At 40.0% G+C, this 139,885-nt stretch overlaps 12 protein-coding genes, 1 non-coding gene and 3 pseudogenes across 19 annotated transcripts in view; 7 read left to right on the top strand and 9 right to left on the bottom strand.

Annotated features, from left to right (window-relative positions):
* LOC110053644 (uncharacterized) overlaps window positions 1-7,600 on the top strand; it is a 294,177-nt gene extending 286,577 nt beyond the window's left edge. The window contains exons 20-27 of the mRNA XM_089285965.1: window positions 1-234; window positions 365-503; window positions 1,057-1,385; window positions 1,517-1,655; window positions 2,258-2,586; window positions 2,718-2,856; window positions 4,994-5,143; window positions 6,594-7,600. The exon at window positions 1-234 is cut by the window's left edge and continues 95 nt beyond it. Coding sequence (XP_089142091.1) covers window positions 1-234; window positions 365-503; window positions 1,057-1,385; window positions 1,517-1,655; window positions 2,258-2,586; window positions 2,718-2,856; window positions 4,994-5,143; window positions 6,594-6,730 — 1,596 coding nt within the window. The 3' untranslated portion in view covers window positions 6,731-7,600. The remainder of the gene's footprint in view (window positions 235-364; window positions 504-1,056; window positions 1,386-1,516; window positions 1,656-2,257; window positions 2,587-2,717; window positions 2,857-4,993; window positions 5,144-6,593) is intronic.
* Window positions 7,601-8,819: 1,219 nt separating this feature from the next.
* On the bottom strand, window positions 8,820-23,440 carry LOC110053655 (uncharacterized). Its single transcript, XM_020759913.2, has 17 exons — window positions 23,116-23,440; window positions 22,566-22,602; window positions 22,185-22,235; window positions 21,427-21,506; window positions 21,160-21,264; window positions 20,748-20,855; window positions 19,829-19,874; window positions 19,028-19,183; window positions 17,230-17,385; window positions 16,564-16,710; window positions 15,724-15,888; window positions 14,625-14,733; window positions 13,654-13,709; window positions 12,786-12,971; window positions 12,508-12,577; window positions 11,785-11,944; window positions 8,820-10,739 (listed from the first exon to the last, which is right to left on the bottom strand). The coding sequence occupies exons 1-17, from the start codon at window positions 23,242-23,244 to the stop codon at window positions 10,602-10,604; spliced, it is 1,899 nt and encodes a 632-aa protein (XP_020615572.2). The 5' UTR covers window positions 23,245-23,440; the 3' UTR covers window positions 8,820-10,601.
* Window positions 23,441-23,544: 104 nt separating this feature from the next.
* On the top strand, window positions 23,545-42,595 carry LOC110053656 (FYVE and coiled-coil domain-containing protein 1-like). The gene is made up of 19 exons (XM_089285969.1): window positions 23,545-23,675; window positions 25,127-25,246; window positions 25,511-25,611; window positions 25,947-26,053; window positions 26,268-26,411; window positions 26,851-26,929; window positions 28,057-29,187; window positions 29,930-30,066; window positions 30,763-30,835; window positions 30,947-31,483; window positions 32,067-32,228; window positions 33,081-33,319; window positions 34,512-34,650; window positions 35,123-35,196; window positions 36,015-36,223; window positions 36,933-37,396; window positions 38,041-38,100; window positions 39,102-39,211; window positions 40,635-42,595. The coding sequence occupies exons 1-19, from the start codon at window positions 23,627-23,629 to the stop codon at window positions 40,708-40,710; spliced, it is 4,011 nt and encodes a 1,336-aa protein (XP_089142095.1). The 5' UTR covers window positions 23,545-23,626; the 3' UTR covers window positions 40,711-42,595.
* A 142-nt stretch (window positions 42,596-42,737) lies between these two features.
* Window positions 42,738-44,802, top strand: LOC110053643 (uncharacterized). Its single transcript, XM_020759898.2, has one exon. The coding sequence runs from the start codon at window positions 43,167-43,169 to the stop codon at window positions 43,956-43,958; it is 792 nt and encodes a 263-aa protein (XP_020615557.1). The 5' UTR covers window positions 42,738-43,166; the 3' UTR covers window positions 43,959-44,802.
* A 1,126-nt stretch (window positions 44,803-45,928) lies between these two features.
* On the bottom strand, window positions 45,929-48,262 carry LOC110053654 (BTB/POZ domain-containing protein 6-like; annotated as a pseudogene).
* An 842-nt stretch (window positions 48,263-49,104) lies between these two features.
* Window positions 49,105-52,110, bottom strand: LOC149115912 (BTB/POZ domain-containing protein 6-like; annotated as a pseudogene).
* A 1,964-nt stretch (window positions 52,111-54,074) lies between these two features.
* LOC110053652 (uncharacterized) lies at window positions 54,075-67,985 on the top strand. Of its 2 annotated transcripts, XM_020759909.2 has the most exons (9): window positions 54,075-54,135; window positions 54,270-54,416; window positions 58,771-58,994; window positions 60,349-60,459; window positions 60,923-60,974; window positions 61,805-62,171; window positions 63,287-63,729; window positions 64,647-65,497; window positions 66,605-67,985. In XM_020759909.2, exons 1-9 carry the CDS (start codon window positions 54,123-54,125, stop codon window positions 66,701-66,703), a joined length of 2,307 nt encoding a protein of 768 aa, XP_020615568.1. In that variant the 5' UTR covers window positions 54,075-54,122; the 3' UTR covers window positions 66,704-67,985. The 2 variants fall into 2 exon arrangements, with proteins under 2 accessions (XP_020615568.1, XP_089142099.1); XM_089285973.1 differs by lacking the exon at window positions 54,075-54,135 and having other exon boundaries at window positions 54,206-54,416.
* Window positions 67,986-69,547: 1,562 nt separating this feature from the next.
* On the top strand, window positions 69,548-86,393 carry LOC110065513 (STE20-related kinase adapter protein alpha-like). Of its 4 annotated transcripts, none has more exons than XM_089285992.1 (13): window positions 69,548-69,651; window positions 77,755-77,823; window positions 78,475-78,580; window positions 79,531-79,652; window positions 80,165-80,273; window positions 80,495-80,618; window positions 81,061-81,232; window positions 81,967-82,071; window positions 82,797-82,988; window positions 83,208-83,245; window positions 84,049-84,091; window positions 85,054-85,138; window positions 85,646-86,393. In XM_089285992.1, exons 1-13 carry the CDS (start codon window positions 69,619-69,621, stop codon window positions 85,714-85,716), a joined length of 1,269 nt encoding a protein of 422 aa, XP_089142118.1. In that variant the 5' UTR covers window positions 69,548-69,618; the 3' UTR covers window positions 85,717-86,393. The 4 variants fall into 4 exon arrangements, with proteins under 4 accessions (XP_089142118.1, XP_089142119.1, XP_089142120.1 ...); XM_089285993.1 differs by having other exon boundaries at window positions 69,549-69,651; window positions 78,478-78,580; XM_089285994.1 differs by lacking the exon at window positions 69,548-69,651 and adding an exon at window positions 76,225-77,619.
* On the bottom strand, window positions 77,144-77,215 carry Trnad-guc (transfer RNA aspartic acid (anticodon GUC)). Its single transcript has one exon. It is a non-coding gene; the product is annotated as a tRNA-Asp (tRNA).
* Window positions 85,947-94,738, bottom strand: LOC110065553 (uncharacterized). Its single transcript, XM_089285990.1, has 2 exons — window positions 91,003-94,738; window positions 85,947-87,055 (listed from the first exon to the last, which is right to left on the bottom strand). The coding sequence occupies exon 1, from the start codon at window positions 92,647-92,649 to the stop codon at window positions 91,120-91,122; it is 1,530 nt and encodes a 509-aa protein (XP_089142116.1). The 5' UTR covers window positions 92,650-94,738; the 3' UTR covers window positions 85,947-87,055; window positions 91,003-91,119.
* A 286-nt stretch (window positions 94,739-95,024) lies between these two features.
* On the bottom strand, window positions 95,025-104,856 carry LOC110065551 (uncharacterized). Of its 2 annotated transcripts, none has more exons than XM_020772701.2 (10): window positions 104,737-104,856; window positions 102,099-102,222; window positions 100,691-100,820; window positions 100,265-100,577; window positions 99,535-99,735; window positions 98,943-99,020; window positions 97,876-98,038; window positions 97,708-97,761; window positions 96,777-97,064; window positions 95,025-96,134 (listed from the first exon to the last, which is right to left on the bottom strand). In XM_020772701.2, the coding sequence occupies exons 2-10, from the start codon at window positions 102,214-102,216 to the stop codon at window positions 95,947-95,949; spliced, it is 1,533 nt and encodes a 510-aa protein (XP_020628360.2). In that variant the 5' UTR covers window positions 102,217-102,222; window positions 104,737-104,856; the 3' UTR covers window positions 95,025-95,946. The 2 variants fall into 2 exon arrangements, with proteins under 2 accessions (XP_020628360.2, XP_089142115.1); XM_089285989.1 differs by lacking the exon at window positions 104,737-104,856 and adding an exon at window positions 104,406-104,471.
* Window positions 104,667-113,484, top strand: LOC110065557 (uncharacterized). The gene is made up of 9 exons (XM_089285987.1): window positions 104,667-104,795; window positions 108,701-108,830; window positions 109,030-109,342; window positions 110,400-110,600; window positions 110,917-110,994; window positions 111,208-111,373; window positions 111,839-111,904; window positions 112,451-112,717; window positions 113,040-113,484. The coding sequence occupies exons 1-9, from the start codon at window positions 104,681-104,683 to the stop codon at window positions 113,252-113,254; spliced, it is 1,551 nt and encodes a 516-aa protein (XP_089142113.1). The 5' UTR covers window positions 104,667-104,680; the 3' UTR covers window positions 113,255-113,484.
* LOC149115911 (uncharacterized) lies at window positions 104,864-107,483 on the bottom strand (annotated as a pseudogene). Its single transcript, XR_016206269.1, has 3 exons — window positions 107,033-107,483; window positions 106,660-106,887; window positions 104,864-106,540 (listed from the first exon to the last, which is right to left on the bottom strand). The product of XR_016206269.1 is annotated as an uncharacterized LOC149115911 (transcript).
* LOC149115910 (uncharacterized) lies at window positions 113,371-121,219 on the bottom strand. The gene is made up of 7 exons (XM_089286013.1): window positions 121,037-121,219; window positions 119,289-119,370; window positions 118,766-118,928; window positions 117,004-117,245; window positions 116,391-116,435; window positions 115,477-115,657; window positions 113,371-114,127 (listed from the first exon to the last, which is right to left on the bottom strand). The coding sequence occupies exons 2-7, from the start codon at window positions 119,359-119,361 to the stop codon at window positions 113,632-113,634; spliced, it is 1,200 nt and encodes a 399-aa protein (XP_089142139.1). The 5' UTR covers window positions 119,362-119,370; window positions 121,037-121,219; the 3' UTR covers window positions 113,371-113,631.
* Window positions 121,220-122,373: 1,154 nt separating this feature from the next.
* On the bottom strand, window positions 122,374-129,208 carry LOC110065554 (uncharacterized). The gene is made up of 6 exons (XM_089286005.1): window positions 129,142-129,208; window positions 127,648-127,810; window positions 126,696-126,937; window positions 126,154-126,198; window positions 123,969-124,149; window positions 122,374-122,992 (listed from the first exon to the last, which is right to left on the bottom strand). The coding sequence occupies exons 1-6, from the start codon at window positions 129,206-129,208 to the stop codon at window positions 122,494-122,496; spliced, it is 1,197 nt and encodes a 398-aa protein (XP_089142131.1). The 3' UTR covers window positions 122,374-122,493.
* A 7,105-nt stretch (window positions 129,209-136,313) lies between these two features.
* LOC110065555 (uncharacterized) overlaps window positions 136,314-139,885 on the top strand; it is a 9,374-nt gene continuing 5,802 nt past the window's right edge. Inside the window, exons 1-3 of the mRNA XM_089285982.1 lie at window positions 136,314-136,441; window positions 137,410-137,520; window positions 139,133-139,262. Coding sequence (XP_089142108.1) covers window positions 136,420-136,441; window positions 137,410-137,520; window positions 139,133-139,262 — 263 coding nt within the window. The 5' untranslated portion in view covers window positions 136,314-136,419. The remainder of the gene's footprint in view (window positions 136,442-137,409; window positions 137,521-139,132; window positions 139,263-139,885) is intronic.

Below are 139,885 nucleotides of genomic sequence, written 5' to 3'. Positions count from 1 at the left end.
CAGGCAAGGTTGCACTTTAAGGCAGGTGGAGGCAAACAAGGGGCATGGTCAGCTCGCTCTAATGACGCCAATCAATGGATTCAGGTGGCCCTTGGGAGTTACACCGAATTAACAGGTATAGCTACACAAGGAAAAAATGGACACAGTCAGTGGGTAACCAAATACCAGCTGCAATACAGTGAAGATGGAATGATCTTTCACTATTACAAAGAACCAGGCCAGAGATCGCCAAAGGTAAAACCATACCAATCTGACAATTTTAAATCGCTGCACGTATTCATGCAACCATTTTACAGCTAACCTAATTTAGTTTTATTTCTGTTATGAGAAGCTTTACTGTAGATCTGTTGATGCTAATGATTAGGTGTTTAGTGGGAATAAGGACAGAGACAGCATTGTTTACCACAACTTAAACCCGCCAATCCAAGCAAGCTACATCAGACTCAGGCCGACAGCGTGGTACGGTCATATTTCACTGAGGATGGAACTGTATGGTTGTTTAGGTATGATTGTAGTCTGATTACTTGCAACTTTTTCAGCTGAGTGGAACATCTTAAGATAATATCTGATTGCTTAAGAGTTACGTGTTTTGTATTTGCTAGTACTGAAAGCTGGTCTTATGTTTGTTTAAAAGTGTTTTCTAACCTCCAAAGTATCGGCATATACTTACTGTTAATAAAAATAAGGAACTGGAGTTGGATCATCATCCAGACAAGTTTTATGTTTCAAAGAGGTGAGGTTTGAGTTTAGGTTTGAGTAAAGTGTATGGGACCGGTCGGGGAAAAAGAAGCCAAATTTTGCAGTTCTCAACTAAAGATTATAAGCATTAGAGCATAGCCTAACAAAATCAAAAGCAAAACAATTATTTTTGAAACAGTCTTTTAATCTGGAGAAGCTTTAGTTTTCTTACACTGCCAACTAAAAGAGCTCAGTATTCTTGTTGAGAAGATGCGAGCTTGAAAGGATCAGTAATTCAATGGTGACTCTTATGTTTTGTTCGTTTGTTTGTTTGTTTTTCTTTAATGGTTTATTTATGTTTTGTGTTTTGCACCGCAGCGCCATGTACAGCATCTCTAGGCATGGAAACGCGTCTCATCAAAGATGCTCAAATCACCGCTTCTTCTGAGTGGGATTCAAATCACGCTGCAATCCAGGCAAGGTTGCACTTTAAGGCAGGTGGAGGCAAACAAGGGGCATGGTCAGCTCGCTCTAATGACGCCAATCAATGGATTCAGGTGGCCCTTGGGAGTTACACCGAATTAACAGGTATAGCTACACAAGGAAGAAATGGACAAAGCCAGTGGGTAACCAAATACCAGCTGCAATACAGTGACAATGGAGTGATCTTTCACTATTACAAAGAACCAGGCCAGAGATCGTCAAAGGTAAAAGCATACCAATCTGACAATTTTAAATCACTGCAGGCATTCATGGCAATCATTTTACAGCTAAACTAATTTAGTTTTATTTCTGTTATGAGAAGCTTTACTGTAGATCTGTTGATGCTAATGATTAGGTGTTTAGTGGAAATAAGGACAGAGACAGCATTGTTTACCACAACTTAAACCCGCCAATCCAAGCTCACTACATCAGACTCAGGCCGACAGCGTGGTCCAGTCATATTTCACTGAGGATGGAACTGTATGGTTGTTTAGGTATGATTGTAGTCTGATTACTTGCAACTTTTTTAGCTGAGCAGTGGAACATCTTAAGATAATATCTGATTGCTTAAGAGTGACGTGTTTTGTATTAGGTAGTACTGAAAGGTGGTCTTATGTTTGTTTAAAAGGCTTTTCTAACCTCCAAAGTATCGGCATATACGCAGTATTAATAGAAATAGGGAGCTGGAGTTGGGGTCATGATCCAAACGAGTTTTATATTTGAAAGAGGTGAGGTTTGAGTTTAGTTTTGGACGTGAAGTTTTATCTGAAAACACCTTTAGTTACATGCAAGTAAAGTGAATGGCAACAGTCGGGGAAGAAGAAGCCAATTTTTTCAGTTCTCAACTAAACATTACAAGCATTAGAGCGTAGCCTAACAAAATTAAAGGCAAAAATATTTTTTCAAAACTGTCTTTTAATCTGGAGAGGCTTTATTTTTCTCAGACTACTAACTAGAAGAGCTCACTATTCATGCTGAGGAGCTGTGAGATTGAAAGGATCAGTAGTTTGGTGTTGACCCTTTTGTTTTGTTTGTTTGTTTGTTCGTTTGTTCATTTCTTTTATAGTTTACTTTTGTTTTGTGTTGTGCACGGCAGCGCCATGTACAGGATCTCTAGGCATGGAAACGCGTCTCATCAAAGATGCTCAAATCACCGCTTCTTCTGAGTGGGATTCAAATCACGCTGCAATCCAGGCAAGGTTGCACTTTAAGGCAGGTGGAGGCAAACAAGGGGCATGGTCAGCTCGCTCTAATGACGCCAATCAATGGATTCAGGTGGCCCTTGGGAGTTACACCAAATTAACAGGTATAGCTACACAAGGAAGAAATGGACACAGTCAGTGGGTAACCAAATACCAGCTGCAATACAGTGACGATGGAGTGATCTTTCACTATTACAAAGAACCAGGCCAGAGATCGCCAAAGGTAAAACCATACCAATCTGACAATTTTAAATTGCTGCAGGCATTCATGGCAACCATTTTACAGCTAAACTAATTTAGTTTTATTTCTGTTATGAGAAGCTTTACTGTAGATCTGTTGATGCTAATGATTAGGTGTTTAGTGGAAATAAGGACAGAGACAGCATTGTTTATCACAACTTAAACCCGCCAATCCAAGCTCACTACATCAGACTCAGGCCAACAGCGTGGTACGGTCATATTTCACTGAGGATGGAACTTTATGGTTGTTTAGGTATGATTATAATCTGATTACTTGCAACGTTTTAAATGTTCCAACTTAGTTTTACACCTAAAATTACGTCTGGGTTTTAATTGCGTAATGTACATCTGATTAGTGATTTATTAGTTCGTGGTAAGTCATTGTGTAGGGTTTGGTAATACTGACAACTGTGAAACATGATTTTTTTAAAAATAGAAGAACCGTAGCGAGGACAAAACATATTAAAAATTTAAAGAAAACGGTCACTGGCTATATAAAGTTAAAACTTTCAGAGCTTTCGGTTGTCAGACTACAGCCTTCGATGGATGAAAAATGGAAAAGATAACAACTACAAATATATACAAAAATGGGTGGAACTATAAAAAGAATGTCTTAAAAAAAAAGTTTTTTATTGTTCCACTTATTTTTGTGTATATTTGTAGTTGTTGTCTTTTCCACTTTTTATCCATCGAAGGCTGTAGTCTGACAGCCGAAAGCTCTGAAAGTTTTAACTTTATATAGCCAGTGAACGTTTTCTATAAATTTTTAATATGATTTTTTTAATTCAAAGCTGATAGACATATACTAGTTCGCCCCTTGGAAATGAATGACCTTCATGTGCCATCTTTTCAGTGAAGCTTAGTCAGTGATGGAACGATATGCCAGAAAACCTGGTCGTATGTTTTTTCAAGAGGTTTTTTTGATTACGATATTATCGGCATATTTATTAATAATATTAGGAACGAGCTAGAATGAAGATCATTATCACGTAGAAGTTTGGGGTTACAGTTTTTGTAGTTATGCTATATCTGAAAAATGTTAGGTACATCAACTAAGCTGCATGGCAAAGCTCGCAGAAGCACAAGACAACACGTAGGGGCCAAACCACCCCCCAAATGTTTCTTCAGTTCTTGGGTATTTCACATTATTTCGCATCACTTAAAAAGTATTGACTCTTTCTACACCAAACTTGGCAGATGAGCAGGAGACCTATTGCCAATTATATTTACGTGAAAAATGTCGGTAAATGTCAAAGTTGTGACGTCACAGTGATGACGTCATGTTTTTTGCCACTTTTGAAGTTTTTAATATGCTTATTTTTTACAATGTGTTCGAAAAAGCACATCAAAGGGAGTTGAAACCTGAAACAATTTTGTCCATATCACAAGAGTTAAATGAAATATGGCATTTTTAAATATGAAAAATAACTCTGCAAAATATGGGGTCCCCCCCCTTGAGAAAAATCCCCAAATTGGAGCTGTATTTTTGTTCCAGCAAATGCAGCTATGTTGCACATGTGATGTGCCAGATGACTAAAGCAAAAATAAAGAAGAAAATCGGATTAAAAATTATCCCTCTAGTGTTATTGCGTTAAAACTAGTTTTGTTACGTCATAACCTGTGATGTCACCCGTTTTTTACTGTTAATACCATCGTAACAAAGCCGAAAATCAAATTTCTAAAACCATACGATTTTTGACAACATCAAGCTTTCTATTTTTCTAGATTATTAGCCTTCCTAGAATAAAACTGAAAAAAATAAACCGGAGAGATTGACTTAAGAAGGACAGTATGGTTAACCAAATTCCGGGGGGAACAACAAAAAAATATTTAACTTACCATATCTCAAAAAATAATCATCACAGCAAAAAACGGTTTCCGGCATTTTACTCCTCAAGTCAGGGCCTTTCCAATGACATAATCTTTACATAAGATTTTACAAAAAATTATAACACGTTTTGATGACGTCATCAATTATGACGTCATAATCTGACATTTTGTCACAACTTCCAAATTAAAATAAACTGGAGAACAAAGAAAGCTCATATGCCAAACTTGGTTCAGAAATATATAAACCAAGCAAATATAGCCTTCATGAAACATTAGGGGGGTGGTTTGGCCCCTACGTGAAGTTCTACAGTTGTTAAGTATACATCACAAGCCTTAAGCGGACGACATTCAGCGCAAAAGACATTTTACAGTAAGGAGCTTATAATCCCTAGAGTCTTTTAGTATAAGTTGATGGTCTCATATTTTGGTTTAGGAGGGGGGTATTTTGATGAGAACGATATTTTGTCTGAGATTTAATTAGAGAGTGCTAAATTTGTCGTGGGCATGTTTTTAATTTGCTGATGATCTATTTGTATTCGTTCGCTGTCATCTGGTTCTAGGCAACGCAACCGATCCAGTCTCCCAAGGTGGTCGAAGAAGACGTGAAGTTGGCGATCCCAAGACTAATGTGTACTCCTTGGCTGAGGGCGCACTCCACCTGGCGCGAGCGAAACGAGAGGAAAAGCGCAAGAAGGACCTGGATAAAAGTGGTATGCAGGCGTTCGAGTTTAAATCACATAATAACCCAAGTTATTCTCGCATTTTGATTGGTTCTCGCCTATGATCTATTAGAGGACAGACGCACGATTGACGTCATCATTACAAAGTTTTTCCCTCTGTGTTTTAAAATGGCGGAAAGTTTTGAGAATTTAGATACTGTTTTACATGACTGGGCAAAAGACAAGGTGCGAAAAATAGTCTTGTCGAGGTATTGAACAGGTACGAGAAGCATAGTCTAGCAGGGAGAAGAAAGATAAAGCCGTTTCTTTTTAAGAAAATGACTCTGAAAAAATACTCGAGCAGTCTCAGTCGGCAGTTGAGCGAGACTAAACCAAGCACAAAATTGGTAAGTCGAGAACCATTGCTTTATCTCGAATTTAACAAACCCAATAAACAAAACGTTTATGAGATTAGTTTACTGAGAAAAATTCAGCTTTTCTCAGTCTCAAAATAATTGTTGACACACTGATTGATGTCAAAAATGAAACATAAAAACCGCTTCTTAAAATCAGTTAAAATAAACACATAACCTTGGTTTCCGATGCGAATGTTCCAGTCCGTTTCAGGGCACAGCAGCGAGAAAAGTATAGCTCACTACAGCTTACGGCCAACTGTATTGCAGCTGAAAGGTGTCTCCGACACTATTTCAAACTGATTTGAGAATCACCAACCACAGAGGACACAAATTTCCACCATCACTAACGCTTTTTTCATTCAAAACTCGAATCGAAAGTTTTCCGAGCGTATTCTTTCAACTCCTGCAGTATTCAAGGCAACGTCTAAGCTTTTCGGCTTACAGGGCTGCTCTGATGACAAAAACCGACTTGACTTTTCAGCATTGTCTTTAAGATTTGTAGATTTCGCAGTTCAATTCTGCTTTCGCTGTAAGTTTTCATTCCACGACAAGCAACGCTCAAGTCAAGTTTGACAGTGGCGTGATTTTCTTGGACCAATCACAATTCTTTGCGACGCGTAGCAACCATTGAGATTGCTTCATTTTGTATAGAAAATAGATTACGTCAAATGGCTTTTTTCGTGTTCGCCAGAGTGGGCAACAGCCGGCTTTCGAGTTATGTTGAAAAATTTTGAATTAAAAAAAATGCTTTATCTGTAGTAGTTTGTTTCGTTATTATATAAAACGAATAGATGCCATGCTGTGGTGTGTCTGTTCAGTAATAGATCACATAAGACGTCAAAATGTGGTAAGAACATCAGTGACACACTCGGCTATCGCTTCGTGTGCCACTTTTTTGTTCTTACCACATTTTGACGTCATCTGTGATCTATTACTGAACAGATGTACGGCAACATGGAATCTATTTGTTAAAAGACAAATGATGATTTGTATTTTTTTTTGACGTAGTAAGTAAAGAACGATTTTGAGAAATTATCATGTGTTGTCATCTTACTTCTTGTTATTTATGTTCTCAATCCCCCTAGGTTCCAGCTCCGTCTTCCTCATAGCTCTGCTTGTGATGTGCCTTGCTTGCTTGGCCGGAACGGCACTGATGATATTCAAAAAGTCACGTGACAAGTCTGCTGGGTTTGCTATGCTTGTCAGCGGTGGTCAGGAATGAAAGCATTCTTAAATACTTAACCGGACAGACTTAAGGGTTACTCGAGCATGAGATATGTACAGAATTACTGAAAGTTTCCTCGCTAATCTTTTTATTGTGTACTTTAGTTAGTCAGCCCTGTAGACAAAACACTAGTTACTACTACTCTTCTGAAAGGTTCTTCTCAAATTCATTAATAATTCATCAAGTTAAAACAAAGAAAATCACAACCGTGAAGGAGGTTTGGATACGGTACCCGGTCTCAATTAGCATAGATTTTGACGATTTTACCCTTCCGTTAACTCCTTAGTTTTAGTCTCGATTGAGAAGATATATCAAACACTCGAGACAGTGTTTATCGTCTATCCAAAGACCTCGAATTTCGAACTTCAACTCCCTTCTCTGTAGAAGTCTGGGAGGTTTTTAAATTGCAAGAACTTGACGTCGTAGTTGTATCGTGAAAAGAAAAAAAAAACTCTCTTCTCGGTGTTTGGATATCCCGATGAAAAACTGTCTCTCGTGTTTGATATATATTTCTTGAAGTATACCAAGATGATGTAAAAGAAGCATTCTTTTGACCTATTAATTTGCTTTATATTCTAACATTTTGTGAGAAGACTTCAGAGATTTAGTGTCTTAAAATAACTCGCTTTAATTACATATCCCTAGCTCAAGTTAAGCCCAACAATCTACTTTTTACCGGATTGACGAAACAATGTGATTGAGCTAAGGGGCTTTCTTTTTGTTTTTTGTTTCTTAGATGAAGAAGATATTACCATAACTAGTAAGTCTGCGGGGGATAGAATTTAGATGGGTGTAATAAGGAACCATTTCTGTAATGCAGAAATTATTGTGGGCTTGCAATAAACGCTGGTTTGATAAAAAATTGAAGTTGTTGTGTAAGGGTGTTTTTTTGTCATTTGAGTCAATAATTTTGAGTCCCCGGCCTTGCTCATTACAACATCGCAAAAATTACAGATGGTAACCGGACCAGCAATTAGCTAGTTAGTCGTCGTCGTCGTCGTCGTCGTCGTCGTCTTCTTCTTCTTCTGGCTCAGAAGAAGGAGAGGCGTCAAAAACACACAACGTTAAATCTTCAATTTTAGATCATGTGTTAATTGCAGTATAGACGTATCTTTTTTTATCACAAATAGTAATTTTCCGTGTTACCTGCGATACCACCGTTTTTATAGTTCAAGTTGATGCCGACACAAACTGGAAGTTACACCGAATTCGATTTTCACACTAAACTGAACTCCCAAACTTCGACGTAGACAAAAAATTCGTCGCCTGCTCAAAACATGACCCCAGATAAAATTAATGTCCATATAAAACTCGACATCCACTAAAAAAATTTTACGTCCACTTAAAACTTAATGACCACAGCAATTATATGTCCTTGCCAAATTTGACGTGCAAATCAAACCTTGCACTCTCCTACGTTTTAAGTTTGTTGCATGTACGCGTTCAAAATTTCAGAACAGCCCCAGCTCCTTCCATCCTACCTAACACACAGTTCTTGTTTCTGAAATGAAGTCATTCAACTTTAGCAACTCGTTTTGAAATACTGCTTTACAATCAGTTTGTTCCTGGAAGAGGGAGGCCTCGAAACAATAGTTTACAAAGGTAGCAAAACATTACCAAGAGATTACCAAAAGCTAGCTACGATGAAAAGATACATTACGCGTAAAGTACGTCCCTTAAATCATTACAGGTTCTGGTGATACTCTTCCTTATAACACGACTAAGTAAGTTCAGAGGGCCAACGACTAAAATAAACCAATGAGATTGCTCGATTGCCGGTCCAATATTCTCTAAGTATTGGACCGTGCGCTGTCCCGAACGATCCCGCACGATCATTCTTGAAGATTTTCCGGTTGCTATATATATGGCTTACGTTTCTGAAAGAACATGCTTTCACATACGCTTTTCCTTTCCATTTGCTTCCAAAACAAATCAAATGTGAGTATATGCCTAGTGGGCTCTTAAACAGAATTACGCGCCTGAAGTTTGCGATGTTTTCCTGGTCCGTGATCGTGGCATTTTTTCTAAACATTTTCAGTCGTGTATTAAATTGGCTGCTCGGGACCGTAATAGAAAAATATCGGAATTGTTTTTTTTTTTTTTTGTGCTGACCAAGCGCAGCGAGGTCCATACTGTCAAGACTTCGATATTCTCCCAGTACCGTCACCCGTGCTTGGTTAATAAGATATGTCTATTCTCAAAGTACTTTATCACAATATCAAACCAAACAAAAACAAGAAGCACACGATTGTGACAAGTAATAAAGATATAATTTCAAAAATCTTAGCTACCTAAAGCAATAATTAGAGTTTAAGCATGACGTTTACAGCAGGCAGCAAATGGCAAAGATTACCTCTGAACTTGTGTTCTTTTCTTCTAATCCTTAACTAAATCACACAAAAATAGAAAAATGTCTTCTACTATTCACCGCAAATAAAAATATTTTCACTCTACTTTATAGACAGCTGAAGACAAACGGCAAAAGTTTCATCTTTGCCGTTCGCCGTTTGATGTAACGTCATGCTTAATTAGGGAGTTTAAGAAACCAGGACGCGACGCCGAGAACAGGGTAGTTTAAAAAATGGTATATATCTTACCTGCGAATCTCGCGGTACTATAAAGCCATTCTCCTTTGTTTCTTAGTGTCAAAACTATGACGAAACTGAATCTGGGACAAGGCAAAACATTTAAAGTAAAAATGAAAAAAATAGCCGTCGTGGTTCACGTTCTCTAGACAACGTAGAATTTGGTCATTTCACGTTGTTGTTTTGCAGAGGACGACAAAGAAATGTACCAAGAATTATAGCCCACGTGCACAGCCATTGTTCTGCTCATTAAACCTTTTGTTTTAGCGACGTTCCCGTTACCGTTGCCGTCGTGGTTTTCTTAAACTGCCTAATCTCTCTATTAACTAGTTTTAATTTTAAAGCAATATCCCGCTCTTGGTTTAGCACCAAAGGGTGATCTTTTTTATTTACTTGTAATATAGATCCTAGGTTTTTTTAACTGTCATACAAAAAGGTGATTGCACATCTCGGGACATTTTCCTTTTGTTTTGTATTCTTTAGCTAAATTAAGGAATAACTATAGGATTACTGTTAACTAAATAAGTCCTCGCAACAGAATATCAAATCTCTTTACTTTTTCAGCCCGTTTTTTGCGATACAATCGGGAGAATATAGTTTTCAATTAAAACGTTTTACTTGGATAAAATCCATCATTTTCTTAACTTGCCTAAGCATTAAACTTTGAAATATAATATTTACTTTGTAATGTATATAGTTCAGAATTCACAAGAAACACTTTTCGACGGATGCTAATTCAATGTCGGCAAAAACTGAATAACCGAACAATGTTAAAAATAACCATGGAGTAAAAATGTTTCGAAAACATGATCACTGTTTTTAATAGCATTATGTTGACTTTGTTTAATCATGGTTTGTTTGTGGTTAGCCCATGTAGAATGGTTGTTGGGGATGGCTGTCGAAAGCAAACCCTTGTTTCTTTTGTCTTGTTGTTTCCCGAGTGTTTAAAGTTTGTGTTGACATGCTCTAATCAATCAAAGCCAACACGCTGTCGTTAAGTTTCTTCTAATCCGGAGGAAAGTGTACCTTGTATGGGACGGATCTAGGGGTGTTCGGGGGATTCGGTCGAACCCCCTAAATTAAAAAAAAAAAAATTGAGACATTATAACACGCTGACTTGGCCTCTTTCCGAGGACCTCAATTTAAACATTTCCCGGCGGATGATGCCCCCGGACCCCCCCAACAGGGGAACCCCTTCGGCGGTCCGTATCTCGAACCCCCTGCTCTGAAATCCTGTATCCACCCCAGCGTGTCGCCTTTCTTGTCCAAAGTCAAGACTATCGTCACATCTCTTCTAGAAGAACGGAGTAACATTTGTCACAGACACGCCGAGGGATGCGGTATCCTGGCAGGGCAAGGATAGGAGTTCGCTTGGAGGTGCACGAAGTACAAAACACGCCTCCACATTTGCGGCAGTGGTGCTGTAGATTAAAAAATAAATCTTACATATGTACTAGTTCCGCAACCCGTCTGAGTGGTATACCATGAAATATCACACGAGTCACTTGTATTTTCTCGATATACACACATGAATGTGTATACTGAGAAAATACAAGTGATAAGTGGCATATTCCACGTGATCAGAAACTGGATCGAGAGTTCTCATTGGCTCAACCATCGTGGGTCATGAACCATTATATCATGCTCTACAAATATGGTAAGCGTACGCGTGACTTCTTGGGGCGTTTTTGATTTTATTTTAATCCAGTTTTCTAAATTTTGAGGGCGTTTTTGATAAAACAATTATTCTACTCGCGCTTGTTGGATGTGAGATGATTATAGCCAACTCATATCCAACACGCGCTCCTGGAACAATTGTTATGTGTAACAAGAGCAAGCGCATAGATATGCCATGATATATACCGTCGAGTATACAACGGTTTTTCTGTATTCTGATTGGCTGTATTTTCTATGGTATGGTATAAAAGCTAGTATTATCTAGTATACAAAACCTGTAAGTAAAACCTTTTCCAGTAAAACACGTTTAACCTAACTTTGGATACATCACGAGTTTAGAACGAGGGTACAAGAGAGAATATCATGAATCGGTCATGGATAACACAAGTGAATATATGAAAGATCATATATTTGAATTGCAGAGAAAGATGTAAAGACTTCAACGGGATTCCAAGCCATGACCTCTGCGATACCGGTGCAGAGCTCTGCAAACTGAGCTATCAAGCCAACTAGGAGCTGGTCACGTTCAACCCTGATTTTTTTTAGGCTTTAATTTCGCAGCTGCTTAAGCTGTACATATAACTACAATGATCATTCATGTCTTCACAATAAGTACATTCCTTTCACAAAATAAGAATAAACCACGTGAAGTAAAGGTATTACTGATATTCTCAGAAACTGTCGCTAGACCTGCTTTTATCTTGAAGTTCTTGTTTTGTTTAGTCCCGATACGTGTAACTGATAAGTTTACCTTAGCAGAAAATTCAAAAGCAATTTATATTACAGTACCTTTCTGTTCACCAGTGAAAACCTTGTCTTACAAGCCATACAGTTCTTGATCAAGTCATCAGATACCCAGGCCCTGGTGACAAGACAGGCTGTGTGTGTACTGCCGCACGCTACAGAGCGAACACGCTTGCCATCCATGTCCAGTTCACAGGGCAACGGCCTGGAATGAAAACACAACAGCAGTGAACTGCTTGCCACGGGAGGCGCAAAGGTGGGGGAAGTCGGGTGTCCCGTAAGCTGACACTCGAGAAACCTGAAAAATGTCCACTCACGAGAAATATCTGTCGTAGTTTAAAAAAATTTCTGTCACGAGAAGATGAAGGGAGAGAGAAAGACGTAATCCCACAAATAGACCTTGTCCCAAAGGTAATCCCTTTTGAGTTATTTTTAGACGTAGCTCTCGCTGTAACGCGACGAAGCGTGTTGCGTGGATGCTTTCGTGGAGGATGAAAATGCGCGTTGAGCTACTCGGGCTGTCCACGTGAGCAAAATCCACTTCACATGATTGGCCATTTCTATAACCTCCAGGGATTTCCAAAACCGGGAGTGATCTAAAAATAGCTTGACATTGGAAATAAGGCTTACATAGGAGATTTACACTATTACTCTTCATTCTCTCTTGCTACAGTTTGATTTGCTTCTAACCCACGTTTACTTGTTTCAGCCTAAAGATCACAGGTTTACTCTTATATTACAGTAAGATTGTCAAGGAGTCCAACTTACCTGTCTCTTGTATCACCATGACCTAAGCGGCCCGCTCTTCCCTTGCCCCAGATGAATACTTCTCCTGTTTCTGTAACAGAAAGACAGCAAAGGGCCTTGTAAGGAGTCACGGCGATTTGGAAGAGGGAGTCATCAACAGAGCTGGTCGCTCGTGAGAATAAAATCTCGTCAACAAACACCACCCAAAAGTCAGGCGTTGGTTTTAAAAGAGATTACGAATACAAAATTGAGGTGGTGCATATTTCCACTGCCCCCTGGGGGCAAGACATATAACTGACCTGTGACAGCGGCTGTGTGAGAAGCACCACAGGACACTTGGACAGGTTTGGCAGCTCTTGAGTGAGCAGAGAGATGGATGCGTTTTGGAGCATTCAGCCTTAACACCGGGTCTTCTGACTTGCCTCGCTGGTTTATCCCGAGCTGGTTATCTGTGTTATCGCCCATCCCAAACAGCTTCCCCTTTTCTGAAACAATGATTAAGCGCCATGAATTCTGCCGTCAGAAATATTAACCTTGACGACAACCGTTTGATAAGAAAAGAGCAGTCTTAAACTGAGTGTTGTACACTCTGAACAATGAAATCACAATAGCCAAACACAGTAAATGTAAACAACACAATGAACCAATGAGAAAGCAAAGCAAATAGACGTAACAAGCACCAAGCGCGGGAAAACACGATAGAACAAGCCGCGACTGACTATTCTTTTGCATCTGATTGGCTACGCAGAAGGCGCAAGTTTTTAAGCCAATCATAGCGCTTGGTAAGTAAACCTAATGAAAGTAATTCTGGTTTACTTGCGACACTCAATTGAAAATTGCTAAATTACATGTAATGCAGTTTAGTTTACGGTGAAATAATCAACGGAGTTAAAGTGCTAAGCAGAAGCGTCTTTCTGATCGATTCCAGGTGAAATTTGTCCATCAGCAACACCAAAGTGTAAACAAATAAAAGACAACCAGGACTGTGCCTTTTCCAGGATCATAAAGAAAAATTATTTTTCTTTTCTTCCCAAAAAATGTTCCACGAATACATCAATTCCTATCCTCCTATCTTATTTTGCGGATGTGAAATTTTGGTTTCGACTACCAGATTATGAAACACACCATACTGTGACAACATTACGAGTGACACGTGGTACAGCTTACTTGTTAAAAATACAGTGTGTTTATCCCCACAACTCACATCAATGATGTGGTGACTTCTACAAAACACAAAACCATGACAATTAACATCAGTAAACAATTTTAAAACCAGGACCGGGTTGTCCTAAAGCCAGTTAACGCTAACCCAGGATAAAAAGCGAACCGAAGTATTTATTCTTCCTGTACAAAAATGTTTTTCACTGCTCAATTTTTTTGCAGTTTGAGACTATTCAACCTCAAAACTGAATGGCAAACAATACAAACAGAAAACCTCACTGAAAAGTTACAAAACTGAAATCTAAATTCCCACTAGTCCATGGTTAGCTTAATTGGCTTTAAACAATTTAGCCCAGTAGTTTCCACGTTAGTCAGCCAGCCCCTAGAAAATCCCTTCACATCACAGTGTTGGAGTTTGCCGCCACGCAACCTTCAAGGACAGAACGCAAACCTAAAATGAAGAACCGGGAAAGTTCCAAGCAGCTGGTATTTGCTTCATACACTTGACCTCTCAGATTGAAGGCTTCTAACCCTACGCTCGTTGAATTTTGACCTCGTTAAACTTATTGTCTAAATTGAATTACGTTTTCACTCACTTGGCTAGACTGCAGGTAGTCTTTCTTTTGTTCGAAAATCCGTGAGGAAGAACTCGAAACAGACGAGGGTGCTACCTGCGGCTCGGGGCTTCACATGTCACGCTCGCACGCTCGCACGCTCGCGACCGCTCACTTGCGTTGAGTTTTCTTTGCGTTCTTCCTCACGAAATTTCGAGCAAAAGAGAGATTACTCGCAGTCTATCACGTGGCCAGCAGTCATGCAAATTTTTCATGGGAACAAAAGAAATTTCTTACATAAGAAAAGCGTTCAACATAAGATTGGTTTGGTATACGAACCAGACCGCCGTTTCATTGCTGTGATGTCATACGAGAACACGCTATAGATTATATAGGCCGTGGAGGTTTTAGTGATGGCGTTACCTGAGATCTGATGATATCTGAATCGGATTGGACGAAAAGCTTATATTTTCCATTCCTAATTGTCCACAGCTGTTGTCACCCCACATCCAAAGCAAACCATGCCCACTATCTATGATACAAAATTTTAATAGGTTGAAGACAAAGCTATCTATAGCAGGAATTACTAAGAACGGGTTATTCGTTGTATGGGTTACAAGTGCTTAACAATTCGCCAGTACCCAATTTTATTATTGTTCTTATGGCTAGCTACCCGGGCGGGCAAGATGGCGCGATCTTGCTCCTCGGGATTACCCGCTGTGTCTCGCAAGAAAACAGTGTTTATTTTTCCATATAATAAATCCTCTATTGACCAAGCTTGTTCGGTCAAGATGGCTGGATATTGGCCAGTAGGCTAGCACTTCTTCCGAAGAATTTATGATCGAGGAGGGTGTCGTTAAAATGTACGGGCAGATTAGAAAACATCGAAGGACACATCATGAGCCCCTCATGTAGTATCAACAACGCTTATGGAATCATTTGGTTCAAACCAGTAGGAAACATCAGTTTAAATATCACAATCATAAGTCAGGCCACAAGATCTCTGGGAGAGAATTTCTATCTAACAACATTAAACTTCTTGCCCCAAACTCAAACTTTCCTGGGTAGGTCTTAAAAAAAGGCCATCACCAGAATCTTCGGCTGTAAAATCTACACAAAGCATTTCGAATTCACGCGATTCAGCCAATGTTTCTCAGCCTCCACAAGGAGATACACTTTTAAAAGTGTACCTCCTTAAAAGACAGATCACGTTAACTAATCTTTCACAGAAAATTGAACATGAATGCGAGAACTGTGTTTTATGTAGCACATGATCTACTTACGAATGAATTATTTTAGAATTGTTGGAATTACTGTAAATAATGTAGCTAAATTTTAGTCTCTTTTTATTGTAAATATCAAATTTAGGTTTTTAAATTTTATAATTTATTTTATTTATTTTATGTGTCCCCTATTAGTAGAGGGTTTTTTATCCTCGGCTAGAATGTATTTGACACATTAATAAAGTTATTGATTGATTGATTGATTGATTTGTGACAACGCCTACATGCACTTGACTAACCAGATATCGCAGCACTGTGATGTGTCCCGCACGCCACAAAAGAGATGTGGTAGCTTTCTAGTTCCTGTGAGTGAACAGGCTCGTAACTCGTCGAAGGTCCTTTGACACCCAGTTGACCAAACTCGTTGTCTCCAAAAGCGAAGCACTGGCCGTTCTTGGTGCAAACTGTAGATTGACAATAATTATAAACACACCCAGATTACTAGTGTTACATACGAATTAAATTGCGGCCGTTTCGCCCGACAGCTGGTTCACCCGATGCCATTTCGCCCGCACTGATAGTCGGCTAGTCCAGACTCTTACGGTAGCTCCGTGGTCAATGGATTAAAAAACGAGAAATAAACGCCTTTTCGCGCGTTTTTGTTTCGTTATGTCCACATTGTTGTCTCTTTTGCACAGTAAACGAAAGAGAAATTTTAAGTACATCTTTCTTTGAACTTTCAGTCCGGGCGAACGGTTTTTTCGTGCGGGCGAACTGACATCGGGCGAACTGGCTATCGGGCGAAACGCCTGGTTACCTTACATACATAGCCGATGGTTTTCTCGATTGACCGGGGAATATTGGCCTCTTTCCACTCTTCCTCTGCCCATGTTTTTGTTTATCAGATATCTAATTTGCAAATTTATGTCCAAAAGTATCTCAGTATTTACGCGCTTGTGCTCCCTGTTCAACCAGACTAGCAATTAAAACTACTCAGAATTTGACAGTGTCACTTGGAACATGTATTTTTGTTTCATGCCATGAATGTGTATCCTTCAGAACCCACTCTACAACCTCTCTCCCACTGAGAGCACAGTAAGTACTTTAGGAACTAGTCTTTTAGTCACTGATAAGTTTACCTAGTGTATGGTTGCGTCCACATGCAACGTGCGCCACTCTGTGCTCCTCAAGGCCTTCAACAAATCTCGGCAGTATTTCCTTTCTCGAGAAACTCTCGTATCCAAGTCTCGGACCTCCCTTGCCCCAGGTGTATAACTCTCCTGTGACTACAGACAGGCAGAAACAAATTTAAGCCGAAATGGATTTTGTGGAATGTTATTGAGTTGAGAGAATAATAAATCCAGTGGAAGATGAATAAACAGCAAACCCTAGTGATAATTACTCCTTTACGACGAATTTGCAAACGGAGGTTTCACCCTGAAAACGCCTCAGTCAATTGTTTTCTGTCCACACTATACGCCGGAGGAATTTAAAAACGCAACAGTTGCAAGCCATCTTGTATTTATGCTCGAGGAAAACTCGGTCAGGGAAATCACACTGATTATTGTGACGCCGGCGTTTTCGAAAAGCTCCGTTTTCAAAGTATTTTCCGTCCACACGACGACGATAGGCCGGCGTTTTCAAATTCCTCCAGCGTAGTGAGGACGCTTCCTAAGTTTATCTACCATTTAACAGATCACAGCGCAATAAACATGCAACTGAACTCCAATCAATGTTATAATGCTTTTCAGATTCACATATTAGCCCATCTGTGCTATAGTAAAAGGATATCTTTATTATATTACCACAAACAGCAGCCGAATGAAACTCATGGCAGGCTATTCTTGTCACTTTCATGTCCTTTAATGCAGCAACTCTGAGCGGGGTCGCTCTGTCCCGCAAGTGTCCTTGACCAAGTTTTCCACCATACCCTGAACCCCACGAGTAAACTTCACCTTCCTCTGAAGAACAAAGAAGATTAAAGGGTTAGCTAGCCGGTAATTGAAAAAGCAAAACAAAACAAAACAAAACAAAACAAAACAAACAAACAAACAAAAAACAGACAAAAACAAACAAGAAAACATTAAACAGGGTCTGGAAGGGGTCCTGCGTGATCCGTGAATTGAGTGCGTGGCTCGGACGAACAGATACATGAATTTCAGCCGTGATTCGGGGAATTTCTATTGGCCGTTTCTCGAATTATATTGCAAGCTGTGTAAGTTGTGGTAAGTATTAGTATTGCAAGTGGCGTTAGTAATCCTATTGCAGTGTAAGTAGTTTAAGTGTAAGTATTGTCAGCGACATGAGTTATCGTATTGTACTGCAAGTAGTGTAAGTATTAGTATTGTAAGTAGCGTATCGTAAATCCTCGAATTAGCGCCCGAGGCGCTTATTTCAAATTTAGGAGAAGATGGGGGCGCTTATTCGCGGGGGTGCCTAATCGAGGCGGGGGGGGGGGGGGGGGGGACGCTAATTTTATTTTTCCCAAATCGTGGCCTGACATGATCATTTTTTTAATACATCATCTGCGCGTAAACAACAACATAAGCTGTTTATCGACATAAAAAGCTGATCCTGAAGTTTAAATCGCGGCGCCGTTAGTACCCTGGCGTGTTCAACGTTTTCACTAAACGTGTTCACAAACTGAAACAATGCAAATATAATGCTAAATGACGAAAACTATACATCCTTTGCTGTCTCAGTACTCGTCCACAAAATGGGGGAAGGGGAGGGGGGCGCTTATTCGAGGGGGGGGGGCGCTTATTTTAAATTTTGGCCGATAGGAGGGGCGATTATTCGAAGGGGGCGCTTGTTCGAGGGGGGCGCTAATTCGAGGATTTACGGTAAATGATCGTATTGTATTGCAAGTAATATAATAAGTAGTCTGTGTAAGTCTTAGTACAGTGTTGCACATTGTAAGTTAAAATTAGCGGCAGAAGTAGTCATATTGAAAAAGAATAAAAATAATAATTAAGAAGTATTGTGAGTAGAGTACTTAAATGTAAATGATCCGTCACGAAAATAGAGCTTTTCCCAAAAAACCATTCAAACCGGAGGAATTTGAAAACGCTGGCCAAATGCTTTTTAGTGTGGACAGAGAACATTTTGAAAACAAAGCTTTTTGAAAACGATGACGTTACCACAATCATGATCTTTCTCTGACCCAGTTTACTCAAACACAAATCGAATATGACCGCTGATTGATGCGTTTTCAAATATCTCGGGCGCAGTGTGGACGGAAAACATTCGATCCGTTTTCAGAGTGAAACCTCCGTTTTCAAATTCCTCCGGCATGGTACGTACGGTGCCTTAGTAGAAAAAAGTAGCAATTACCAGTCGATGGCAAGTACTGTGCACCCTCGATCACAGCGATAGCACTATGTTGTCTTTTCTTTTTGTCGCCCCAGAACATGACAAAGTTGATAACTAGCTGAGTCTTAAGGAGAAGTGCAATATTCCAATATGCAAAGAGAGGCAAAAGTCGTCTCCACGATTTCAAAATGCATTTACCAAAATTTACTGAATTATGCAGTCATTGTAGTGTTAACAGCTTTTACTCTGGAGATTTAGTTTGGTGTAGTTTTAAGGTGGAAATTTACTCACTTGTTGCAACAATGGTGTGAGTGACCCCACATGCCACTTTAACAATGTCTTTTGAAATTAGTGCCTCTACTACTTTAGGGACACTCTCTTCACCATTTTCACCATGCCCGAGCATTCCAGTGGTACCATCTCCCCACGTGTATAAGTCACAAGCGTCTGAAATCAAATAAACAAAGCACTGATTCACTCAATTCTATCTACAATTGATGTGTTCTGCAAACTATTGACAACTACACCAGGGATGGCGAGCAGAGACACTGCTAACAAAAATGTGGCCCGGGTTTGAATCTGGCCTGGTGCCATATGTGAGTTGAGTTTGTTGTTGGTTCCTGCCTTGATCTGGGAATTTTTCTCCAGTTTTCCTCCCTCCACAAAAACCAACATTTCCAAATTCCAATTCGACCAGGATGGAGGGCCCGCATGAAAACCAGCCAAGGCTGATGCAGCTTCCTCTCTAAATACTGCAATATATTTATTTTATTTGTTTATCATGCAGCTGTAAAGGGTCAAAGGCCTCAGAGACACACAACTTTTTTTTTTATAAAACAGAACTTTTTCGATTTTATCTTATTGAATCAACCCAAAGAGGTGACTCCTGGATTAATGAATCATTTTTGAACTTTGGCAAAGAAATTAAAAATCCTTTTTACGCATTTTAGAGATTTTGATTTCTAAAGGAGATGCACCTTAAGTTATTGATGGGAGCACCCATGACATCATAGTCAATTAAATTTAATGAGAGTTGTAATGATGGCCTGTACAGGCTCTATGTGTTAAAATCAGTAACATACTACGAGGTACCTTCACTGAGTGGTTTTCCATCAGGACCAAGCAGATGCAAAGGAACCTGTAGAATCAATCAATCAGAAACATATTAACTCTGGTCAACAATTCATTTCATAATATTTCAAGAGGAGACTCGTATATTAAAATGTCCGGGATGCTTGTTGTCTCACTAAGGGGTATAAATCAAAGATTCTTGTCTCACTTAGGGTGTTAATGGTAAAACACATTTTTTTAGCTGTCAAAGTATCAGTTCTTGTAGGTTGCAACCAAAAACGTATTTAATGAAAGAAACGCTCTTATTTCCTCTTTTAGGCTTGATTTCCACCAATCTCTCAGGTCCAGTCTACTAATGCAGGCTCCTTTCCTGAACAGTGGCTGACACAGTCTATTCGGTCTATTCCTTTTTAAGTGATATCTTTTAGGGGTGAAATAAAGCTTGAACCACACCCAGATTGGTCTCCATTAGGGTTTGATTGAAATTACCCAACAAGCGTTCCCAACATTTTCATATGGGAGTTCCTCAAGGAGACAAACCTCTCACCTGCTCTTCTGTAACCCACATTTATTTAAATCTACATGTAGTACTAGTGAAATTCAGCACCAGAATAAGCAGTGAATTGAAGCAATGAGTGGAATGCTCTGCTTATGAACTACACAAATTTAAACATCATTTGATTGTAGCTTCAATGAAGGAGACCCCACCCCCCTCAAAAAGAACCAATCTGTTGACTTGGAGAAGAGTGAGGAAGATGAAAAAATGCAAAATATGCCACCAAAACAAGGCCAAATAAATTCTGAGGAAAGTGGAAACTGACATTTTCCATTATCAGCGCACCCACAGGTACCAGGAGAAACAACAACGACACTGACGACCAGGATGATGAATTATATGACTGTGTAACATACTATGTTATCAATAACTGTTAATACACACCTCTTCTGGTCCTTGTGCAAGCTGGTTGTCTGTTTCATCTTGCTCATGCTTTCCACTTTCATATAACTCATCAACAGCCTTTCTGTCATTGAATCCACTCATCAGGGCCTTTACAAAAACAAAACACCTTAGTTTTGAAATTAGCAAAGTGAAGTCTGCACTCTAGCTTGGTGGCCCTTAAGGCTGGCAGTCACCTTGAATTTCTGTGGCATGATAGGATCCCCCTCCCCCAGTATTTAATTCACTGCTACCCACATGACTTATAGAAAGTGTCTTGCCTAAGAATTCAACTCAACGATGACCCTTAGTCAGGGCTCGAGTAGGGACCACTTGATCCAGAGTTCGGCAAATTAGTCACTGGCTAGGTGGCTAGCTCCTCTTCCCTGTCCAATACAATCGCACGGTCAAATACCTGTAAACCTGACGTCCATACTTCAAACTGTTTCTTGTCAAAACAGGCAATATCCAGTGTCTGTAAACTTCTGCCAATCTTGTAAACCACAGAGAAAGACATGGACTAAAACAAAAAGAATTTTTTTTGTTTCTGTTTAGTAATTATTAATCATAATTTTAATTATATTCTTTACATTTTATGTCTACATGACATGTATGTATATTCAGTATTTACATGTAACAATTATGAATCCATGAATTCAAAGTCAATGAATATTTTGCATACCTCCCTCTGTGGTACAGGGTAATTCTGAAATACTTTTGTCGTCTGTCCTTTAATTATTTCAGTCATTTGGGCAATTAAAACTAGACCAGAAGGAACAAAAAGACAAGGTTGGCTCTATGAAACATTTTCTGGACTGCTCACAGTTCACCGGAAAATGCAATTCACCAAGAGCTACAAATTTCCAGAAAATGAAACTGCCCATTATGCTATAGTACAAATCTACATGGCCAGATTACTCATGATGCGATATCCTCTTGTTGGTGATTTAATCTTTATTCTCAATATACCAGTCTGCTTGCCAGTGTGTTTCATATGAAATTACAGAGAAATCAGATGTCGGTTGCTTTTGGAAATGAAACATTTCATTTAATAGCTATGAAATATTCAGCCTAGAATCGTATAGCTCAGAGAATTCTTGCACCCTGATTGGTTACCTAGGCAACGTATTCAGTGTGAAATTGCGACTCTTGAAAGCGAGGCACCTTAAATATTGCAACATTCACACAACCTGTGTAAATGAAACAGGGTTTTCTTTCGCCTAAAAAGAAGGCTATGTGATTCAAGGAAAACTCATAACCTGACTTGTTAATTCCACGGTAAATTTCACTTGAAAAACCGGTAACGTACTCATGGCTTCATGCGCTATCGTTTTTTTGCGAGAAAGTTAACAAGCAATTAACCAGTCAGGTAATGAATTTTCTTCCGTAAAAGGGCAACAAAAACAAGCAGGCCACAAATTCAAAGATGTAGTTGATTACCAGACTTCTCTCCTGCTTTCCTTGGAGATCCCCACTGTACATGAGAGAGATCTGCAACAAAAGATATCAGACTGTCACTTCATCAGGAAGGAATATCCCAAGTTAAATTATCTAGGAGAGATCCTGAAGATTAAAGCGATCATGTGGAAAAAAGACCCCTATAGAATCCTGATTCCTACAGGTTGCTATTTACGATCCTTGAATGATTGAACAGGCTCCAAGAAAATATTTTCACCAGGGTGAGTAGGTAATGCATGTATAGGTATCTGATTAAACTGGAAGCGAGAAAACATGCACATATCATCACATATATTTACTAGCTGCTTTTAATAAAAACAAAATCAGCAATCAGTTTCAAAGCATTCTTTAAATTCATCTTACCTCTAGATAATATAAATTTCTTGATTTGAGGAGTTCCCTGATGAAACAAGAAGAAAAAATAGTGATATATTTCATATCATTTGTACCACATCAGTGAAAGATTGCTAAAAAGATGGATGGAAGAAAGGTGAGGGGGGAGCCAAGAAGGGGACACTTAACCCCTGAATATCTCCCCTAGATTGGCCTCTACAGTAAAATAAGGTTAGTGTACACACTTGAACTGCGGTTATCACGGGAATAGATGAACTCAATTAATTGACCTCATTCCCAATGTGTGGTTTCACAGCTCAGTTGGTAGAGCATCGCATCGGTATCGCGGAGGTCACGGGTTCGAATCCTGTTGAAGCCCTGATTTTTTTCAGGCTTCTTCTTTCCAATTGCTTAAATTGGAAAATTTACTGCATGATCATTCCTCACTTTCATCTATAACCGCAGTTCAAATATGAATTATTTCATATATACTTCACATCAAGACATAAGCTTAATATATAAAAAGCAACATATTAATATAATCCAAACTAGGTGTATAAATATGTCTATATATACTTACATGCCGTTTTACTTTGAGCATAACACAACCCTTTGTCATTTTAAATACAGAGAAGATAGAGGATTTCGCAGGTGACATCGGAGGTCGAGTATTTGGCGAATCTGTAGCTTCAGGGTTCAAACTTGACATATTGAGAGTAAAGCTGAAACTGTCCCAGTTGCAATATTGAGCCGAACAATCCAGGAACCAAAGGAACTAAAGAAGATCTCAAATTCAAATATCAATCACATTCTGTTCCATACAGTTTAAAAATAAATTTTTATGCGAGTATGAAGGCACAGACGGCGAGTTTTTCCTGAGGGTCTTCCGCCATTTTGGAATTCCTCCAGACATGCAATGCAATCTGGGAAGAAAATAAACCTTTAGAGCCCAGTCTTTCACTGCCTCGCGCATCGCATGTGACTTACTCACGGTCTCGAACATGGCGGACTTTGAACAACTTTTGAGTTAGTTTTTTTTTTTTTCAATGAAGCGATCATATGAAAAGAAATCGCAGTGATGAACTGATGTAATGGAGGCATTTATAATCGATCCAGCTAAACTGATAGGCGACATCGTCGGTGAGTGCTTATGAAAACTATAAGACAACTGTGCACAAATATGTTGCGTGATCTGAAACACCACTGGCAATGATTCAATGATAGGAATCACACATTATCGCACCTCAATGCACGCAAATGTGGCGAAAATTTAGCATTGGCAAGAAACCGCTGATTCAATTATTATGCTGATTGGTTCTTTTGTACTTTGAAATGCTCGTGGAATACATTATTGCGGGTGTTTTTTCGTAGATAAATTGTTGCATTTTCCACCAAATTCTGTAAGATCGCTGCCTGCATTATTTAAGACTTACGCCGCTGTTATTCATTTTATGGAGATTACAACATAGCATAAAATATTGCATATTATTTTATGAGGCTTACAGCGTAGCTCCAAACGTTTCATGTTATTTTATGGGACAACATCTTAACATAAAATACGTGTTCTTTCAATTTAACAGCCAACTGTCGACGCAGTTATTTTCCGTGAATTCGACCAGATTTATGGTTTTTAGTAAACCGAAGGTCGAGTCTTCAATTCTAAAGATCGTCATACTGTCGGATATCTAACGTTGTGTGTAATTTGCTGCCGTTTATTTTGTTTAAATTGATTTTGCATTTTTTTAATTATCACTTTTTCTTTGTTCTTGTTATTGCATCATTGAATTGAGACAAATTTAAAGAATAACCCGATTATTTAAAACTTAAATAAACTTACTACTTGAACAAACTGAAAACTGATAGATTTAACTATGATGATTGCAAAATTTGATGATATGTTTGGGTTGGGGGAGTTCCACCTTGTTCGAAATAAGTCACCGTAGAAAGAGATCAGTTATATACCATTCAGAATGCATGTGTATGTCATATGCAGTGGAGGAAAATTTCTTGGATTGCAAACTATGGAAAATAGCACCAACTTCTGCAAGTATCTATAACCTTATTGACTTGACATTGTAGAATGGTGGATGTGCTCTCAATCGCACATGTACTGTCTGGAAATATGGATTTAAATAGGGTTTTTAAATTTAATTTAATTTAATGTAATTTAATTTAATTTAATTTTATTAATTTTTTTATTTTATTTTATTTTATTTTATTGTATTGTATTTCATTTCATTTCATTTCATTTTATTTTATTTATTTTATTTTATTTTATTTTATTTTATTTTATTTTATTGTAATTTAATTTTATTTTATTTTATTTTATTAATTTTTTTATTTTATTCTATTTTATTCTATTCTATTCTATTCTATTCTATTCTATTCTATTCTATTCTATTCTATTCTATTCTATTCTATTTTATTTTATTTTATTATTCCTTTTTGTCAAAATTTGAAACTTTGAAAGGTGGGGGAGGGGAGGGGAGGGTGGTTCAGAACCCTTGGAACCCTTCCCTTGTTATGCCCCTGGCCAGTCGTCTCTGTTTCCTGACACACTTTTGCTATATTTTTTTTACCGCTGTGAACAGGTTACATATCTGAATTAAAGAACACCTACCAGTCATCGCAGTTACCAGTGACTGATGACGAGACCATTCTTCATAAGTTCTGTGTCAAGCTCGAGACTGTGCTGAGACATGAGCAAAAGGGTAACGTCCAACGTTAATTTATTAGTGGTGATAAGGAGGCTGAGTAACATTATAATCTAAGCCTTGTGGTTTCTTGCTTTCAGTCACCAACTCTCCAATGAATTTTGTAAATTTCTTAACTCTATCACTCAGTAACCAACTCTCCAAGGTTCCTGTGAATGAGTCTTAGAAATATCTTTCAATACATTTGATGGATACAGCTTTCTAATTTGTTAACAAAGATAAATTTACAATTTCATATCAAATGCATTTTATTTACTGTAGAAAAATATTCTCTTCTTGGGGTGAGAAAGGACTACTGGAATTTTATTAGTGACTGCATTCCTAAAGATGATGGAGTCAGAGTTGTTCATGCTATACCGCAGGTATGATGTCTGTCTGTCAGCTATTATTTTGAGATGCTAAGATGTTAGATGCCTATTTGTAAATTAGAAGTGCCAGTAAGAAAATTGAAAGTATTGTACTTAATAACAGATCAACAACTGGATGGCAAAATATTGTTTCTAAGTTCAGTAGCATTGTATTTTGACCTGAATCAAGTCGCAGAGGAGTCCATGTAATATTAATTTGTCAGGCTAGAGTGATGTCAAAATGTTTTTTTATTTGTTTGTTTGTTTGTTTGTTTGTTTTTTTTAAAAAGGTATTCTAAATACTTAGTTTGATACATTTAAATTCTGAGTGAATGTTGTTTTACTTGAAGGTCAGAACACCCCAAGGCAAAGGAAGAGCTTTCATTCGCTACTCACTGGTTAAAAAGTCACTGGCAGATGCAATTCAGAGGTGTTTGGTCATGAGAAAACAATTGAGGTAGGCAAATGTTGACATTTTGTACAGTCACCTTATGTGAGAAAGTCATCTGCATATTAGCTGCTGTTTGGAAAAGGAGACTGCAGTTGAGGAACAGTGCAAACGGACCTGAAAGAACAGTGGAAATCAAGTCTAGTGGCTTATCGATAGTTTGTTATTTACAGTAACTCTGATTTTTTAACCCTAGAACAACTTTTTGTACTTTCTATTTCAGTGCATTTTACAATCCTGCAGCAATCCTCTGCCACCCCTCCCTGTCAACTGCTCTGGTTAACAAATTGTATGACTTGAATGACCTTGAGTTTGATCTTCCTTGTGGAGGACATGAGCTTGATATATCATGGCCAGCATTTTCAAGGTATGTGTACTGACAATAATATTATCTTAAAGTTAGTATTCTGCACGCCTTTCGGGCCTATGTTCCTAGCTTGAGCTTTCTAGAAGATTAGATCCGATAGATAGACTGATAATGTTTTCAGCACATTTGTACAGTGTAATGGCCCCCTTAGGATATAACATCCTTTGGTTGCGACATTAAACCCTCCAGCAACTTCTCGTACAAAGGTAACAGCCTGATGGAGGTTAGAAAAATCAGCAAGAAATTTTTGAAATGATGTCTTTACATAGCTAGTTGTAACTTGGTGTTACATGTGTTAGATCTGATGTGATCATGATTCCATGCACCTGCACAACCAGTCGTTTTCGTTTTAAGCTTCTTGATGCACTCAGTCTGTTGAACATATCATCACACTTCACATCACTTTGAGACTGAATTGTACATATTGTATATTTGCCAGGAGGTCGTTTATGGACAATCAAGGTTCTGTATCTGGTCGACGCAGCAGTGTCAGTAGCATGACCAGTGTTGACTTGAGGGTATGATACACTTCAGTGATTGAGTGGAACAAATCTGTTCAAATTTCCATGATCAAGGAAGAACACAGTTAATATTTGTACTGACTGTACAAACTGAGTCTGTTTGACAAATAGAAGTGACTGAGTCTGTGATTTATTTGACAGAAATTGCTTAGCGAAGGGAACATTGTACTGATCCTTACAGAACTGTGTCGATTTTGTGGTGGTCCTGGGTGCTTGTGCTTTTTTTCTCAATTGATATTTAGAGATCTAGAACAGCAATCATAATCTTATAAAAGCATATAAATTTGTGCAGCTTTCATCTGTTAAGATTTGTTAGTAAGTAGTATTAGTATAGGTAATCAGACGGTTTTTCTTGTTCAACTTGCACAAGTGAGTTTTTCAAAAAGCTGAAATTGCATGAGCCACTTCAGCTCGCGCAATTTCAGCTTTTGAAAAACTCACAAGTACAAGTTAATTCCAAATTGAATGAGAAAAACCGTATGATTACTTGCTAATAATTATATAAACATGAAAAAATTTGCTTGGAGGAAGTGCCAGAATATCTTTATTAAAGCCATTATTTCTCATTCGAGAAAACTTTTTTCAAAGTTTCTGCACTAAGTTTTCGTTATCATTTTACGTGATATCATTGGCTTAGAAAATTTCCTATTGTCTCTCAGCCAATCATAATCCAGAATTATGATGTGTAATTTGCACTGGTGTTACACTTTGTGCACTTAAGTGTTACGCTTTAACTGCACTGCTCTCAGCCAATCAGAATCAAGTAATTTTTTCATGATTGTATATTATTAAACTATTAAAAACATATTTTAAAACTTTTTTTTATCAAACTTTTAGTCAACTAAAAGTTGATTAAAGTTAACTAAACGTAAAGATTTCAAGCACATTTAAGGTATAGCAAAGAAAAGACTTTGGAAACAATTTTTTTTCCTTCTTTTTTTTCCTCACTTCTCGCTTGATTATCTATTTTCCCTTTAGTTATTAAATTCTTATTACCATCATGCATGATATTTTATCGATATTCTTAGGAGAAATTTAATTCTGGTCACTGTTGGTGACGTTAATGTAATCTTTAATCCAAGACTTTTGGCATTTTATCTGACGGTATGGTGTACCTTTTACAGAATGAGAGACCAGACCCTCTTACTGGCCTAGCATCAGAGGTTTCAGCTTTAAAAGCGACCTTTGTCGAGGAAAACTCCCTCGGAAAGACAGAACTGTCAGATGGTGGTTTAGATAATGTGAGCATGGCTGATTCAACAGTGGAAACTCCTACCATTACTGATATGACATTGGAAATCTCTCATCTTCACCAGCGAATCTTGAAATGGAAAGCTGATATGGAATCTCAACTATCTAAAGCTTCAAATGATGCCAAGAAGGCGAACGATGATCGAAAGTTTACTAGTCAAGATTACGAGCTTAAAATCAAGCAGCTTAATGAACGATACAGCAATTTAACGAAAGGTGTGTCAGAGGAAATGAATGCTAAAGTGAAAGAACTGTTTGTAAAGCTAACTACAGCGGAAAAGGCATTGAGTCAACGGGAAGCCGAGATCGAGACTCTTAAAGAGGAAGTTAGGGTGTCTGTGAGCTCGTCACATGAAGCACAAAGGTCCGCCATTGAACTGGAAAAACTTATCACGGCCTCGGAGAGAAAACAGAGCGAACTGACTTCTGAATGCGAGCAATTAAAAGAACGGCTTAAACGGAAAGATGAAATGACTGTAGAACTAGAAACGAAGCTGTCAGAACTAAAAGAAAAGTGTAACAAGCTTGAATTGTCTGAAACAGAATCCAACAAAAAAGTTGCAGAGTTGCAGGGAGAGCTCAAAGCAAAAGAAGTAGTGTTAGAGAGAGTGCAAGAATCTTTTGAAAAGTTGAACGGGATGGTGTTTGGGTCTTTTGAAGAGCTGGAGAGCGAGTTGAAAGGTAGACTCATGGATAGAGAGAGAGGCTTGCAAAACCAAAGCGCTGAAAACAGAAGGCTTGAAACAAACATGGTGGAGATCCAGCAACAAAATAGAGACTTCACGGCTAAACTTGCAGAGGCAAAGGCGAAAATCGAGGAGTTCGAAAACGCTAGCATCGAGTCGCAAAACGTGATTCAAGACTTGAGAACGCAGCTTAAGTCACAGGAGCAGATGCAAGAAACTTTTCTGTCTGAACTAAACGAAACTTTTCAAAGTCAGGAAGGCGTCGATGTTCAGGATGGTCACCACGTGGCAAAAGATTTCAGCAAAGTTATTTTAAAGGTACGAAATCATTTCAATGCGCGTAAGTCTCATTTATGTTCTAGGCTCTGTCCACTCTACGCCGAAGGAATTAAACAACGCAACAATCACCGGTCATTTTGGATTTGCATTTGAGGAAAACTCAGACAGGGAAATCACGTGATTGTCGTGACGTCATCGTTTTCGAAGAGCTCCGTTTTCAAAATGTTTACCGTCCACACTAAAACGCACAGCCGGCGTTTTCAAATTCCTTCGGTTTGAAGAGCGTTTTCGAAAAGCTCCGTCCTCGTGACGGATTATTGTAGGCGGTAGGCCCAACCGTAGAAATAAAGCTGCGTTTTCAAATTTCTCCGGCGTGCTGCGGACGGGCCCTGAGTACTGCCTAGTTCTCTCAGTCCTGAACGATTCATTTATTTCGGTGACGTATCCCAGACGAACCGTTTTTCGCTTGGACCAGACGATCCAAAAGGGATTGTCCGCGGCGAAATATTGAAGCTTAGGAACTAGGCAAGCTTTAGCACGAGCACCGAGTTATGACTGCACGTGTGCAGTTGGGACAGTCTAAGAAGCGTAAGCAACTCTAGCTTCTTGAGTGCTCTCCAAACTTCCCAAGTGCGTCATAACTCGATGCAAAGCTAAAAACATGAACAAATTGTTTTATAATATTGTAAGTAGAAATGGGGAAGTAAAGTTAACTTAGCTCACTCCATGCTGCACCTTCTCACAACTCGTCGCTTTTATTTTGTCGTACTATGTTTTCTAGCGAGCCAAGCATCTTGTAGAAGAGATGTCATCCCTTCATCATCAACTAAACGAGAAAAGTACTCAGAAGGAACAGTTAGAAGAACATGTAGCTGAACTGCAGGGGAATATTGAACAGAAGAAGATAGAAATTATAAGGTGAGTGCGTAATTAGTCCAAAATATAGTATAAACATTTTGATGTACGGGAACAGAAGACATTGTTCCTTGCGGATGGAGTGTTGTTTATTGTAACACGGCATTCTGTATTACCTCCCCCCCCCCCCCCCCGCCTCGCCCCGCCCCGCCCCGCCCCCGGTAGAAACACCTGATATAATATTTGAGTAAATAGTTTCTCCCGACTCGCCACCAGTATTACATTACGGACTTTTTAATGTTTGGACCAGAAAAAAGGGTCCGAAAGTAAAACCGTCCGAAATTTTATGCGTCCGAAATATTCACAGTACAGTATAAAAATTTTAAGTAACTCAAAAGCTCCTAGTTTCCTTTATCAAATGAACTCCAGTTGAGACACTGCTTGAGCCACGTAACGGCTCGATACAATTTGTGTTATTTCCCCGTCAGTGTATCTGTAAAACCTTGACAGTGCAGTAAAACTATCATTTTCATAGATGTTGTTTCAGTCTAATTCGTGTTTTGTAGTCGTAAACTTACTTTAGGTATGTTTCAGCAAAGTGTTCGAAGATTAAACGTCCGAAATTCTTTACGTCCAAGATTTTTTGCAAGTCATGTATGCGGTAAGGTCGTCTCAAAATCGTATCTAGTTTTTAGCATCACCTCCTTAGAATAATTTCAGGCAACGGATAAAGACTGATTTTGATCAAAATGCTTGCAGTTTGAATGAAGAAGTCGACAGCTCACGAAGAAGAATCGAATTTATTAATGAAGAAAAAGATCTCCTTGAAAAGGTATGGACCAACATTGCATCCAGTTTTCACGGCCGCGGAAATATTTGACTGATCACTCCGGCCATCTCAGTCTCTTCGTGACCAGCAGCATTTTATTTGTTCTCGTTCCAGGAGAAAATGGAAGCGGATGACAAGCTTGCACAACTCGAGAAATCAGAACAGTCGTTAAAGTCAGACATATCTTTGGTTGTTGAAGAAAAGTGCCAGGCTTTGAATGAACTGACAACACTTAAAGGCCTTCAAGACGAGGAGCAGAAAATGATATCGCACGCGCAAGACGAACTAGCAGCTCTGAAAGAACAGCTTGAGGAGACTGTTGAATCTAAACAAAGACTAGAAACCGACTTAGCAAACATTACAGATACGCTAACAACAATAGATGCTGAAAAGAAAGACCTGGATGACCAGGTCAAAACGTTAGAGGAGAAGATGTCGAACTGTCAGGACGAGAGGATCGGCTTGGAGCACGAGTTGGACGTTGCTAGGCAACAACTGGAAGCAGCCAATGAGGCGAGGATTCGTGCGGAGCAGGGCCAGGTCAAGGCGCAGGAGCAACTGGAGAGCTTGCGATGCATGATGGATCAAGAAATCGCGGCGCTTAAATTTCAGCTCAGCTCTGAGACAATGAAATATGAAACTGAACTCAAGGTATGAGATAAGTGGTTAACTTGAAACCAGGGCTTTCTGAACAAGACTGATATAAAAAAGATTTGAGGTAATTTTTTTTAATTGGTGATGACAGTGCCTCGTGGACAGTCCGGCAGATTAACTCCGAATCCAGAAATTAGGATTCGACTTCTAACCAGGGTAGTTGCTTTCTCCGCCCAGCCGTGGCCAAGGAGAATAAATGGGCTGTCAAGAAGCTTGACAGACGAGGGGGAAGGGGGGGGGGGGTGCCTTCCAATGGACTAACAGCCCATCTAGGGAGGAGTAAGTACTACTCCTACTCACTGATTGAAAACTGATCAGTGTAAAGGTTTCTCCGATCCTTTCCCTAGAACGCACGTAAATCGTTTTATCTTTTACAGCTTACAAACGAGTCTTAAAAAATTTTCATTCGTTTCGAATAGTGGGCTTTAGTTTAATTAATTTCTAAGACAAATAGAAAATTACATCAGTTTAAAATGCTGAATGCTGAAAGTAAGAGGTTGAACCGTTCTCGAACTGTAATGGGAATATCGAATTTTTCACTTGAATGTGTTTCTCGCGATTTTGTTTTTTCATTTTGTAGAGTTTGTCAGATCAAATCCAAGAGTATAACAGTGTGAAAGAGCGCTTATCAGAACAACAGGAGTTAATTGCTGACCTAGAAGCTCGTTTAAAAGAACGGAATGACACTCTACAACACGACAAGCACAAATACGTGTCGGAAATAAAACATCTTCGAAACGAGGTTAGTTCAAGGTTAGAAATAATGGTTTATACCGTGTACTGAGTCGGAGTATTTTCATATAAGAATTCCTAGCAAGCTTAACTCAGTTGTGCCGTCATTTCTTACCACATGTTCTCACGGATTGGCAAAATATCCTGCATGAACGGCTCGCGAGTGCTTTGCTACCGAGGTGGAGTCGCGAAGCCGCGAGGAAAAGTTTCTGACTAGTGCCTTACAGCTTCTCCTTGCGGCTTCTCCGTTAGATACCCCGCCGATCTGACAAATTTCTCGCGCGGGAAATCCCGATAGCTATGCGGGGTAAACGTCAAAACTAATCCCAAGAAGACCATGGTGATGTTTATTATATTCGAACGTATTTTAATAGTGTAGCCTCGAGAATCTCTTGTAAATCATGGCAGTGGCTGGTGGTGTCCGACTTGCGTCATTAGCAATAGCTTCTTCCCCTCCCCCGCCCCCCTCCCGAAAAGGTCGTGGTTGCTCGTCGTCTCGCTTAGGGTATAAATCAAGGATTCTGGTCTCACTTAGGATGTTCAAGACGAAACGCCACTATTTTTAACAGTAAAAGTATCTTTAAGGGTACACTCGAAGGAATAATTATAATAAGAAACCGCCCTTATTGCAATTTTTTGTACTCGATTTCTGCCGGTCTCTCGAGGTCGGACTACTAGCGCGGGCTCCTTTCCTGAACAGCGGAAGCCTATTCTGTCTTAAGTGGTATCTTAACCTCGAACCACGACCGGATTGGTTTCCTTCAGGGGTTTAATTCAAATTTTCTGATTAGCATCCCCGACTTTTTCATGTTCACGCCCCCTGGCTTCTGTCACGGACTTAATAGCTGTGTTTTACGTTTAGGTACAACAGTACAAGACTGGATTTGACGAAAACAAGCTTAAACTGCGCGCGTTGGAAAACGAGCTCCTGTTGACATCAAAACAGTTGGAAGAGGAACGATCCAGGCAGCGAGATCTGAAAAAGAAAGTTGACGAAGTCGAAGAGGAGAAAGGTTTGACAAATCAGCAGTATGAGGCAAAAATAGCTCAGGTGCAGGAAGACATGGAGGAACTGAAAAACAGGCTGGTTGCGGTAACTAGGTATGATGGTTTCCGATCTTTCTGCAGTATCTTTACGTTTGTTGCGCTAAGCAAACGTGTAATCGCAGCCAAGCGCGGGAAACATGTAACTTCCACCAAGCGCGGGGAAAATGTAACCGCCGCAAATGTAGCTGCAACCGAGCGCGGGAAAATATGTAGTCGCAGCCAAGCGCGGGAAAACATGTAGTCGCAGGCAAGCGCGGGAAAAATTAAACCGCCGCCAAACGTGGGAGAACATATAACCACAGCCAAGCGCGGGAAAACGAGCATCTGTTGAGTCACTTTTGCTCCTGACTGGTTAACGTAAAAGGGAAGTATGATTTGATTGGCCATGGCTCGCCTGTTGCGCGAGTTTCAATATACAACAACAAACGCAAGCTCTAGCAACTGCGTATTAGAGCGGTTTTCAATTAAGTGTCGTAAAACCGAAACCAAACCAATTACTTACCAGTTAGACTACTCAGCTAATCTCAAACCAAACTAAAACCAAAACCAGAAACAAAGTAATTGTCTGATTACTTTCCACACTCGATTGAAAACTGCTCTATTACTCCCAGAAAGTACTGTTAAATAGTAAACCGTCTGCCCCATTGCCAAAAAAAACAGCGGACTTGGCAAAAATAAGTCTGGTGTTTAATTTTATCTGGTTATAATTGTCCAATAATCAAGTTTCGTGGTTCTCTCTTGAAATGTGATGTTATGGCCGTCGAAAACTGGATTAAACTTGAAATGGCAAAATATTATTATTTTCCCATGAAGCACGTGTGTGCTATCTCTTAAGCCCTGGCCAAGCGGACTCGTAAGAAGCCGCAAGTAGCCACAAGTTGAGCTTGCGAAGAGACTTGCGTTGGGTGACCAAACGGACTCGTAAGTTTCCTCGCAAGTACATCGAGTCCCATTTCAAGGCCCATATCCTGTATTTCATTGGCTAATAGGTTTCTATAACAACCAGTGAACGTCTTTCAACCTGTGTTGACTTGGGTTGGGTGGCCAAAGGGTGAAAAACTTGCGTCGACGTGCGTGCAAATTTGATCTCGATCAAAGTGAGCGCAAGTCATCACAAGTCAACGCAAGTGCACGCAAGGCCTGGCCAAATAGACTCGCAAGTAGACCCAAGTTTTCAACATTCGTCTACTTGCGAGTCCGTTTGGCTAGGACTTCACTTGAATGAATCAGTTGATGTTCACTTCAGAGAAAAAGCCGAGTTGTGGCAGAAAGCAGACGACATGGAGCATGAAATAAAGGTGAAAGCTGACGACAGATGGATGGATGACAGCGAAGTATCGCACTGTCTCGGATGCAAGGCCGAATTCTCTTTTCTCGTGAGAAAGGTTTGTGTCGTCAATATCCATTGCCGTATTTTTGCTCAGAAGCCCATTGGCCAGGAGGTCAATGCGCGCATCCAGAGATTCGGGTTCAGGTCCTCGCCGAGGTCCTAGCGTTGTTGTTACTAGTAAGTAAAGGGTGCGTTTTTTTTTTTTGGGGGGGGGGGGGTGGGGGCGGGAATCCAAGATTAGATCCTTACACTGAAAAACAGATTTTGCGTTTCTTTATTAAATAGTTTTAATCCAGGATCACTCGGATCATGGAACCTCAAAGGAAGCGACGAAACCTTACCCAGGGTGAATTCTTTGGTTCTTTGATGTACCATGAACCAAGCGATCCTCGATTAATCTGTTTAGGAAAGAAACGCAAAATCCGTTTTTCGATTCAAGAATTCATTCTTGGATTCTGCGATTTAATGGTACGATTCAAACGACTAAGGAATGATGTTTTTTTTTTTTTTTTTCATTATTTTCTCAGCATCATTGTAGAATATGTGGCCGCATCTTCTGTCATAATTGTTCCAATAACTGGCTTCAAACTCCTCACAGCAGGTATTTATCGTGTCATTTGATTTTAGCAGTTCACAACGACCCAGCGGTTGTAGTGCGACTGCTTCAAACAAGGCCATTCGACAAAAATCTGTGCGAATTGACGCAGAAAAAACTCGGATGAACAAAAGCATTCTGACAAATTGCCACTCTCAGCAAACTGCAGGCTACAGAAGCCATGATATTGTGACCATTGTAATCGTCTAAACACGCAAGCACTCTTTGTCAATTTGCAAAGAATTTGCTTACTTTGCCTTGTTTGGAGTAGTCGCATTGTGAGTTCGTTTTGTCGATCAGTAGTTGTCAAATGACGGGAATTTTAGGATGGGAGGACAAAAGCGACAATGAAGATGAAGATGAAGGCGACAATGGAAATGGATTGCACTGTGGACAAAATTAGAAACGCCCTGTGACGTTTTCAAGTTTTAATTCTCCGTTCCTTTAAATTGTTCAAAACATTTTGTAGAAAATAATAATATAGCTAAACAATGCCTCTGTATTCTAATCAACTGACAAGAGACTTTTTCCTCTCTTTTAATTATTGACTCGCCTATTTGGTTTGACTCGCTTGGATTTCTTGACTTGCTTCGATGACTCGACTGTCTTGACTTCCTCCTGGGATTTCGTTCTGCCAAACTCGAAGCAAAATAGGAATTTCTTTGGTAGCTAGCACCAGTTCTCAGTTCCGTTCAGTTGTCTACTTGAAGTGAACGTCTCATAAATGCCAGCTTCTAATTTCCAGCAAGAGAGTCATCGTCTCCTGTTTCCAGTTCATTGCGTCACTTTACCAATTTTCTGACATGTAGCTCTTTCTGGTTTAGGAAGCTGCGTCGAGTCTGCATTGCTTGTTTAAATGCCGATAAACGACTCAAACCCCAGCTTGTGGGAAGGCCACCAGAAATGGATGAGGAAACCAAATCAGATGTCAGTGAAATAACGTCACAGCGCACCGGAAGCGTGCTGAGTGGCCCGGATGAAAGCGACACAGGTGGCCTGGACGCTGCCGATACTCGCAGTGACTCTCAGCCAGGTACGCATTGTAATTCCTAGTCCCATGCTCAAGATGCGAATTCTCCGAACTGGCTGCGATACATTTCTTTAATTTTAAGATTAGTTTCTGAGAAATTGGTGGTATATCAAAGACAGTTCTTCTTATTGATGAGTAGTGACGAACGCCAAAGGGTTAAAAATACGCCAACAAAAGAACAAGGTTGATGGCGGGGTGTGGGTGTGTGGGGGGGGGGGGGGGGGGGGAGAAATACTCCTAGTCACTTCATGCTACAGAAACCAGTATAAGTTCTGGCGATATCAGTGGACCACTTGGTACGACACAGAGATTACCCTTTCCTTTAAGTACAAAGTTGACAAACATGACCTAATCGACAAAAATAGCCCTTACTAAAGTTGTTTTCCCTGTGGAGTTAGGGGATAATAATCTCTCAAAATCAATCGGTGTTAATTGACAAACTGTTGACCAAATGAGTTCGTTAAACCGGGGGAGCACTGCAGGACGCAAACAAGTCTTGTCCGTTGGCCGGGGGCATTTGGACTATCTGTCGGGCTTGTGGATTTTATTGACACAATTTGCAGTTTTTAGTTGTCTGGTTCGAGGTGAAATGAGGCGTTTGGTTAGACACACTAACTCCAACTTGACCAGACAGCAACTTGGCAAATCCATTTTGTTTGCAAAGTTGTACGTTTTAGTTCTTAACTGTTATTGTTGCTGCTAACTTATTTAGGACCCAGTACCTCGAGCGCCGATCCCCTGGATCCTCCCCAGTCCACCTCCACCCCTAAAAAGCCCGACAGAAAGGGAACCAATGACAAGGAGCGAAGCCAGAGCGTTACAAGCGAGGAAAATCACAAATATACTACCTTGAAATCTGCAAAAAAGGCGGAGGCAAAAGCAGCAGCCAAGAAACCGGTTGAACAACCTGTAGCTCGCGACTCGTCAGCAGAGGATGATGACGACGAAGGCTACGAAATTGTAGACGAAGGTGACGAAGAAGCATGTGAACAGCCGGAAGCTCAAGTGGTGGTCAGTGAAACCGACAATCGGGAAGATTTGGCCATACCCACGGTGAACGAGGAGCCCGGTCAGTTTTGGCACGTGACCGTACCCCCCGGAAAACGTCACTTGATCCAAGTGTTAGTGGGAACTACCCGGGCGACGCTGTCTTGGAAGTTTACAACTGAAAAGAAAGTGAGTACATAAACGAGGTGAACTTTCTTTAGTTTATTGGTTGTTCATTTTAAAAGCGCAGTCTGAGACACTGAGAATATTTTTGTCGTTGTTTTAAAAACAAAATGGCGGGTAATATATGATTTAATTTGTGCACAGTGAAAGGGCTGAAGACATAATTTGTTGTTCGTTTCCGTTTTTATTTCCAAAGTGAAGCCCGGCAGACTAGGATCTGTGTATCTCTCATAGATGTTCTCAATTAAGATCGACTTGTGAGACTTTACACGCAGTGATAGGTGCATCGGATGGCCATTCTGCACGCCGATTCAATATCGAAGTTTTGGTACCCGACAAATCAGCATGACTAACTTACCCTTTTCTCAGTTGCAATTGTTCAGTCAACTTCGTGAGTGTTCAATCAATCCACGTGACTTTTTCTTCCTGCTTTGACGTAAATCCGATCCATCGAGCCGGCACGTTTGCTGGTATCTAAAGGGATCGGGTCGCTGACTTGCCGCTCATGAGAGGGTTATCAGAGTGGGGGTTGAAGATCCTAGGGGAGCTTGATGCTTGCGTGATCCTTGGGGTTTTGTGTGACCGTAAGGGGTGCTATATATGGAATTCATGATACTAAACCCTCACTATTTTCTTTTCTTCTTTTGTAGAGCATACGTTTTGGAGTTGCGTTTAAACTGTCAGAGACAAAAAAAGACAGCGAGTGTGAGGTAAAGATTACAATCTTTCAAAGTTTTATTTATTCTTTATTACTTGATCCGTTTTAAGAAACTATCCACCCCGCCTGAGAACCACATGGATTTATTCTTAGAAAGCTCTCATATGATGTCCAGGATTGAACTGGAAAATACTTTAGCAACATTCACTGGGTGGTTTGTCATGTTCATATTTATACCTCATACTAAATCGTACCTTTCAGGTACGCTTCCGCGGCATATCCGGCGAGTATGGTCAAGCCATTGTTCATATTTTGGCGTGACTTAGTCGAGCCGTAATACCCATGGCAAGACTAAACGAGAACAGTAGACACGGCTTCTTATTGGCTAATTGCGAATTTGAGCACCGTACTTAACAGAATTATGTATATGTTAGCGAACTCAGGTTTATCAGCGAGGCCACCTTGTGATGTTTCTCATAAAAGCGTGGGGGCATCTCATTCGCGTTTAATCCTAGACGTGGTAACTGGCAAGTTAATATTGTGCTAAGTTAGAACAAGAGAAAGTGATGTAATTAAAGTACTGTAGAGCGATTTTCAACTGAGTATCGGAAGTATAATTCGCGTTTGCTCTGGTTTTGCGTATTACGCTAAGGCAAGTAGCGTGCCCGAGGGGTCAGCGCGTCGGACTCGCAATCCAGCAATTACTGACCGCTACCTGGATTTGTTTCACGGTAGCCCCGAGTTCAAATCCTGGGCCACGCTTGTAAATAGCCAACTGGTTCGCCTCCAGCCAGGTGGGAATGTTAACGATGTTATGTTCAATTTGATTGTTTGCTCGACCCCACTAGCCTTTGTGCTATAAACACTGTTAGCCAAGGGTAAGTAAAGGTTATTTATTTATTAGTGGATGGCCTGTGTCCATCGTGATTGGTGTGAGTTAACACTCTGGTTTTGGCTTAACTACGCTCAAGTGAAAACCGCTCTAATATTAATTATTATTTAAAAGCTCGATTTCTAGTGAATTTGATGATCATACTTTCCGTTGCGTTACAGACTGTTGTGCCGTTATCTCAGTACAGTTCTCAGCTGAAGTCGATCAAGGGTGAAATAAAAGACGTATCTCCCGGAATATATGTTCTTGTTTTCGATAACACATTCTCAAGGTAAGAGGTCTTACTAGAAACTCGAGTACTTGTACCGGCGAACTAAACAAATTTGGACGTGATATCAATGTAGATGTTTTTCTTATGATCACGGATCTCGCGTCAATTGCAAGATACGTTTCCTTACCACTTCTCGTGCAACAGATTGCATTAAAAGTTGGAAAGCTTTGTTCCACGTGTTACCTACCCATACAAGTTTGGGCGCAAACTGCACGAAGTCGAAGCAGTGTTTTCTTCGTGCAACATGTTGCCTTAACTTGTAACGCGGTTGATAATATGCGTAACGCTTTTCAGCGTGCAATGCAAAGTTAAAATTAGGCAAATTTTACGTGTATTCGCGTCGCACGCTAGGAAAAGAAAGAGACTCCTCGCAGTCTAAAATAAAGAAAATGTTTCCCATATTAATTGGCCTCTACATGAGAATTTTCATTGTCATTCTTGATATTTCTGCCAAAACTTTATCCATTTAGTGATGAATAGACCATTTTACAGTCGTCCGCTCAGTGACCTGACCTTTGAATGGCAGCGAGACTGGAGGTGACCTTGTTTTGATACAGACGTCACTGCTTTTGTCATGTAAATCAAGTTGTTCGTATGCTAACTAGTTGGCATTTAACCCTTTGAATACCAAACTTTCGCCAAAAAATACCGTTTTTAAGCGTTTAGTCAGGTTTTTTAGCTGCCATGACGCTAAATAAACCTAAGTTTTGCTAAAAAAGCTTTTTTTTTTTTACTAAAAGGAGAGATTTTGCGAGGATTAGGTACAAAATTGAGCAAAACTTCAGGTCCGGGCATGCTCATAAGCCAAATTTTTTTTTTTTTTTTTTTTTTTTTTTTTTTGCTATTAACCGTTCTCAATTTCATTTGTTGGCCCTTTCCTTTCTGTTTTTCTCGGCCCTTTTACACTGGCTACCTTTTGCATTGTATGTTCTTTCTGGCTGCAGTGAAAAGTTGGATGTTAATTACGCGCGAAGCCTAGAAATGGACCTTGATCAATCATAGGCGTTGTGGACCATTTTACCACCGTTTTTGCACCAAAACTGATAAACGTTGTTTTTCGATTTGCGACGTCGGAATGTCTTCGATATCTAAACCTGACCATTGTGCGGAAAGGGCTAGCCTAGCACTACTATCTGCTTATCAAGAATATCTGATGACATTTTAAATTTGATGACGTCACAAGTGGTACAAAGAGCAGGACCATTAATGACGCATATATGCGTAGTTGGTATTCAAAGGGTTAAATGAGAAAAGCTGACAGGTCTTTTTCCCAAAGCAAGGTCACCCCCAGCCTCGCTTGCATTCAGAGGCCAGGTAACTGAGAACACAACTATAAAATGATCTGTTACACTAGTTTCTGATCAAACAAGCTAGAAATGTTTTAAAAAATGTGACTCTTAACTTTTACTTTTTGTGGTCCTAGGTTTACCTCGAAGCGTTTATTCTGCATGGTGCAAGTAACGCGGAAGGACAATGACGACGGCGATTCTGAAACGTAGAAAAAGTGGAATATTCGTCGTTAAAATTTTATGTGGCATCGAAGAGAACCGTTTCCAATGACGTTAAAAGCTGGGAGTACTTCTGGTCATGTGGTTGGTTCAAAAAGCTAGTACAACGTGTTTGAACCAATCAGGGCATCGGTACTTATGTGACTTTCCCGCGCTAACCAAAAGTGACCTTGGTCGCTTTGCATTCGACCAAAAATTCCGGTTTAAATTTTCGGAGATTTCCAGTGGCCAATGAAACCGCATTGTACGCAATTTCCCGAAAAGAGTACAACCTCGCAAGGTATACTAAAATTTAAGAAACTTTCAGTTACCGGGAATTACCGTTTCACTTGATTTTCCTCTCGGAGTTTTGTGTGAAATTTTCGGTTGAATGGTTCGTATTTCGGAAATTCAATATTTCCGGATTTTTTTGTAAACTTTTCCCAGGAAGTTTTTCTTACCATTTACAACCGATTTTGGTTGAATGGAGAGTACTCCAGTTACATAACTCAAGTTTCAGCCCAGTGCCACTGGAAATCCTTTCACTGCCTTTTTTTTGTTACTCTCATTATGCATTGTTAATCCTCCCTCCTTTCTCGTGTTAATCCTGCCAACCTTTCCTATAGAATGTGCATAATGCGACAAACAGCGCCCGACTCACTGTAGTAGTTTATCGAACATACATTTTTAGCTTTTGAGGTCTGTTGTAATACACTTATACAGGAGTCTAGAAAGTAATGTCAAAATGAGCTGGAAAATTTTTCTAGGTAGAAGATATATTTTGGGATAACTTTTAAAAGAGTAACTTTATTTACATACAAAAGTCTATGTACCGTTAGTGTAAATTTCCATACTTAAATGTCCATTAATTTAAATTTCAATTACTTAAATTATGCCTAACCTTGATAGATGATGACATTACTGGGAATTAACAGTAAGGATGGTATAAATTATGTGCTTTCTATACATAAGTTATTATTGCCTTAAATACTAGGAACGTACCTTATCACGTCCCACCTATTGAATAGTGCCAAAGGTATGTTCTTCTTTATAGCTTCGAGATCAAGCTGTTTTCGGTGATTTTTCTCTTTTTGCGAATCGTGGTCTGAAAATGGAAAAGGAATGTTCGTATAGCAGCATGAAAACAGTACCACTTAGCATGTTTTCACTCTAACGGGCTTAAAGACGATTTCCAGTCCGTACTGCTCAGTCTCAGTACCCTAATATTTATAACCATTATAATTCTCACTCGAATCGATGTAATTCGTTTATCTTTGAGGCCTTTCAAATTCTTTGTCCAACAGCTTCATTAGTTTTTGCAGCTGCGAAGTTGTTTCATCAAGTGACACGAGAAAGAACGAAGCATAAAACTTCGACCGCTTCGCATCCATAATGACTGTTGTTTTGAAACTTTGAATTTACTTCATGTAAGTAGACATCTTTTGTGATGTCTTACATGAAACAAAACATAAAACGCAAACAAACTCTTGAGAGTGTGCAGTACGGACTGGAAATCATCTGTAAACAGAAGCTGGCTTTTGTCGACCCGCCTAAATCAGCATCATCTGATGCCTGAAGACCATCTCAAACCAATATTTATAGTGTGAAAACAAACTTAGCGAGACCTTGATTACTCTTGAGAGAGCGGTTTTCGATTGGGTGTTGTAAAACCAAAACCAAACCAATTACTTACCAATTAGACTACTCAGCCAATCTCAAACCATAGTAAAACCTAAACCAAAACCAAAGTAATTACCTGATTGCTTTCGACACTCGACTGAAAGCCGCGCAGTCTATCACGAAAAACCGAATTTAATAATTGCGTTAATACACATTGTTGCAAAGAACTTACTTAGATTATGTCTTTCATTAAAGAGTGAAACCCATTTAATTTGAACATTGAATGGAGATTTGAATCGTTGCTAAAACTCTTATCTTTCGCTCACATTTTTCGAATATTTTCGTCTTAACACAGGTCGCGAGTCATCCAAATTCCGAGAAAAGCGCACAATCTTCTATCAAAAGGCAAACTACGTTATGTCCGTGGATTTTTGCGGTTTTTTTCTGCGCTAACATTGGCCAACATACGCCCGTTACGGTATCCACATTTTTCGTATTTCGTCGTCATTTCTTTCTCGTTACTTTCTCTTACTTGCATACCCGGTGTAATAATTCAGTTTAACCTTATCGCGGAGGGTTTCAGGAACAAAAACCGACTGCTTGTAATCTTCTGGAGAGGTCGCGATCAACTCACCGACGACAGTAACGCACGGGCTCTTGGAAGGATTATATATCGCTATGACGTAATTTTCCGAGAATTGTTTGTCTTTTGTTTCAAGATATATACGCTTTTCTCGGAATTCGGATCACTCGCGATCTGCTTAACAGAAGTTCCACGAACATTGTAAGCCTTCAGCCCAATGAAAACTCATTAGCAAAGGTACTTGGGATTGTGAACAGGCACCAGCATGACTTCGTTACTCGTCTGGATTGGTCGATTTGGATTTTTCGCTCTGATGATCGTTCAGGGTATATCACTCTCTTCCTACCCAGCAAACTACGAATACAACGCCAACGCTGGTTTCTATGGGTTGATTCTCTTGTTCGTTCCCGCTCTCCTGATATGGCTGTTCATCATGTGCAACGATGGGCGTCTTCCTTGGCTCTTCGTCGTGTGGGTCTTGTACACATGGGTTGCATTGGTGCCTCTCATTGGAACCATCTTTGGTCGAATCGAGGACGACATCAACAAAGACGCATTCTTTGGTCCTAACGTCTTGAAAATGACACTGTGTATTTCACCGCTTTTGCTGTTGCTGTTGCTAAACACCGCGGTGGACTCTACTGATTATCAAGAACTGGTGTTAAAGTTATCTCTCCAAATCGCGCTGGATCTCTTCGATGGGGTTGAGATGCTGGAAGTCATCCTAGAGGAGAACGAACTCAACCATGGTGTTCCAAAGAGTTTCGAGAGAGTCATCATTGCCTTCGTCTGTGTCAGCATCTTGGTGTCGCCGTTGCAGTTGGTGGAGAACAAGCTGACCCGAAATGACGGGGCGGGCGGCTGGGATGTCTTCACGTATCCAGCGGTTTTGCGTATTGCCATTCAGATACTTTGTGTCAATGGTGTGTTTCTCGTTCTCCGCTTGGTCCTCTTCTTCGAGTACGGCAGAGATGCATCAATCTTTATCGCGAAAAATGGTATCCTGCTTATCCTTAGTTCGATAGAGTTGTGCACGATCTCCGATTGCTGTGGTTGATTATGACTAATTCACTATGAAGTCTTCCTGAAGTCTTCTGAAGTCACTATTCTTCTTACGATGCTCTTCCGTTATAGCCTTTTGGAAGACCTTTCAAAACTGGTGGACAAACAAAACGAAACAGCAACTAGCATTATCAAATAGTGTGATTTTATACGGTATTTTTGACAAAACGGAACATAGTTACCCTTTGAAGTATGTGCTTCTAATTGCGAAATTTTCTATATACTGCAGCTGCCTGCACGACGAAAAGCTCTCTTTCGAAAAAGCTCTCTTACTGCTTTCCAAAAATCCTTTCAACATATTATTTAACATGCACTGATGGCGGGTTTTCTTTCTTTTGTTAACTAAGTAATGCTTTTTTTTTGTTGTTTTTTCGTTGTAATATAATGCTCATACTGTACATATATAGCAAAGGCAGCGTTAGTAGTGCTGCCTTTTGTTTGAAACTTTAAAGCAAAAAAAAAGAAACTGGACATTTTCGAAACTGTATTGTTATAGCTATGTAAAGAACAATGTAATGTATAGTCTTAACGATCATATTGTACTGTAAGTAAGTAAGTTTTGTGTTGTAATATTGTTATTTCCACTCTTTATTTGTTTAGTCTTTTCCTATGTATATCGTGTTTGTAAATCAATTTTAAAAAAAATTAAGTCTTCCTGCCAGCGTTGCTCATAAAGTTTGCTCAGACATAGCTCAGTTCTATTTGCACTCTGCTAGAGAAAATAGTTTATTAACTCTGATCACAAATATTAGCCGAATTTCGTACTTTGTCCTTAAGAATGCCGATTTGCAATCGATTAGTTTGTTGGTAACGCCATTGATTAAAGTAGGGTGTCACGATGTTTGTATCATTGGTTTACTCGAACTGGTATATTTCACATCTATCTATCTTTGGAATACCCATGATAAGACAAATGTAATTAACTAGTTGTTTTGATTTATTTTGGTGTTGTCCATTCCTAGCTCTTCTCTTGCCTTGGTCATTGTTTTTATTAGAACTTTCCTCTCTTCTTGAATAGCGCGCGCGAAGTCCTCTGTTATGTAAGCATCTGAGTGCACAGTGGAGTGTTAAATTTTACCTCGTTTCGACCAAACAAGGTTTCCGTCCTCTCGGCATACGAAGCGCGCTATGATCGGTCTTGTTCTTTCCTGCATTGGTTTTCCCACACGTTGAACCGCATGGAATCTTGTTGAAGAGGCGTCCAGATTCAAATCTCTCTGTAAGATGTCGCAGATCATAGCCTTGCAATCTTCCTTCTCCGTTTCTTTAATGTTGCTGAATCGCAGATTTTCTCGTCTCGTATACTGCTCTAATTTGGTATTTCTTTCGGTTTCTAGTTTAAGTTGTTTCTCCAGGTCTAAAATTCTCTTGTTCATGGCTTCAATGTTGTACGTATTTGCCTCGGCTACATTCTTGACGGCCTCTTTCAGTAACTCGACATCTTCTTGTGTGCGGCTCAAGCTTTTCTCCACTTCCTTGATAGTGTCTTTCATTCACAGCGTCAAGGTCTTCCTTAAATTCGTGTCGAAGTTTTTTCATATCTTCATGAATTTTAGCAAAGCCTTCCGAACACCACTTTCTTGAGGCAGTCGATGAAATCTTTTAGTAGTTGCAAGTTGTCTGAAGGAGTCATGCCTTCTTCTTCAACCGATGAGCTCGAGCCTTTCTTGGAGCGCTTTTTCGCTCTCATCGGCCTAAAAATTGCTACTTAATCGCGAGGACGTTAAGGGCTTATTCCCAAAGTGCGCTTGTCAGCCTAAACTGGGCGAGAAAAAGACCATTTTGGCACAGAACGTTAATCAAAGCGTCTGCTTGCCATGAAGCCGGGCCCATATTCATATCCTTTATATGGCCGTCTCACCACTCCTTTTTCACTTTTTTTTTAAACCAATCAAACATTGAAAACGGGTCACGGGACCCAACTAATCATCTGCTAAAACCAAAACATGAGTTAAGGTCGTTACGTTGTTTTCAAGTTCGAAGGTGTTTCTTTACTTACATCGACTAATTGTTCAGTTATATGCATGTAACAACCATAATTCCATCCAGGTGCCTTTCTCTTACTAATACAATTATTGTGAGCTTTTTATAACTCAAATAGCAGTACAATTTATTAATTAAGTCTTATTTGGTTGGCATTACAGCCTTCTAACCCATCGTTGAAAAATATACCTGAACTGGAACTGAAAAAAACCCAGTCCATTTAAACAGAGTTTATTCAATTGTAGAAAGAAAAAGTACTAGAAACGACCTGGAGCTGGGAAAGTGAAATGTTCGGAATGTCTTCGGGACGTCAACGGCAATCTTCGGACGTCTTCGGGTCATCTTGAACATCCTGGCACTCCCATTCCAGAGATAAACCTTTCCCGCTTTTGATCAGTAAAAGTTGGTAGGTATGTTTACATTCACATAGACATCAGCGCTTTAAAGTTTGTATTTAAAAATTTTCCTTATTTATCTTAATATTTTACGTTCATGATCATTTGTGGAGTTAATGTCTGCACAATTACTCTAAAAAGGCAAACACGCATCTGGCCATGCTTCCACAAATGTACGTGTCCCAGACCTGCTTTATAGTTGCCTCAAGTTGTGTAAATTCTTTAAATTAATCAAAATATCTTTGCTGAATTAAAACAGCCGTGAACTGATATAATGAAGTACAGTGTATCCGATCAGTGACAGCGTCTTTAGGCCCGGCCTAAGCCAAGTAGATCAAGCTAACAAAGGAATGCCCAGATATTTTTGCACTAGTCTGGGAAGCTTCGTCAAAAGGTAACCAATTTTAAAAAGATTCTCGAAGACTGATTGAACTACAAAACTTTGCTGAAAACAAAAACTGGAAGTTGGCCTCTTGTTACAGAGGTTCCATTGAAGCTAGACTTTGCGTGAATAAACGCGAATTTTACTCCTTCGCACTCAACATCCGTTTGCCCTCCTGCTCCGTACCATGATGTCGGACCATCCATAAATGCCTCTATCTCGTACACCCTACCTTCTACTAGACAAACTGGATTATCAAGCAATACATCAAAGCCATAATAGCAATTAGTCTCGAGTTTTATGCAGGCTGAGTATGATCCTGATTGTTTTATAACAGAAGAGCCATCCGTGGTGTCTTTGACGTCCGCGTCGATAGAGTACTCGCCGCCTTCAGCCCCAAACAGCCGAACTCCGTGGAGGTTGATCGGTTTGTTGACAGTGAAACCAATACTGTCTTTTGATGAGCTACGGTAGGTCCAACCGAGCGAATTAGAATTGAACAGCCTAAATCTTTGAAATCGATGAAATTTCGAATTCGTAATCCTTTTGGCCTGGATGAATGGTAGAGGAGATGTTAGCACACCACTGAAGTGTTTCATCAGGTCGCCAACCTCTTGAATAGTAAGAATGTAAGAATCAAATACATCAGAGCGAAACTCCTTCTGTGATATCGATGGAAACCGGATCGCTTTCACGATTTCTTCACCCAGAATTCGTCTCTTTACCTCGCCATCAGGACTTTTTCCTTGTCTTTCACTTTCCTTAGTGGCCCAGCGATTCACAGCTTTAAACATTTCCACTTCCTTTACGTTCAACTTCTCTCTCTTTACCAAGGACTCAACAATAGATAGCTCAAGTGTGACAAACTCATCTGACGTCACAGCTTCTTCCGTCTCCATTTCAATTACTTTCCAGCATCGATCTTCCAAATCTTTATCTTCATATTTCTGAGCATGCAGTAGAATGCAAACACGTTAGAGGCCTCTAGGTTATCTCGCAGATATTCTGAGCATTTCTCCGCGAGTGAAGGGACCATGTATTTCTCCGCCAAGTACAGCACTTGCATCACATTCCTTCCGTTCAAATTCACTTTGTCAGTGTACAAGAAACGAAACATCTCAAACAGGCTCTCGTACTCACAGTCCGACCGTTCAATAGAGTTTTTAGTCCCCGCCATTTGGCCATAAAACATGGGATAGAACACAGGACTGCTGATTGCAAGCACAAACTTGTGAGCTGGTATCATCTTCTTAATTTCGGTTTTGCCACTCGACACGGAACAACAAAGTTCACATCGCTCAATAGCTCGTTGTTGAAAATAAACGAGATTCTCTCTGCAACAGTTGATCGTTTCATTTGCTAGTTCTCTTCAGCAACAGCCATCTCTTCTCTTTTCTTTACAGGCTTTATTCGGAGCTTCAGTGTTTCGGTATCTGCGGCTAGGTACAGCGGAGCCCGGTACTGAAATACGGGCACCAAAGCGACAACCGAAAGTGTCGGTATCAGGAGGGAGGGGTGCCTCCTAATACCACCTGAGAGGTGAAGCAAAACAGTACCTGGGAGTCTGTGGGGGCGTTCCGTTTAAGGTTAAACGTCACGAACAGATTTTTGATCAATACATAGACTAAAGAATACAATTTTACAATTGCAAGGGACGGAACAACATCATAGAACTGAAGAAGGCTGGACACGGAATGACTGCATTAAAACTTTCAGACGGCCGGAGAAGTGAACTCTAATTGCGTGAGCACAGTGATCATGGCTCAGTTCAGACGGCCGGAAGAAAGACAGTTGATCAGATATGTCACGCTATCAGGCTATAACGCTATCATCCTTCTTTATTAGAAATAAAGTGGCATATGTTTGCAAAGCTTTCATTTTCTAACTATGTGGAATGTTACATAATTTTGAGAAATGGAAAGTGTACAGTGGACAGATTCCCAGTTTTCACTCTGTCCGTTGTCCTCCGTCGCAGTAACCCAATCCAGATCTGGCTCTGATCTCATCTTGAAGGACTGGAGGGGGGGGGGTTAAGGGGGGGGGGGGTACGGAGCGGAATCTACTCCATCCGTGTGTGTAGTTCGTCCAAAAGAGTTTTTCCTTTTTAGCAACATATGACCTTAAATCATCTGGTAATTACGTCATGATTTCAAGCAATATTTCGTGAGTTTAATTCGAAAAACGACAAAAAATGCCCAAAATGGCTCGAAGCGTATTTAAATCAACTTACAAACGATGCTAAATAGTCCTAAAAATGTAAAATAAAAGCACAAAAGTTTAATTCTAAGGAACCATCAAGCTCTACATGCGATTGCATTGCAACGATATGTCATACCAAATTCTTCCCAGGTAAAGTTGAAGTAAACACGCAGTCTGGCAGCTTTTACTTAACTATTTAATAGTTAGAACAGGTCGTGATCGCAGCAGGGATAAGTGTTGCGTTGCTTTGCGTTGCGGTGCGTTGCGTTGCGATGTGGTGTCAAATTTTTAATTCTCTTGACAAATATGTTAGAGACAAAATAGGTTCCATGACTTGTTTTACTATTTATCTTTTACAGATACATCACTGTCAACTATTCCGTGCAGAATCGTATATAACGGACAACCAGACAATTACTCGAACGTTTGTGTTCAAATCCTTTATATGGCCGTCTCGCCACCCGTTTTTAAATTTCTTTTTAAACCAATTAAAATTGATAACGGGTCACGTGACCCAACTAATCAACACCTAAAACCATAAAATGAGTTAAGATCGTTGTGTTGTTTTCAAGTTCGAAAGTTTTTTGTTATTTACATCGAGTAATTGCTCAGCTAAAAGCAATTTAAACAACTATCATTCCATCGAGGTGCTTTGTTAGAGCTCCTACTGATACGATCAATTGCGAGCTTTTTATAACTCAAACAGAGGTACAATCAAGTAATTAAAGATGATTTCCAGTCCGTACTGCGTAGTCTCAGCACCCTAATGTTTATAAACATTATAAATCTCTCTCGATGGAATGTGAATCGATGTTATTCGTTACGAACCATATACCTTATCTTTGAGGCCTTTCATTCTTTTTCCAGCTGCTTCATCAATTTTTACAACTGCGAAGTTGTTTCATCAAATGATTTGAGAAAGAACGAAGTATAAAGCTTTGACCGCTTCGCATCCATAATGGCGGTTGTTTTACTTCATGTAAGTAGTTGCGAAATGTTTACATTTTATGCTGTCCGACATGAAACAAAACAAAAAACGTAAGCGAACTCTCAAGAGTGCGCAGTACGGACTGCAAATCATCTTTAAGTCCGCAGTCCTATTTGGTTGACATTACAGCGTTCTAACCCATTTTTGAAAAATATATCTGAACTCGAACTGAGAAAAAAAAAAACCCAGTCCATTTAAAGAGAGTTTACCAGTCAACTGTGGAAGGAAAAAGCACTAGCAACGGCCTGGAACTCGGATAGTGAAATGCTCGGAACGTCTTCGGAACGTCCACGGCAATCTTCGGACGTCTTTGGGTCGTCTTTAAAAATCCTGGCTCTCCCATTCTAGGAATAAACCTCTCCCGCTTTTGATCAGTAAAAGTTGTAGGTATGTGTACATTCACGATTTAAAATTTGTATTTAAAAATTTTGCTTGTTTATCTTAATCTTGTACGTTCATGATCATTTGTAAAGTTAATATCTGCATAATTACTTTAAAAAGGCAAACACGCATCTGACCATGCTTGCACAAATGTACGTGTCCCATACCTGTTCAGTATAGTTGCCTCAAGTTGTGCAAATTCTTTGAATTAACGAAAATTTCGTTGCTGAATCAAAACAGCCGTAAATCAGTAATGAAGTAAAGTGTCTCCGATGACAGCGTCTTTGGGCCCGGCCTAAGACAACTAGCTCGAGCTAACAAAGGAATGCCCAGATATTTTGCAATAGTCTGGGGAGCTTCGTCGAAAGGTAACCAATTTTAAAAGAATTCTGGAAGGCTGATTGAACTACAAAACTTTGCCGAAAACAAAAACCGGAAGTTGGCCGCTTGTTACAGAGGTTCTATTGGAGCTAGACTTTGCGTGAATAAACGTGAATTTCACCCCTTTGCACTCAACATCAGTTTGTCCTACTGCTCCGTGCCATGATGTCGGACCATCCATAAATGCCTCTATCTCGTACACCCTACTTTCTACTAAACAAACTGGATTATCAAACAATACATCAAAGCCATAATAGCAATCAGTCTCGAGTTTTGTGCAGGAGTATGATCCTGATTGTTTTATTACAGAAGAGCCATCCGTGGTGTCTTTGACATTCACGTCGATAGAGTACTCGCCGCCTTCAGCCCCGAACAGCTGAACTCCGGGAGCTTGATGGGTTTATTAACAGTGAAGCCAATACTGTCTTTTCCTCCAACTACTACCAGGCGGCTTCAATTCCCTTAATCTTTGACATGTGAAATTCGTAATCCTTTTGGCTTCAATAAATGGTAGGGGAGATGTTAGCATACCATTGAAGTGTTTCATCAGGTCGCCAACCTCTTGAATGGTAAGAATGTAAGAATCAAATACAACAGAGAGAAACTCCTTCTGTGATATCGATGGAAACCGGATCGCTTTCACGATTTCTTCACCCAGAATTCCTCTCTTTACCCCGCCATCAGGAGTTTTCCCTTGTCTTTCACTTTCCTCAGTAGCCCAGCGATCTACAGCTTTAAACAGTTCCACTTCCTTTACGTTCAAGGTCTCTCTCTTTACCAAGGACTCAACAATAGATAGCTCAAGTGTGACAAACTCATCTGACGTCACAGCTTCTTCCGTCTCCATTTCAATTACTTTCCAGCATCGATCTTCCAAATCTTTATCTTCATATTTCTGAGCATGCGGTAGAATGCAAAACACGTTAGAGGCCTCTAGGTTATCTCGCAGATATTCTGAGCATTTCTCCGCGAGTGAGGGGACCATGTATTTCTCCGCCAAGTACAGCACTTGCATCACATTCCTTCCGTTCAAATTCACTTTGTCGGTGTACAAGAAACGAAACATCTCAAACAGGCTCTCGCACTCACAGTCCGATAGTTCAATAGAGTTTTTAGTCTCCGCCATTTGGCCATAGAACATGGCATAGAATACAGGACTGCTGATTGCAAGCACAAACTTGTGAGCTGGTATCATCTTCTTAATTTCGGTTTTGCCACTCGACACTGGAACAACAAAGTTCACATCGCTCAATAGCTCGTTGTTGAAAATAAACGAGATTCTCTCTGCAACAGTTGGTCGTTTCATTTGCCAGTTCTCTTCAGCAGTAGCCATCTCTTCTCTTTTCTTTACAGGCTTTATTCGGAGCTTCAGTGTTTCGGTATCCGCGACCAAAGTACAGCGGAACCCGATACTGAAATACGGACACCAAAGCGACAACCAAAAGTGTCGGTATCAGGAGGGAGGGGTGCCTCCTAATACCACCTGAGAGGTGAAACAAAACATTGCCGGCGGGAGTCTGTGTGAAAGGGGGCGTTCCGTTTAGGGTTAAACGTCACGGACAAATGTTTGATCAATACACTCATAGACTAAAGAATACAATTTTAAAACCGCAAGGGACAAAACAGCATCATAGAACTGAAGCTTGAAGGCTTGACAAGCAATGACTGCATTAAAACTTCTAGATGGCCGGAGAAGTGAACTCTAATTTCGTGAACACAGTGATCAAGGCTCAGTTCAGACGGCCGGAAGAAAGACAGTTGGTCAGATATGTCACGCTATCACGCTATCACGCTATCATGCTTCTTTATTAGAAATAAAGTCGCATATGTTTGCAAAGCTTTCATTTTCTAACAAGGTGGAATATTATATAATTTTGAGAAATGGAAACTGTACAGTGGACAGATTCCCAATGTTCACTATGTCCGTTGCCCTCCGTCGCATTAATTCAGACCTCAGACCTGGCTCTCATCTTGAACGACTGTAGGGGTGGTGGTGAGGGGGCGGGGGGGGGGGGTAGGTACGGAGCGGAATCTACTCCGCCCGTGTATGTAGTTCGTCCAAAAAATTTTCCTTTTATACCAACATATGACCCTAAATCATCTGGTAATTACGTCATGATTTCAAACAAGCATTATTTCGTGAGTTTAATTCGAAAAACGACAGAAAATGCCCAAAATGGCTCGAAGCGTATTTAAATCAACTTACAAACGATGCTAAATGGTCCTAAAAATGTAAAATAAAAGCACGAAAGTTCAATTCTAAGGAACCATCAAACTCTCCTACATGACTATTGCATTGCAATGACATGTCATACCAAATTCTTCCCAGATAAAGTTGAAGTAAAAAGGCAGTATGGCAGCTTTTACTTAACTATTTAAAAATTAGCACGGGGTCGTGATCGACGCAGGGATAAGCTTTTCACCGGGTCTGAACAGGGTGAGCAGGCCAATGTAAGAGAACTTATGAGAATTGTTGCCCTCTTTCGCACACTCTCATCTCCCGCCCCCCACTTCCCCCGTAAATACATAAATGCATAATCTATTTCATGCACCGTCCATAATTATGTTCCCGGGGTTTCTCGAAAGCCCCGGAAATTGTTCGGGCCCGCAAAGCCATTTTTAGTTCATCTCTACCTAGAAACGGAGAAGTGCATACGCCTGAAACTTCTTGTATGATAAGAACCTCTGTTCATTTTAAAAATACATGAATAAAACAGCTCTGTAAGCATAAGTTTCGAATTTTTCTACGACTTTCCGGGTGCAAAAACTTTTCGGGAGCTTCGAGGAACGGGCCCCAGGGCCTATCTCCCTTCCCGGCTTCTCCCCGGGAAGAGAGATTCTGGGAACCAGGCTACATCTCTTGTCAAGTTTAAGAGAAACACTAGCTACAAAACACTAAATTTCAGCGAAGCGCCATTTGAAACATGTGAAAAAACTGTAGGAAACCACTGGATAACAGCTTAAATAATGCATTGACCGCTAATTCGGGCCCAGTCTCCCGAAGAACTCAGCAGCCCTCTTTCCCAATTCCTTTGGGAGATAAAGGACTGTTATTTTTTTCTTAAAAAAAAAAAAGTAACCTTAAAACTAAAGCGAAGTTGAATTTGCATTAGTACTATAGACTACGAACAGTTGAAATCTAAGCCGCATTCAGTGGTTAATTTCCGAACTCAGTGACACAGCACATGTAAGAGGATGGTCACCCGGCTTCAATTGCTGCTTTTCTGGATTCATTGAAAATTTTAATTGTGAACTTAGACTGATCATGAAACTAGTAATAACCGGATTATATTAAGGATGGACATGGGTGCCGGGGTGCGGGGGGGGGGGGGGGGGGGGTGGAGCAAGCAATCAGCCAGTTACAACCAAAACAGGGACGAGTGTGCGTTGGCGCGAAGCGCGAACTTCGCGGTATAACTGCATCCGGGACTTTCACTCACGTTGTCCAAGATGGCGGAAACAGGTGATCATACTCTGCTACTTCTTTCTCTTTTTCCTCGATCTCATTTGCAATTTGGTCCTATTTTCTATCATTACGACCGAAGAATATGTTCAATATTAAGGCTGTTTTGTCACATGTTGTATTTTTCCTCGCAGCTAAGAAAGCTAAGAAGAAAAAGGGGAAGACTCTTGCCCTAACCGAGTTCTTGGCCAAGGATGGCGAAAACGGTCCTTCTCCTGGGGCAGTATTTTCAGCCAGATCTACAAGCTGGGCCGACGAAAGTGAGAATCTTAACACTGAAGGTATGCTCGGCTCTTAACTGGGATTTTTAGTAGCAGTTGTTTTGGAAAAATAGCGTCGTATAAACGCGTGTGCATTTCAGGTCCACGCAATAGTGGTTTAACAATGGTTCATTTTAAGATCGGAGCAGTCGCCCATTTTAAGAGCGCAGCGATTTTCTTTTGTCGAGAAAGAACCGCAATTATGTGTCAATTTATTTGTTTGACCTTTAATAAATCGCTGCCGTAGACTCGTAAACCCGTCACTTGCGAACGAACTAACAGCTTTTATTTCGCTAGAAAGCAGATTGTGAAACCCTGGATGAAAACTAGCAACATAGCTTTTGTCTTTTAAGAAGGTATCGATCGTAACTTTACCGACTGTCTTTATATTCGTTTCTTGAAGTTAGACAATTGGGATCCAAACGATTTGTATCGAAAAAAGCCGCCGTATTCGCGACCGTGAGTGAGGTAAATTGTACACAAAGAAAATATCGATTTGACAAAATCGTATGACTGTCGACCACTGAGATAATTTTATTGGATGAAAGAATGAAAAGCAAGATTCGGTCCTTATGTAAGATTCAAGTATTGCAAGGGATCAATAAACACGGACATGTAACTAGTTTATGCCACATATCACGGTGCATATACTTGGCAAAGAATTGTTAGAATGTTGACTTAGTTGACTCGCATGTGCTATCTGAACGCAAAGAGATGACGTGTCTATGTAATAAGGTAATTTAGGGTCGAAACTTAACCGTAGTACCAGGATACTATTTCAAACAATAGAGTTTTGATGATGTTTCTGATTTTCAAAAAAAAAATATGAAGCAAATTTATTTTTATTTTTTGACAAAGACATGAATATTTTTATCTGGTTTCAAAATAATATAGTGTGACAGGAAATTTGCTAAAAGCAATCCCACCCTGACTGTACATGTATACACGGGGGATTCCAGTCAGTTCTACAAACAAGAAAAGTTATTATAAAACAAAACATTTTTGACTACACGTGTTATTGCATGTGCAACCCAGAAAGATGATGTGTCTATACATCTACATATTAAGTTAATTTATTGTTGGAATATAAGTTTAGGACCAGGATACTAACATTAACAATAGAGTGTTTATTATGTTTCTGGATGTCCTCAAAAAATAAGAGGCATATTTATTTTATATTTTGATAAAGATATAAATATTTTTTGGGTGATTTCAAAATAATTATTGAGGTTGCATTTCTAATACAATTTGTAGTGTTATACTTTTTAATGTTAGGGTTAGGAAAATGTTAAACGTATCTTTGATTTTGATATACTAGCTGTGGTTTATCAGTGAATTTGACTTACTTTGCTTTGCAATTCATTGACTAAGCATGTGTACTTTGTATTACATTATAATCGACTCAATACTTCATGTATTTTCCTTGAGCAGACTGAAAACTATATTTTAATTGAGGAATATAAAATATATATAATATAAAGATATTTTTTGTCTCTATTGAAACAATAGAGTGTTTCTGTCATGGAATTATCAGCTGATAGTAGCCCCACGGATGTTTTCTGTTCTTAAAACAAATATTTGCCTGAGAAGTGAAGCTTTGAGAGCAAATTTGCTAGTTTTAAGGACATCAAATTTCCAAGGGGCAACTATCAGACGGCTAGTTCTGAGGCAAAAACGCTCCATTGTCTTTATTGTTCACCACTAAATTTTCTTCTGTGTGCCGGTTCAAATATCATATTGAATTATTTTTAACTTTTTTAAATGCAAAGTGTGAATGCCAAATGTAAAATTTGAAAAAGAAAACAGACAAATTGTGTCTTTCAATTTTTTTATGTAAGCCCACTTGTTTACAGAAAAAAATTTAATGCACTATAGCTGTAGTACCATCCATCCGGTTATTTTCCTCAAACAGGTACTATTTAAGCAATAGAGTGTTTCTGTCAAGGAACTATGGGCTGATAGTTTTGATGTTCTTAAAACAAATATTTGCCCCAGAAGCATAGCTTTGAGGGTAAATATGCTAATTTTGAGAACTTCAAATTTCCAAGGGGCATCTATTTAAACAGTAGAATGTTTCTGTCAAGGAACTATCGGCTGATAGTTTTTCTGTGGAAATTTGATGTTCTTAAAACAAATATTTGCCCAAGAAGCAAAGCTTCGAAGGCAAATATGCTAGTTTTAAGAACATCAAATTTCCAAGGGGCAACTATCAGACTGATAGTTCCGAGACATTAACACTCTATTGTCGTTTCTGTTCACCACTAAATTTTCTTCCGTTCGCCAGTTCAGAAATCGTATTGAATTATTTTCAACTTTGTTAGATGAAAGCCGTGAAAGCCAAATGTAAAATTTGGAAAAGAAAACAAACAAAAACCCTCTTAATACAAATTCAATTGTTTATTTTCTATAAGCCCACTTGTTTACAGAAATATTTTCATGGACAAGTACTATCCATCCGGGTATTTTCCTCGGACGGGCACTATGGGCTGATAGTGTCTCTCCGTGGGTGAACACTATCATGTCATGTGATCAATTTAAACCAGTAAGAATCAGAGAAAATTTAGTGGTGAACTATAACAGCCGATAGTTTCAACACTCTGTTGTCTCTATTGTTCACCAATAAATCTTTCAAAAATCATATTGACTTATTTCAACTTTTTTAGATGAAAGTGTGAACGTCAAATGTAAAATTTGAAAAAGAAAACAGACAAAAATCCACTTGACACAATTTCAATTGTTTATTTTCTACAAGCCCACTTGTTTACAGAAAAATTTTCATGGACGAGTACTATCCATCCGGGTATTTTCCTCGAACAGGCACTATGGGCTGATAGTGTCTCTCCGTGGATGAACACTATGGTGTCACGTGATCAATTTTAACCAGTAAGAATCAGAGAAAACTTATTGGTGAGCTACAGGTATAAAGGATGATAGTGTCTCTCCGCTGATGAACTCTATCATGTCACATGGTCACTTTTAACCAATAAGAATTGGAGAAAATTGTGGTGAACTATAGCAAGTCATAGAAAGATAAGTGGAAGTTTCGGAGAGTAAGAAAATGCTCCTGGAACTTGAGCTACCATCGAGTGTTTCCACTATACTTTTTCAAATTCTCCAACATTTTCATGAGTGTTTCTATAATGTGATAGAAATATATGTTTTTATTTAGAAAACACTGCGAGAAAGAGAAAAGTAATTCACTTGTTTATTTTGTTATTTTATTAAGTCTCTTAACCTTTGTGCCCTCACTATGTCAACAGCTCATGCTAGTTGTGCATTATCGTCGCTGACATAACACTGTCATGCTCTCAGCTCAACACTGTCTGTTTTCTGCTGCTGCCTTGGGTGCTGCATTAGTGATCATACATGAAGATCATTTGTATGTTACTTCTCAAGGTGCTAACATTTGAGGGGTGAAATGGTCATGTTATTATGTTTATCAGAATATGAACAAACAGCAGTGGAGGTTTCATTCCTGTCGTGAGATTGCTATCGAGAATGAAATATAAATAACAAAAATAGATATAAAATTGCAAAAGAGCAAGGCCACAAGAACATTTTTTACTATGGACACAAAAAAATTTCTCCTTATTTTATTGCTTACTGTTGTGTCATATCTATTCTGTGTGGCATAATATTTTTAGGATACCTTTTTGTTGAAGGATACCATTAATAGGAATCTCATATTTTATAAAAGGTCACAAAAAATACAAAATCTTGTTTTATTATTGAAAATGTGGTCTTTTTCAAAACAATTTAAGTTGCGGCAAATACACTTATGTCATTGAAGTACTGTTGAAAGCACTCATTGGAGATCAAATTCATCATGTTTTTTTTTTTTACATTTAGTGCTCTGCGCTTGTGCACTGATAAATTTATACATAGATGTGAACTTCCTTTTGTTTAGAATTATTTTGCAGTCATAGTTGTAGACCACTCTTTGTGAAATTTACTGATGAAAACTCCGTTGAGTATATACTGTCAAGTTTTCTGTTGTTGCATATCTGCTAATCAGTTTTCAGTACAATGGTTGTAAATCAAGTAAACAGTGAACAATCTTTGATGTTTGTTCAAGGGTGCATGCAGGCTGTAAGCTTATACTTTCGTGATCCATTTGAAATGACATAAAAGCTGTTGAAATAATACAATCAGTGCCTTTTTGTAATCTACGTTTTCAATATTAATGTGATTTTTAATAATTTAAGTTTATTTGTGACTAAAATTTTTGAACTTGTGACTAACTTTTTATAACTGGCCGCAAAATGGCGACTTAATATTTTTTTTTAATTTCAAGCCCTATAAAAACCAATTGTCTTTCTGCTGAAAACTTTAATGAAACTCGTCATTGATGATTATTTGATTTTTATTTTACCAGTGGATACCTCATGGCCAGAGGAATCTTATGGTGGTATTTCCACTGAAAACAGACTGCGTGCAGCCAGGGACAGAGCTGCCCTTCCCACTGCCCCAAGGGCAGCTAGGGGCCCTGATATAGACTCAACTAAAATTCCTGATGGTCCCCCATACACAGCGTTTCTTGGAAATCTTTCATATGACGTGGATAAAGATGACATATTAGAATTCTTTGGTAACAAAAAGGTATTACGACAAATGTATATGATATGAAGACCGTGGAAAGGGAATTTATTTTCCTTTGCTGTGGCAATTTTATCTTAACTCTTTATCTTAACTGTAGATTTTTCTTGTACTTAGTATTATACCTGTATGTATTTACATGTAGATGTGTTATAGTTTCCAGTAGCTGATTATCACCTCTGACATTACATCACATCTCCTTTTGATGTACTGGAAGTATGAAAAAGTTGCAAAAATCAAGTGTTCTTGTTGTACCTCAGTTTCTAACAAGCACAAAATTCTGTGGTCAACAAGGATTTAACTGTGCTGTAAAGGACGGTTGGGGAAAGAATAGACACCATTCTTTTAGCCAGAATCAGTAGTCTGTAAGCTGGCATGTTTGTAAAACTACTTATTTTTTAACCCATACATACTGTATTCATGACATGAAATGTGATATGCATGTATGCCTTTATAAGCCTGAATTTATTGTGTTGTTCCAGAAAATATCCATACCCCACCTACAGAGGGGTTTTTTTGTTTGAACCCTCCCCCCCTCCAAATTAATCTGGAAATTCCAGGTCGTAAAAAATGCTGGTTTTTGAGATGCCCTTTCCAATACCCCCCTTTGGGTTGGTAGGGACCCACACATTCTGCCATGCTTCTACTACTCTGTGGTAGCAGCCACCTTACTGACTTGTTACTTGGCACCCAACATTATTGAGCCAACTGAAAATGTAATTCATTTGACATTAAATACTGGTGCTTGTTAAATCAGTGTCAGTGGTGTTGTACATTTCTATCAGTTATCAGTGACAGTTTCCAGTATCCACTTAACAAATTGGCGTTTAGTTTTTCATGTGTCTGTCCTGTTGTCGACTATTAATTTCATCATAACAGTCATTGTCAAAGTAGCTGTGGACCCAAGAGGCCATAGCTGACTGCATTCGCAGACTACTTTGACAATGTTATTACAAATTTCATTGTCAACAACAGGACAGACATATGAAAAACAGACTTCAACTTATAAACAATGAATTATTGCATGACCTTTTAAATTCCTCTGTCTTTCTGCTTATTGACGATGAAAATTAGCCAATGAGCGCACAAGAATTTCTGTAGTTGTTGTAAAACACTATTTGCAGTATACACTGTACTTGGCCTTTTTGGCAATGATTCTCTTGCACCCTCCCCACCCCTCCTCATTTCTTTAGGTGGACATTACCAACTGTAGTGGTCCTACTGTAAAGTCCACAGATTGTTAATAGTCGATCATTCCCAGCTGCTTTGCACTTCTGGTGATGTCAAATTCCTGTTGCAGCAGTATTTTCAAGAGTATACCTTGGCTCACACTAACCTTCTCCCTACCTCATTACAGATTACTGAAGTCAGACTGCCTCAGGACAATAATGGTCGGCTCAAAGGATTTGGTTATGCAGAATTTGAGGACAAGGAATCACTTTTAGCTGCTCTTAGTCTGAACAATGAGGTGAACTTTTTAATTTGTATAACCTCGTTAACTTTACCTTGGTGAGGCAATTGAAGTAGTTTTTAAAATGTCCATAAGTATGGCTCAATGAGGATTTAAACACATAACACAGTGCCACATGAAAATACTGCTCCACAGCTTTCATTTGAATGGTCACACACTAGGGTTTTATTCACAGAGTCCATAGGAAGCTAAGTTACTCTTAGCTCCTGAATGAAGACGTGTTTCCGGCTGTTATTTTGGGCGGAGTCATGTGACACCCAGAAACATCTGCTTTCAAAGTCTAAGTTGCTCTAGGTCAGAGCAAGGATTTCATTTGTGAGTTTAAGGTTTAAAAATGCGGCTTATTTGTAACCATATATGTAGGTCTCTATCAGGGTCTCTATGAGAGACACTGTTATTTTTACTCCATTTACATTGTTTGCATAAAATGTATCCTGTTGTCTTTGCATGGGATGTACAGCATCTCAAGAACAGAAGAATACGAGTTGATGTTGCAGGACAACAGCATCAAGGTAAAACATCATCACTTGTGTGAAGAACTCTTTGTCTGATGTGAAGTACATATGAAATAATTCATCTACAACCGCAGTTCAAATATGAATTATTTCATATATACTTCACATCATTTCACTCTTCACGGGAAGATATGAACTCAAGTTATTGACCTCGCTCCCAATGTGTGGCTTCATAGCTCAGTTGGGAGAGCATCGCACCGGTATCGCGGAGGTCACGGGTTCGAATCCCGTTGAAGTCCTGATTTTTTTCAGGCTTCTTCTTTCCAATTGCTTAAATTGGAAAATTTACTGCGATGATCATTCTTCACTTTCAACTCTTTGTCTAGTACATGTACATTTATACTATGGGGCTGCCCGCCTTCTCCCCGACTTTTTTCTTTGGCGATGTTTTTCTCGTTATTTTGACTTTCCATTGCCCTCGCTGACTGCTGAGGATGAGTTAATACTGGTAGATCCATTACGGTTTTACCCCAGTAGTTTGTGGTTGACTTTGCAGTAGTCAGATATGTTGGATTGTTCCGTGCTCACCAGCAGGCAGTGTTCGCACTAGGTTCTCCAAAGAAAGCGTCCTGGGCCCTTCAGCTTCAAGATTTTAGGGGTCCTGCATAATTTTTAAGCATCCTGACTATTGAAAGTCTGAGAAAATAAGTCCTTTTAGGCGCCATTTTTTCATCCGAAGGCTTTCACACCGTTACCATTACAGGATAGAGAGAGAGGAAGTCTGGTACTGATCTAATTTGGCTGCCATGTTAAATCCTTGGTGTGTTTATTCAATTTTATTAATGAGTGTCTTCAATCACTCGCTTTCTTTTTCTTTCTGTTACCAGAGCGTGAACGCGGTGACCGCGACCGAAGAGACGAACCTGATCGTACCGACAGCGACTGGCGAAGCAAAGCCGATCCTCAACCGGACCAAAACGGTTATAACGATAGAGATCGATATAATGATGACATGGGATCGCGAGATCGTTGGGGGCCACGAGGATACGACAGCGGTCCTCGGGACAGATCGGGTTACCGAGGATACGACGATGGCCCTCGGGACAGACCGGGTTACGGCAGGGACCGTGGGTACGATGACGGACCGCGGGGAAGAGACTTTGGACCTCCTGACCGCCGGGGGGATGATCGCTTCGGAGAGCGTGACCGAGGAAAAGGATTCGGCAGTGGATGGGATCACGGCGATAGAGACAGGTATGGAGAAAGGAGAGAGAAGAAACCACCGACATCTCTATTACCGCCTTAAACTTTATTAGGAGGCGGCGTAGCCGGGTGGTTAAGGGCGTTGGATTTGAAATCCAGAGGTCCCGAGTTCAACTCCTCGACCGCGTCGTGTAAATACATGTAGCCCACTGGTCAGTCTCCCACCAGTTGGGATTCTTAATAGTGTATGTTCTATTTGCAATAGTTGTTTATTTATTTTTTTACGGTGTCCCCAATTAGCAACAACATTGCTAAATACATTTGACACTTATATAAGTTATTTATTTTTACTTATTTTACTCTGTTAGAGAAAAGGACAGACATTCAGAATATGCGAGGCGTTGGCGAGTGTTTTTTCACTCTTCCCACTCATTTGATCGAGGGTTTTATGATAGTACAGTTTTTTAACGAAAATTAATATGTTTTTGCTTCTTATCAACTGAGCGCGAGTGGCCGTACTCGGAGAATATCACCCGATATGACTGATTCTGATCGAGTAAAGTGATTTCCTTCTAAAAAGTAAACTACTTGTTGATATTAAATGAGCGAAAATGTTTCAGTTTCCGAAAGGTTCTACTCTTACATGTAGAAGTAAACTCCCAATTAAGCTAACCCAGGATGAGCGAGAATTTTGATGTCAGTTTTGTAGCTTTTCGGTGCGGTTTTCTGTCTATATTGTTTGTCCTTCAGTTTTGAGCTTGAATAATCTCAAAGTACACAAGATAGAAGCAGTGAAAAACATTTTTTGCAAGAAAAATTAATACTTTGGTTAACTTTTAATCCTGGGTTAGCGTTAACCGACTTTCGAACAACCCGCCACTGGGGCCTGTTTGTGGAAAGCCCCGGAAACTTTTCGGGCCCGCGAAGCCATTTTTGGTTAATCTCTATCTGAAAACAGTCTTGTATAAAGGGAACCTCTGTTCATGTTAAGAAAATGTGAATAAAACAGCTCTGTAATCATGAGGTTCGCGATTTTGCTATGGCTTTCCGGGTGCGAGAACTTTTCGGGACCTTCGAGAAACGGGCTCCTGATGGACGACGATGATTTAGTTCTGGAAGGATTCAACTCCAGTTGTACACTTCTCTTTTTCTTTCATCCAATACAGGCAAGACGACAGAGGTTACGACCGCTCTGATGGCGGCTACGGCCGAGACCGAAACGATAATCGTCGGTATGGAGATCGTTTTGGCGGCGATCGAGATCGGGGTGGTGGATATGGCCGAGACCGCGGATACGACGACCGTCGATCCGGTGATCGCTACGGCGGAGATCGCTTCGGCGGTGATCGCTATGGCGGAGATCGCTTCGGCGGAGATCGCTACGGTGGTGATCGATACGGTGGTGATCGGGATCGGGGTGGTGGATATGGCCGAGACCGTCACGATGATCGTCGCTACGACGATCGTCGGTACGATGATCGCCGAGGTGGCGACCGTTTTGGTGATAGAGATCGGAGACGTGACTATGATGACCGTGAACGTGAGCGAAGCTCATGGCGTGACAGTCGAGATGCAAGAAGCGATTTCGATAGAGACGAGAGGGAGCCAGGTGAGAGATTAAGGATTATTGCCAACCCCACGTCTTGAAACTTACCGGGACATCGGTTGTGTACCATTTACCCAAGAATTCCGGACATTTTGGTAACTGGTGAGACAATTTTTGATGGACCCACCGGAACATTTTCGAAATAAACGGAACGTCTTGAAAAGTAGTCCAAGATTCGCAATCGAAATATCCACCATCTTTGAATTATGATCAGGTCAAACTCGTCTTAGATTCTTTCGGTAAATTGTTTTTTTTTTTTTAAGTAAATGGTAAATGGCCAATCCGAACGGAACCGACCATCAAGCGTTTATGCCTACCATTCCATGATTTGCACAAACCACTAACGAACCGGTTTCTCCATGGAAATGGTAAACAGCTATCGTTATGCAGGCTTTTCCACTGCAGGGTTTTGTTCTCAAATCAGTTTAAAGTAGTCACCAGACTGCACGCACTTTGATTGGCTTGAAAGTTTTTGAAGTGAAACCGTTAGCGTGATGTGTTGTCGAGGCTCTGTATTGCCTTCTAACGACCATATCCTTGAAACACAGAAGCTTTTTCAGTCGGACAAATAGTGATGCTTGTGGGAAATGTTGTCGTGCTATCGTTGGAGCAATGGTGACGCGTTATGTTGCTTAGTAACTTCGGTGTCGAAAACCAGAGTCAGGATTTCGCCATTAACTGGCCGTGGTATTGTTCTCTTGAATGAAGACTTGCAGAATTTCACTGGGCAAATTTTGATGCCGTACCTTGAAGCATAAGTAACGTTGAGAACAAAAGACAGAATTTTGCTGTGTCCCGGTAGACGTGCGTCTGTTTGCGAAGTTCGATCATAGCGTGACCATAACTTTGCTAAAATTCTACGTACATAAATGGAATTGTTTGTTTGATTTTGAAACTGTTTTTTTTGGTCTGAATTGTAGTTAAAGAGAGGCCAAGACTTCAACTCCAGCCGCGCACTAAACCGGTAGAAGAAACCAAAGATGAACCCGTGTCGGGCAGCTCTGTCTTTGGCGGCGCGAAACCCGTTGACACGGCCGCTAAAGAGCGAGAGATCGAGGAGAAACTCGCTCGCCAAAAGCTCGAAGACGAGGCGAGGCTAAAGCAGGAGAAAGAAAAACAGAAGGAGCGACGAGAACGCGATGAGTGGCCGCGAAACCCCAGCGGTCGTGCGCGGCGAGACAGCAATCGATCAAGCGACGGAGAGCGGGGCCCAAAGGAACGACGGGACAGCAACCGTCGTGACAGCGCGAGGTCTAGTGACGAGGGAATGTCTGGCAAGGAAAGCGAGACTCCACCGCGTGAAAGCCCGCGAGTGGGAGATGGCAAAGAGTCCAAAGATGTTCCCAAAGAGGCACCGAAAGACGCCCCTCCTCCAGCCGTGAATGTGTGGGCTCGACGAATGGAGCAACAGAAAGCAGCATCGACGGCAAACGCTGACAAGACTGAGCCAAAGAGTCCCACAGAGGAACGCAGGGTGGAGATCAATGTGGACAGCAGCAGTATGACAGTGACATCTCCGACCTCTCCTACGTCCCCAGATAGGAAGGGTGTCTTCGGCAAGCCAGCAGGTCCTAAGAAGGACTTCAGAGAGTCCAGAGAGGGAGGCGGGCCCCCCAGGGGGAGAGGAAGAGGGATACGTCCCGACCGGGGAGACAGAAGCGAGAGGCCACATGTGAATGATACAGAAAGAGGAGGTGGCAGAGGAGTCAAGAAAGAGAAGCGCGAAAGAAAACCCGCTGAGCCCAAGAAATACGAGGAAAACCCGCAGCCGGTGGGTGCTAATAGATTGTTAATTCTAATTACTAATTGCTTGCGTTGCTTTAAATGTTAGATCTGAGAATTTGTAATTTCATGATGTTCTTTGTTCTTCCCACCTTTCTACTTCCCACTGTATATATTGTAAAGGAATATTCGATGTTGAATTGGCAGTGATGAAAGATGATGAAAGGGACGAGGTATCACTATGGTGATGGTTTGTCCGAGTTGTATAGTTAACAAATTGACGTCAGTTTTTCATGCGTCTGTCCTGTTATTGATCATGAATTGGGTCATAACATTGTTAAAGTAGCTGTGGCGATAGCCGAGTGGATCCGTAGACTGCTTTGACGATGTTATGACGAAATTCATTTTCAGCAATGGGACAGACGCATGAAAAACTGACGTCAATTTGTTTTTTACGGTAACAAATTGTCAAATTGTCCGCCCTCGCTCGTTGACTCATCGCATAAATTATAAATTAATGTCTGTCCGCATACTGACAATAAAAATTAGCCAATGAGCTCGCGAGAATTTCTACAGTTATCGTAAAATGTTTCACTGTTTGGATTGGAAAAAAAAAAACTGAAAAAATTATTTTGAATGTTTATATCACGGTCACAATTTTGATCACTGTTGCCCCGCCTTTCATTCGATTTGTCCTCGCACAATCTCTCACGTTCTGTAGTTTTAACTTTTGTTTTCGGCTTTTTCGTATGCTTTTCCCGTCCATAATGTGCATTTGTTTCCGTGTACAGAACCGCACCATACTCTAGAAGTAGGGAGTTCAAGTACACCTTTGTACGTATGCGGCCTTTTATTGCGTGGGCCGATCACTGAATTCAGGTTTTTCTTTGAGGACGAAACCCGAGAGAGGTCGCCGCGGAACGCTTTATTGTAGCCGTCGCGCGCAAGAATACCCCATTCCCTCTATGAGACGCGCGAGCAAGGAATCATGGTAGTCGTATGCAATGCCTCGAAGATGTCGTGCGCGTGATGAATAAAACTACCATAATTCCATGCGCGCAAGTGTCGTAGGGGGAATGGTATATTGATTGCCGTTTGATGCTTAAAATGTCTCCTTCCAGCAACTGATTACGAGCTGCTGCCTCCTTCTCAACAGGTCTTCCACACGGCAAGTAAATTCTCGGCGCTCTTAGCTGACGAAGACCCCTCCGAACAGGACACGGAAGAGCAGTTTGACGAGGAAAGCGAAACGTGAAGTTTCACACTTGGACAAATATAAATCAAACAACAATGAATCACATGGGAGTGAAGAATTGACAAGGTTCATTACTAGGGCGCATGCTAAGTGATCGAAACCGCTGGCGTTTGTTAACTATGACCGAGTTGATTTGGTTGTAACCGAGAACTTTGAGTGCCTCCGTGTTTCACGAAATTGAACTTTAATATATATTTTGACGGAGTAGTCTGGGCTCATAGGTTCCGTCCGCCTTGTCTGCCTTCCGTAGCTTTGATGATATTTAAATTTATTTTAAAATACGTTGGATTGTCTTCGTACACGATTTCTTCTCGTTCGCAGTCGTTTTTCGTCACGCAACACTTGTTTACAAAACGTTGCGTGACGTGAAGCGTGACCGCAAATAACAAGAGGCGAAGAAACGGTTGTCAAGGTAACATAATTCATATAAGGCACTACTCAAGAATGAGTGAAGTGTTTTTTTTCGTGCGAAATTTTTGATGAGTAACCAGTGATTTACCATTTTATTCAGAAGCGTTTTACCCGCTATGGTTATGATAAATTTGTCAATGTGATGAAACAAAAAGCCTGGCTTTAAACAGGGTGAGAAGTGAAATGAATTGCTCATATTCTTGATGGGCCAGTTACAGAAGATAACCCATGCACGTGATGAGGTAATTTTGTGATGTCCTATTCTGTTCAGTCTCAATGCTGTTTAGAAGTCGTAGAGGAACTTGGGCTAACGTGATTAACAAGATTTTTTTAACTCTGCTCATACCTCATCTCACCTACTCCCCCCCGCCTCCCCTCCCTCCCTCCTCTTCAGCTTGTTTTCTCAGAATGGTTCTATGATTGTAACATTCCTTGAATAAGTAAACATCAAAGATTTACTTTTGTTCTATACTGTTTTAGGGCGGTTTTCATTTGAATGTCGAAAAGTAGTTGGTTTTGCGCTTACTAGCTACTATGACGGTTGGCTTAAAAAAAACTCGCGCCACTTTTTCATCCAATCAGAAGTAAATCAAAACCAATCGTGACTCGTTCGCACACGTTTTCGCGCGTTTTCCGTCAGTTACATTTGTTTACCTCACGTTTTGATTGGCTCATTGTATCGTCTCTGTCCTTTGTGATTGGCTAGAGTGATTACAAGTTTTGGTTTTACGACACTCGATTGAAAACTGCCCTAATAGACTTCCGTTTTATTTAATACAATAATTGTTTTCCCCAGTCAGGGGTTAAATTTACTCACAAATGAGTGACGTGCTCTCCATGCTGTGGATTAATAAACTTTTCTTGTCATTAATCACGGATTGCGTTTGAATGTGTAAAAGGAATGCTTTGTTGGTAAGAAAATGTATAGCATCAAGGTCAACGTGACACTTGAATCTTACTAGGGCACCCGGCCGGTGACAACTTTGACAGTCAAATATGGTATTAAAGCTACGCCACCTTTGGCGGGAGCGTTGTTAAAGTTCGTGATAGCTTCGAGAAAATTTCAAGATGTAAAGGCCAAGAATAATAGCTGGATTAACAAACTCCAAGTGCAGGGAAACGATTATTAGCCTACCACAGCTATTCAGACGTTCTTGTTGCACATGACGCAATCTTTCGTTGGAGAGGTAAGATTGCGTGAATGGCCACAAGAACGACGGCGTAGTCTTGGAAACCATGTGTCATTTTGTGCTTGTGAACAGGATAGATTCTTAGCAAACTTCATTGAATTTCTTATAACCGGTGACAAGACTGCGACGACAAGGCTTGTTGCGTAACCCCGTTCTTTCCAGTCTTTCCTCATATACAGGCCCGTTTCTCGAAAGCCCCGGAATCTTTTCGGGCCCGAAAAGCCATTTTTAGGTAATCGGTATTTAAAGACAGAGAGGTGTATGCACCTGAATCTCGAAACTTCTTGTATAAAGAGAACCTCTGTTCGTATTAACAATATATGAATAAAACAGCTGTAGTTAAAAGGTTTGAGATTTTGCTACGGCTTTTCGGGTGCGGAAACTTTTCGGGACCTTCGAGAAACTAGCTCCTAGTCCCTGTTGTTGGAAGGTTGGACAACGCTATCCATGGGATAAATCACTATCGAGTGGATAAGTGTCAACAAAACAAACCACGGTATCCGCTGGATAGTGATTAATCCGGTGGATAACATCTACCTTTCGAACAACCCAGGCCAGTTACCCACGCCTGTAACTTGAAGTACAGAATTGAGCGCCTTCAGCTGACCTCACTATTACTTCCAGGCCAAGTGAAAATTCCAACGAGTGTCAAAATTGTCACTTGGGCTTGGCAGTGCACATGAATGGTACCACGTTCGAAACGTTCAGTCTTGGAATCGTTCCAGTATCTTACAGTCATAATGTAAAGCGTGTACGCGATGAAATCTCTTTCCTCCAACACAGGAAGCGTTTCAGTCTTTTACCCCAGACAGGAATTAAGATTTAAACTGTTCGAAGCGGGATATACACGACAAAACCCTGATAACCTTGGCTGTAAACCAGGTCATTTCCAGCTAAGGCACGTTCAACCCGGCGTGGGACGCACCCGGAAATTTTCAATGATTTTATTCAGATCTGTAAGAAAGCATAAAAACATAGGGGTGCGTAAGTGGGCAATTCACTATTTTTACAAGAAATAACTGAGAAATTGTCCTACAAATGAATATTGTAAAAACAGTTTTCCCGCCCGTCTTTCAAAGCGGACGTGTTTTCTCATAACAAAGTTGTGTGATGATAACGTTGCTTTTTGACAAACATGTCACGATTATTTCTAACATAAGCCAATTACTGCTATTTATATCATTTTACGTGACCCTTTCTACGTCAAAATTTCGATTACCTTGACACGCTTGGCGTTCACGGGGAAAGGTATTAATAACCACTCAACCAGTATCACGTCTTTGAATCTCATCTATAGACATTTGTTCATTGGAAATGATGGCGTCCTCCGCTTTAGAAGATGAACAGGTAAGAGGTGCTTGACAATGAAACGAATTCTTTTAGCCCAAGTTAGCAAATCTCGGAACTATTAACTGAGGTTTTAATCTGTCACGCCAAGTTTTGACGGATAGGTATTTTTTTAACAGAGTGGTGTAAACCTCCGAAATGTTCTACTGTTTATCGACTGCTGATGCATACTCTTTAAGATTTTTTAGCGCTGAAAAAGTTCGGCCTGGCTCGAAAACTCGAGAACTATTTAGGTAAGCACTTAGTACATAAATGATAGCGGTAAACGGAAGGCAGTTACTCCGATTCAAACGATCACCGTGACTACAAACTTTGTCCTGTTTGGCCATAGAGTGCTTTACTGGCTGTAGTGTGTGTGCGGTGTGTGTATGTTTTTTGACGTGATCGCAAACTAAACAGCGCTGGCTACGACAAATCCACCTAGAGACGTAAAAATCTCAAAGCACTTCTACACCATTGTAACAAAGTGCCGAAGAATTACAACATTAATTAATCGTGTGCCAAGAGAACGGAAGCGAAGGGGTGTGGTTATTACAGTCCCTGTCGATATATCGAACGTAATTATTGTACCGCCCGTCACAACAATTCTTCCGTTCATCTTACGATGAGCTCTTCAACGAAGTAAGTGATATTTTGGAACTCTGAGCTCTTTTAAATACAGAAACGTTAGTGATTTATTTGAAGAGGTCTATGTTCACCCAATGGTGTGCGTGGTCAGAATCATGCATCTTCGATCCTTCTCTTCGAGTGTTTTAACATCGAGTCTAACAGGGAATGAGACAACAAGAATTTCTTAAAAAACTGACAGATCAAGTTAACCAACCGATTGCCAAAAGGCAAAGGGTTAAATACAATCGTTCCGCGATGCTGGTGAAACTAACTAGATGATTAGCGCCGCCGAAGTTGTCTGTACTGAATAGATTCAATGATACCTCAGGAAATCTAGCTCCGCCATTTTCAACATCCGGAGCGAAAGTTTAGACGGAGAAAAAAAGTCGCAAGACGTCTGAATTCAGTTAATAAATGAAAATTTGGACGGAAAATGGATTGATTGATTCGTGAGAAGTTTAACTTCCTCCAGAAACCCCAATAAATTTAATTTTATCAGTATGTCAAGTAGATCTAGAAATCAAGCTAAATTTCTGCACTATATACAATGAGCAGGCTAGAAAGAACGACTATATTCGAAAAAGGACGAAAGTCAACAAACTTCTTAGAATCCGGCGGAGCATGACTCTAACAGAACCGCCCTCCAGGAATTGATGATCGAAAGCATTAAATGTTGCTGAAGAAAATACGCTAAACTGACTTCTGTCGTGGTAATTGAGGCTGATCGATGTTACGCTCTCGAGAGATAATCTACACCAAATGAAGCCAGTCGACTGAAAATCGGTGGGCCAACGAATTATAATCGATACGACCGTTTGAAACTGCTTCATTAATACTTTGCATTGCAAGACGGAAAGTCTTTTGGGCCATATCCTCCGGTTTGTATTCATCAAACATATATACATGACTTTTATTTTATTTCGAATTTACAGATTAGCTAAGAAGCTAATATCTTCGAGAAGAATAACATTGTAAATATAAAAACAACAAGAACTACTGTAAACTATTTTGTTTGTCTACATGATCAAAATTTATCTTTCAAATCCGAGTGCAGTGATCAGTAATCATGCCTGAAAGGAGGCTGTTTTCACGAGGCGTTTGAAATGACTGAGTTACAGTAGACTTCTGGGGTAGAGATCGGTTCCACGTTTTGCATGCAAAACAAAAGAGTGAAGACCATATGAAGTGGAAGCAGGTTTACACAATGAAAATATATTGGGAGTTCCTCTAAAGACGTAGACCGTAGAACGAAAAGTTTCGTTACTTCAGTATTGAGACAACGTATTGCCTAAGTCTGCCACATCTTCTAGCAGCACGTGTAAGAAACAAATCTACAGCTTGTACATGTGTTCACTGCGGCGATAGTAAAACAAATCCGACATCGATGGAAGGGTTTTATATGGCAAAAAATGTTCATCAAAGTGATGATATGGAACATTACACTCTTTTTATTCTTATAAGACTATTGTTTTTACGGCCGAGGCTGAATATTCCCATTTTTTGGTCAATTTTAGGCTGAAATTATTCTTGTGAATATTCTTAGATTAAAGCGGATGGCATTTCTGTTTTCGGATATATTTGGTGGCAGGATGGTCTTAAAGTAATTTAGAAGCCAGCCTGCAGCATTAAAGCTTGATATGACGTACATAACTTCTTACAGAAGCGTTATAAACATCAGTCGAACGTACGGCTAATGCTGTTTTTGTTGCTTCTTGGCTAGTTTTGCTGCTTAGAGAAAGGAAGAATTTTATACTGTTTAGTTAAAAACATAATTGTATTCTATTGACAAATTTTCAACGTAGCATACAAAACTATGTTTGTTTCAAAATCTCAGCCTCTGGTTTAATTATAAAATATTCTTAAGGTATTCTTAAAATATCACAAATTTCAGCCACGATATTCTTATAAAACATATTCGTAATTATGAAAACGAAAGAGTGTAGCTCAAACCAACCGACTATAGCTAGGGAATGACATTAGACAGTGTTTATCTCTGTCCCTCCTTACTATATGTCTAATACAATTCCATCTTCCACGTCTGATCTCATTGTTAAATGTTCAGCTTAAGATCGGTGACAAAGGAGTCAAAGTTTCCCCTTGTAACTGGCGTCTTCGATCAAACTTGACTACTGCCATTATCGGGTTCTTCTTGGCTTCGAAGTGTGCTTTGAAATTTCCGGCGGCTCTTTCAGTCGAGTCTCTTTCATTGACGTCTTGTTTGTCTTCTCCTGCTCCTACTTTCACAGTTTCCCACTAAAAGGTGAGGCAAATCCCCCGGCTTTTTACATCGACAAAACTCAGAAGGTTGCAGATTTTCTCCTTCTTGGCCATTTAATGAGTCACGGTCCTCCGATTCCGGCGCAGTGTTGATAAAACCGCTCCCATTCCTTACCTAAGTACGATGCGGCTCAGTTCATCCTTGGCCAGTTGAACGACGAATTACCTAATCCCTCAGCCATTTCGAATTCGCTCGGTACGTAGGTTCTATTCGGTGGCGCTCGAAATCCAACTTCTGATCATGACCGTGTTACATATTCAAGACACAAACGTCACGTTGGATCAAAACTTAGACCTCGTGTCTTAATAAACTGAACAACCGTGAACCGTGGTCAGCGGTGGTGCTATACATAACACTCATCACAATCACTCATCACGTGCTCTGTTTACTCCTATGATCTCCTAGATCCTGGATTCGTTGGTGAGGGATGCTCCGGGGCCACCTTGTCAGTCACGTCCTTGTATGCGCCCAGCTCATGCTGTCATGCATTCAGTTGTATTGCATGGAAAGCGTCCAGTTTCTTTGCTATTGTTTTCGTAATTAAAAGTTTCCAGGTCTCACAGCCATACATTGAAACTGATCATTTAAGAAATGAACTTTCGCCTTTTGCCTTCCTGAGAATCCCGCTGGTGCTCCAAATTCTTCACAGTCTTTAGAAAGCCTAATCTCTTTGCAAAGAGAGTAACCCCCTCGTATTCAAAGAAGGATCATGGAATAAGAATGCTTTTCCTGAATTTAGCAAGAAATTGATAGAAAATAATAACTTTCGTATATGTAAGGAGCTTCGCTCACCTAAAACTGATGCTCAGTCTGGTTAAATCTTTACATCTTACTTAAATGCATTTTACAGTAAAGTCACTTATGAGCTCGAGTGCATGGTATTTCAAGATATATTCATACGTTCAGTTATGTCTGACTACACGGTCTTGCCGAAACCTATGACCTGGTGTTTACGACGAAATTCCTTCCGCCAGGTTTTCTTTTCAGTTTTTTTTCTTTCTGACGCCGTTCTTTCATCAGCGTAGGTTTGCGACGGCGACCTTCCATTTGCTTGTTTTAAGAAGGTATCTATATCACACAAATCTTTCAAGTGATCAAAGTCTACATCAAAATTTAACGATTGGAATATATACGTTTGTCTACCACCTAATTATTGAACAGCAAACTGGCTAATTAAAGTAAATCACCAGTGATGAAACAAAGACTGATTGAGGAAAGAGATTCATTAATTCATTGATTAAGATAAGGCTCATGAGATCCCCAAATTACATCGAATACATCATGTCGAAAATTTTGGCAAAAAGTATCACCGGGCGTCATGGAACTTGGCCAGTACCTAGTTGTGAGGCGTTTAAAACTGCTCCGATTCGTTTTTAGTGCAAGCCAGTTTTCGCGTTCCCAGAAGGTGGTATGGTACCGTAAAATGGACCAAAAAGTTTGTTTAAATATGGTGAAGAAAGATCAATTGTGTGCTATTGCACTCAAGAAGAGAAATTAAATTTTGAAAGTTTTACTCAAAATGGTTGCTATGGAAACCAACCACAGCCTTTTGAGGTAGTGTTTTACAGTATTGACGCCAACACTTCCTGCTCTTTCACAAAACAAGATTTTACTGTGAAATAAGCATATCGTGTAAGTTTTTTTTGTTCTGTGCAACGAACCTAAGTTTTGACAGTTAACTCTTATTTTCAGTGCTTTTTACAGGCTTTATTTGGAAATAACCTTATTTTATACCACACTCAGTGGACAAATCATCTCATGTCACGTGACAGACGTTAAAATGCTACGATTTTTTAGGTTTATATCATCAAGACACTATTGGCCTTTGATTAGCAGGAATTCTACTTAAAACCCTTGCAAAGTAGAAATGTTGGCGCGAAGTCAGTCGGTACAAAAGTAAACATTTGAGAAAAATATCCTTTAAGTTTCTTACACGAATTATTAAGCATTTAACAAGCCACAAATAGCGGAGGGGGTGCAGATTGGATATCGGGGGAGGGGGTGCAATGGTTGTTCTATTCAGTGTAAAAAGTTACCACAGTTGTGGCGAAATATTCCTTTTCATAAGGGAAATGAGTGAGCCCGTGATGGCAATTCGAGGCAAAGCTTTTCACAACTAATTAATTATACCAATCGAGTTGTGCATGTCTTTAAAATTTTTTTTCTAAATAGTTTCGTTCATATATGTTAAAACTAATCTATATTTTTGGTCAAACAGTCGTTGCTATGGCCGTTGCTACGTGTAAAAACTTGTACCACTATGTACTTTCCTTAAATTTCACACTCATGTAGAAGAAAATTCGGCAAGATCCTCAGGGGTCTTAATTAAGTCTTGTATTTCCAAGAAATTGAATTTTTCATGAACATCGCCATATTGTACGGTACCAACAAGGAGGGAGGGTTACCCTAGCAAGCGGTTTAACCCTAGCTATAAGGCTAAAGTTAGCCCTGGTTTACAAGCAAAATCTCACAGGTAGATTAACCCTTGTCCGCACGCTAACCTATCATTGCTTCCGTATTTGCTCCACCGCTTCATTGTTACAATCTACTGTCGAGGATCTCAAAAGGCTTTTGGTGCAAAATGGCTACCCTCAGGGCATCATCACTTTTGATATCAATGACGTCCTGAACAAGAACAAGAACAAGCCAAATGAACCCGTAACAACAGTCCCCGAAAAGATGTTATTATTTTATTACCCTATATAGTTCTCCATATATAGTAATCATATTACTAAGTGTCTAAAATCTTGCGTAGATCGTTTCTACTCTTTTGTTAATGTCAGAGTTATTTTCAAAACACCCGGCGCATCAAATCCTTCTTCAATTCCCATACATGGACCGTCTCAACCGATCACAATTATCCAAAGTCATTTATAAAGCTAGTTACAGGGACTGCAATGATTTTTACATTGGGAAAACGAAGCGAAGACTTTACTACCGGAAAACGGAACATTTCAAGGCCCTTGCGAAACATGATCACTCTTCTGCTCTTGCTGATCACGTTAAAACAACTGGTCACAACATCAAATGGGACCATTTTGACATTTTGGCGTCAGGCAAGTCTGACTACCATTACGAGATTAAGGAGACCTTATTTATTCAGGAGTTGCAGCCAGCATTGAATGCCAATGTCAGCAGTGAAAACCTCTTACTTAATTACTAAGAAAGCTTTTCCATTGTTTACTTTACAGACAGTTTCCGTTTGAAACGTCTTAAATTTCTACTGCAGATGTTTTTCTGTCTAGGTTCCAGACCGCCATTGATACAGCATAAATAGCTTTCCAAAACATTTTAACGGTTATACCTTTTGAAAATGTATGTTGACTAGCATACGAAACGTCAAGTTCATAAAATGCGTGTTTTTAAAATGTTTATCATTGCTGTTTGTTTTATATTTTTAATCAAGCTACGGTGGCCGAAGACCAAGAGTTTATAGATTAACCCCACAACCCGAGACAACTTAAAGGAGCTTAGTCACGTATTTTGAGTTATTTTGTCCACATATGAAAATTACCTTTAAATGGTAGGAAACCTGAAAATGACAGTTTAATAAGATAGAAAAACACCAAAGACATAATGATAAACCATAAAGGAACAAGGAGGGCTAAGGATGGAGAAGATTGACACGGATTACAAACAACGATTTTGAAAAATTGAGGCTCAACTTGAATATGCGCAAACCGTGGCGTAGCTCCTTTAATGCGCGGTTACACTCAAAGGGTCTGGAAACAATCAGAAAGTTAACCTGGGTAGGCGGGTTAACCCTACCTGGAGTGTTTAGAAGGGAAAACGTTAACCCGCCTGCCAGGGTAACCCTAGCACGCAGATAGGGTAACCCACCTACCCGGGTAACCCTGGCTGCCTGGCTGCTAGGGTAACCCGCTTGCTCGGGTAACCTGCTTGCTAGGGTCATCCTCTCTCCTTGTAAACAGGCCCTTAGGCGGTTCTGTCCTTTGAGCATTAAAGATGATTTCCAGTCTGTACTGCGCACTCTCGAGCGTTTGTCTACGTTTTTAGTTTTGTTTCATTCGTGACGTCACAAAATGTGAACATTTCGCAACTTGTACTTACATGATGGAAATTCAAAGCGCCACTACGGACGGAAATGCTTTATGTTCGTTCTTTCTCATATAACTTGATGAAACATCTTTGCAGCTGTAAAAATCTATGAAGCAGCTGGAAAAAGAATTTGAAAGACCTCAAAGGTAAGGTATGTGGTTCGCAACGACATCGATTCGCAGTCTATCGAGTGAGTGTTTTTTTATGTTTATAAAATTATTTTATAAAATATTAGGGTGCCGAGACTGCGCAGTACGGACTGGAAATCATCTCTAGGTAAAGCCTGCTCTTTAGCTTATAGCTCTTTAAAAGGACAAACAGACCTATGTTTTGTTGATATCCACTTAATCTGACTAAAAGACTTTGTCTTGACATCGCACTGTATTCTATACTGGTTTAAATATACTGATCGTAAAATCATTTATTTTACTATCCTGTAAATATGTACTTTTCAAATGTTTGCATAACATAACGAGATAGAATCGAAAAGAAGAAATAGAAATCTCAGAGAAAAAAAAAAAAAAAAAAAGAAGAAAAAGTATTGCCCTCCCCGGCGGGGAATCGAACCCCGGTCTCCCGCGTGACAGGCGGGGATACTCACCACTATACTACCGAGGACTTGGCTGTAAGAGGTGTAATTTTTGTAGTATTTATTGGAAATACAAAGCGATCAATAATTATCCGCTGACAAGAAGACCCGATTGTTCTGGTCAACAACACACTCGTTCAAGAAGATCAACAAGCAGTTGTGAACTCAACTTCTTTGTCACAATTCTCATAGTGTGTTCTGTTTGTGCCGTCAGTCCTATGTAAAAGCTTTGTTGTTTTGATCGAACAGAAAGGATCACGTACTTATGCCAAGGTTCAGCTGTACAAATGCGTGATATTTCTTGTGTTCCAATCAATCCAACATGGTCGTGATCCACTCGTGGTTTTGCATGAGCTTTGATCTGTCTTGACTTGAAATATCTAGCTCTCGTCAACTGTGACCTCAATTATTAAATGGATTCATGTCACACTTGGTATGCAGGAAACTGTCCTATTTGTGTAAATGTGTGCTGTGTGAATGGTGAATAGAGTTAAAATATAGGCTTATTTTTTGTCACTGACAAATTATGTGAACCATGTTCAAGCTTATTAAGCACATTTCTTTGCAGTGTATTTGTGTTGACACGGCACATGTAGCCGTCTCTCCCGAAGAAGTTGTGAATCAAGTTCCAAATCAGGTTTGTATTCCTATCTTATAGAAGAAATTATATAGCTAATTCAAATTTATCCTAATTCTTAATAGCATGTAGTTGCCTTACATGGACCCTATGATCCCCCAATGCACATCAAAGGCTGGTAGCTGCAGGTTTCCTATTCTGAAAACCACCAACCTTTTTCCTAGTCTTTGTTCCTTACTGCGCAAGCTTGAAGAGACGAGCAACTCTCAAGATTTCTGTTACAGACTTGAATTAGAACACCAGTGACTCAATTGAGCCACATGCTTGTCAGTTAGTCATGCACAATTCAATTAGAAGTCTACTATTCTTCAGTTTGCAATATTTTTCAAAATGCAGTAAGAACAAAAAACTGGCAAATGAGCCGTTAGGCGACTGTGTCACTGATGTTTTTACCATATTTGAATGTCTTCTGTGATCTGTTACTGAACAGATGCATGACAACATGGAATCTATCTGTTTTACATACGGTAAAAAAGAAACAAGAAAATTGTTAATGATGTCATCTATACGTCTGTCTTCCAATAGATCATAAATAAGAACCAATCAAAATGTAATCTGAATAAATTATTTGATATATTATTTAATCATTAATGGTGATTGTTTACAGTTATCCATTTTAATTCTTGCATGAACTCATTGTTAAATCACCAGCAGCAATCTCCTCTTTGTTCAACGATGTCTGAAGTTTTGAGTAGTCACCAACCAAGAGTAATGTGTCTTCCAAACCCTGAAGATTATTCATTACTAAGTTTCATTGGTGAGAAGATGTTTATTTAATTAATAACATTTTTGCTGTAGACTTTTTTTTTATCTTTTTTTAGTGGATTGTCAGCAGTCCCACTTTAATGTTTTGTACCAGAATCATTCAACTGACAGGCTCAATCATCCAGCCTCCATCTAGGGTTAATAGGGGTGTAACGATTCATACTCCTTGCGATTCGATTCAGTGTTGCTTATTGCCTTTCGATTTTGATTATTTCAATTTGATTATGCAAAATATTAATGTTTTTAAATTCGTACAACATGATACACAATGTAAGCAGCATACAACCCTAAACCATTCATCGCCATGTTTGAGAACGTGACAATGAGCGTGTCGCACGTGGTTTGCCTTATTTGGAAATTTTCAAGGGGTGGTAGAAGGGCAACATTTAACCAAGCAACACAAAATGGCGCAAGAACTTCAAACTTCTTTGCTCGTCAATCAAAAATGCACATTTTAAAGAGTTCTGGATTCTGATTTCACAATATAATAACTCACTGAGGGCACCCTGGAAAAGGTATGCAAAAAATTGAACCAAAATCGAAACATGGAATCAAAGAATTGTGAATTAAACCGAATGGTCATAATCGTGATTAACCGAGAATTTGATTAATTGTTACACCACTAAGGGTTAAGTACTATGGCAAGAGAAAACTGGGAAGGGATGGAATGCCAGAGTACATAAATATTTCTAAATGATATCGATGTTACATGTAGCTCCATGATCAACTCTGTGACAGTCAAACAAATATTTCTAGTGCAAAAATACATGTAGTTGGACAGTTCATACTGTAATTTCTAATTCGTAATTACAGTGTATCTGTCTTATAATAAATAAATATTGTTATGTTGTTGACCGAAATGAACAAAGCTGTCTACAGGTACATTATTAAAGCGGTGTGTAGAGTTAACATTTGTCTTCGTTTAAAACTGTTATTTTGTAGGTCAAGGCTTTGGTGGGCTTTCTAAAGTGTTTGTCGCTCGTCATTGCTCATCACAAACACTTGTAGTTGTAAAGCAGACAAATGTGGATGTTCAGAATGCTGAACAGTTTGAAAATTTGAAGGTTTGTGCCTGTTTTGAAGTTCTCACAGCTCGACATATAATTATTATATAATTGCATAATTTACATCATGACATGAGTTGATTTTTATCGCCAGAAGGATCAGTGAACTGTAAGTCAGCAAAAAGAAGATCTCTGCCTCTTCTTTATTATGTGTATTTACCTTGCGCTAGCATCTGATTTCAGTGAGTAGAACTAGACCATGTTTCAAAACATGATTGGCCTGTAAATCGTGATTGCACATCATGATTCATCCTTTGCACAGTTCTGCTGAAGTTGTTGCCAACAATGAAAAAGAATTGTTTTGTTTTTAAAAATTCTAATATATATATCAAGTTTTTGTTTTAATGCTAAATGTCATGTACGTTTACCATGATGATAATTATTTCAAAAAATTGAAATAATTTGTTCAAGTTTTAAACCCAACCTTTCTAGATGAGTTGCCAAAAAGCTGAATGTTTTGTATACTTTTTGTGTTCTAACTTCATGTGATGTTTCATAATCATTTGCTGTAGTATGAAGTCCAAGTGTTGCGATCTCTCTGTCATCCAAATATTCTGCCATGTTACTGTTCATTTGTGACCAGACAAGAAGTATGGAATATTCTTCCTCTCATGCAATTTGGTATGTCTCCAACATCCATGTTTTTATTGTAAATTATTGTGGCCTTGCATGGCAGCTTCCGTTAAGGTCCTTATTATTCCATAATATTTAACATATTATTTTTGTTCACCTCTCACCTGAACAACAACTGTAAAGTTTGTAATGTTTTCTGTTTTACTTTTATCCACATCATGAAAAAGTGAACTTTGATGATGATTATGATTCAGTTAATATATTTCCAGGGTCCTGTGCCGATATGCTGAAGTCTAGTTTTTCAGAGGGAATGAGTGAGATTCTTATTGCTGCTGTTCTGTGGGAGATTCTTCAGGGGCTGGATTATCTTCACAAAATGGGCATTATTCACAGGTAGATTGTATTCAGCTCAAGTATTTTCTCACTCAAGAATGAATAAGTCAGGCAGAAGTTGCAACACAAACAATCGAATTACAGTATTTAGAGAGGAAGCCACATCAGCTTTAGCTTGTTTTCAAACGGTTCCTCTACATTGGTCAAATTGGAATTTGGAGTGATGGTTTTTATGGAGGAAGGAAAACAGGAAAACCAAGAGAAAAACCCTTGGGGCAAGGCGAGAATCAACAACAAACTCAACCCGCATGTGGCACTAGGCCAGAATCGAACCCGGGTCACATTGGTGGGAGGTAAGCACTCTTACCACTGCACCATCCCTGGTCCTCCAACCATTCTTTATCTTTATTTCTGAGTGTGCTATAGGTATTTATCACTCCTGGTTAAAAAGTAAGATATATTTGACAGTCATCACAACAAATATGTAACTTTTTACCAACAGGGCAGTAAAAGGAAGTCATATATTGATTGGTACGGATGGTGCAGTGTGTCTGTCAGGACTGAGAAAGTCCATAATGCTGCCGCAAGAAGGCAGCAAGTCAAGAATGGCTCATCATTTTCCTTCACATGCAGTCGCTGTTTTACCTTGGATGGCACCAGAGATCTTACAACAGGTCAGAAGCTTTGGCACACAAGAGCTAAAAATGGCTGAGTAAAAAGCTGTGCTAGATATTGTATTGCAACTCACAATTTGAACATGCTGCTCCAAGTTGGCCTGACAGCTCAGTTTTTAAAGCACTTCACCAGTATTACAAAGTCTTGTGTTCTGAGCCTGTGTTGTTTTTCAGGCATTATTTTTGCCCAGGGCCTATAAGTTCATTTTGTAACTGCAGGGCCGATCTTTGACGCAGTATGTATCTCTGGCTGCCACTGTCAGAATATTTTTATGATATTACTGGTCTCATCTTCCTGAGCCATGGTTACCAGCGAGAAAACAGATCAAATCACCACTCCACGCACTAAATATATAAAAATAAATATCTTAATTGACCACTCCCCCAATGGGGCTTTTCAGGGCTAATGAAATCAAATTATGATGAAACAAATAATGGTTAAAAATCCCAACTGGCAGGAGGCTGACCATTTGGCTATTTATAAGCATGACCAAGGAGTTGAACTAGGGTCTACCGAGAAACAACTCCGGCTAAGTGGTCAGAGCAAGACTTGAACCTGCGACCTCCTGATTTCAAGTCCGGCACCCTAACCACTCAGCCACACTGCACTCAACAGCAATGCCATGGATTCGTTCATGCCCCTTTTTTATTACAAACATAACCTCAGATAACTGATGGGTAGCTGGCCAGTTTACAGATACATTTACATCTGATTCAATTTTCCTTTTAAGCAGGATCTCCAAGGATATGATGTCAAGTCTGATATTTACAGTGTTGGTATCACTGCTATACAGCTTGCGCGAGGAACTGTGCCATACATTGGAATGCCTCCAACCAAGGTACACAGTCACACAAACACTTGTCAGAGGATGTGTGTATTGAAACTTACCTCTTCTGTTTACTATTTGGAGCAAGCCATAACATAACCAATTCTAACCCTTTTAATTAAGAAAGAGACAACATGTACTGTGTTTCCATCGAATTTTAGTATAAATCTACTAGCGTTCTATCACGAATGCCGTTCTCTGATTGGCTACGCTACTCACTATCTATTCTGTGAGAGATAGTGAGTAGCGTAGCAGTGTGCTCTTGTTCACAAAATGACGGCCGCTTCTTTGCGTTTTCGAAGTGTCTGTGAATAGGATTTAGATAAAGTTTTGAACGACTAGTAGATTTATACTAAGACAATTAGATTATTCGCTCTCGATTTTCAGGCGAGTGTTTGCACAGCTTCTTTGAGTTCTCCCAAACGTCCACGAGTGTTTCCAAAACTCAAATCTTAGATAAACACGGAGAACATGTTTTCTATTTCTTTTAGATGACACTGCGACGAAAAAAAGAAAACAACTTGTTTACTTTGATCATCAAAATGTAAATTATCTTTGCTCGCGCCATCATTACGTCAGCAGCTTGTGCTAGTTCTGTGTTTCTTTCGAGTTGTAGAAACGCAATTTTTAACCAATCAGCGCGCGTATTTTCCAAGGGCTGTTTTCTAACAGTGTTTTAAGCTCTGTGACGAGCACAATAACAGTTTCGCTCAGTTACAGTTTTCCTTCATCCACAGGTCTTACTTGAGAAGCTCAAGGGTAGTACTCCCAAGCTGTGTGATTCGTTAGTGGTGGGTGATGTGGACACCTCAGCGCATCTGACCACTGGGGCAGACTCGGGTATTAGTAGTGGCGTCACATCCCTGGGAGAGGGAAGAGAAGGAAACCAGGTGACCTCCCAGGGAAAGTATACCCTTGCTTTTCAACAGGTAGGAGAAGTTCTCTCAACTTTTGTGTATTAAATAAATAAATATGCATGTGATGATTTTATTCAATTATGCACTTGTCAAAAGGTACGTGGTACGTGGCTCTTGTGTGTGGGGGGCGATCAGAACTTTGTGTACATCTGAACGAGATGTCCGCGTAAAGGAAGTGGTTATACATGTGTGTGTTTCTTTGACAGTATTTTATGTATTTCCTTATCGTAGGTTGTCGACGCGTGTTTGCAAAGAGATCCGTCATTAAGGTACGGAAGAGGCGTCAGATCCACACCTGTTTTCTAACATACACGTACAACTTAACGTTTGCTGGTATCTTTTCACCGAGATCTTCGTTTAAGTGGACGCGATTTTCCTTTGACTTTTAAATAGTCATCGCCTTAAAGTGAATGGAAATTAACTCGAGAAATATATGACATCTTGTTAAGGATTGCCGTTTTAAAAGGGCTATGTCACGATCTACTATCAAGTTTTTTTTTTTTTTTTTGTTTGGTTATTTAGTTGCAGTGTGCAGAGCTAACATCGCGCGCTTTCGTAAGGATCGAGAGACATGTTTCAGAGCCTTCCGATAGACTTAAACCTTAAAATAGTTATAGTTCACTAAAGCAAAAAAACGTCAAATAGATCATCATAAACTAAAAAGCAACAAGGCTGGTTAAAGATTAGGACATTGTTGAGACTGATTTAGCCTCCGTAATAAGCGTTCCCGTACGAAGAACTTTTTCCGCATTCTGGCCGCGCGCAAATTGGAGCGAGAGCAAAACAATCGACGAAGCAGGGGGTGGTAGGGCGAACGAGGCGTTCCCTCGCTTTCCCACCACCCCATGCTTTGTCGATGTTTTTACTGTCATTCCAATTTTCGCGCGGCCAGAATGCGGAAAAAGCTCTTCGTACGAGATCGCTTGCTATGAAGGATAAGACTGATTACGAACGACCAACTTGAAAAACGTCGGGTAATGTTTTCTAGAGGCACCACCCTTGACCTGTCATCATGAGTTGTTAGCCTTTTGTTCTGAAATAGTAATTACGGTATTCTCTTTCTCATTTGCAGACCAACAACCACAGAGCTGGCTTCTCATCTGTTCTTCAAACAGGTACAAAACTCGCAGTTATGGAGCTTTCATTTAGACTGAAAGAAATAGATATGTACCGCACTGTCATTGATGATATTTTTTGTTATTAGCGGATAAACAGATTTAACATCGCGCGCTTTTGTAACGGTCGAGAGGCATATTTCACAGCCTTAGGCCTGGTTCATACGTCGCACTTTTGCCGTGTCGAATTCAATCCAATTACGTGCGACGAAAATGCGACTGTTCATTCATACGTCGCACTTGTGTTGCACTTGAGGCAGAAAAAAAAAATTTTTTTAAGTATTCAATATGTCGGGCGAAGATACTGAGCGACGAATGACTTTAATATGTCGAAAAAAAAAAATTGTCAATGGAACGAGAAGGAGAAGGCTGACAATGTAGCAGTATGTGTTGCAATATGTTCAGCGAAGGCATTGTTAAAAGTCAATGACGTGCAACGAAAATGCAAGACAAGACAATGCTTGTCTTGCATCTAGCATATCAGCAACGTGATTATTGAGCCACTACGCTTTCCTGCCAGGTAGCATTGGGACGAGGATGGCTAAGTTTCTTCTTTTACTTTGGCGGGACCAAATTTACGCATGCTCAATACATTAACATGATGTATGTATTAGATTCGACACGGCAGAAATTCGACGTTTGAATCGGTGTCACATTTCTGACCGATAATGCGACAAGACAACGTGCTGCAGAAATGCGGGAGCCGATTCAGACGTCGAATTTCCGTCAAATTCAATTCGTTTTATTGAATTCGACACGGCAGAAATGCGACGTATGAACCGGGCCTTAGCGCGTGGATAGTATTTCGTTAGTCACGCGACGCTCCTCTCACGTGTCACCGGTCACGCGCTTTCATCACTGCTTAGCTTGTTCGTTTTCGAACAAGCAATATTTTTGTCTTCGTTCCACTCTAACTGCTGTGGCTGCGGCAAATGAAAGTAGCTTCTTGTCTTTGTTTATAGGTGAAGCGGAAGACGAAGGAACTGTTGCCTGAACTTCTGTCCACCGTGCCATCCCTTGCCAACTGTGAGGAAGACAAACGGATAGGTGAGAGTGCTTGAAAGGAGCAGTCTCCTGGCTGAATATCGAAAGTCTTCTCTCCCACTTTCTACGATGTTTTGCCAAATGCCACCAAATATGCAAATAGATTGCATGGTTCAAAAGATTCTACAGAGCAAAATAAAACAAGTGTTTTGGGAAAAAATATACTGGATTACACTGATGGAAATGGATTGCATTTCATCAAATTTGATTTCGTGATAGGACTTCAAGACAGAACCTCAAGAAATCAAAATTTCCATTCTGCTGAAATGTTCCATCTTTTAGTTATTATTTGCTCCTTTTAGCTGTCTTTTTTTTTCTTATTTTACTTTCACCACTTCTTACGCTGGCTTCTTTATATTACGAAGTAATAAAGCAAGTTTATAGCAAGTTCCCGGTCATACATGTACTTTGCAATAGACGATTTATCGCCAGGATAATGTCCTTTAAACGTTAGTGTGGCAATTTAAAAGAAGCAACCTTCTAAAAATAAACTGCTTATTTTTCTTGCAGACCAAGACATCGCCGGCTCCATCGCGAGCGATAGTTTATCAGGCATGACTCTGGACGAGTGGGCTTTCTGACCCGAACGAAGGAAGCTTGGATCAGAGGCGCGCGTTGCTTTGACGCGATGAGACTGGGAACGCCGTTGAACCAAGACCCCCATCTTACATTTGTCACTCGAAGACGTGCAGAAACTGGGGACAAGGTAGAAACCACCGGATCGCTTTCACTCTGGGACGAGATGAAAATGGGGACTCAAAAAAGTTAAATCCGGATCACTCTCACTCAGGACGAGAATAAATTCTAGCAGTGACCTCCCTTGAAGACATTTTTATTTCGAGGTTACAACCTTTGTTGCAACACATATATTCAAGAAAATTGAAACCAGCTGACATACATGATGTTATGTTTGAATGCAGCTTCAGATTTCGTTTTGTTTTAAACTTTAGTACGTTTAAACGTTTAGATTATTATTCTTGGGAGATATTTTCCTTCATTCAAGGTTAAAAAAGGAAATTTCAATAGCTGGTTTCAAGAATACAACGCACAAGTCAAATGAATTACGAACGCAAACCGCAGGGAATACAGAGCAGGTATGACTTGCGGTTCGCTTTCCTGATTCATTTGACTTGTGCGTCGAACTCTTACATGTCCGAGAATTAAAACGACGGACTTGGAGTATGTCAACTCTTTTTGTTGTTGGCACTGTTTCTGTAATCGTGTTTGGCACAAATAAAGGACTAACTATCTTGACAAACACTTTACAACTTAGGTGAATGTGACAAACGTGAGCGTGCGTGAATTCGATTTTAAATATCTAAAGGCAAATGACACTGGTAGCAATCAATGAAAATTTCGTCGACGAAATTCAGCCAGGTTCCCGTTGTTATGGTTCTTAGCAAGAGACTCTCTTGCTCTCAGTCGAAACTAGCCAGTGAACTAAACTTAATAGTTTTCAGCCTAAACCATTCGTAATGTTGCGTTATGTTGTATATATGACATCTCTCTTTCAACAAATAACCAGAGATCATTTATCATGTTCTATTAAGTAACAAAATTTTCAGAAAGAGCTTTTCAGTTTTCTTTTATTTGTTTTCAGTGTGAAAATTGGATTCGACGCGCAGAATTTGTGAGATCTAATGAGATGGTTGCGAGAGCCGATCACTTTTAGCGAAGTTCGTTGCAAACTCAGTAAATAAGGAGTTTTATCAGTCACAACTATCACGAAACTGAATCTGGGACAAAGCGTTAAATTTGAAATCAAAGTTTATAAGATTAGCCGTCGTCGTTCGCGTTCTCCATACAGTGCAGAGTAAACGCTTGGGCACAGCCATGGTAATGCTCATTAAACCTTTTGTTTAGCGACGTTCCCGTTACTGTTGCCGTCGTCCTTAAACTCCCTAATATGAGCATCTCGCCCTGGAAATAAATAATAATCGTGTCATTCTCCAGAACGTAGCCAGTTAAAAGTACTACAGCTAATTACAAGCGTTGGAGGAAGTCCTTTTAAAATTTCTTCTCTCGGGCTAATCACGTGACCGCGGCGTGTTGTAGTCCACGAAGCTGGAGGGATTTCGCGCGCGAATTCCTCGTTCTCCTCGCGGCGTCGCGCTTTAAAGAGAGACTCCGCCCCGAAAAACAAAGCACTTGAGCGCAAAATCCCGGCAGCTACGCAGGCTTGGCATGTTTATGTGTAGGCTATGAGAAGTCTTTCAATAAAATATCTTTATAGACTTTTTTCCTGTTGTCTTTCCGCATAATTGATCACAATTGTTAGCCATAATCAGAGATATGTTAAAATCGTCCTGGCTAAAACATATCATTTATTACTTTTAATGAAGATATATGAATCCGCGGCCTTTTCAACTCGCAATATGGAAAAGATTTTGTAACAAGATTGATACCTGTTGTGGCAATGAAAGCATCAGTTAATAAATTCATGCCAGTGAGATAACAGTCAATCAATGACAAGAAGGAAACAACATGGTTTCAGGCGAGCATTTAAAATTTTGCATCCTGTCAAAAGCACATTTTGTCAGGTCGGCCAGATAACTTGCGGTATATACTCATATGCGGCAATATATCGCCGTCTTGTTATTTTATCATTTTATCAGTGAGACATAATTAGACACAATTTATTGATGATTTGTTATCGCTAAAATCGAATTCAGACATACTAACCGTCCATAACAAGCTCCACCCTTTCCGACAAGCAAGCGCCAAAATCAGTTGTCGTAATCATTGTGCAGCCCACATTTTCCGTCATATGTGAGCTGTATTGAAATCACGGAAGGATGTACTTTAATTTTTGAATTGTCTTTGGCTGCACATGAATATTTCATTGGCCCTCTACCTCTAATGACAGTTTTATCTATGGACAAGGAACTCTTCGGTCAACTTTAGTAAATACGAAACCCTAAACTACTCGCTAGTTTTGGAATCATATTCCTCGGTCCAAAGGTCATTGCCGCTTTAAGTTAACAGTTGACACGGACAAATAGATTTCTCAACGTGAACTTTGTAAGAAAAATTTGTTGTTCCTTCGTACACTTCGTAAACTATAAACATTTGCATTAACCGCTTGTCAAGGAAAATGGACCAGTTGAGCTGTGACCGTGTTAGACAGTGCATTAGAGTCCATAGACAACAGGGAACTAAATAGCCGTTATTTTCAGCAAGAGCTATTCTTAAAGTTTCAAAATGGTATTTTTTTCAAGACAGATATGATATATTAACTCTCACAGTCATGTTATTCTAATTTCGCGCGTACTTTTATTTTAGTTCTGAGCGTTAACAAATTTTAGGCACTTGTAGTGTGAAGTACTCAATATCACTGATCCATACATCTTATCGGTGACCAACTTGATAAACACGAAGATAGGTTCGTTACTAGCAGAGTCACAGTGGAATTTGCGAAGGTAACATTGCATTTGTCTGCCGAGAGAAACGGCTGTTGCCTCAAGATTGCTAGATGGGAGTTTTCTGTCAGTTACGTTGACTTTTAAGCAATATTTTTCTTGTTAACTTCACGGACCACGAGCTGCAGCCAGTATCTACTACGTCATGACGAGTGACGAAAAGTCAAATGGGAACTTTGAAGCGGTCTCGTTTCTCATAACAATATTCATAGAACTATCTAGTCTCCCAAATAAGACGCTGAGAATCACGGAGAGCAACTAGTAGGCATTTTGTTCACTGGGTTAGCCACATTAAATCAAGATACTTGATTGAGGATATTGTAATAAAAAATTCACTCTACTTTCTGAGCTGGTTGGCACGGATATGCAGCCACAACTATCAAGCACAATTTCTCGCGCACTATATTCACGCCTTATCGTTCTGAAGATTGTAGTATACTCAGACGCTTCCGTAGCAGTCATATATGCAACTAAACCATGCCGACAGTAACAATGGCTATCTACATAGAGAAATTACTTGCAGAAGTACTTTTATGTACTATGACGTATGTGCAGGTATCTGATTGAGCAGCCATAATCCATGAAACGATTATTCAAAAGCGGAGCCTAACTTGAATATTCAAGGCAGACTTCATATAACCATTACTTGTACTGGAAGAGAACATTTTAAGTATGGAAGATGGCGTGAAATTTACAATGTAAGCGGATTTCCCGCAAGCAGAATTCGGATATATAACATGCGGGAGAGTTAACAATGAAACTGTAACCCGCAAAACTACTTCCCCAGAACGTTAATAATTCTCAAAAAGCCAGCGTGAATGAAATAGCATTGCATTGATTCATAGTGGCTCCGCGACTTGGGGAATAAAAAAAAAATCACATCAAGATCGAGATGAATAATTAATTTCTTTTGTTTTATTCCCCTAAGGCTCGGTGCCAAGTTATAATTTTAATATTTTCAATATTTTTATAGAAATTGGCCTGTTGGTTAACACTTGAATTGCCGACGACGAAAACTTTTGGCACCAATATTTATTTAATATATGTTCTCTATCACAAGAACTTCCGAATTGAAACTCTTATTTTCTTGCTTGCGTCGACATGGGAAAACACTCTTGTTGGGAAACATTTCAAAATGTTTGTTAATGATTGTAAAATCTGTCATGCAAAAAATTCAAAAGCAACTACTAAATAAATATTTCTCACATTTTATTTTTAACCCCCGCAAACTTCATTAAATAACTTAAATGTCGCTAATAAATAAACGTTGAACACTTTGCTAGCAAATTCCTCTGAGTTACACTTTGTGTTCAACGCGTTAAATCTTTCAACTCCAAAGAAATCCAAGTCTAATTTCTCTTAACAATTTCAAAATCGTGTCAGTTATGCAAAAAGGTAATGAGAAAAAAAGAAAATTATCAGCGACTAGCCTCAATGCACCGAATTATCGACTAATAAATCAATAGAAATGTGGACGAAATCTGATTTTTTTGTCGAACCTAGGAATTGAAATGGCAAGCAAAAAGCAGTAATTTTATTCACTTTGCCATGTGATTAAAATATCAGAGGCTGTCGTGAGAAAATACAAATTGGAAAATGTCGAATGAACAATAAGTGGCCTAACTACGGTAACAAGTGTGTACTGATTCCACAGTTTTTCTCACTCTTCACTATTTCTGAAATGACTCCAAGTCGAACCACTTTGCAAAAACAAGTTGCGAGGCTTGTCGCCTTTCTCGCGCCAATATTATAGAGAAATTTCAAAAACTTAAGGGAATGTACGGCCATAGTTCGATCCGATCCGATCAGTCCGATCAGGCAATTAACCAGAACATGTTTTTGTTTTGGCGATGTTTTCGTATGTGCTCCAAAGTGCCTCATGTTCAGTAATCATAATTTCTGTAGAAGAGTGGTTATATGAAACAATTTTCATTGACATTTTACAGAAACTTCTAGGCTCAAGTACTAGAGATAAAAAATATCGCTCCCGTTTTGGCGACGAGTAGTTGAAGTACCACTTCAACAGTAGCACTCGTGCTGGCTGGCAAATATAGATGTGGAAACACGAAATTTGCAGTGATATTTTAAGCCTGCACTCGGGTGTTAATCGATTGGAAATTCTCGATGAGTCTTATTAGATCTTTGATTTTCAAAAAGGTCCATACAGATTTACCTTTTTACCTTTAACTATTTACCCGTCGCGAGTAAAAATAATAATATTCTAAATAAATAGAGCAAATTCATTAAAATAAAGGCTTTGAAAAAATATTCCCAGATGGAATTTTGCATGGGAAGTATTGTCTAAACGCTATTTTTCTATATTCATATCGAAAATAGTTTTTCTTTTAAATCTCTGTTATTCCCCCACTAATTCACATGCTTCAAACGATTGCTGCTACAGTGAAGCCGGAGAATTGATACTTGAAAATAAATAAATATATGCTTCACCTCGCGTAGCCGCGTCGTGAATTTTCCTGAAAGCCGTTGAAGTTTTAGCGCCATTTTTTTCCGTGAACGAAGAGAACACGGTAATTTTCCTCGTCGTCTTGGCGTAGAATTTTAACACTAAACAAGTTCGCACATTCGATGTACCCTTGTTTGTTCGTTATTATGTCTTTTACGGAATATCGCCACTGCCCATTCTTGAAAATTCCCACCACCCAATGTAAAAAGTCTCGTCGCCATTGAAAGGATGTTCATCTCCACAATTGCCGCAGCACCAGTGTCGTAAAGAATTCCATTTGGTTCAAACGTTTCGGGATGGTTCAAGGCCTTGTGGAGAAATATCGAAAGAGACCTACGGTAGTTCGTTTCTGCATAATTCATCAAAGTATCCGATCCATAATCGGTTAAATCTGAGGCTAAAAATACTTGCTTTATACCGTACACGTCCCGTGTTTCTTGTACACGAGTTGCTAGTTTTAACATACATCGTTTAGTTACGTTTATTCCTTTTCGCTCAATATGCCTCTCGGAGCGTACGTGGATGCCGATGAATTCTCCACGAAATTTGTTTTTCACGAAATTTCTCGCCAGCTCGACGAGTCGAGGGTTAAACTCGAGATCGGACGGCCGGAGAGGCTGCGTAATAGATGTATCCAAAGGAAAGTGGACACGGTCCTCGCCAGTTCCCCTCCACTGAACGATACCTACGCAATTCGCTCCTTTGAGGACGCTGTCCTCAAGATCGCTTGCGGTTCTTATTACTTCCGGATCCACACAAATATAACGACTAACTTTGAAGCCAATCTGCTTGCTGAGGCGTGATTGCTTCATGGCAGAGCAATCAATCCAACCATTGTGTTGTCTCGCTTTGTTGTACATAGTAGCAACTTCATTGTCACTCACCCTGTACCATGAAGCTGTGTCCCTCTTGTAGTTTTCGTCGTCAAATAAAAAGTGTATCACGATATTGAATCTCTTAGCGCAGTGGGATTCGAAGTCACGAAAACTGTTCAAGGTGCTGTAACCGCGAGCTTTTAACTTGAAGTTCAAGTCTTCCAAATTGAAGTATTCGCTTAGCAATGCGTAGGTCCGTTGTGATGGTTTCTCATGCTTGCGAAAATAATGACTCACACCGCCTGGCAAACCAGACATGCGAGAATTATTGACGAAGGGTACAACCAAGAGTCGATTTTTGTTCTTCGCCAATGAGGCCAGATCCAAAAGGTTATTCGTTGCTCGGCCTAGCTGCTCATAATAGCGAAACACAAACAAAAATTTTCGCCTTGGTCCGTTCAATGGCTGTGAATGGTTGCTTTCCATGTTTGTAAATTCAGTGTCCGGTAGCTTTCGTAACTCATTATCGAAGACGTTTTCGTCGATAGTTGCTTCACCGTAGTCGTCAAAGCCTTGGCTGATACGTGCTTCAGCGCTATTGCGCTGTAGATGAAGGAGATCGATGTTTTTAAGGTTACTTCCCTCGATAGCAAGAACGTTACTAGGAAACTTGGCTGTTCCATTGCCGCGAATATGCAAGCAGATAAAACTGCCGACGACATACAGAATAATGGAAACTAGCACCAAAGATAAACATTTCGTCCTCGGTCGAGCCATTAAAAATCTAGAGATTAGATATCTCTTCCATAGAGCCATGAATATTGAAGAATATGCGACAGAGCAACCGCGAGATGCAACATTTGATTGCTATGCTAAACACAAGCGACTCAAGTTCGAAAAGCGTGGATAAGCTTTTGGTTAGCGTTACATACACACTATGCTAATAGAAATGCCAAAAACAAAACAGTCATCCAACTGGCTCGTTCTGTCCACGGAGAGCAAGAACATACTGGGAGACCACAGGCCTTTTACAGCGGGTGAAAAACCCAAGCCGAGCTGAGACGTCGGTTTGGACGAAGTGCTGGCAGAGTCGTAGACTGGTAATTTCCAATGAATGCCCGATACTGGGCTTACTTCACTTTCGTGTCCAAGCACGTTAAATGGCATATAATCTCGTAATAGTCTATTTTGGTTGGACCATCTTCTTGCAACCCGTGGATATCTCTTATAGTCCAATATCAAAGGGTTTCTGCGGGAGATTTCAATTCTCCCACCTGTCAATTCATCACGGCTCAAATGCAGATTGCTTTCTTTGCCTCGTTACGCTCAATTGACTACCACGGAAAAAATCACGTGTTAAAATTGTCACGCTCGAATGTTCTTCGATTTGGTTCTTTCGTTTTGCTTTCCGAATTAATTTGAACAAAATACAACTTTGCGGTGGCACTTTCCTTAAATATTTTCCCAAGAATTCTCAAATATCTGTTATTTAGATTGCTTGCAGCGATAAGGGAAATGGTCATATTTCTTGTTTGCTCTGTAAACATACAGACAATTTGAGGCAGGTGCCTTGCAAATGACCTACTTTAAATGATAATTCCCTGCTGGCGAAGCTCTCTCCGTCTGTGTTCTTCGCAGGATAACGAAATTAAAATTTATAGTAAACTGCTTGGCTGAAGCAAACCATGTACAAGAGGAGAAGAAAACTGGCAACAATCTAAACAGCCCAACGACCACATGTAAAGCGGACCGGATTTCGTGTCGAGTGGTTGCTGTCATCGCAAAATTATAAGAGATCGCTGCGTTGACAGTTCAAAACGACCCGTAAAGTGGGTGAAGAATGCTATCACCGCAATATGCAGATTTACACTTAATTATCATTGAGTTCGAACTTCAGACTGTTCAGAGGTAAATCTATTATAGGTTTCGCTGCAGCGCACATTAATTACAAAGTTGAGCGTATTAACTGCGAGACCAGTGGAAATCGCCGCGTGAATCTTAATACAAACTGTGACATCATGCGGTTTTTAGATAGGAGAAGAAACACGGCATAGCTATGGACAAAATTGCAGAGTATCAGTTTGCCTTGAAATAATAAAGGATCGTTATTGATGCTAAAAGACAAAATAAATCGCCAAGATTGGAACTTTCGCTTTGAAAAATATAAAACAAGATTTATTTGAAATGCTGAAAAATCATTTCCTGTCTGAGTTGTGATTATAATTCAAATGGGCAATCCATCTTCGGCAATTTACTCAAATCTCACAGAATCAGTTTTCTAATCTCATATACAGTCTACTATTTTGTGTCAATTTGACAGTAAAAAACCCCGACGCAAAATCCTTCCGCAACTCATTTTAGTCATTACGTATTATGACAAAGAAACGCTTTCAATTTCATGAAATTATGTTGAATTAGTTTTGAAATTTAGTTTGAGACCGAAATTGTGCCTAAGGCAGTTAAGCAGTCTTTCCTGTCCGTCTTCAGAAAATTGTTTGACGAATAATGCTTTTAAAAAGTTTAGATAATAAAACTTCCTGCTGTTGAAATTAGCATGTGAATTTATGCTAAAGAACTCGAATGGTATTCTCGATAACTGGGACAAAGACGCCCTTTAAATGGCTTCTAAACTTGACTTTACACGGGTTCTTTCGGATTATTTTGCCGCTTGCCCAATATCAGCTTTATCCATCATCTCCTGCCTTTGATGACGGAATGAACGTCCTAAAAGTTATTGTTTACCACTGATAGCACTGCTGTCGGAAAACATTACATAAAGCGAAAGAAAGGAAGACAAAGGAACGATGAATCGCTCTGGAGGTTTTCTCAGAGTGGATCCCTAATCACCCATTAAAACGGTAATGAATTATTGTTCAAAAGCCCATCATAAACCACTTGCCTGAGTACAAGACGGCCTGCGATGTCAAACTCTTTAACTTTTTTCCTCAAATGAGCGTGATTCTACCTGAAGTAGATTGATTCAGAGCGGATTTATTGATTCACCATCATTTACAAGTCATCCAGATCTCAAAAGGGCTAATATGTAAAAGCTCACCCACGCACGATCTTTGTGAAGGACACAAACGACGTTAATAGAGTGACATACAAAAGAGTCCTTTTAAATTCCTCTGTTCCGATAACTGTATGCACTGCACGCATAAACAAGTAAACGAAACTTCTGTTAACCCGAGGGCATTAAGTAATCATATTTATTCAAATTAGCCTTTTAGTCAATCTTAATTTATAGGCTGAATAAGATAAGACATAGCAGTCAACATCAATTTCTACCTAACAACGACAGACAAGCGATGAAAATAAAGAGAGCTTTATCTCACCGATAACCTGCCTTATCATTCAATCTTTTTTCCGTCGTATGATTGGAGGATGGACTAAAATACGTCATTAGGAGATAACGAAATTCAAATAACGGTCTCCCGCTACCAAAAATAACCGATAATATTCAAGGACAATAGAGACAATACACTATTTATCCGCTATAAAATAAAAGACATATTAACGAGCAGAGCGAGTTTCGTCCTGCATAAGCTGCTCTCAGAAATAACTGCGGAGAAATCAAACTTGTCTAATGGAAAGACATGCTCTTGATGAACTTTGAGAGGCTCATTGTCTGGCAGGTCAATTATTTGTCTTTGCTTGCAGTATTGGGAATAATTAATCTCACGCCACTGGATTAATTAGGAAATTTTGCTCGACCTCAAATAATACTGGCGCTCGTGACTTACATCATAATACCGAATTTAAAGATCGGGAGACCAGGCTTCCGGCTACAACCACCCTTCATTCTCGAGCTAATCTGGCTTACCAAATTAATCAAGGCCTTTTGGTGCACTTTAGTGGCCATTGGCTGTCTCTGATCCTCTCGAAAATTCTAAACCAGAATGTTTCTTAGGGTCGATTACCAGCCGCTGTACGGAAAAAGAACCTGCGCTCCTCCCCCTTTTCTTCTTGGGGAGGAACGTAGACCGGACTCGAGAAAGCGGCGGAAATCTAGCCTAAATGTTTCTTTGATGATCACAACGAATGTAATGATAACTTTAACTTACTAGTAACGTTATAGCTTCCTCTCTAGAAGTAAAATGTGTCAGTTTGTTTTCATTCTTTCGCATCCCTGATCTTTTCGTAAGCGTAGGCAACATTCAGAACAGTGGCTTCGTCAAACTTTCTTCCCACAATCATCATACCGACTGGTAAGCCATCATTGAACCCCGCGTTGATTGACAGCGCTGGGTGGCCTGTGACGTTAAAGGGGCCGGTGTTTTGACAGAAGTCAAAAGCCGTTCCTGGAAAGAACCGATGGAAAAAATAATAATAAAATGAATGAGAAATTGTAATAAATGAGAAATTGAAGTCTTTTTCTTCAGTTGTAGTTCAACGTGCAGTCACAAGCATCAAGGCTCGTCCGCGAGAATAGATTGGAAGTAAGATCGATTTTCTTACCCTCTTTGAATCAGTTATCATTTAACTTTGATAATTGCCTATAGCTCGCTAATCTAGCAATGGTGGTCAGCAGGGTGTCCATTTACAGCGAAGGTGGATTTTCAATATTGATGCACGAAGCTCCATAGTCAGTATGCTCTAGGACAAACTTGGAGTATAATCATGGCCTCCCTTTCATTGCCAGCCTCCGAGTAGGCTCTAGTGTTTGTGTTTTGCACTCAAGCGTTGCTATCTGCCATTTACTGGCGAGTGTGTATCTCGCGGCTTCCCCGGCCCAAACTCGAGATTTTGCTTGCGCTCGAGGCTATATCATTGGTTGTAAGTTCTCTCTCGTGCGCGCACTTGGAAATTCTCTCCATTCCTACACACACAAATACACCCTACCATTCCACAAGGTCAAGATCTCAAAAGGATAACCAACGTACCCCTCGTCGACACACGAGCAAACTGAAATGATATCAGCAGTGCTTCTGTTCTTAACTTACCAAAATCAATTTCGTCATCCTCAGGTATTTTCGGAGTCTTCTGGATAATTGTTGGCAAAACCATAGCATCATAACGTTCAAAAACTTTATCGTATTCCTGAGACAACTTCCGCGCTAGGTTTATTGCCTTGCTGTGAAATGCGCCATGATAGTTTTCGTGCACAAACATGCCAAGCATGAGAGTTAATTTTCCAGGAGAGGCCAAATCATTTGCGCGGGAATCGAAACCGCGCCCAATCGCTCTCTGGAGACTGGTGTCGACAAACCCCCTCGAGTCTGAATTGAATCCTGTAAAATGAAAGAAAACTTGAATAAATCTTGGACGACTTTTTTGAGCCAGATAGCCTGAAAAAGACCATTTTGCTGAGAATACGAAGGGAGAAGTTTTTCTTGGTCGTACTTTTGGAAAACATATAAACTGTTAAAAGCAAAAAAAATCTCCTAGTATGTAAGAGGGTCTCAATGGGGCGTTATGGCTTTTACAGGTAACAGTTAAAGCCCTGGCCAAAACAGCAGGTAGACGCAAGTTAAAAACTTGGGTCTACTTGCAAGTCCTTTCATTTTTCCTTCCCCCTCCCCCGTTACTCCTCTTTCAGCCTAACTCCCACTCCCTGGGATGCCTTTTCGTTTCTCCCCAAGCCTCTTCCGAGTTTGAATCCAAGAGGGCGCTCGCTTGCCAAAATACGCCTGCATTGCGAGCTATAATATTTTGGGTTTTTTTACGGTTAATTTATTTTCCTCACGGTTAACAGAAATCTTAGAAATCAATGACCATTGTTTGTTTTTTTTTCTAAACCAGTTAAAACTTAATTTTCATTGTTTTAAAAATTTAAAATTAACATAAGTACTAAAAATTCAAATCTGCGCTTTCTACACTTCTTTAAATGGTCAAACATCAAAATCGAAGAAAGGGATACGATGGGACACTCACCATGAAGTAGTCTATAACCACCTTCCAGGCAAATTGCATCGCATATTCGAATTCCTGTGTGTAAATACAATGGAACAAAATTCGTCGTTGTCAAATTAACATGTAGGCAAAAGGACGACAGGCTCATGATAGAATTAACAAACGGAAAAATTGCAGGAAGCACCTCACCATCAAAATGCATTGGCACTGACACCTCTTCAACAGTAGCACCCAACATGGAGAAACGATCAGCGGCCTCCTTGACAAACGTTATAATCTTCATGTCAGCTTCAGGCATCTCAAACCCTTCTCGAAGAACTCCGATACGTAGACTAGAAATGTCACCAGTGAGCTACACATGGAAAACGTAAAGGTCAAACAATAGTAAAGCAATAGTAAAGTCAGGTAAAGTCTGCATACGAGCCAAGTGGCCCATCAGACCGGAGCTTATCCCGGTTTCTGTAGCATGAAGCGACTAGGAGTATTTCTTCTCCACCCCTGGATGGGATGCTAGCCCATCGCAGGGTTACCCCCAGCATTAAATTCGCCGGTACCCATTTATACACCTGGGTGGAGAGAGGCACTGTGACAGTAAAGTATCTTGCCAAAGAACACAACGTTAACGCAATGTCCCCGTCCAGGGCTCGAACCCGGATCGCTCGATCCGGAGACAAGCGTACTAACCATGAGGCCACCGCGCCTCCCAGTAAAGTAAAGTGACTATATAGTGCCTGCCATTTAATGTAAAGGGGCTTGTCGCTCGATATCTCGCGGTTGGTATATTCTTCTCGTTTACTAACAAAGCAGAGTACAAACAATACATGATTACATGATATTTACAATTTGAGAGAGCGGTTTAACGGGATTTTTTGCTTATCCCTTTTCTACAGTCTGACGGCTCGAAATGCCGGTTTGCCAATCTCCGATCCGCGACCTACCCCCTCCCCTTAAAATGGGATCAAAACTCGCGTGCCCGCGAGTCTATTACAAATAGTAACCACAAAACTGAAACACAACGCCACTAGGTTTATCGAATTGTGAACATTGAAAAGGACATGAGGAGAAGACCCTCTCAGTCTTAAACAGCGACGCTGATGCTAGTCTGTTTAAGTCCATCTATGCGTTGATAAACTTTAGTACATTCAGACAGAAGCTGTCTCTTTTAATGTAATGTTTTTTAATCGCTTTCTGATGCGATCACTGGCAAAAGGACATGTGGTGAAGGTTACACGATGTACCTGTAATAAGTTACATACCAGACTGGTGTAGGAAACTGGCGTGGAAAGATCACGTGGCTGCCTAGGATCTAGGTCCCCATCCAGTCCTGCAACAACCTTTATGAAGGTAAAGCTGAATCTTAGTTTAAATCCGAGTACCAGCAACACTCAATGCTTGAGGTCTTCAATAAAAAAAAAAAAAAAAAGAAAAAAAAACTGTTGAAAATTGTTCAAGATGACCGACAAACAGACTGTATGAATAATCTGGTGCAGTGGACTAGAGAATGGCGGTAATAAGTGATCGATTGATTGATTGACTGACTGCCTAATTGATTGACTAGATATATGTACAAGAATTTATGACAGGCCTTTTACAATCCCTTTGTTTCTATCAGTGAAGGCTGACGAACTGTTGTTATATCATAGACGGTGTATGACAAGAAAGTCGTTTCAGCCCGTTGTATTAACTTTCTTCACTCTTTTACTGGGCACGTTAAGACTCGCCAAAAAGCGGAAAAAGAAACTAGCGTTCACTTCACCCATTCTCCCAAAGCACCTTGCATCTCTTGTACGCCCCACTCGTAAAACGAATTTGTTTGTAAAAAGATAAAACCAGAATTGGCGACGATACCTCTAAGAGCAAAGCTACATCTGTGACTGTTCTTGCCATAGGTCCCGTATGATCCAGTAGAAGGTCTACCGGTATTATTCCCGTGTATGGCACTAAGCCGTATGTTGGCTTCAATCCCACAATCCCACATGCGGCGGCGGGAATCCTAATAGAGCCGCCTTGATCACCTCCCATAGCCATGTCCACGTGACCTCCTGCTACCTGTCGGTAATGTTAGCAGTCGAGATAAGCTGTGAGTTGGAAACGGCAGCATCGTTTTGTAGAGTGTCTTTCTTGCTAAAACGTACGCAATGAGACACAAACGCTATGGGCTGAAATACAGAGGGCAACATTGAACAACAGTTTGAGATGAACAGCTGATCAGGCTACATCTCAACTGCGCAAGTTTATTTGTTGCAATTTGTTCTGTTCTGATATCAAAGAACTCAGGGCAGGGTAAATTATACTAAGGGGTGGACGATTTCACTTTTGAGAGGGGATTGTGGGTGATTTGGGGCAAGTACGGATATATTTTTTAAACCTTTCATGCACTAGGAAATTTATTTTTCTCGGGACGTATATATTCATTTTTTTTTTTTTCGGCTGACTGTGCGCCCGTTAATTTATTTTGGCAGTGGTTGTGTAGAAGAATTAGTTTTGGTAAAAGTATGCTTGCAGAATATTGTTTTCAAAATCACCCACCTCCTACCTTCAAAGTCAAATATTCCACCCCTTACACAATGAAGCTTACCAGCGCTGCTGAACCAGACGAAGACCCCAGAGCCATTCTTGTTTGATCATGAGGATTGACAACATGCCCAGTGGCTGCTGTACAGCTAGTCGCAGTGAAGCAGAACTCCTCGCAAACAGCTTTGCCGGTGATTCGTCCTCCAGCGTCTAATATGCGAGACACCACAGTTGCATCGTAATCCGGGACATAGTCTTCTAGCATCCGGGAACCACACATCATGGGTACCCCGGCAACGGAGATGTTGTCTTTGATAGCAATGGTCTTTCCTTGGAGTTTGCCGTTTGGCGCGCCGACTATATTGCAACGCCAGTACCTAGAATGCCAACGAAAGCGTCAGCTATCAGTACAGTAGAGAAAAAAATATTTTAGAACTGAAGTTGAAGATGTAAAATTTTTGAGTCGAATTTTTTTTGGTAAATTACTAACCACGCATTAAAAGGGTTTTCCTCTGGTGCCGGTCTGTAACCTCGTTCTCGAGCGTATTTAATCGGGAGCCTGGGTTCTGGTAAGTCGTACAGCCGCTGATAAGTATCGCGGAGAGTGCTGGCGATCGCCTCTGTGGAAAGTTTGGTCGAAATCGCAAGACACTCATTATTAACTTTAAATGCAGTGTTGCTGCTAAATTGAATGAATAAATTATTAATTCTCTGTTTCAGTGTATTACCAGGCATTGCCGTACCCAAATTTGAAATTCAGTAGCCAATAAGAAGCCTTGTCAATTGTTTGACTGGCTGGATATCATGGCCGAATCTGAGTACGGTAAATACCTGCCATAAGAGCCCTGGCCGGGAGTCATTGGGTTATGTTCTTGGGCTCGACACTTTAATCTCACAGTGCCTCTCTCCACACAGGCGTACGTGTATAAATGGTTACCAGCCATTTTAAGGTGGCTGGCAACAGTTTCCAGTAATTTCCAAGAGTTAAATTTTGATGGGTCATTATAACCACTCTTAATCCTTTGATGCTACAATCATGGTATAGAAAAACTGCCCAATCATTGGTGAACACGTTGTTACCATTTTCGTGACGCAATAAGTTACCATAGCAACATATGAGACTCCTTTAATTTTTACTTGGACTGCTGATACCGCAAAATCCCACGTTATAAAAGCCCTGGGCTTATATAACTTCATAAGGGATCTTGGTTGGGCTTATAAACGGGGTGGATTATATCCGGGGGGCGGCATATAAGCCGAATAAAAAATGTTTCGGAAAAACGAGACAAAACGTAACTGAGAAACATACGTACCATTACATTTAGGGCTATTACCCTATTACCCTATTTTATTATCTATTAGCGCATAACTTTCGATTGAAGATTTTGATGTTTGTAAAGAAACGCAAAAGTAACGCACTTATACATTAGACGGGCTTATATCCGGGGGGCTTGTATCCGGAAAAAAAATAGAGGAGGTTGTATCCGGGGGGCTTATAACTGGGTGACTGAAACGTGAGATTTTACGGTGATTAAAAAACGATTTTGGTGACCTCATTTTTTGTTATCGAATTTTGAAAAGCAGGATAAGAGACGCAACTTTTGGCAAGGTTCAAAATTTATTCTGGACTTGGGGCTCAGAGCCGTTTTATATTTTCGAAAATTTAAGGGGGCACTGAACCCCGCCCAAAACATATTACAAACAAATAAACAAACAAAGACGAAACCAAAGGCAAAAACGATACAAAACAAAACGTCTTGCCATTACTTTAGGTCCTCATTGAAAATCGATTACTGACCTCCCTGGTCGTGTTTGCATTTTGAAACAGAATTCTGGCTAATTCTTTTACTTAAGCTACATGTTGGTCGGCGTAGTATAGAAACGAACCATTTTAATACCTTGGTAAACAGAAATTTCTTCCTCTCGGATAGCCAATCCCATTCGTTGAGATAACGTCCTTACTTCATCGGCAGTTGGCTCTCTTAACGAGGATTCTACGTCAGGATTTTCGGCCATGGTACTCTGAAGGAAGATTAGTAATATAACATGTAGATTTAGCCAAGCCTTAAAGTGGAGCTCCTGAGCCGGGTTGTTCGAAACCCAGTTAAGCTAATCCAGTATAAGCGAAAATTTTGATTTGAGTTTTGTAACTTTACATTGAGGTTTTCTGTTTTGAATTCAATCTCAAAATACACAAAACAAATTAAAAGCAGTGAAAAAGATTTGTTAACTTTTAATCCTGGGTCATCCCGTATTAGACAACCCGGCCCTATTTGCATCAAGTTAACCTGACATGAACCCGCAATCCAATCGACAACAACCACTTGGTCAGCAGTCACCTTTAAGAAAACACTTTACCTTGATGAGCTCTAAACTTGAGCCCGCGATGTGGTCACGTAATACTGGTCAGCGGATACCTTGTATCCTCATCAGGCATAACAGTCGGAATATTTATATCTGTTTACAATTTTACAGTTCAATGGCGTGCTTCGTTTGGAGACGAGAGCATTTTAATTTCAGGGTTATTGAGGTGCGTGACACAAGGCTAAGATGGAGTTTGATGAAAAATATATACTTATCTCACGATTTTGAGCCTTTTTAGAGGTTAGAGCATTAGGAAAAGTGCTTATGTAAATGCTTGTTTGTTCATTACTGAAAATCAGTCACCTAGATAGCCAAAGTAAGTTCCAGATGTTTACACTATTTTCCGGCCGCCTTATTGGTGTACCACCGTATGTACACCAACATGGCGTTTTCATACTGGGCTCTGTAAATTTATGCGAAACATTTCGACGAATATCTGAAGCAGAGCTCTCGGGCTCAAGTTGATTTGTTGGCAAAGAGGGAGATTTTCGAACGAATAGCCGTTGTTTGTGACGCCGCAGGCGTGACCCCGCTAGGGGGGTCTGGGGGCATGCTCCCCCAGGATTTTGAAAAATGGAAGTAGCTAAGACGTGTTTTCCTGCATTCTTAGCAGAAATGTGATGCTTTAAAAGTATTTTGCCGTTCCAGCGTATTTGGCCTTCTTCACGACAGGAGAGTCAGAGTCCGACTCTGAACTGGAATCCGCCATTATGTGTGGAGAGTCCACGTTACCGGTCTGATCTGCGGTCAGCATAAGTGAACATGTGAGGGGTAGCGAATGGTAAATGCGAGACTACGAGACGGCGAGACCAGCGTCTTTCTTTGCGAGCCCGAGACATTTTGACTTTTTAGATTGCGTGACCGAGGCTTCAAAGTTTTTTGAGTGCGAGCGCGAGACGTTCAGGCTCTTAAAATTCGAGCCCCAGATTTGGTTGAGAGCTATGAGAATGAGCTAGAATGAGCTTGTACAAAAGTCTTACAAAGGAGCCTTTTGTTGTAAACCCATGTACGAGACATCAGATCTAAAAAACAAACAAACGAATTGGGACTTCGAGACCTTTAGCCTTGCAAAAAATCGAGACTCCGAGACACCTTCGTGTAAAAAACGAGACTGCGAGACGCACATAACCGCGAAAAAAACGAGACTGCGAGACCCGTACAGTTCGAGTAAAATTTTACGAGACCCAGAGTTTTTGAAGGACCATTCGCCACCCCTCATGTGCAATAGTCATTAAACCCACTGACCAGAAAAACGCTGGTTCTGCACGAGAATTAAGTGTTCGAAGCGAGTGCAAACCGAACGAGGATTAAATTATATCATAAAAGATAGTTTATTATGAAGGAACTCCACTAAAGCAGCAAGGAATCTTAAATGCGTGAGAAATAATGGTTTCAGCGTGAGAGCGTAAGATTGAATCTGTTTGCGTGAGTCTCACGCTCAATGTGTGAGACGAGAGCTCTGCTAGTGAAGTTTGGGGAAACGCACAGGCCTAAAACTTGGAGAAGTGTCTTATTTACTCATCTTCTACAACGTCACTGACACAATTTCTTAGCTTTTTCCTCTGAATGGTTTTCGATTTATTTTTGTTGCGTGACAGTGAAAACGAGCTATACATCGGGCTGAAATTCCTTGGGACAGTTACACCTAATCGTGCTATGCCCTTTTACTATGTAGAATAACCAGAACTGATGTTTTTGAAACTTTATGAGAAATGAATCGCTTATGCTAATGAAGCAAAGATTCCCTAAATTTTCTACGAAAGTAACGCAACCCTTACACCATAGTTAAACTATGCTTACACTGAGCGATCCGCTAGTCGGCATGGAAAAAAAATTGTTACCTTTTCCACGTGAACGGAAAATGTAGACGTCTAGCTGAGCGTAAAAGGACTGTTCGAGGTAAAAATTGTAAAACATCCAATCAAGGTGTATTTCAGCGATTCTTGGTCGGCTGACGGCAGTTTAGAATTGATTTTCCGCGTTACTGAACTAGAAAGATCTAATATTTTCTGTCATTGTTCGCAAACTTCTGTAAAATCCCGGATGAATCTTTAAACATTGGTCTCTACTCACGCTAGCTGACTTGAGTAACAGTTAGACTCTGTGCTTTATCCCAATGGAACCTAAGTACAAAGAACCAGCCGTGAAAACACCAACTGCGGCACAACTCACCGAGATTGCCTCGCAACTTGGATTCGACTTGGGACCCGCTGAAATCCAGGAGTACAAAGGTATGGACTGTCAGTTCTTGACGAAATGAATTCACAATCAGGCAACTGAGGCAGAAGTACGACTTTCATCAGTGAAGTAATACTCTTACGGCTAGAGTCACGAGAAAATGTTTGGTATCTCACTAAATTTCAGGTATAAACTCGTGATCGACTGTAACCTTTTCGACCTTATTCATGACATCGATGGCGCGTTACGTTCCTACTGGCAAAGTGCGTGATCCAAACATCTGTGTACGTGTGAGAATACATGATCATAATAGATGATAATACTCAATTCTGAAATAACTATACATAACCTGGCACGCAAGGTGTTGATTTTCGATTCGACAATAGAAAGTATAAACGGTTAATACGCATGGTTGAGAATAATATCGCCGCACAGTAGATTTTGTCATGGCCGAAAAATGGAGTAGAAGACTGTTCTCACATCAGTAAAAGGGTCCCCTGGTCAATTTTCTCATCCATGAACCTTTTCACACCTGTTTCAAAAGCCACAACAGTAGCTGTAGTCTCCTTTACGTGAGTGGCGTGAGCGTGAGAAAATCAGCAAAAGCCCTTCACAAATTATGTTTACGGTAATTCAACATCAGTCTGAACTAGGGAACTTATTATAACTCAGGTCTGAAACGGGGTTTTGATTTAAAGGGCATGTAAACCCAAAAAATGCTATTTTGGGGACCACATAGTCGTTTAGTACATACATGACATCTGCCAAATCTATAGATCTTTTGTTCACTTTAGCCCGTTTTTACGCTGAAAAATCGCTTCAAAGTTCTAAACATCCGCCATCTTGAATTGCGCGATCTAGCAAATGACGTCACGGGTGGACCTTTACTTACGGGAAGTCAAAGGTCTTTCTTGAACACGTTGTGGAATAAGCACATGTTTACATAGTTTCTTTTGGAAAAACACCACATCTTCATTATGGTAAAACGCTGTGTCGTTCAGTTTTGCAGTAATTCGAACAAAACAGGCCATACTATGCGTAAGTTTCCAAAAGACGCTAATTTGAGGCGGCAGTGGGTAAAATTTGTTCAAGGCGCAAATCGAGCCTAGCGAAAAGGGCCGATTTCGTAGAGCCGACGGAGCATTCGGTTATTTGCAACATTCATTTTTCTCCGGATTGTTACGAAAAAAGTTTCATGGTAGAAATGGGGCCGAGAAAGCAAAGTCCTTTACTTTCTGGTGCTGTACCGACGATACAGTCTCCAGCAGCAACAAATTCTTGCGACAAACGAAAGCGGCCTATCCAAAATGAAGGCAGCAAACAACCGGAAATGGCTGACAGTGCCGATAAAAGGCCTAGAAGAAGTAGAGCTCTTCAAAAGCTTGAGGTTAATAGGGTAAACCACTTTATCTGCTATTCTTCGCAACACAGATAATCTCTGTTTCCTTTGAGAAACCCTGCAAAGAAACAGCAGTAGAACAATATGTGTCACGCTTACACATCATTGAGTAACTAGAAAGGTAATTACGGCAAACCACGTTTGTGCCTTTGTATATGTTAAGCCCATTGCTGCCAGTGCTGTAACATATTTTCAATAATTATGATGTAAATTAGCAATCACCTTCTTATCCCTCACTGGGTTGGTGGCTTCAACCCAGTATACGTGGTGCCAAAATCGGCTGGAAAGGTGCTTCGGATCTTGTTTACAGCACAAGATGGCAGCGCAACTCGGACATGTTTACCAAGATAACCCCAGCACCAACGAACAAGCTGCCGATAGGCAATGTATCGAAATCTCCTACACGAAAAATACAGAGAAATAACTATCTACACTAGTGTTGTACTAAAATAAAACCAGTTACGGCAGAGGTAAATCTGACAATTGAACCGCGATAGTTAAAATAAAAGTAAACTTACTTGTTTCCTGTGTGATTATCTGTGTCGTGCTGCTGCCTGAATGCGTAATAAGCAGTTTCAAGCACCCAAACATCAAGACAGGTCGACTGAAATCCTGGATGCTAGGTAATACATTTCATTCGTATTTCTGGCCTCTGATTTTCTACTTTTTGCCAGACTTGTCCGATTTCAGCGCAGCAAACACTTTCGTGAGCAGTCGGCATTGGCTGACATACTCGACACTCGCACCTTTTAATGCACCCAAGAAAGGTCGGGAAAAAAGACAACAACAAAATTTGGTGAACTTCTATTTGCGTGCTAATCTGACTATGCGCCGGCTTCAATTGATGTTTATCTGCTAAAAATGTAATTTAATTGCAAAATGATCAAACACCAGTCTGTGTTTCCAAGACGGTCTGAGTTGTTGTCATCTGGTTCTGAGCTGGCTTCTTGTTGATCGTTTTGTCGGACCCTTCGTGGCTCAGATTGATACGGACGAGGCCCAGATTGTTCCACAGCTACAACTGAATTTTCTACATCACTATCATACAAATTCACCAAATTTGAATCGCTGTCATCCGATAAAAGATCCTCCGAGCTACTCCCACTTTCCCGATCCGCCATAGAATTCTCATATGGAATCCCTATTGCGCAATGTTTGTGTTCCACCGCTTACGTCACGACAGATGGCTATTGTTTTCACCGGAAGTGGATTTTTTCTCGTAAAAGCTGTTTTTCTCCTTAACGAAACCCAAACGAGCAAAATAAATGCCAAATTCGTTTTCTACGTTGCTGTTTGCGTCGAATAAGAAAAACTTGTATTTTTGGGTTTACATGCCCTTTAAGGGTTATGTCGTAAATAGGGTTTCGAATTTTTGGTCAGGTCATAAATAGGGTAGGGAATATCGCGGATTTTGGTCATAAATAGGGTAAGGGTTTTGGGAAGCGGGCTGCACACCCCCACCCAATTTTTCTGGGAGTACCCCACCGGGCTGCGAAGAAGGAGAAGAACAGTCCGGAGAGGAAGGCGGGGGGGGGGGGGATTGGGGGTGGTGGTACTCCCTTATATGGGCTATATGGGTATGTGCGGTCCTAACGGGTGGGTATGGTTTTTAAGCCGTTTTGGTCATAAATAGGATATCGATTTTGACTGTTTTGGTCATAACTAGGGTATGGTGTCTTGCATTGCGTATGTTTCTTAGAAGAAGCTACCTTTTCATCAATATAATATCGATAAGAACATCAACAAAAGCCCTTCATCACTCATGTTTAGGGCAAGTGTGCTAGCCGCAAGGTCATAAATAGGGTATCAAATGTTTTTGGTCAGGTCATAAATTGGGTAGCAAAAATCGCAGATTTTAGTCATAAATAGAGTAAGGGTTTTGGGAAGTGGGCCGCACACCGCCACCCACTGGAAGTACCCCCGGGAAGAGCGGTTGCTTTTGAGAAAACTAATACTCGTTCTGAAGGGAGAGGATGAACTGAAAGAGGGTGAATCCCCATAGAGGCCTTTTTTTCCAAGGTAATCTATCTCAAGCTATTTTTAGATCAGTCCTGGCCTCGGAAATCCCAGGAGGGTTCAGAAATAGCCAATCATGTGACGCAGATTTTAATCACGTGTACGGCCCAAGCGGCTTTACATTCATATACTCCAGGCGCCATCAATCGATAAACCGATGATCGATATCAATCGAAAACAATCTATATTAATTGAAGATTGACATCGATTGGTGATGATAGCAATCGATGGAAATTGATGAAGAAAAACGTTGTGAGTTCGATGGTTGTCGATTGCCGATAGTAATCGATAACGATTGATTCATCGATAGGTATCGATTGTTATGGGAAATTTTGTCCTTTTACGAGTTACACTGATAAAATGAATGACAAAATTTGATATAATTATCGATTGTTAGCGATTTTTGTCAATCGATTGATTTCCGATATCGATTTTTATCTATTGACTACGCCTAGTTTGCTATGCAAACTTATAGTATAAATGTTATAGATCGCGCTGTTACCTCTTTTGATTTGTTATCTATTTTTAACGTTCAATCAACAGAAGTCATTTCAGAGTCGTTATTAGCAACTTATCAGCGTTTGAACGAGATTCCTGATCCCAAACTACCGGTGAAATATCCCCGCACTCCTGGGTATCGCCCGTCTGGGGAAGATAACCCTTGTAATGCATGGTAAGTTGGATATCGATTTCTTGGTTTCTTCACGCATTTACAAATTAACATGTGATGTAAAAATCGAGTGGGTTTGGGAGAAATTGCGTGAAGTCAGCGAGTCACACGCGTCACACCTTCCTCCCTTTCACCGGTCAAGAGTGCGTGACAAGCCAAATGACTATTGTATAGTTACTTTTGTTTCTCCGTGTCACGCAAGGTATTGGCGGTGCGACATCGAAGGCGCTCCAAACGGAAAACTTCATGGGAAGACAATCGCCATCAAAGACAACATCTGCGTTGCAGGTATTCCCATGATGACAGGTTCCCAGATATTAGAAGGTTATATCCCGGATGTGGATGCCACTGTAGTGACCCGGATATTAGACGCTGGTGGGCGCATAACAGGAAAGGCTGTCTGTGAGAGTTTGTGTAGCAGTGGAGGGAGCTTCACTTCCGCAACTGGACCTGTGCTCCATCCCCTGAACGGAAGGAGAATGACAGGCGGTTCGTCTTCAGGCTGTGGAGCTTTGGTAAGAACAACTCTCATGTCAAATGTTTAGACTAGGCTTCATTTCCGCTCCTCTCTCTGGCCCGGTCCCCTAGCGTCCTTCCAAAACAGCAGGTGGAAATCGAGCCTACTTGCAGACCAAGTGGCCTACCAACGGGTGCTTCATCTATCTCAGGTTCTTGATCATGAAGCAGCTGGGTGTACCGCTGAAAGGCATCACGACGGGCACTCTTGGGCAGAACTGAGATGGCCAGTGGAAGGAGGTTTGAGTAAAACGTACGAGTAAATCGGCGTAAGCTTGAGTCGAACAGTCCTGCCTGTTTTGCGGGATAGGAGGCCGCTATTGGAGAGGTAGACGTTAAAGGTCGTTCGGCAATATTCATTCGCTAGTTATCCCGATTGGATTTGGTAGCCATGCATGCCCTACATTCAGTCCTGGTCCCAGTTGTTCAAAGAGAAGAGTGAATAACGCTTTCCACCAGATAAAAATCACTATCCAGCGATATCTCTGCTGATTTACCTGATGAATCACTATTCAGTTGACAGCATGGTTCGTTTTATTTACACATATCCACTCGATAGTGATCTCCTTCGCAGCCGTTATCAGGGTCGTCACTCAACGCTTGGAGAAGCGTTGTGTGACGACCCTAATAACGGCTGCGAAGGAGACTAACTCGATAGTGATTCAGCCACTGGACAGCGTCATCCAACTTTTAAGTGGCCGAGCCATGGGAGGAGAGAAGCATTGTGCGTCAAGGTATCCTGTCACTATCAGGCTGTTCACCGCTTCAATAGACTACGAGTGGTCCCTATTTTGCTCCGTCCGTCGTGTGTGACTCGGAAAAAAAAAGCGAGGAAAAAATAGCCTTAGTCTGTCGTGCGTGACGCGAAAAAAAAAAAAAAAAAACCTGGGAGAAAAAATTAAACGGCCGCGAGAAATCCGAGCATTTTTCGTCGCGGTTTATTTACGGTTCCGCTTGACGGACTATGCGAAAGATCGACTTCTCGTTGTCTACCACATCAAATGATGTGTATTTATATATTAGTACCCGCGTTGACTCCATTTGAATGAATTGTAGGTAGCAGGAGGTCACGTGGACATGGCTGTGGGTGCGGACCAGGGAGGCTCAATACGCAATCCATCAGCGCGCTGTGGAATTGTGGGATTGAAGCCGACCCTGGGGCTTGTACCATACACGGGCATTTTCCCAATGGAGTTCACCCTTGATCACGTGGGACCCATGGCCAGAACCGTGTACGATGTAGCGTTATTACTGGAGGTTTGTATGTTCTTGCAAATTAATAGTCTATCTCCCCAGTTCCCTGGCCTTATTTTTTAGTTGGATTCTTGGGTGGCTGATTGAAATTAACGTGAATGAATTTATAGCATTAACTGCGAGCTTTTCAGATTATTTTTTTATATTTGCAATGCTAGCTTATATAACTATAGATTTTAATAAGAAAAGTTTACCCTTGTTTTCTTTTTGGAATAAGATGACCAGGCACCAGTATCGAAAATCGATAGTCTACCAAATATGAGTTATAGAAACATAATTTACTCTTTGGTTCTTATTATCTGAAATTTTCGTGTTCAAGGTTATGGCTGGTTCAGATGATGGTCTAGATTGCCGCCAGCCTGAAGGACTGCAGGCTCCCGACTCTTACACAACGCAGGTGATACACTCATGTATACATCAAATGTCATATACATTTTTATAAAATAACTGAGATACTACGCGCGTTCTCATTGGTCGATAGGGGTGTTTAGATGAGAGTATGCCGTGAAACACTCAAGAAAATAAAATGAAACAAAACAAGAAAATACTTCTACCCTATTGAGAAGCCTGTGTCAAGCATGAAATTTTGCCTTATTTTATTCTTTCGCAGTTGACAAGTGAAATATCTCATCTTCGACTAGGACTTCTCGTGGAGGGTTTTTCTCGTCCCCAGTCTGAACCGGATGTCGACGAGATGATCAAAAAATCCGCGGAACAACTGGCAATAACAACAGGCGCAAGTCTACAAAATGTATCTGTACCTATGCATTTGGACTGTAAGTCTTGCTTGGTAGCTTGCACCCTTTCCGCACCAGTGTACTAAAGTAATTAATGAATTCGAACATTTTGAACTTTAGTAGCGTGTAAATCAGAAGCCATGCACCTCTTCAGAGCAAGCAATTTCATTCGCTCCTTGTTTCACGCGCCGTTGTTGTTTTCAGAACCCGATTCTATTGCTATTGTTTTCTCAGCGAATCCAGTTAAGCCTTTTGAGAGGTATATTGCGTAAGCGCCTTGTGTAAATGGCAGATGATGATGGCATGTATAGGCTAGGTCATTAACTCTAATCTCAGCATAAATGGGCGAGGGGGAGGGGCAAGGGGAGCGCGGAAGGAAGAACGGGGGACCCCCTCTCCCGTTTACACACCAGTAACGCAGGTTAATTTCAACATTAAGAATATTTGTTGGTGCGGTAGTTACACTGACACTTCCTGCTTTTTTATTCTCGTTTCTTTATTTAGCCGTGATCATATATGACGCTTTTACGGAGGGAGGATTTTTGCCTGACAGACTTTTTGAAACAAACGGTAGGCTTTATCTAAATTTTTCGTCTCGCTTCTCAGTTGTCTTCTTTCTACAAAAAGGCTGGTTGAGACTAAGAGGTCCTTTATTGGAATAAAGCCTGTGAAAACGTGCAAAATCTGACCATTAGCTTAACTCATTACTCATTGCAGCACAACACCTCGATAACTAGGTGACGTCGAGTCTTATCGTGCAACTACCTGTTGTAAGCGACCACCTCCCGCAAGGGACCATTCCTCAAAATACTACAATTTCCCCTGTCAAATCACCAAAGTTGGTTCCTCTCGAAAGCGAGCACCCATCTCGGGAGTAATGGACATCATAAGCTTGACAATTGGGATGGTCGCTAATTAACGGGAGGTTTGACTCTATTAAAACGACGCAAAATCCGAGGTGTGCGGGGGAACAGAATGGCAACCTGTCTTGCCTCCCTTGCTTCCGGAATCCTCCAATTCCAATTTGCGGGGAGAGTTTTCGTTCCAATCCTTTAAAATGTATAGGATGCAGACGAATTCGTTTTAATTCAACTAACATTTGACGTTCTCTCCAAGGTTATCAAGTGACTGGTCTACAAAAAACGTTTGCTGAAGGACTGAAGACCCGTCCAAATGACCTTAGCGTCGACTGGAAGGTCGCGGCTATCAAAGGGAAATATTTACAAGACAATTATCATGATAGTTTTCATGCCAAGGCACGCAATTTAGCGTGGAAGCTGCGAAGAAAAATAGACGAGGCACTGACCCAAGTTGACGTGCTGATTATGCCAGCTACTCCAAAGAAAGCTAGACCTTTACCTTCGGAAAACGTTTCGTTGAAAGGTATTGTTTTGAAGCTGCCGAACGAGGTTGCTTTGCAAACCGAAATTTTGGGTACAGTTCATGATTTTTGGGTACAGTCTCTTTTGAACTGATATTTTTTCTCTTTTCCATTTTTCTTAATTTTTCAGCTAGCAGAGGTTTGCATTTTATACCTAAATATTATTATTCTCATTATTCTTATTCAGTGGGTCTACAGAAGATCCGGCAGTCCGGAAATCCGGCGGTCCGGCCGCTCGTGCTGTTGACAAATATTTCTTGTTTATCTCCATCTAGCCATAAGGGGATTAGTGATATATCTTTTCATTGTTTTCTTTCTCTCTAGAGTACCTTACATTTTGCAGCGAAAACTACATAAATGCATGTGCCTTTAATATGACTGGTCACCCAGCCCTGTCAATCAACGCGGGGTTCAGTGATGGCTTACCAGTCGGTATGATGATTGTGGGAAGAAAGTTTGACGAAGCCACTGTTCTGAATGTCGCCTACGCTTACGAGAAGATTAGAGATGCTCCTGATTACAAGGCTGTCGTGCACTGATTTTTTTTCCCCAGCTTGTCGAATGTGATGACAGGGTCACTAAAATTGGCAAACTGCTCTATGACCGTTCTGATGTGAAAACTTATAGGAAAAATGTAGAATGACACAAGAAGAACTTGCGAGACAACTGTCTTTATTATTAATTCACACTTGTAAATAACTTATGGTATTCACCCCTTAAACTACAAAAACGAAATAAAGATTTTCACCCCGTTGACCTACTAAGAAAATATGACTAGCATCGATTAACACTTTTGAACTATGCATTCACACCTCAAACTGGTTGCAGAAAAACCGAAAAGAAGAACAATCACTACTCTAACTCGAAACAAAAAATCGTCACTAGCTTTGCTCTTGCTCATCGTTGCCTCATTTGATCATGCGCGGATGTAGATATTTCCATGAGGATTAGCGACATTGGTGAGAGGATTTTTGCCATTTGTGCCGCAAGGATCATGGGTAGGCCAGTTCGTGCGCGTGCTAACATCAAAGTTGTAATACGCCTTCAGCCACGCGTTGCTCTGGGAACGAATCAGAACAGCGCCTGTGGACTGACCATTTAGGTTGCCAGCGGTGTTGTAGATAAGCTGGTCGGGAACATAGCCATGACACTTCAATGGAACGTTCTTGATATTTCGGCACTGAAGAGTTCCGGCCCTCGTCTCTACCAAACTTCCGGTTCCTTCTTTGCAAGCGATCCAGTGGTTGATGTTAGATTTGATCATGAACTCGTGGCCCAGTTTCTTCCACAGGTTGAATTCCATAGCGTTGTAGTCTGTCTCACTTACTGGAGCTGTGGTCGACACTGGGACGTCACCAGCTGTGGGCCAGTTTGGACGAGGCATAATGGCGTTAGAAAAAGCTCCGAAATACCTGCAGAGTGAAATCGCAAGAATTGAAGGTGAGATCGGAGGGAGCGGAATTGAAAGAGACACATCCGACTTTCTAGGCCTTGCAAAAATCGAGACTCAGAGACAGCTTCGTATAAAGATCGAGACTGCGAGACGCGTATAACGGCTAAAAAAAACGAGACTGCGAGAGCCGTGAAACTCGACTAAAATTTTGCGAGAACCAGAATTTTTAAAGGACAATTCGCCTAGACAATTCGCCCTGGATCTAGTCAATGTGTCTATCAGTGTTTATAATTCACCACTAAAATTTTCTCAGATTCTCATTGGTTTAAATTGACCACGTGACGCAATAGTGTTCATCCGTCGAGAGACACTATCAGCCCATAGGGCCAGTCCAAGGAAAATGCCCGGATGGATAGTACTCGTCCGTGAAAATTTTCCTGTAAACAAGCGAGCTTATGGCTCATATTCAGCATGACCTCCTAAAAACACCCTTAATTACAGCTTTAGGGGCTTATAATTCCAAAACGGCACTGTGATTTTTTTATTTTATTTTATCAACTTTTAATAAGCATGATAAGACGCAACTTTTGACAAAGTTTTAAAAAAATCTGTACATAGGGTTCAGAGCCACCTTAAATTTTCGAAAATTTAAGGTGGATCAGAACCCTACATACAGATTTTTTTAAACTTTGCCAAAAGTTGCGTCTTATCACGCTTATCAAAAGTTGATAATATATATATAAAAAAAAAAGCGTGCCGTTTTGGAATTATAAGCCTCTAAAGCTGTAATTAAGGGTGTTTTTAGGAGGTCATGCTGATGCTATGGTAACCTATTGTGTCACGAAAATGATAACAACGTGTTTACCAATGCTTGGGCTACTTTTTGATAACATGATTGTAGCATCAAGTGATAAAGAGTGGTTATATCGACCCATCAAAATCTACGCGCTGGAAACTGTTTTGAGCCACCTTAAATGACATCTGAGCATCTTAGAACCTGAACGTCTCGAGCTCGCATTTAAGTTAAAACACTTTTTTCCGCCCACACACCATGCATAATAAAGTAACCAAAACGTTTATCTCGTTAGTCAGAGGTAAACATCTATTCTGTTCTGTGTACGGCCAAGGCCAAAACGTGAGCAAAAACATACAACAAAGAACTTTGTAGTGTTTCATAACACTCCCCCTCTAATAACTATGTTTACCTTCTTAAGTTCCCTATTTATTGTTACAATACTTCTGGTGTCATTTCTGAGGTGATCGATGCATTTCTCTGCTGGACGCTCAAATGATTATTTGCCTTGTTTACGTTATCAGCAATTTCGTCACCTCTAATTAGGGCAAAAATAAAATCAAACTATTTCCTACCCCAAGTTTGTAAACGTGTAGCTATAAACCAGTGTCCAGCCTCCACCGTCCGTTTCCTGATCGCAGTAGGCCTGCGTCGCGTTTTTGCCGTCGGGGTTGATCCAGTAGATACCGGACTCCGCCTTATCATTTGTCTTCTTTATTTCGTTGCAGGATTTGGCTGCGTTCTTCTTGTTCAGTCCTTCAAAAGAGACGATTGCTTAAATGAGCTTAGTCACGGTGTTTTCAGTTATTTTAGCCGCGTACTTTAAATTGAAGGAAACCGGAAAATAATAGTTTACTAAGATAGAAAAACACCAGACATCATAATAAACCATGAAGGAACAAGCATGGTCAATGATAGAGAAGATTAACACGTATTACAAATGACGAACTAGAAATATGAGGCTTAACTTTTTAAGCTGTGCAAATAGAGACGTAGCTCCTTCAAAAGAACAGACTCAACTTTGGGTGGTTTAAAAATTATACGGCTCGTTTCCAGGATCTTCTCTCTCGCTCCAGTGGGTGAGAAGAAGAGATGCCCTGGTAACGAGGTCAACTACGTTACTCCATGACACCTTGGTAAATGAAGAATGGACGTTCAACATGGAGGAAGTGTATCGCTAAGAAAGTCTAAGAAGAATCGGCAAAGCATACGAATCGTGGAATATATATGGGTTATTGACCAAGCGTGAGGTCAAGCTTGCTGGATATTGGCCAAGTTCTTGGACCGAGACGGACTTCGGAGATATTTTTCTTGCGGGACATGGCGGGCAGTCCCAATCGGGCAAGATAGCTCCATCTTGCCCACTAGGGTAGCAAATCACAGCGCAGGATACAGTTCATCTTGCCTACTCACGGAGCTGGCTATATAATAAAGGTTAATCATCTTGGCGTCAAGAAGAAAGAAATTATGATTTGTTGGATACACTTACCATACAATAACTTCTTCTCGTCGCATTCTGGTTTCGTTTCAAAAACTGTTTGAAATACAGAAGATGCTATGAATACCATGATTTCTTGGTCTGAATACGATCAATCTAAACTCAATGATTGAGAGGGGACATTTTTTACGATGACTATTGAGCAAGAAACTATTCAGGATACTCTAAATACTAGAACGCGGGGTTGTCCCACATATAAGCTCTGTGGGTATGTGCCGCTGTGAAGGGTATGGTTTTCGAGCAAGCTGGTTTTCAGACAGTTTTGGTTTAGTCTACAACAGGTTTCTTTACCCTCTTCCGGACAGAAGCCGCCGCCAATAAATACAGTAACATGGGCTTAGATCATCTTGTCTGTTAAAGGAAAAATATTTAGGTTATAACCCACCCTTGCCCCAAGATATTAGCCCTCCCCAATCCCGCTGACATTCCCAAATAAGTTAACGTAATAATGTCTTTACAGAACCTTATTAAAAGCCAACCAAAACCCGTCTTACGAAGTTAATTTAGCCCGGGACTTATAACCAACATTTTACGGGCGGGCGTACGTATTATTCTCTAATTAACTTCATCAGCTCTTTGCAAAGAGCACCATGTCTTAAATTACCTTTGTACCCGCAATATCTCGCTCGTCTTAAACTTGGACGAGGAAGTTTGTAAATCCAAAATCCTTGGCATTTCCTGATTGTTATCGTCTCTGTCTTAAAGCAGCAGTTGCCATTTTTGGCAAAGCAAACCGTTCTTTGAACTTCTTCTCCAGGTTCCAGATCCTCTGGATGGGATCTTCCGAGAAAGCCTGGATATTTTGCACCGCAAGATGGCGACACAAGGCACTCTTCAGTCGTGTCTCTGTAAATCAAAATCAAATCTCACTTTTTCAATAAAGAAAAATAATTGTTTTCTTGGTGCATTTAAACCCTCTTCATTGTCATTGTTTCATGATCTTATATCTGTTTAAATCTCGAACGCAGCATCGCGGAGTGATGAGAAATCTGTCCTTCAACCTGTATGCCTGGTTCAAAGCCTCCTTCCCGACTGTCTTTTTGTTCTCGACACACTTTCAAATGAACTTCGGCAACTTTATCAAAAGTTAAAATTATTCTCAGACTCAATTCACTAGTTACCGTTGCCAACAGCATTCATTCTCGTTGGCTTATTTTGGCTCGGACAAAGGAATATTGCTCTGTGATCTAAAAGTCGAACTTCCAAGTTCGTTTAGGAAGTTCATGAAACTCTATTGACTTCAAGTTGATAAATTACCTCTGCAGAAATAGTCTCCTCCGCAGCCGTTTTTTGGGATGTCACGCAACGCTCCCCCCAAAGAAACGGCTGCTCACATCCGAACAACATTCCTTTCACGAAATTAGCCAATCACCGCTTCCGTTCCATTTTCAAGAACGTTTTCGCGCCAAACTCGCCCTTTGAAACTTGTCCAATCAGGGAATATTTTTTATCTTTGTATCCCGTCGTGGGAGATGTCACAAATAAACATACAGATTTCCGGCTTCTTCAAAGTTCAAGTTAATTATTAGAAGATTTCAACTCAAAAAATTACTGTCGAGAAGGAAGATATCTATTTTAACTTAATAAAGGAACCAGGAAATCAAGTAGCTTCGCTCGATTTGTTGACATCGAGTTCTGAATGCCGCTCTTTCCGGCCTGATTACAATCTGTAGGAAGCGTTCGTGGCCCTTGATTGACGCTTACAATTTGACATTTCGAGAAAATATATAGTGTTTCATTTATAGCTGAACATAGCGATGAGCACATGAAGCACTTGTACTTAGGACTTTCATTTACAATTTTTTTCGTCCGTCATGATCGTAACCTGCGAACACCGCCTATTTTTGGCGACGTGCGGCGTGAAACAAAAGCCAGAAATCCCTCGCGTGTTCGCACCGCAGACCTTTCCGCGCGAAAGCTTACGTCATTCACACTTTGCTATTATGTGATTGGTCTGTTCAACGGAGCGCAAACAAACCACAAACACAAAAGGAAAAGAATGTGGTTCGGATGTGAGCAGCCGTTTCTTTGGGGGGAGCGTTGCGTGACATCCCAAAAAACGGCTGCAGAGGAGACTACTGCAGAAACACTGCTTTATCAAAATTCATAATCATGGTGATTTTTCTTTAAAACTTTGCACGCTTGTATACTAGGACATCTTTTAGAAAGATAGATGTTCGCTCTAGATGTTTACATATTTGCACTGGTCTGCGTTGCAAATCAAGAATTAACGATAGATTGGCCTGCCCTCAGCCAATTACAATGAAGTAATTTTCTTAGTCATATAATGAATTTATTTGTTAATTCATTTTAATTTATTCAATTACTTACTTATTCATTTATTACATTTACATATGCAAACTTACATGTCGGCCATTTTGTCTCCAGCGGGACCAATAAATCGATACCAGGTTAGTCTCCAGTTCTTGTTGTTATCTGAAAGTGTCGTCAATTCTTTGGACCCTGCCGCTCGCTTTTTGCCATTCAGTTTTTGATAGTCAACACATGGATTGCCATAGTAGCCACCATCTTAAAACGAAATTGGGTGTCTTGGTTAAATTGATCAGTTTTGGTTAAAGTAGCAACGGAATCTAGGCTCGAATACTAAACGACTTCCAGACCGGAAATTTCGTAACTGAATACATGAGTTTCTGAACAAATGACGAACCGAACGAGCCAACGAATCTAATGGACGAATGAATGAATTAATGAACGATCCAATGAACGACTGACTGACTGGCGACTGACTAACTGACTGACTAATAGATTGAATAAGTGACTGACTGACTGACTGACTGACTGAATTAACCTTTAGCCCTAACCTTTTACCTGAATTTACTTTTAGCACTAATACATAATTACTTTTCGATGCATTAAATGCTTACTTACTTGAAACACGCATTTCTGATGAAGCAAAGCACACCAAAAACAGGGAACTAACAACCACCACCAAGTTGACCATGGCGAAAATCTGAAATGTATCAGAAGGACCAGCAACATATGTCTTTTTGTCTTTAAATGATCAAATATTGCTTCCTGAAGCCTCATGATCCCCAATTTGAAAATTATGCCATTCAATTAATAGTATATTCTGAAGAAGTAAGTAATTTATTGCATCTGCCTGAAGTACATCACAAAGACGTCCCCCCGGGAGGGGGGGTTACTTCCAGAAAAAAATGGGGGGGATATGCAGCCCGCTTCCCAAAACCCTTACCCTATTCATGAAGACCAAAATCTGCGATTTTCCCAACCCTATTTATGGCCTGCTTATGTGCTTTTAAGAAAATTACCCAATTCATTACTAGAATGCAAAAACCATGCACTATTTCTGACCACAGCGGCTACAGTAAAAGCCGTACCCTTTGAGTCATAGCACAGAAGTATGCCATGTCTCATGCATCTGAAATTAAATTTACATGCGTGCGGAAGTTCCGTTTGGTCCACGTGGTAACAGAGTCATGATAGAAAAATTGAAACTCTACTTCACTTGATCATCTTGAACCTTTTTTTACACTACACAAGGATTGACTGTCCTCCAGTCAGGTGCGAACCTAGACATCCTGATCCCGAATGCATTCAATCGTTTATAGAATTCGCCAGGAATTCGAGAACAAAAACATACAGAAAAAACATGCAAATTTCGATTTTCTAATCCTCTCTATTCTTTTCACTGAAAAGTTAACGCTTTCCCGTCATTTTCCCCGCCTTATATTAGTTTATATTTTTGAGCTTTCCTGTAGTTTAGGGATCCCACAATATGGATATGATATTATGAGGCATAATTTGCTAAATGGCATGATTATGCAGAAGATCAGACTGATTTAGAAAAAAATGAAGTTGTTTCCATCATTTAGGAGAGTTTTTATTAAAATTTACTGAAATATCGTAAAACTCCACGTGAAAGCCCTGGGTTTATATAACTTTCATAAGGGGTTTTGGGTGGGCTTGTAAACGGGAGGGCTTGTATCCAAGGAGACATATAAGCGGAATGAAAAAAATGTATATATATTTCGGAACGACGTAATAAAATGTATCTGAGAAACGAATTAAAGCTAACATACCATCATTTTTAGAGCTATTACCCTATTACACTATTAGCCTAAAACTTTCGATTAAAAATTTTGGTGTTTGTAAAGAAACGCAAAAGGAAGGCACTTATACATTAGATAGCCTTATATCGAGGGGGAGGGGGGGGGGGGGCAAATAGAAACAAATAGAAGGGCTTATATCTGGAGGTGGGGCTTATAACCGGGTTCCTTAACGTGCGATTTTACGGTTGGTGGCTTGTCTATGGTTACGTAGATTACACGTCAATAACAGAATGATGGAATCTTTGGGCGGGTTACACGGTGACCATTTTCCTATGAACGTAAACAAAAACACTTCGGAATTTCACTAAACACTGAGACCCGACTGCCAACTCACAACGAAAACGCCACCACGGCAAAAGAAATGGGACAGAGAAATGAATACGTTTCATAAAGCTTTGCTCGTGAAATCTAAACAAAAGCGAATAAGAATTGCACGGCTTTTTTAGGGTCTTACATGTAGCGCATTTCGAACTCTCCACAAAGTGCCCTCCTCTGGTTTTGTAGACTCTTTAGCTAACATTCGCAGATTGAAGTGTTTGAACTCACCTTGCTCTCTCACGATCTTTGTTCCTCTCACTGACTCTCCAATTTTGAGGTGACAAATCACTGAATGAAAAGTGGGTTTATATAGAGATCTCTCCTGAACGCAATTCAATTTATTGAAGTGCATACAATCACGTATTCCCAGGGGTACAAATAATTCGTCAGTTATTCCTATTTTAAGGCAGCTTAGGCTGGTATTGTTTTCTCACAGAATGAACGGCTTCAAATTTGATATTGATTAAATAAAAAGTCTTATCTTACAGAGAAAAGTTGTTGTTGTTTTCATTCCAATTTCTCCGCTCTTCTACACCTAAGTTTTCCACATTTTAACTCAGTTTGATCATAGTTACTAGCGGGGAATGGTTATGAAGTCCAACAAAGTTCTTTGTCGTGTGTTTTGTTCTCTTTCATGGCTTTGACCGCGCACAAAACACATGTACAATAGTTGTTTACTGCTGACTGAGGAACTAACCATACAATAGAAACGGCGTTTCGGTCAAGCAAAACATGCAAAGTGTATGAGCTCAAAACAAAAGATTGCGCATGGTCGTGGACCTTCCAACATAAATTTTGGTATCTTTGTTTGCTCCTTTCATGTTTAGCGGACTTCATAACCACCCATCTCTAATAACTATAGTCTGAAAAATCATATGCTTCCGTTAAATGCCGTTTCTGTAGAATTTTAATTAGCTAGCTAACGGTCGATGAAAGAATGCTTTCATGTCTTTGTCTGGCAACCTACGGGGTGGGGAGGAACCTCTTCTGCACGGAACACTCGAACAAGCAAGCATTCTTTGAACAATAGCTAATTGCACAATCACACAGTAAAAAACGCTCCGTTTGTAAATCTTCAAGATCAATTCTTAGAGAGGTTTCCGAAAATTTTCTGCAATCTCTGGATATCTTCAGAAACTTTCATAGATCTTTGTTGATTCACATAAGCTGTTAATATTATCATTGTGACAGCTTCTTTATCAGGCCCACACAATAGATCTGTGAACAATCACAGCTCGTTAATGCACTTTTACAGTCTTTGGAATTTGTTTTCTTTCAACACAAAACTTTAACCGAGCCCGTTAATACGACTTCTCGAGTCGAGCGCACGTAGGACAAGACAAATACAAACTAAATCAAAATTTTGTCGAGTTTCAAACAAGCGCTAGTCTTGTTCGCCGCAGTGAGAAGAACTTTGTGTCACCGTGAGGTCGTAGTACTTGATGTGGCTCTTATGTATATCTTAATTACAACTTTAAACCTTTGAATCGAGCTGAAAATTAACCCTGTTTCTTATCGACTGCCAATATAGAAGAGAATATATAAGACAAGAGTAATTTGCCAAGACAAATGTCTTTATTCGCATTTTCATTATGTCCCCTAGCTCGTAAACGCTGTTTTACCCTTTAAATCACATTAATAAATGAAGAACCATTAAGAATTCATCGTTGCCGTGACTACGCCCATCATTCCCGGATGTAGATATTGCCATGAGGATTAGCGACATTATTGGTGAGGTGATTTAAGGCGTTAGTGCCACAAGGATCATGGGTAGGCCAGTTAGTGCGAGTGTTCCCATCAAAGTAATAATATTCCTTCAGTCGCGTGGTGCTCTGGGAACGAATCAGATCAGGGCCCACGGACATACCACCTGGGTTGCCAGCGGTGTTGAAAATAAGCTCGTCGGGAACATAGCCATGACACTTGGATGCGACATTCTTGATGACTTGACACTGTAGAGTTCCTGGCCTGAATTCCAGCAGACTTCCGGTTCCTTCTTTGCAAGCGATCCAGTGGTTGATGTTAGATTTGATCATGAACTCGTGGCCTAGTTTCTTCCACAGGTTGAAGTTCATGGCGTTATAGTCTGTCTCGCTGACAGGAGCTGTGGTCGACACTGGGATGTCACCATAGGTTGGCCAGCTGGGACGTGGAGTAATGGCATTTGAAGTAGTCCTAAAACCTCTGTTAAAAGAAATGCAAAGACAACGAGTTCCAGCGCTAAGAATATCGTGTTTATACGTTGTGGGAGAAATGTGAACCGACATGCAATGTTTATCCTTCGGGGCTTGAACTGAGTCATGGATAAGGGTGTGGCATCAAGGTATTTTTCGTTTAGTATTGGAGTTTAGGCCTAAAACCAAACTCTTTCATGAAGCCTACGGTAGAGAAGTTTTAGGCAGTTTGGAAGCTAGCTCACTACGTATACTTCAACGTTAACCTTGAATGAAAAGGATTATTCTCTTGATGAAAACCGTCTGAATTGTGTTCCTGACGGTTGGATAAGTACAGTATGCCCATTACAGAGTAGTGGAAACTTAGCGTGTATGAGTGTAATTGTCCGCCTTGATAACCTCATGTAGACCCGCTTTGTTATCTGTAAGAACTTCAGTAGAATTAACCTCTTAGTTCCTTGTTGTCAGGGTGAAGCTTGAGAATACCCGTTTTATCGTCTGAATAGATAAGACAGTATGAACGCTCAGAGAAAAGACAGTGTGAACGCTCAGAGACAGGACAGTGTGAACGCTCTGCTTCATAAACAAGAATAATCAGAAGCAGCTGTAATTGCAAGTGACAAAAATTGCCGATGTGATTAGTTCTTCTACAAGTTGCTTTTTTCGAAACGCTTTGTTGTTTCGAATCGCCCGATTCCCTTCTGTTTGGTATTTAATTGCAAGAGAATATCATAATCTCTTGGTGTTTATTAAGGTGCCTGAAGTCCACGTATAGATGAATGATCTCTAACCACGAATAAATTGGTTAATTAGTTTTATAGATTCTTTGCATAAATGGCGCCTAAATTTGAATGACAATAGTTTATACATCCTTAGCCTCGTTCTCATGTTTCAAGACAAAGGATTTTTTTACATGATTGTGAGGCTACGGATGTATAAGTATTGTTATTTAAATGTAGGCGCCATTCATGCAAAGGGTCTATTACTTGAAGTTTGTAAAAGTGTAGCTGTAAACTAGAGTCCAGCCTCCGCCATCCGTTTCCTGATCGCAGTAGACCTGGGTCGGGTGTTCGCCATCGGGATTAATCCAGTAGACACCAGACTCCGCGCCTTTCTTTCTCTGTTTGATTTCCTTGCAAGATTTAGCCGCGTTCTTCTTGTTTAGGGCTAAAATAAGCAGATAGGAAAATTTCACCAATTATCTGATAGATCGAATTAGCTCAGAAGAGAATATTTCACTCTTGGTTGCTGCAAATCGAAGACGATCGGCGCTAACATGTGCATAATGAATTAAAATCGAGCAAAAGTTTCTTTGAATAGGTTTTCGTCTAAAGCAGGAGCCATAATCGGGGACGGAGACCGTAAGTCTCGGGATTCGCGCGCACCTATGATATGGGACAATTTTTCTATTTTTAGAACAAATTGCGCCATCCTGACGTCATATATCCGCGCGGATTCACGCACATGTCAGGGGCTCTCGCGTGGATGTTGTCACGTTGCGTGATCAAATAGTGAGAGTTAGAGATTCTCTTGCGTATTTTTCACGGCGATGGCAGGGAATAAGGCAGGGAATACGAACCAGGGCGCTTATATGTAGTTTAATGCTCTGAGCTAACGGAAAAGGTGGGTTTTTCAAGGTCGAAAACAAGACCTCAATCTCGCGCTGGGAATGAATAATAAGATCTGCTCACGCTAGTTGTAAGCTCACGCGTATGCTTAAGAATATAGCAAGAAAACTCTCTACACTGGTATCGAGTTAATTTGTGAGTTTCTCAGATAATGTTTAATCATAACCAAAACCTGTTTTGATAGTTTCTTATTGTCTCTGCTTGTTTGGTGAGTTTGCAAAGGTTTTTGAAAGGAAAGTCTGACGCGTACAATTAGCTCATTTGCATAGTGCAGCTCGTGCACTTTCAAGTCCGAGTCGGTGTTTTCAATTGTCAACAAATCTTGACAAAGATTTTTTTCGTTATCTTTTGTGTTGAGATGCTGCAACAAATTTCACGAATGCAAAAAAGGCTACTAACATCATGTGTGTTTCTTCAACATAAGCATAGTGAAGTTTTACAGTGCGAAAATGAAAATAGACAAGTAGTTTTTATAACTCGATCAACAAAATCGAAATCGTTATTCCAAGTTGATTAAAGAAAGCGTCATCGTAACTTTGCTGATTGTTTCTGCTTTATTCACATATTTTCAGCTTAGCTTTTAATATGTTCTCAAACATTTATCAATCTTAAACATATTTAAAAACTATAGAGCTATTGTTTGAGTTCGATGTACGCTTTCACACGAAAGTGCGGCGGAAGTAAAATTTGTCATGTTTACGGACTGTACAAAACACGCATCGGCGGGCGCTCTCATTCATCGTTAACAGAGAATTTACTGGATTTTTACAGGAATAAAACTGAGCAGTATCTACGGACGTAAAGTTATTAAGCCTCGATGAAACATCAAGCGTTGCTTACAATTCAAGCGGAACTCAAACTAGCAATTATTTTGTTTTACTTTTCGGTCGCGATAGACTGACAAATTCCTCGCAAGCGTGTGGCAAGAGGAGCTATGAAACTATGAAGTCCTGAAGCTCTGCTATATCTAAATATATCCAGCTAGTTTTTTGCTGTGTAATGGAAAAGCTGTTAATCTTCAACATATGTGAAATTTAAAGTGGAGTAATGTACAGCTCATATAAAAGAAGCATCAGTCGGAACACAACTTGGTCAGCGATATATATAAGCTTACAGCGGAACATACCTAAATTCGACACTGTCTTACTTCACTCAAACTGGAGCAGCTTACGACGAAAATACTTAAGCAAAACTCCAACAGACGTAAACGCGTTGAGTTGTGGGGCAAAAACATGAAACATTTCGGGAATTTCGGACGCCATTTCCCCCGCGCGACATCCGCAAAAATCCTCGCAGCATGTACGCGCGTGTGCCGCAGGTGATGGCGCAATTTGTTCTAAAAATAGAATTATTGTCCCATATCATGGGGACAACCCCAATACTTGAAATGGCGCGCGCTTACGGTCTCCGTCCCCGATTATGGCTCCTGTCTAAAGTTAATTGTTCAATAAATTGTTTATCAGTTAATTGATCACTATGAGAACTGACTAATTTTGATGTATTATCAGACAGAATAAAATTATAATTTCTCTCACACACTTACCATAGAGCAACTTCTTATCGTTACATTGTGGTTTCTTTTCAGGAACTGTTCAAAAGAATCGAAACGAACGCTTAGCATCAATACAAAGTTTCTAAGCCAGGAGGCCAAGGTTAACCTCAACGTACGCACAGTGGCTTTACTTGGTCCAAGTAAATAGCTCGCATGTGCTTTAATCGTTTCAGCACATACTGGTACAGCAGGAATTGAGAAGACCGGCGGAACTGCAAATCTAAAACTGAGTTTTAAGACACACGTCCGAGCGGATCATGGGTAAAAATTCGAAGACTTAAACGACGCGTAACCCTCTCATAGAGGTAAACGTTTTTTTACGTCAATCCCTAAGTTCCATATTTTTTTACTAAGTTTCCTTGTTTTCCTAATACAGTAAAAAAAAAAAAAAAAAAAAAAAAAAAAAAACGCGTGTAGGAACCTAGTGTAGGAACCCAGAATACAATTACGAATCTATTTTGCCAGACTTCAAAAAATGTAGATTCATACACGCAGGTTTTTACTGTACTCAGAGCGGACGTCTCTTTTCTTACCTTTGTTTCCACAATATCTTGCTCTGCTCTGACTAGGTCGAGGCAGTTCATAAATCCAAAATCCTTGGCATTTCATAATTGTAATCGTTGTTCTCTTAAAGCAACAGGCGCCATTTTTGGCGAAGCAGACACTTCTTTGGCAATGTTCGCCTGGCGCCAGACCATCAGGGTGAGCTGTCTGTAGGAACCCAGGGTACTTGGCGCCGCAAGATGGCGGCCTTAGGCATTCTCCAATCGTGTCTCTTGAGGTTAAAATCAAAGAGTGCTTCATCAAAAAGAGTACATGGAAATATTTTCTTTATATATCAGAGTTTCAAATAACTTTCTAAACGATAAAGTTGGAAACTGATTAGTGTACCTACTGTTCCACATAAAGTGAACCTCTCGCCCACAAAACTGTGTGTCCGTACTCAGGGGTTTTTAAAATATGAAAATGAGTGACTAACCTGGGGGTGGTAATCTGTCGATCTTTGGGTGGGGCTGTGCCGCTGAGAAATTGAAACCCTTACCCTTAAATAGACCGTGATCAGGTTGATTTTACCCTATTCTAGACTAGTCAGGCACAAAAAATCCCTACCCTACCGTCGTATAGCTATTTTCCATGCAGAAACACGCTATCGTATAGTCCAACATACGCTAACATAACCAATATCATACAAAGTCACTTCCGAGTTTTAATTTCAATTATAGAACCCCGGTTAAATAGCCCTGTCCTTGAAACGTCACCCTATGCTAGACCGAAACTGTCTGATTTCTATACCCTATACCAGACTAAATTGCCTGAAAACCATATGCATGCCCTACACAGCGGCACATACCCATACAGCTTGTACTATAAGGGAGTGCCCACTTCCAAGGTTGACTAAGCGTTATACAAGAGAAACAAGTGTCGGTAAAAACCAGATTGTCGTGTAAACCGGACTGTTGTGATACCAGGTTCCTCTTTACTCACATGTCGGCCATTTTGTCTCCTGCGTCACCAGTAAATCGATACCAGTCCAGTCCCCAGTTGTTGTTCTTGTCTGATTTTGTCGTCAACTTGTTGTAACCTGCAGCTCGATGTTCTTCACTCAGTTCCAGATAGTCATCACACGGGTTGTAATAGTAGCCACCATCTTTAAGAAATCGGCTCTCTTGGTTGAATTGATCAGATTTGGTTAATATAGCGAGATATCAAGGCTAGAATACGAGCATCAGCGTCACCGAGTTTTTCTAGAAGTCTAACTAAAAACAAGTACAGTGCAACTCGATCTAAATCAGCCCCAGAAATATAATCCGTTGTTCGAAAGCCAGTTAACACCGCTAACCAAGGATCAAAATATAACCGAAGTATTAATTTCTCTAGTTTGAAATGTTTCTGATTTTTGTTCACTGCTTATGTTTTGTATAGTTTTCGAGATGACTTAAAGTCAAAACTGAAGGACAAACAATATTAACAGAAAACCTCAGCAAAAAGTTACAAAACTGAAATCAAAATTCTCGCTAATCTGGGTTAGCTTATTTAAAATCTGACTAGGTTTTTCGATTCGAAGTTTCCATATTTTGTTGTTAAAATTTGCTTGCTGTCATTTAAGAACGTTGTGATTCTTTAGAAAATAGCCCAAAGAAAATACACGCGCGCGCTGATTGGTTTAAAATCGTGTTTCTATTAAAACTCGATCAGAAACACAGAACTAGCACGAGCTCTTGGCGCGAGCAAAAAGAATTTACATTTTGAAACAACGTTTCGTATTTCATTCGTTGCGGAATTTTCAAAAAGAAATAGAAAACATGCATGTACTCCGTGTTTCTATCGAGTTAAGAAACATTCGTGGAAATTTGGGAGAACTCGCCAAAAAAGCTGTGGAAATACTCTCCTGTCGGCTCGTGTTCCCAGCGGCACACTTATCAGTTCTCGCTCTCCGAAACTTCCACTCGAAGTTACATGTTTTTCATTTCTTAATTAAAGATCGCTTCCCTCAAATGAGTGCCACCCCTGAACGTGCGTTGCAACCAGAACGCTAAATATTTAAAGAGTGCCGCGCACTCAATGCAATGGAGTATAAATATGATAATTACTATTATTATACATTGAACTCACTATGTCTTTTCTATGGGCCGAAAGCGTACAGTGAATTTTCGAAATCATCGCCTGTGACGTCATTTCTGCAGATTAGACAATAATAATGTCAAGGACACTCAAAGTCACGGGCAATCATGTCAAGTTTGCGCGCTTTGTGTTGCTTGCCGTAAGTGAAGAAGTAAAAACATGACTTCCATTTTTTTCGTTCAATGTATAATAAAACAATTATTACGTTCGGTTTCTGTGATATCCAGAATAATCAAGGTCTCGGTAAGGGTTATCAGCCTCAGCCTTCGGCTTCGGTTGATAACCCCTACATCGACCTTGATTATTCTGGATATCGCAAAAACCTCATCCAATAATTGTTTATAAATGTGCACTTACTTGCATTTTTCACTTCTGAAGCGAAGCTCGCAATAAACAGGAAACTAACAGTCGCAAAGTTAACCATCGCGTAAACCTGTTCTGAGTATAACAAGCAAAACCAGTTTCCAACGTCATCTTTATTTTTTCAAATGATAAAGATTAGTCACGACTGCCTTGTTTTAGGAGGCAGCGTGGCCGAGTGGTTAGGGCGCTCGACTTGAAATCCGGAGGTCACGGGTTCAAGTCTCGCTCTGACCACTTAGTTAAAGTTGTTTCTCGGTGGACCCTAGTTCAACTCCTCGGTCATGCTTGCAAATAGCTAACTGGTCTGACTCCCGCCAGTTGGGGTTTTTAAGCCTATTATGTTTAGTTGATGTAACTGGGTTTTTTTTCAGTTCAAGTGGCATGCCTGTGAACTAGCTAAGTGTAGCTAAGCGCATTGACCACTATCTATAAACAACAACATTTGAATTTTTAAGAATTAAACTGAGCACTTGATCATTCCAAGTAAATTCATTCAACATTTTCTCAATAAGATGAGGCCTAATTACCAGCATATATAGTTTGATTGCCTTTCACCGAGGAAGCATTTACACAGCTTTCGTATATTTGCAGTCAATTTCAAGTTTTGACTAGTTTCTTTAGATACAAATTAAACGTTTAATTAACAATTCAATTGTGTTGTTGCACTAAATAAATGTAGAGATGTCTTAACTGAAAGGACCAACTCGTAGAACAACTGCCTTTCATATAACAGTGTCAACATCAATTTAGGTACCATGGTATTTTAGCGCCTTAGCCGAAAATGCAAAGCCTTTATTCCTATAATGAACTATTCAGGGAAGCTGCGCCCGTGAAGGTTATACCTTTTTCAGGCTGGAGGTACACAGAAGAGTAAGAATTTCATGTGATTAAGAATAGGAAGGGTACAGAAAACTGCTATTTAGGCGTCCAAAATCCCTTTCGAAATAGCTCAAACAAAAGCACCAAACAGTAGAGTCAAATATTGTAAGAGGTTAGTTATCCAAGGCTATAAAAACGTGATGTAATATGAAAGAGGTAACCATTTTCCGTGGAAGGTATATAAAAATGTTAGGTTTTCTGTCAAATAAAGGTATATAATAGGGCAATGGTTTGAAGCTCGGGGTGGGAGCCTCCCCGTAATTATAAACGTTATTAGGTACCCTCGTTTGGCTTCATTCGTGAAAGTAAAAATGAAAGTAGAAATGTGTTCTCAGCACCTTTAAATTATACAAGGACTACTAACTGCGACGAGGAAGTTGCAACGAGGAAGGGAAAGTGGAGTATTTCAATTACCAGAAATCCTGTGACTAGGCTATTGTAGCTCATTAAATGCATAGGTTTTCTCATGTTTTAAATGATGAAGTTTTTTTTTTTTCAAATTATCAACACGTTAATGAAAATTAGGCGTTGGAGATGCAACGATGAAAAAATTGTGACTACAGCAGGATCTATATAATTAAATACTTGTCGATGTAGAACTTCACTTCCCAATCCACAGAAACAAAATTAAAGTTTGCATCACACGCCTGCCCTAAATAGCTTCGCACGGGCTTGCAAGTACCTCGTTTAACACCAACTCTTGGAATGTAAACGGTTTCATTACTTTGCAATTGCATGTGCACTAGTTTCTCCTTTCAGTTAAGAACTCTTCAACAACACAATTGAGGACGTTTGCGCGAACATGTTCTACTTGATAGATTTTCTTCATTTTTCGCTCAACGTAGAAAATTGGTAGAGAAAATGATCCATCAAAAGAAAAATAGGGGTCACCGAACGTTCAAGATCGTTAAATTAAGGCAAAGATATATGGCAATAGCCATGTGCCTTATCATTGTTCATTTTATTACTTAGCGCGCGCTCGATGCTTGACGTGGCGTGCCAATTAGCGTGCTCAGTAAGGATGCACAGAAACAATTAGCACGAACGTCCTTAAAGTGTTAAGTGAACGTTTAATCTAAAGAAAGTGGAGAAATCTAGCAATTGACTTGGAGTAAAAATAGGTGTGTAATTGTTCGTTCAGTGAACAGCAGTCAAATTATTGGTGTTAATTGGGCCTCATGTCATTAAGGAAATGTTGAATGAATTTTCTTGGATTTCAATGAATGGCCCAGATATTACTCGTGATCATAAAATTGATCAAAATTTATAACATGACCCCTTTAATGGAATCCACTTTATTCACTGCATGGCAAAATAACGACATTTTCTCTCTTTTATTGTGAGTCATATGAAACCTTTTGGCATATCACTGTTTTGCCAGTTTTTCTATATAGAGTTCTCCGCCCTCTTGTTGGACGCGCGGACAGAATTCTCGACGTAGTACATACTGGAATCTAGAAATTTTTTTTTTATGCACGCCCCCTTTTCCCCCCAAAAAAGGTTCCTCTACGTCAGAACTGAGTCTTTATCATGAAAATTAAGGTCCTTTTGACCTAACGTTGTACAGTGAACTCACCTGGAACTGTTCAGTTGTCGCTAGCTCCAGCACCAGCTCAGCGCAGAGGGAAATGAACAATTTTGATTCTCTCGTCTCATACAACCCAACTTATTTACCCAACTGTCCAATTCTTCCTGGGGTGCAAAAATCATTTTTATTTGTTGCCGTTCAGTAATTAGTTTCGGCACTTTGTAAACTTTTATCTACTAATTTTGTTTTCTTTTTACTTTCATTTACTGTCAAGTTACTGTATGTACATGTTGGCCGAGAAATGAAAAACCTAGAGAATCCTTCCTTTCATCTCTCATTTTTTCGGGTCTTCTGTCCAATAAGCCAGGTTTTAGTATCTGCCGGTATCGGTTTAAAATGTTAAATGGGGTTCTCGTACTTGAACGGAATATTGTATCCTCGGTAATATTCGGACGTCTTCGGCAGATCGAATATCGGAAGGATTATGAGCTCGTCACAAACAATTAACAGTACTGTCGTCCTTCGAGAAATCAGTCGAGGTTTAATCTTCGCGAAAAATATTCGGTAGTTGTACAAATGTTTCTTTTCTAGGGTAACAGGGTTAATTCGAGTTTTATTAAATATTGAAATGTCATAATTGACGTAGCCTTGTCTTATTCATTAATCCATTTGTTTTTTTCGTGTTCTGTTAGAGATGTTATTATTACAATGCTACTCTGAAATCCGAATGAAAATAAAATTACGTTTATACCTATAAAAAAACAATTGCGCGAAACATTTTTTTGCAATTTCGGTAAAAAGAAAAGAAAAAAAAAATTAAGAAACCTGGGAAACTAGCCTAGGCTAGATTAATTACATTGCGCACACAGTCTTGGCTGTGATTGGACGTCGGCCGTACCCTATAGTATTTTCGTGAAACGTAATAACGTCGTGCAAGAAATACTTGTCGTAAATTGTGATACATAATGGTAATAGGACTGAGTGGAGTCCAATTCGGCCTGTAATCATACGAGTGATTAACAAAATCGGACGACCGCAAAGCGGGAGTCCGATTTGTTAATCACGAATATGATTACAGACTGAATTGGACGACGCGAAGCCCTGTTACCAATTAATCAAAACTATGACAAAATTCGAGAAACGAACAAACCATCGATTGAACGCTGAACGATTAAACGTCGCTATGAATGCTGAAAAACACAGCAGTTTACTCAACAAAGTGCACCGCAATGGCGCGCGCAAAATGACGCGTATTGTCCAATTACATGCATGACACGTACACTGTCCAATTAATGCTCAAATCGGGCTGCTGACAGCCAATCACGTTCGAGAATTTTGTTATAGTTTTGATTATACTTGAAATAACTTGTAATTTGTTATAGCTGTGGTGAATTGTAAGGTGTAACAGTTCTTGTGTTTTGTAATAAGGCACCAATCTCAAAATGGTAATATCACGTTGTAAGTTTTTTGATAATCAGAGCTGCCGTTAATTGTGATAACACCTTGTCGTGTTTTGTAATAACCTACGAGGCGGCTATTAAATTAAATGTGATATTAGTGCCTATCATTACCCCATCTCCCACTTAACTCTAAGAATATGACGTAAGAATATGTAATGTCAGAACTTAAAACAAGCTAACGACAAAACAATCGAAACAGCCGAAAAACCTTAATATGTTTTTTTGGGTAAAGTACTTATTTGCATATGCACATCCAATGTCAAATAATTTGCGTCAAACTTAATAAAGGAATAAAAATGGGCGATGCTAAAAGTGCCTTGCATAAATAACAAATTGAAACAAAAAACAACTGTAACCGAGCTAATAATAAAAAAAAGTTTTCTGATCTTAACATCCTCTGACTAAAAAGGGGATAACCGCCAGAAAATTACTACAACGAAAAAATAAAATCCCAAAGCAGGCGAAACGAGAAGCTCAGACCAAAGTCAATCACTCAGCCTTTTGCCGATAGCTACCCAAAAATGTCTTGGGAATGTTCGGTTGTCTCCAAACTAGAGAACAATATTCGATATTCACCGTAAGAATGCATCCCAAGTGAACGATAAAGACTATCACTTTCTCTCTCTAGTACGATCACGTTGTATCTCGCCGGCACTAAAGGTTGTCAAAAACTGAAGTCCCTAGAATCAACCACGAAACCATAGAAATCATGGAGGGTGCAAAGAGCTAGTGGCCAGCGCCGGTTACGCGGGTGCAGATGAAAAGAGAATACTCGAACGAAATACGCGGAGCTTACGAACAAGGCGACTCCCAAACAAATTAAAGGAAAACACGTACAATCACTACAACAGATTGACCTGACTGATTTTTTGCTGGTTTTTTTTTATTTGCTATTTGCCATAAAAAAAGAATAATAAAAAAAGATACAAAGAAACTGCAGTTAATAAAATATGCAAGAAATAGAGAAATAATGGCCAGGGAACCTAATAAAAACCACGGGGCTTGTGAGCCTGGGTTCCCTCACAAGAAATGCCTGACGCATATACTACGGCGACGGCGAGGACGACGCCTACTAAAAAATGTGTTTCTGTTTTACTTTGAAATTTCGCATGTATTTGGAACTATCCAGTGTGTCTGTCGGTATTAAAACTTGCCCCTGCTGAATATGCTACGAATGCGTTCAATAGGCCCTTTGCACGATCCGGTCACATGGTACGGAATTAATTATGCTGGGACGCAAGTTACACAGTGGGACTTTTAAGACAAAGGAAAGTCGGGTTAGACTGGTACGAGTTCCTTTGTTTTGGAAGTCCCACTGTGTAACTTGCGTCCCAGCATAATTAATTCCGTACCATCTGACCGGATCGTGCAAAGGGACTATTCCAAATAGAAATACGAAAAATTAGCCGTTGTGGTTCACGTTCTCCAGACAACGCAGAATTTGGTCATTTCACGATGCTGTTTTGCACGTGCACAGCCATTGTATTGCTCATTAGATTTTTTGTTTGGTGACGTTCTCGTTGCCGTTGCCGTCGCATTTTGCGTAAGGTCCCTATTATTATAATAAATGACGACTCGACAAGCCATATTTGTACGCTTAATTTGCTTAACAGAATTAGCAAGGATCATGTTAAACGCAATGGTGAATCACGCATTTAAAGAAAGGAGACACTCTCTTAAATTTGGAAGACATATAAACTCTTGGTCTTCGGCCATCGTAGCTTGATTAAAAACATAAAACAAAACATGTTTTTAAAATGTTTATCACCGCTGTTTGTTTCATATATATATATATTTGGAAGACATGTTTCGGATACATCAGTTTCAGGATGTTTACAAGTGACAAGACCAAATATACAAAAGGTGATGGAAAATTACAATACTAGCTGGAATAACGTAGCTAATTACAAACAATATGCGAAAAAGATCACATATTTGCCATATAAGGGATAAGGGCTGAGAATGACTTTTCCATATATGGTACAGCATTCTTCTGAACCTCATATTGTCATAATTGGCCGTTTTCACAGTAGAGACGGATATCCGTCCATTATGGATAATTCGTCTTAGTGTGAAAACGGAACGGTGTTCATTTTAGACGGATAATCCGTCTATTTTTATCTGTCCGATTATCCGTCTATATAGACGGATAATCGGACGGATATCAATAAACGGGTAATCCGTCTAGACGGATTATCCGTCTCTAGTGTGAAAACGGCCATTATTAGGCATTTGTGTCGTTTATCGACATTTTAGGTTTTCAAGAGCAAAAGATGCTGGGAAGATTCTTATTAATAATTATAATAATGTTTTAATTCGCCGTTTTTATACTAAAGACGCATTATCCGTCTGGACGAACTTGGGTCAACATTTGTAGTTCGTCTGGTTATGCGTCTCCAGTATAAAGACGGGCACAAGACGTATTATGCGTCTAGACTAACCATACTTCGAAATTCGTCTTGAACGACGAACTGGGAGAGATAGTTCGTCTAGACGCATAATACGTCTTGTGACCGTCTTTATACTAGAGAAGCATAACCAGACGAACTACAAATGTTTGCCCAAGTTCGTCCAGACGGATAATCCGTCTTTAGTATCAAAACGGCCAATATTATTATTAGTAGTAGTATTATTATAAGCATCAAGAGATTTTTATCGTTATTTGTTAAACAGAGTAAAAGAGAACTTTTAGATAACTGTTCGTTCGCATTTTAAAGACTTATTAGCAAAACACGACAATATGTTATTACAATTTACGGCAGCTCAGATCATAACAAATTGCGACAACGTTTTATTTCAATTTACGATGAATACGTTTTTACAAAACACGACAACTGTCTAGCAATTCACGACAGGTATTCGCAATTCACGACGTTTTTACAGTTCACGACAGCACACCTGTTGTAGACTAAAAAGGTAAAGAAGGTTTTAGCCCCAGGGAACGGTAAACTAGCGTCCCCGCTATCTGTAGTTTATATAAATACAGCGCTCCACGTGAGCTAGAAGCCCGGGGAAGAGACTTCCATATAAAATGGACGGGGAAGCTCGTCAGAAATTTTAAAATGAACCCCCTGAGAGGTATTAATTCTAAACAACACATCTTCTGTCATATATAGTTTTTTCGGCTCAATATCCTAAAATGTACCGCAAAATCTCCCGGTGTGGACCTTTTAACCTTTTGGTAAAGGATTTTACACGCAGATGGATCAAAACAATAAAGGATAACTTCAGTAGTCTGATCTTTTGATATTCTTGTGGCAGATTTTTTTAACCATCGCGTGACCATTTGTTAGGTTCCCTGTGGCAGGTGACACTCGTGATCGACGTGCTGTGACACACGGAGTATTCAAATAGATCGTCCATTTTGCCATTTGTTTTAGATTCAAAAGCCTTTTCTTGATCGAAATGGCGGAAAGCAAAGAGCAAGGTAAGTGATCATGAGTTCTCATTGCCAGAAAAACTCTCAATTCAAACAGTATTGTCTGATAAAACCTCTCAACAGTCTCGCGCTCAGACGCTTTTGTCTATCTTATTACAAGCGTTCGTATTGCTCCACCTTAGCTTTCCACACTTTTCATAACGTCTTGAAACCAATTTTTCCATGTTTTACCCTCACGTTTATCCTATGAATGAAAACTTTGTAACTGATTCGCATCAAAGGTAAAAAGGCTATGAATTGACGTGTTTTAGTGTAATAAATTTATGCATGGTCCTTTAATTGTTAGTTGCCTCAGTGCAAATTCTCTCAATTCGGTAAAATGATCGTCATCAAACTCGTACAGTACGTTCTCTTATTAACATGTGCTTGGATGGCCTACGAAATTTCGACATGCAACGCTATAAAACACCGTCTGAATCACCCCTGAGATCTCCTGGGAAGAAGTAACAACATGTTCATTCGAGTACTTGAAGGACTATCGCGTGACGAAATCAGTTATTAGCCTTCTGATGTACAATTGCCAACTTAAGAAACAAAATCGCATGACTGCAAGTTTTAGACTGGAAGGTACAGCTAAATTCCCACATGAAAAGGCTGATCTTTTTATGGTGGAGAAAAACGGAAATTATTATTATCAATTAAATTGAATCGCGAAAGAGTAACATGTGAGTAACGCCATCTCTAGTCACTGGCGTAGAACAGTCACGGTCAGAGTGTGACGCGTGAGCGAAAGGCCAAAAAAAAAAAAGAAAAAAAAAAAAGAAAAGAAAGAAAGAAAAAGAAAAGGAAAGACATAAATTGCAACAAGAAACAAAAATAAAAGAATAAAACTATTTTCCCTTATGGCTTACAATCGTCCACTTTCTTCGACACATCAAAATCCTTGGTTGGTTCATTTAAAACTAATGGTAGTCAATGATGTTTTTTATATTTCCATTTCGGTGATCCCTTTTTAGAAAAGCTTTACAAAGAGCCTGCAGTCCGTGTACCAAGCCTTTCACAACTATCTGAAATTGCTAAAGGCCTGGGACTGGACATTGAAGGGAGTGAGCTGATGGCTTATCAAGGTGGGTTTTTGAGACATGTTTGACAGATTTTTAATAAAGCCTAATAAGACAAATTAAACAAACACTTGAGTCTAAGGTTGGTGGATAATACTTAAAGAATATATTACTATCACTAGGAGACAGTATAATTCCTTGATGACAGAAACTTTCCCTTGGCTACACAAGTAAAATGTGGTTTCTTTTAAAAAGGCTTATTAAGTGGTTTGAATAATCGGTCTTGCTCGACTTTCTTAATTTTAGTTCCATAAAACAACTTACAATAAGTATTTTTATTTTTATGGCCATGTTAACATTATCAGCTCTCCATTACGTAGATATATATTAGAAATTATAAAATTGTAAAAGATGATTCCCAAGAAAAGTTTGTTAAAACTTGCTGGGATCTCCTGCCAATAAAAATCTAAATACCACATAACTAACAAGAAATGTAAAAGCAATGGGGCAAACAATAAATTGAATTTAAAATTGAATTGAAATACTTTGAAATTTGCTTGGTGGTGGGGGGAATGAGCTCAAATATCATCCGTTTATTCATATAGAGCCTCTAACCATGGAAAGAGAGAGAGAGGATGGCACTTAAAGCTTCTTGACATATACAGTTTGTCAGCTCAATTAGTATATTATTCTGAACTCAGTGTATCCTCCCTCCCTTCCCATACCACACAGGGACGGGACCTGTACTCCCATATATGGGCTATATATGTATGTGCGGCGGGACAGGGTAGGGTTTTTGAGGTTCAAGTTGTTGCTTAAATAGGGACCATCTCAGTGTGATCCTTAGACAAGATACCTAAATTGTATCAGTCAACTAATTGCAGAGTGTAAATTCCTTGGCAGCTAAACAAAAAACAAATGATCTGTTAAAACTAAACTATTCGTTAATTTCCGATTATTTCACAGAAATGAAAGAAAGTTGACCTATGTGTGCTCTTTGTGGTTTTTGTTTTTCCCGTAAATGAGTACCAAATTTTATTTGCTTCATCCTTAAATAGGGTCAGGGCTTTTAAAGACCCTTTGAGGCACACACAAAATTTATGGAAGTACCCTAGCAACTGTGATAAACCATTTTTTTACGGTATTAAGGACTTAAGCTTGCACTTAAGCTTGCAATTGAGACTGATGGGCACAGGGAGTCCTTTTAAATGCAAATAGCATTTAAGTCTCTTTTTAGTGATATTTCCCCGCATGAGCCTCAATTATAAGCTAGTTCCAATCCAATACTGAGAATACGAATATGGCCAATTAACTGAAAGATCATTAATTTAATTGATCACACATGAACTGAATAGGCCATATTCGGATTATCGGTATAGGACTGGTACTAACTTGCAGTTGAGGCTAATCTGGGGAGTCTTTTCAAATGCAAATAGCATATCTCTTGTTAATGATATTCCCCGCATGATCCTCCATTGCATGCTAATTCCAGTCCAATATCGAGAATACGAAAATGGTCTATTCATGACTGAATTGTGATTTAAACTAATTGATACATGAACCAAGGTACCCAGGGTTCCAACAATGTTTCCTTGATGGTTTCTGGTTTTGAAGGACACTGCTACCTTAATTGACTTAATTGACAGAAATTCACTTTGAGTGTTCTTTAATTACACAGAGGCTATTTCCAGCACTTTGGCTGATACCTATCAGCGACTGTACGAGTTACCAGATCCCAAGCTGCCAGTGAAATATCCACGAACACCAGGCTACAGACCAGCACTGGAAGATAACCCTTACAATGCTTGGTGAGGGAAAGAATTTAGAAAATGAGAAAGATAACAACAGGTCATAGATAATTGAAGAATCGCCAGTCCAGCAACGGTTTTTTTTTTCTTACTTTAAGACATATTATGAAATTGTGGCAGATCTTGGGGAGGGACCCGGAGGGCCTGCCTTCCCCCCCCCCCCCCCCTTATTCTGGGTAAAAAAGAAAAAAGTCACAGAAGGAAGTAAAGCCGGCTGAGTAAGCAAAACAAAACTGGGGCCCCCCCTTAGCTCAAGGTCTGGATCGGCCACTGAAAAAGTTTCAAAAAGCTGTAAATTATCAGTATTTACATTAATTTTAAAGGTGTACCAGGCAGTTTTCCAGAAAAGACTTCCGCAAATTTCTCCAGAAATTTCCGTTCGGAAAGAATGATATGTTCCATTTGAAGTTCTTCCAATTTGGGCGCGGTACAAAATTTCAAGGCAGCACCTGGATTTTTTGTTCAGGTTTAAAGCCAGCATTTTAAATATGTAATTCCTTGGCCTTTTTTTTTTGAAATTGTTCATTAGAGAACAACTTTGCATTGTCACTTTCTTGTCCCCTGTGGCAACAGTGTTTGTAGGGTATAAGACCTTTCCTGGAAACAGGCCTCGTCCCCAGGGC

The sequence above is a fragment of the Orbicella faveolata genome, unplaced genomic scaffold (genome assembly GCF_042242905.1).
Source record: "Orbicella faveolata isolate gen_17 unplaced genomic scaffold, um_ofav_v1 contig_13, whole genome shotgun sequence".
NCBI classification, from domain to species: domain Eukaryota; kingdom Metazoa; phylum Cnidaria; class Anthozoa; order Scleractinia; family Merulinidae; genus Orbicella; species Orbicella faveolata.
Note: the sequence above shows the minus strand (reverse complement) of the source record. Positions and strands in the feature narration are given on the sequence as shown.

What these genes read in the sequence shown, in the direction of transcription:
- LOC149115910 (XM_089286013.1), bottom strand. Translation starts at nt 119,361, where the DNA reads ATGGTCAACTTGGTGGTGGTTGTTAGTTCCCTGTTTTTGGTGTGCTTT. An exon ending in GGAGACAAAATGGCCGACAT is followed by an intron (nt 117,246 to 118,765) that starts GTAAGTTTGCAT and finishes TTTGATTTACAG; the next exon opens with AGACACGACTGAAGAGTGCC. An exon ending in TACACGTTTACAAACTTGGG is followed by an intron (nt 114,128 to 115,476) that starts GTAGGAAATAGT and finishes TTCACTCTGCAG; the next exon opens with GTATTTCGGAGCTTTTTCTA.
- LOC110065554 (XM_089286005.1), bottom strand. Translation starts at nt 129,208, where the DNA reads ATGGTTAACTTTGCGACTGTTAGTTTCCTGTTTATTGCGAGCTTCGCT. An exon ending in TTCAGAAGTGAAAAATGCAA is followed by an intron (nt 127,811 to 129,141) that starts GTAAGTGCACAT and finishes GATTTCTTAAAG; the next exon opens with ATGGTGGCTACTATTACAAC. An exon ending in CGATAAGAAGTTGCTCTATG is followed by an intron (nt 124,150 to 126,153) that starts GTAAGTGTGTGA and finishes TGCTTATTTTAG; the next exon opens with CCCTAAACAAGAAGAACGCG.
- LOC110065513 (XM_089285992.1), top strand. Translation starts at nt 69,619, where the DNA reads ATGATGGCGTCCTCCGCTTTAGAAGATGAACAG. An exon ending in CAAAGAGATCCGTCATTAAG is followed by an intron (nt 83,246 to 84,048) that starts GTACGGAAGAGG and finishes TCTCATTTGCAG; the next exon opens with ACCAACAACCACAGAGCTGG. An exon ending in CTCATCTGTTCTTCAAACAG is followed by an intron (nt 84,092 to 85,053) that starts GTACAAAACTCG and finishes CTTTGTTTATAG; the next exon opens with GTGAAGCGGAAGACGAAGGA.
- LOC110065551 (XM_020772701.2), bottom strand. Translation starts at nt 102,216, where the DNA reads ATGGCCGAAAATCCTGACGTAGAATCCTCGTTAAGAGAGCCAACTGCC. An exon ending in CGTCTGGTTCAGCAGCGCTG is followed by an intron (nt 99,736 to 100,264) that starts GTAAGCTTCATT and finishes CATTACCGACAG; the next exon opens with GTAGCAGGAGGTCACGTGGA. An exon ending in AGTGCCAATGCATTTTGATG is followed by an intron (nt 97,762 to 97,875) that starts GTGAGGTGCTTC and finishes ATTTACACACAG; the next exon opens with GAATTCGAATATGCGATGCA.
- LOC110065557 (XM_089285987.1), top strand. Translation starts at nt 104,681, where the DNA reads ATGGAACCTAAGTACAAAGAACCAGCCGTGAAAACACCAACTGCGGCA. An exon ending in GATAACCCTTGTAATGCATG is followed by an intron (nt 108,831 to 109,029) that starts GTAAGTTGGATA and finishes GTGTCACGCAAG; the next exon opens with GTATTGGCGGTGCGACATCG. An exon ending in CAGACTTTTTGAAACAAACG is followed by an intron (nt 111,905 to 112,450) that starts GTAGGCTTTATC and finishes GTTCTCTCCAAG; the next exon opens with GTTATCAAGTGACTGGTCTA.
- LOC110065553 (XM_089285990.1), bottom strand. Translation starts at nt 92,649, where the DNA reads ATGGCTCTATGGAAGAGATATCTAATCTCTAGATTTTTAATGGCTCGA.
- LOC110053652 (XM_089285973.1), top strand. Translation starts at nt 54,221, where the DNA reads ATGTTCAATATTAAGGCTGTTTTGTCACATGTTGTATTTTTCCTCGCA. An exon ending in GATCACGGCGATAGAGACAG is followed by an intron (nt 62,172 to 63,286) that starts GTATGGAGAAAG and finishes CATCCAATACAG; the next exon opens with GCAAGACGACAGAGGTTACG. An exon ending in TAGAGACGAGAGGGAGCCAG is followed by an intron (nt 63,730 to 64,646) that starts GTGAGAGATTAA and finishes TCTGAATTGTAG; the next exon opens with TTAAAGAGAGGCCAAGACTT.
- LOC110053655 (XM_020759913.2), bottom strand. Translation starts at nt 23,244, where the DNA reads ATGTCAAGTTTGAACCCTGAAGCTACAGATTCGCCAAATACTCGACCT. An exon ending in TGGAAAACCACTCAGTGAAG is followed by an intron (nt 19,184 to 19,828) that starts GTACCTCGTAGT and finishes ATTTGATTTCAG; the next exon opens with ACGCTTGTGACTTATACACG. An exon ending in CATGGTGATACAAGAGACAG is followed by an intron (nt 11,945 to 12,507) that starts GTAAGTTGGACT and finishes TTTTCATTCCAG; the next exon opens with GCCGTTGCCCTGTGAACTGG.
- LOC110053656 (XM_089285969.1), top strand. Translation starts at nt 23,627, where the DNA reads ATGGAGGCATTTATAATCGATCCAGCTAAACTGATAGGCGACATCGTC. An exon ending in GTCATGAGAAAACAATTGAG is followed by an intron (nt 26,054 to 26,267) that starts GTAGGCAAATGT and finishes TTTCTATTTCAG; the next exon opens with TGCATTTTACAATCCTGCAG. An exon ending in CTTCAAACTCCTCACAGCAG is followed by an intron (nt 35,197 to 36,014) that starts GTATTTATCGTG and finishes TTTCTGGTTTAG; the next exon opens with GAAGCTGCGTCGAGTCTGCA.
- LOC110053643 (XM_020759898.2), top strand. Translation starts at nt 43,167, where the DNA reads ATGACTTCGTTACTCGTCTGGATTGGTCGATTTGGATTTTTCGCTCTG.